The sequence below is a fragment of the Eulemur rufifrons genome, chromosome 30 (assembly GCF_041146395.1).
Source record: "Eulemur rufifrons isolate Redbay chromosome 30, OSU_ERuf_1, whole genome shotgun sequence".
Classification (NCBI taxonomy): Eukaryota; Metazoa; Chordata; class Mammalia; order Primates; family Lemuridae; genus Eulemur; species Eulemur rufifrons.
This window is the reverse complement of record NC_091012.1, coordinates 37051525-37195703: the sequence shown is the minus strand read 5'-3', so window position 1 is coordinate 37195703 and position 144179 is coordinate 37051525. Positions and strand designations below refer to the sequence as shown.

At 40.4% G+C, this 144179-nt stretch overlaps 2 protein-coding genes across 5 annotated transcripts; one reads left to right on the top strand and one right to left on the bottom strand.

Moving 5' to 3' along the window:
- Positions 1–81703: 81703 nt before the first annotated feature.
- Positions 81704–94535, top strand: FHL1 (four and a half LIM domains 1). Of its 4 annotated transcripts, XM_069464501.1 has the most exons (7): positions 81976–82033; positions 89624–89805; positions 90201–90375; positions 90966–91135; positions 91628–91814; positions 92407–92606; positions 93028–93173. In XM_069464501.1, exons 1-7 carry the CDS (start codon positions 82015–82017, stop codon positions 93109–93111), a joined length of 1017 nt encoding a protein of 338 aa, XP_069320602.1. In that variant the 5' UTR covers positions 81976–82014; the 3' UTR covers positions 93112–93173. The 4 variants fall into 4 exon arrangements, with proteins under 4 accessions (XP_069320603.1, XP_069320602.1, XP_069320604.1 ...); XM_069464502.1 differs by lacking the exons at positions 81976–82033; positions 92407–92606 and adding an exon at positions 81704–81764 and having other exon boundaries at positions 93028–94535; XM_069464503.1 differs by lacking the exon at positions 92407–92606 and having other exon boundaries at positions 93028–94535.
- A 7717-nt stretch (positions 94536–102252) lies between these two features.
- MAP7D3 (MAP7 domain containing 3) lies at positions 102253–131566 on the bottom strand. The gene is made up of 18 exons (XM_069463114.1): positions 131503–131566; positions 126230–126328; positions 126057–126140; positions 124952–125115; positions 121772–121886; positions 121140–121244; positions 117600–117692; positions 113421–114100; positions 112722–112849; positions 112296–112501; positions 110950–111085; positions 109195–109342; positions 108106–108210; positions 107040–107093; positions 105631–105733; positions 104361–104544; positions 102991–103259; positions 102253–102393 (listed from the first exon to the last, which is right to left on the bottom strand). Exons 1-18 carry the CDS (start codon positions 131564–131566, stop codon positions 102386–102388), a joined length of 2745 nt encoding a protein of 914 aa, XP_069319215.1. The 3' UTR covers positions 102253–102385.
- Between the last annotated feature and the right edge of the window lie 12613 nt (positions 131567–144179).

The following is a 144179-nucleotide window of genomic DNA, read 5'->3' as shown; positions in this document are numbered from 1 at the left end:
ATGCAGCTGCTACCATCAGAACAAACTTGGAATTGTCTCTTGGTCTTTGCAACACTGGCTCCGTATTCAAAGTCCTGGACAGGAATCCTAGGGTAGCTGAGCCCAGGTCACGTGCCTTTGCCCAGGTTGCCAAAGGTCAGGAAAAGTTAGTGTCTGACCTTTTCAGTTTTCTCAGTGGATGGCAGGCCCTGCCTCCCATCATGACTCACACAATGGGGGTTCCCCAACACACTCTCTCTAAGTTATCCCACCCTGCCCTGTGGCTTTAAATACTAGGACACACTGATGGCTCCCAAATTTCTGTCTCCAGCCAAACATTTATTTATACTCAGCTCCATACTTCTATGTCTACACACCTACATGACATCTCCATTTGGATGTCTAATCAACAACTCAAAGTTATCATGGCTGACAATGAATTCTTAATTCCCCCATCTCCTCCCCTACAATTCTACATCTCCCTCAGACTTCCTGCCTCGGTGAACAGCACCACCAATCACTTAAGTCCAAATCCTGGGGATTGCCTTCCATTTCTCTCTTCCCCCCATCCTCCGCATCCAGTCCACAAGGATGTCCTATGGTTTCTACCTTCAAAATATATCTTTTAATTTTTATTTTTTAGAGACAGGGTCTTGCTCTATCACCCAGGCTGGAGTGCAGTGGCACAATCATAGCTCACTGTAACCTATACCTCCTGGTCCCAAGAGATCCTCCAGCCTCAGCCTCCCAAGTAGCTGGGACTACAGGTATGCATCATGATACCTGGCTAATTTTTAAAAAATGTTTTTGTAGAGATGGGATCTATGTTATTCAGGCTGATCTCAAACTCCTGGCCTTAAGCTCTCAATCCTTCCACTTCAGCCTCCCAAAGCACTGGGATTATAGACATGAGCCATCACACCCAGCCTACCTCCAAAATATATCTAGAATCTTCCCTCTTCTCGCCACCTCCAACACTACCACTGTAGTCCAAGCCATCATCATCTTTTTGCCTATAACAGCCACATGTGCTATTCAGAGAACCAGCAGGAAACAGATGGCACGCTCCAAAGAGATTAACCAAAGAGAGTTTAATGACGTGGTTATTAACCAAAGTGTGGACAGGGTTAACAAAACAACCAAAAGATGGTGAAACACTAGGAACAAGCAAAACAGAAGCTATAGATGCAGCAATAGAGCCACAGACAGGACCCAGTTGAGGAAGGAAGGAAATCGGGTATGGGGAGTGGTAATGAGTACACTGACCTCTCTCCTGCCACTTCTCATCTCCTGCCAGTTCCTCCATTGGCTAAATTTAACCAGAAACCAGCCACCAAAGGAGCCCTGGAAATGGTGTCTACAAAGGTCAGCCTTGAGGGTTAGAGAAGGGCAGAGACTGTAAGGGGAGAAGAGGTAAAGAGGTTAAGGGGAATAGTCAATACACCTTCTGATGGGCCACTTTGCTTTCATTCTTCTCTATCCTCCAAATCCCAAATCTATTCTCCACAGAGCAGTCAGAGTAATCCTTTTTAATGCAAATCAAGTCATGCCATGTGCTTGTTTAAACGCCTCTGGTGGCTTCTCATCACACTCAAAATCAAAGCTCCTCCCCACGGCCTATATGGCCCTACATGACCTGGCTTTCCTCCTTCGATATCATCTCCCACCACGTTTCTCTTGCTCACTAAGTTCCAGGCACATGCCAAGCTCATTTCTATCTCAGTCTTTGCATTTGCTTTCCCTCTGTCTGGAATATTCTTTCCTCATCTCACTAATTACCCTATCTAAATTAGTCAATTGTCATCATATGATTTTATTTTATGTTCTTCATGGTGGCAAAGGAGTTTGAGACCACCACTCAATGTCTGAGTTCCATTTGAGACGTCTACTTAATCATCCACATAGTGATGTCAATTAAGTAGTTGGAGGTCTTTTAGTTGTTGTTGCAGACTTTGGGGCTTCACCTTTTTAAAATTTTTAATTGAGATTTAATTTATACACAATAGAAATTCATACATCTCAATTGTTCAGTTCAATGAGTTTAGACGATTATATACCCCTGTGTAACCACCACCCAAATCAAACCGTAACACATTTCCATCTCTCCATAAAAGTTTTTCATGTCCCTTTACAATCACTCCCTTCTCCCACCCAGTGATATCTTCTCCCACCCAGTCATATCAGTTTTGTCTGTTCTTTAACGTCATATAAATAGAATCACACACTATACACTTTTATGTCTGCCTTCTTTTGTTCAACATACTGTTTTTGAGATTCATCCATGTTGTTGCATGTATCAATAGTTGGTTTCTTTTACCCGTGAGTAATATTTTATTGCATTAGTTTATCACAATTTGTCCTTTCTCCTGTTGATGTATGCACGTTTTGGTCCCTCATCCCTAGTTTTTGACTATAGAATAAGACTGCTATGAGGACTTTTATATGAGTCTTTTCATGGACATATGCTTACATTTATCTTGGATAAATACCTAGGAGTGGAATTGTTACATCATAAGGTAGATAAATGTTTAACTTTTTAAGGCTTTGCTAAATAGTTTTCCAAATTGGTTTGTCATTTTATAGTCCCATCAGCAATGTGTGAGGTTTTCCATTGTGCCACATGCTTGCTAATATTTTATGCTGTCAGTCTTTTTGATTTTAGACATTATAGAGGGTGTAAAATGGTATTTCACTGAATTTTTAGTTTGCATTTTCCTGATAATTAATAGTGTTGAGACCCTTATGTGTTTATTGGCCCTTTATAGATCTTCTTTTGTACAGTGTCTATTCAGGTCTTTGGTCCTTTGTTGGTTATACGTACTGTGAATATTTTTTCCCAATGACATGATTGTTCATTTTCTTAATGGTGTCATTGATAAGGAGAAAAGTTTAAATTTAATTAAATTTGATTTATCACTTTTTTCTTTTATGGGCAGTGCTTTATTTGTCTTATCTAAGAAACTATTGCCTGGCCTTACACCCAGGTCATGAAGATATTCACTTACATATTCTTTTAGAAGCTTTAGAGTTTTAGCTTTTGCATTTAGGTATATGATGCATCTAAAATTAATTTTTAATTAAGCAGTGAGGTAGAAAGTCAAGGATCCTTTTCTTCCATAAGGATATCTAGCTGTTCCCAGCTCCATTTTGTTGAAAAGAATATCCTTTCCCCCATTAAATTGCCTTTGTACCTTTGTTGAAAATTAATTGGGAATACATATATGGGGTTATCTCTGGACTCTCTATCCTGTTCCATTGACCTATTTGTCTATTTATGCCAGTAGCACAAAGTAGCTTTAGAGTAAGTGTTGAATTCAGGTAGTGTGAGCCATCCAAAGTTTTTATTTTTTAAGTTTGTTTTGTCTAGGACTTTTGCATATTCATATAAATTTTAGAATCAGCTTGTCAATTTTTACAAAAGAAATTTACTAGGACTACAAATGGGACTACATTAAATACATAGATCAATCTGGAGAATTTGACAACCTAACAACATTAACTCTTCCAATTCATCAACATGATGTATCTATCCATTTATTTAGGCCTTTTTTAATTTCTTTTAGCAATGTGTTCTATTTTTTAGGGTAGAGATCTTGAGCATCTTTCATTAAAACTTTTCTGAGTGTTTGAAGTTTTTTGATACTATCATAAATAATAATGTGTTTCAAATTTTCTCCCAATTGTTTATTGCCAATATGCAATTAGTTTTGTATATTGACCATGTATCCCATAACCTTACTTAATTTATATATTAGCTCAAATGGTCTTTTTGTAGATTCCTTAGATTTTTTTCTGTACACAATTATGATGTCTGAATTAAAAGTTTTACTTCTTTTTTTTTCTAATTTGTGTGCCTTTTATTTCTTTTTCTTGCCTTTTTTAAAAATTAAAACAACAGTTTTATTATATTACAGTTCTGGAGGTCAGAAGGTTCACTGAGCTAAAATCAAGGCATGGACAGAGCTGTGGCCTTCTGAAGATTCTAGGGGAGAATCTGTTTCCTTGACTTTTCCACCTTCTGCAGACTGCCCACATTCCTTGGCTTGTTGCTGCACTACCCAGACCTATGCTTCCCTTGTCACATCTTTCTCTGACTCATCTTTTCTTGCCTTATTGCACTAGCTAGGACTGCCAGTATGATGCTGAAGAAAAGTGATAAGAATGGACATCCTTGCCCTGTTATCAGTCTTAAGGGGAAAGTGCTCAATATTTCACCATTACATATGATGATACATGAGTCTCAAAAAGAATATCCTGGGGCCAGGTGTGGTGGCCAATGCCTGTAATCCTAGCACTTTGGGAAGCCAAGGTGGGAGGATTGCTTGAGGCCAGAAGTTCGAGACCAGCCTGAGCACCATAGTGAGACCCCATCTCTACAAAAATAAAAAAAAATTAGGCAGGCATGGTGGCACACGCCTGTAGTCCCAGCTACTCAGGAGGCAGAAGCAGGAGGATCACTTGAGCCCAGAGTTAGAGGTTGCAGTGAGCTATGATGATGCCACTGTACTCTAGGCTGGGCAACAGAGTAAGACTCTGTCTTTTTTTTTTTTTTTTTTTAAAAAAAAGAATATTCTGGCTGCTGTGTGAAAAAATGTCACATTGGGCAAATAAAGGCTAAAGATAGACATTTGTGATTCATAATTATACAGATGGTATTTAAAGCATGAGTCTTGATGAGCAACAATATTTGGAGATTGGGTAATAACTTAAAATAAGAATATAAACTGATAGCAGACTGGAACAATGAAAAAGATGCTACAAGGAGACCAGAAATAATAATAGATACTATTCATTGAGTGCTTATTATTTACCATTAGCTATGCTAAACACTTTGCATGTATTATTTTATTTACTCTTTGCATGAGTAGAGGAAGAGGGGGATTCAGTAAAAGACACTACGGGAGAAGCTTGAGGGTGTAGGATGTCACAGAAACCAAGAATAGAGATTGTCTTAAGAATGAGAGAATGACTGACTTGGATATTGCTGAGAGCTAAATAATATAAGGACAGAAGAATGCTCCTTGGACTCGCCAACATAAAATCAAGAACAGTTTCAGCAAAGTGGAGAGTCTGGAAGAGATTGGAGTGGGTTGAGGAGTGGATGGGAGGTGAGGAGGAAGAGACAATGTAAGCAGATGACCCTTTGTAGCAGTTGGGCTGGGAAGGGAGCAGGAACAAACTATCAAGTGGGGAGGGCTTTGGGGTCAACTAAGGAATGTTCATGTCCCCAGTGTTCCTGCCACAGTCCTTCTCATAGTTTTCCCAAACTTGCCTTTGCCCACACACTGTTCTTTCCACATGCCAAGTTCGGTCTCCATCCTTTTCCACCTGACAAGCTCTTATCCTTTAAAACCCATCCCAAATGTCCCCTCCTCTGTGCAGACTTCACTAACAACCAAGGTAAAGTGAGCCACATACTCTACCATGTCCCTAGGTATCATGTACATACTTCTAGTAGCAAACTCAGCACCTTGATTATAATGTCATTGTTTTGTTTGTCATCTGTCTCCCCTCCTGGACTATGTCCAGGGCCGGGGGCAGGTCTTACCCACTTTTTCTCATTCCCTTGTTAAAAATACTTCATTAGAAATGGGTAACTGGCAACGCAGGTGTGGCCAGGTTATGAAACTTCACCAAGCTCTACACTTACACTCAACAAAAGTTTTTTAAAAAAATATATGCAAAAAATAAGAAAATAAAAAACTGTTTCCCCACCCATTATCCCCATTGTCTTCAGGTTAAAATCCAATCACTGAGCACTTACTATGATCCCAGAACTGTGCTAGATTCTTAGATGATCCAAGGAAACAGCTTTGGTCTCCCTATCCCTCTCTAGCTCTTGGTCTATGCTGGCTGGAGTCTGGAGCGATTATAAACACATCCTTCTCCAAGACCATGGGTTCCAGAATGGTCATATCTTTGCTTGGCTCTGTAGGATACTTTATAAGGAGCTCAAAATGCTGGATAAACAAAGAGGAAGAATTTACAAATCTTTTGGATTTCATATTATCCTTCTGTTAATATACTTTGAGAAAATAGCAAAGTCTTTTGCAGTAATATCTGCATATTTCACATTCTGCTTATGAGCTATTGTCTATGCCTTCGTGTTGGGCCACATATCATTAACCAACAATCAGCAAAGTTCTGAGAAACTGATGTCTGGACCAATGTGATGGAATGTTCTACCTACATTTTTAAGGTTCAAAACAAATTTTTTATATGTTTATCCAAAAATAAAAAAAGCAAACATCTTATTTCTTCGTTTATAGCATTGGAGTGTATTACTTACACTTAATCTGTGTTTAGCAATCTGAAATAGGGCTTTAGGAGTGTTTGGATTCCTGGACCCATTTCACATTTCTGAATTTTAATTGAGTGAGATGAACACACTACAAGAGTAGCAATCTGTAAACAGGGGAAATCAACCCATATTAAGCAATTGGAATCAGAATATGGCTTGTGTAACACTCCCGTTTTGAAGTTTAGCCATGACTAAACGTCTGACGTCAGCTAAATTGCTCAACTTTCTGGATACTTAGGCTCTCCATGTTATAAAATGGAACTAATACTATAATCTTTAAGATTAGCAATATATTAATACTAACAATTGTAGAACTTTTCGCTAGGAGAAAGTATGATTACCCATATGAATCACTTTATCTGGAGGAAAGATAATAATGCTGTCTTCTGATTACAAAACCTCCTTAGATGTTCTCAGGTAGACATCTTTAAGAAGACATAGGGAATTGTACACTTAAAACAGGTGAATTGTATAGTATGTGAATATACTTTAATAAAGCTACTTTTGAAAAAAGACATAGGTCCACTTGAGCACAATGTCCCCAACCTAACAGAACCCAAGAGAGAATTTTCTCTCAGGCTCCTATGCCAGGAAAAGCTGCACTTACCCTGAGCAAAACTATAGTTTATCTCACAGACAATATGAATTTTGTCTTGCTTCCTTCTTTTCTTTGTCCACAAGGAAGCCCAGAGCCAGGTTTGTGATCCACTTGTAGCATTTCAGCACATTATTTTAACTTTACTTTCAGTTCATTTTATTGTCCTATCTATATTTTCCCTTGGTCATGAATTTTATCTATTGATTTTTTATCCTATTATATTATATATAGGTTGATGTGACCCACCTCACATCTTCTCTGGAAGGAGGTAGTATGCAACTGATCAAACCACTACCTTAGTTATATATTAACAGAGGAAGGCAGTATGAACATAGCAAATACTACTCTGTGTTGGACACATCATTCCTGTTAACCATTTTAGAGAGAGGGTGAAAAGGGAATGGACCTCAGGCTCCACTTGACTTACTAGGTTACTTGGCCATAACAATCTCCAAGAATAGACTTGCATGTAACTACTGTATTCAAATACCCAGTTAAATATCTTTGAAATTTTTAAGGCCAATACTAATTTATTATGATTTCAGACATTTCTCATTTCTCACAGACACCTGGTACCCATCTGCCCAATGAGAAAGAGGCCCTCTGGAACAGAAGGCCAAGGAATAGGAAACTGTAGGCAATTTTTCCATTTTCTCAGTGCACTTGGTATAGGACTCCCACTCCTCACCATGGGGCTGGAAGACCCAAAAGGAAGCTGGCCCTAGTTTGTCTCTCCAACCTCATTTTGTTCCATTCTCCCTCTTGTTCCATAGGCCATATTAGCCTCCTTTCTGGAAATGTCTGGCTTTTCCCCATCTTATATTTTTTTGGTCCCACTGCTTGGAATGTTCTTTCTCCAGCACTGGGCTCAGCTAGTTCCTTCTCCTCCATGAGGCCTCAACTGATGTAGCACCTCCTCACAGAGAGGCCTTCTCTGATCACCCTTTGTTCATTTACTTGTTTCTTTTATCATAACCTGCAATTAGGTTATTTATTTGTCTACTTGTTTTTGGTCTGTTTCCTTCACCAGACAGAAACCTTCTCATGGCAAGGCTATCCTAGGCATATGGAGAATGTCGAACCTCCACAGTAGTACCCCTCAGTGACTGTTACTATCCCATCTCGTTTATCTCCACTATAGCTCTGATCACAACCTGAAGGGCTCTTTCTTTGAGTTCTTGGTTATGGCCTGGCTCTCCCTACTAGATTGTGAGCTCCATGAAGACATGGACCAGGTCCATCCAGTCCACTTCCATATCCCCAGTCTCCAGCCTCAGCACTGACACCGGATGAATGACAGAGCCTTCGCTTTCATGTTTAGGACAAGACACCACTTCCTGAGTAAACACCATTTGCTTTTAACTGTTTAGTCTAGAATTATGATGGTAATTCCAAAGAATTACTGCTGATTCCAAATAAGAATAAAGGAGAAACGGTCTTTCCTATTCCTATTGTGCACCTAAATCATGGAGGATTTCAGCACAACTTTTTTTTTATTCTTATTTCAGCATATTGTGGGGGTACAAAAGCTTAGGTTACGTATATTGCCCTTGTCCCCCATCCCCCCGAGTCAGAGCTTCAAACATGTCCATCCCCTAGTCAGCACAACTTTTGAATGGTATCATAGGAATGCAGAAGTGCATAAGCAAATGTTTAGGAGACTGGAAAACTATTTGTGTTACTTAGCAGCTACAATGTTGAGAAACATATTTTATGCCTTGTGTGCACTGTGAAAATACAAATGGCCTCTTATTTTTGAGCATTCTCCCAACTCTTAATTTAAAAAATCTTTTTCGTATTATAAAAGTAGCAGGGAAACCAAACCACATAACACAGGCTACATTGACTAGCTTTGAAATTCCAGTGGTTAACAGGAATGAATAGGGTTAATCGCTACAAGTTGGAGTGAAGTAGGAGCGTCCAAAATTTTGAAGGAGTATTGTCAAAGGTGGAGCAGCTGCTGAGAGCTGTGTCTGAGTGGACCTGGCCGGGGATATTGGGAAATCGATGTGTGCAAGTGGAGAGGGAGGGAAGGGAACCAAGTCGAGTCTCCAGATTGCACCTCACTACCACTAACATGATTCTTGTCTTCCTCCCCTGCAGCCAGCTTCTTTCCTTGGTAACTTGTCTTATGCAGTTAACAGATATTTTTAATTTTATGGATACAATATCGTGCCATACTAAAATAATAAGACCCTAAACTTCAATGTCTAGGGAGTGCAACCACTACACGTGAATGAGGTAATTTTGTCTATAATCTGGCTAGCAATCGCTGAGATGGTGAGCTTTATACAACAAATCTAGCCTTGCTTTGTGTCCTTTGCCAGTAGAACATCTGCTTGAAAGTTCAATCTTCAGACTTCCAAGAGGATTCAGGAAGTGAACTTGCAGTCTAAACACATGTTCAGTTGTTTTCAGCTAGAAGTAATCAACATCTCTTTCTTATTTTCTATAATAAGATAATAAATCAATGCAGAACTCCTTTGGCACTGCTTAAACGCAGTTGTATAACTTGATATATTCTCAGGCACTTACCCTCTTGAATATTACTTTCTCAGATTCCAACTAAGCCTGTGGTGATTTTTGTACAAAATTCTGTTAAAACACCTTACATGAAGAATATTCAGATTATGGTTTTTCAATTATGCATTTGATCGAGGTCTATTTGTTAAAGATAAAGAGAATGGAGTCTTGGAAACACTAAAGATTTAGGTCCAAATAAAAAGCCCTACCCACTATTCCCTCTAACCATTTACCTGGGAATATGTACATCACAGCTACAGATCTTATCTATGCTCCTGAGACTATCACCTTGCTTTCCATAAGATTAAGTGGGTCTCCTCCCCTTTCTGTCTTGTTTGAGGAAAGCAGAGACAGGAGGGCATGGACATTATTTTGTTGTTGTCTATGGAAGCATTCTTTTTATTAATAAGCATCACCTTAGGAATCAGAAAGAATATAATTTGGCCTTGCAGCAATGTGTCAAGATTTGTTCATTCATTCATTCAACAAATATTTATTGAGCTCCTATGTGTGCCAGGCACTGTGTTAGATGCTGAAGATACAGCAGTGAACAAAATAGATAAGGTCCTTATTCTGCAGGACATTACATTCTAATAAGACTCCTAACAGAGAAAGGTCTTCATGGATATGAAGTGAATAAATCTATGATAAATTTTTTTTTAATTTTATTTTTACTCTTTTTTCACAGATCAGTCCCCTCCAAATCTCATGTTGAAATTTGATCCCCAATGTTGCAGGTGGGGACTGGTGGGGGGTGTTTGTGTCGTGGGGGAAGATTCCCTCATGAATAACTTAGTGCCCTCCCCACGGTAATGAGTGAGTTCTCGCTTTATTAGTTCACCTAAGAGCTGGTTGGTTAAAGGAGCCCGACACCACCTCTTCCCTCCCTTGCACCCTCTCTTGCCAGGTGACATGCCTGCTCCCCCTTCACCTTCTGCCTTGATTGAAAGCTCCTGGAAGCCCTCACCAGAAGCAAATGCTGGTGCAATGCTTCTTGTACAGCCTTCAGAACCATGAGCTAAATAAATATGTTTTCTTTATAAATTATCCAGCCTCAGGTATTTCCTTTATAGTGACGCAAAATGGACTAATATAATCTGGTTAAATATTTGTTTGCTTAACCAGCCTAGTGCAGACTCATCTGTTGTCAGGACTATGAAACCACCCTTCTAATTATGTTTCTACCCTCTCCAGGTAAACCTTTACAACACATGCAGAGTTAGATATCTTTTTTTATAATTGCATAATTTAAAATATGTATTGGTAGAATATATTTATATAATGAAAAACTAATTCAGAATCAAAAGTCATATAATAAAAGAATCACAGTCCCCCTACCCACCCTTTACCACACCCTAGTTCTGCTCCCCAGAAGCAGACACTTAAATATTTCTAGCTGTTTCTTCTAGTAATTATGACCATATTCCTTTACAGTACGATTTTATTGTTATTTATAGATTCATCAGTTTCAGACATCATCTATTATTGACTTATGCTGAAAAAGCACTAGATCTAGCAATCTCACACTATATAGTTGTATTGTATTTTAATTATATGAAGGGACTTCAAAAAGTTCATGGAAAGTATGTATTATGAAAAAACTACACATGGATTTAAAAAAGTTTTTGTACCAAAATAAACTCATGCTAACTTGTTATAACATGGCTGAATAGGATCTAGTTTGAGGCACTAAGAAGGATAAGGCATCAGTTTGAAAAGAGCCCCTATCAGAGCAACGTGAATTCTGCTAAAATTGAAGCAAGAACAAACATCAAATTTATGGTAAAGCTTGGGTAGAAGAATGGTGAAATCATTGCTGCTTTACAAAATGTTTATGGGGACAATGCCCCATAGAAATCAGCAGTTTACAAATGGATAAATCATTTTAAGAAGGGATGAGACAATGTTGAAGATGAAGCCCACAGCAGCAGGCCATCCACATTAACTAGTGAGGAAAAAAATTATCTTGTTCATACCCTAATTGAAGAGGACTGACAATTAACAGCAGAAACAATAGCCAATACCTTGGACATCTCAACTGGTTCAGCGTACACAATTCTGATGAAAAATTAAAGTTGAGCAAACTTTCCACTCAATGGGTGCCAAAACTGTTGCATTCATGTCAGCTACAGACAAGAGCAGAGCTTTCAATGGAAATTTTAAACAACTGGGATCAAGATCCAGAAGCGTTTCTTCAGAGAATTGTAACAAGAGATGAAACGTGGCTTTACCAGTGAGATCCAGAAGAGAAATCACAATCAAAGCAATGGCTGCCAAGAGGTGGAAGTGATCCAGTTGAGGCAAAAGTGGACCGGTCAAGAGTAAAGGTCACAGCAGCAGTTGTTTGGGATGCTCAAGGCATTTTGCTTGCTGACTTTCTGGAGAGCCAAAAAAAAAAAAAAAAAAAAAAAAAAAAAAAGGTAACATCTGCTATTATGAAAGTGTTTTGAGAAAGTTAGTCAAAGATTTAGCAGAAAAATGCCCAGGAAAGATTCACTAGAGAGTCCTTCGCCACCACAACAATGCTCCTTCTCATTCCTCTCATCAAACAAGGGCAATTTTGCAAGAGTTTCAATGGGAAATCACCAGGCATCCACCTTACAGTCCTGATTTGGCTTCTTCTGACTTCTTTTGGTTTCCCAATCTTAAAAAGTCTTTAAAGGGTACCCATTTTTCTTTGATTAACAATGTTAAAAAGACTGCATGGACATGGTTAAATTCTCGGGACACTCAGTTCTTTAGGGATGGACTATATTTTAAAGTGTACAATTTGATAAGTTTTGACATAAGTGTAAACCAATGAAATCATCATCACAATCAGAATAATGGGCATATCTCACCAGCATATTTTCCTTGTGCACTTTTATATCCGTCCCTGGTTCTCTAGTCAACTTTTAATTTATATTCCTTTACAGTAGATTGGTTTGCATTTTCTAGAGTTTTATGATTGAGATCATATTTACTTTTTTCTGGTTTCCTTCATGTTACATAGTAAGAGATTCACAAACAATGCTTATATGAGTAGTTCATTCTTACTTTGACCAGCATTGTCTTGTATGGACATATGACTGTTCATCCATACATATGTTTATGGACATTAGGTTTATTTCCAGTGTTTCGCTATTGCAGATAAAGTTACTACAAACAAAAACAAAACAAGAGAAGAAAAGAATTGATCTTATCCTCATCATAACTTTTGGTGCCTCTTTGGGCTCAGTCTTCACTTTGTTCCATGTATTGTAGTTATTGATGCACATATACTCTACTATAAATTCTGAGACAGTAGTGATGTGAAATTTCATTTTTTGGCTCAAATAACACCTAGCACAGTGCATGACATATAGTAGGTACTCTATTGATGTCTGTGAAATAAATACATCTTCAATTTTTGTAAATGTGGAAGAATATTATCACATTTTAATTGCTTTATTGAGATATATTAATAATTCAAATACCAGATAATTGACCCATTTAAAAATGTACAGTTCAATGGGTTTTAGTATATTCATAGAGTTATGCAACTGTCACCACAATCAATTTTGAATACTTTCATCACCCCAAAATAAACCCTTAAGCCATTAGTAGACACTGCTTATTTCCTACGAAACCCCTAGCCCTAGGTAGTAACCACTAATCTACTTTCTGTCTCTATAGATTAGCCTATTCTGGACACTTCATATAAATAAAACCATAAATATGTGAGTTCTTTGCAAGCTGGCTTCTCTCACTCATGTTTTCAAGGTTCATCCATGTTGCAGAATGTATCAGTACTTCATTACTTTTTATTGTCAAATAACATCCTCATTGTATAAATATGCCACATTTTTATTTATCCATTCCTTTTGGTTGTTTCCACTTTTTAGCCATTATGGATAATGTTGCTAAGAACATTACTTTTTTGGACATATGTTTTCATTTCTTTTGGGTATATACATATAGGTAGAATTGGTGGGACATATGGTAGCTCCATGTTTAACTTTGTGAGGAACTGCCAAACTGTTTTTCGAAGAGGCTGCACCGTTATACAATTCTGCCAATAATGTGCAAAGGTTCCAATTTCTCTACATCTTCATCAACACTTGTTATTGTCTGTCTTTTGTATTATAGCCATCCTAGTAGGTGTGAAGTAATATCTCATTATGGTTTTGATTTGCATTTTCCTAGTGGCTAACAGTGTTGAGCATTTTTATGTGCTTATTGGCCATTTGTCTATCTTCTTTGGAGAAATTTCTATTCCTTTACCAATTTAAAAATATTTTTAATTATGGTAAAACACATATAACATAAAAGTTACCATAGTAACCATTTTAAATGTACAATTCAGTGGCATTAAGTATATTCACATCCTTGCACAACCATTATCACCTTCCATCTCCAGGACTCTTTGCATCTTGCAAAACTGAAATAATATACCCACTAAACAGTAACTCTTCATTCTCCCTTCCACTCAGTCCCTGGAAACCATCATTTTACTTTTTATCTCTCTGAATTTGGCTACTCTAGGTACTAAATGTAAGTGGAATCATATAATATTTGTCTTTTTATGACTCGCTTATTAACCATAGCACAATGTCCTCAAGGTTCATCCAAGTTGTAGTATGTGTTGGAATTTCTTTCCTTCTTAAGGCTGAATAGTATTCCATTGTAAGTATATACCATATTTTGTTTATCCATTCATATTTATCCATCTGTGACACTTGGTTGCTTTAACCTTTTGCCTATTGTAAATAATGCTGCTACAAGCATGGGTGCACAAATATCTCTATGTGACCCTGCTTTCAATTATTTTATATAGTATATAGTATTCTTAGAAGTGGAACTGCTGGATAATGTATGTAATTCTATTTTTAATTCTTTGAGGAGCTGCCATACTATTTTCCATAGTGGCTGCACCATTTTACATTTCCACCAACAGTGGACAAGGCTTCCATTTTCTCTACATCCTCACTAACACTTGTTATTTTCAAATTTTTTGATAGTAGCCATCCTACTGGGTATGAGGTGGCATCTCATTGTGGTATTGATTTGTATTTCCCTAATGATGAGTGATGTTGAGCATCTTGTGCTTGTTGGATATTCATATACCTTCTTTGGAGAAATGTCTATCTGAGACCTTTTCCCATTTTTAAATTGGGCTATTTGCCTTTTTATCATTGAGTTGTAAGTGTTTGTGTACAAGTACCTTCCCAGATATACGATTTGCAAATATTTTCTCACATTTTGTGATTGGTTTTCACTTTCTGGATGGTGTCTTTTGAGGCACAGAAGTTGTTAGTTTTGATGAGGTCTAATTTATCTATTTTTTTTTCTTTTGTCACTTGATTCTTTGGTGTTATATCTAAGAAGGCTTTTTCTAACCCAAGGTCAGCAAGATTCATTTCTATATTTTCTTCTAAGAGTTTTATATTTTAGCTTTTACACTTAGGTTTTCAATCCATTTTGAGTTAATTTTTGTACATGATATGAGGTAGGGTTCCAACTTCATCCTTTTGTGCGTGTATATCCAGTTATTCCAGCACCATTTGTTGAAGAGACTATTCTTTCCCTATTAACTTGGCATCCATGCTGAAAATCAACTGATGATAGATGTATGAGCTCATTTCTTGACTCTCATTTCTGTTCCATTGGTCTATATGTCTATCCTATGCCAGGAGCCCATTGTTTTAATTACTGTAGCTTTGTGGTAAGTTTTTACATTGAGAAGCGTGAGTTTTTCAACTTTATTTTTCTTATTTTGTTTCTTTCTTGTTTTGATTATTCAGGGTTCCTTGCAATTCCATGTGAATTCAAGGGTTGGCTTTGTCATTTCTACAAGAACAGCTGGAATTGTACTGAATTGTGGATCAGTTTGGGGAGTATTGCCATCTTATCAATATTAAATCTTCTGCTCCATGAGCAAGGGATATCTTTCCATTTATTTAGGTCTTCTTTAATTTCTTTGCACAATGTTTGTACTTTTCGATGTACAAGTTTTACATCTCTTTTGTTAAATTTATTCTAAATATTTTATTCTTTTTGATGCTATTGTAAATGGAATTGTTTTCTTAATTTTATTTTCAGATTGTTGCTGTAACATTTTAAATAAGATGTAAAAAATCACTGTGATCAATCCTAAGTTTAAAATCAAAGGTTGTTAATATACATTTTTAGGTTTTTTTTTCAGGAATTCTAGTGTTTTACAATGGCTTGAACACCAACAAAGCTTAAAAAATTATCCCATTAGTATGTTTTGGTAATGTGGAAACAATTGACTTCACTAATGGATTTAATATTACCGTAAAAATTCCAAGCCAACCCCATCCTATCTGAGAAAAGTTAATGTGAAACTGTTTACTTTGTTCCAGAAACATGTCTGCTAATATTTAAAGTATTTAATATGCTCCTTGGGTAAGTGGGTATTTCTATAATTATAGTTCTTTCTCTAAAAAATATGGAAAATTCCTGGGTGTTGGCATTAATTTCCCCCTTTCTTTAAGGAACTGAAAATCAGATCCAATGAGATTAAAATTTTCTCAAGGACCAAGATCAGGACTCTGCTGTTAATGTTTACATGCATTTTGCTTTTTGCTTAGGCATAAATTTACACCAAACCCTCACCCAGAGAGGTTAGTCCCTCCATTTCTTCTCCATCTTGGCATTAAGACATCGCAGCTAGCATAATCCCCTCCCTTTAAATTGCTGTCTCCCCTTGCTTTATGCCTGGTTAAATAATGAACAACTTTATAAAATATCTAATATATTGGCCAGAACTCAAGTATACAGTGAATATTAATTTATTTTACTTGAAACAATATTTTCTTTTGATCTTAAAAAAGTTTCTATGCTACTCAGGGTTTTAGAATGTTTACCCAGAATTTGTGTCAACTTTTAAAAAGGAATTTCATGGACTGGAGGCATTTGAGAAGTTGTAAGGAACCTTATAAAGCCAGGGCAGGGGTCTGTGAGCCAAGTTCAGCCTGTAGACATGTTTTATTTGGCCCCTGTGGTATTTTAAAACTATTTAAATTAGTTGCCAACATTTAAAAATCAGGCAGTTTCACATAAAAATCTGGATTTCTGCCTTTTCTCAGAAAAGTGGGTAAACCTGACCAACTCAGGCCCACACTGCGCCATGGCACATTTTAGGGGCATGTGCACTCCACTTTGTCAAGGTCCTCCTCTGGTTCATTTCTTTCTGTTGTCCACAACACCTGAGCTAACTCAATCCCCTCCTGAGGTTTTGAGGCTGAGGTCTGGAGAAATCATTATTGCCCAAAGTTACTCAACAGCTAATTAGTTATCAATTTCCCAATCATTGTTTTGACCTAAATGCCACCAGTATTATTTATAAAACAAATAAGGTCAGGGAGGGCTAATTATTCTAAATTTTCAAAGGATTTTCTTCTTTGAATGGCACCCCCATTGATGTATTTAGGTTTTTAAAATACAATTCACTGACAGAGGATCCAAAGGAGCCACAGCTAATCAAAGATTGATCACAACTAAAAACAATAAAATGTGTTCTGAATCATCATTGTTTTAACCTATCTCCCAGTTTAGGTCTGACTTCCTCTTTAAAATTCTCCTTCTTTTGTTTCTCTCCTCTTCTTCCAAACCCCTATGATTTACTTATACATTTGGATAACAAGTCAGTTGCTTAATGGTCCATTAATTAATTAATTAATTATTTGAAAACTTACTAGATGCCAGGTGCTTCTCTAGGGACTTGGGATAGCACAGCAAAAAAAAAAAGGAACAAAAATCCTTTACATCACTTACATGCTAGTGGGAGAAAGTAACGGTAAGTAAACAAACAAGATCAGTTCTGATAGTTACAGGCACTATGGAGATGTAAAAGCAGGATAATGTGACAGTGACCTGGGGTTGGTTGCTATTTAGATAGAGTGATGGGAAATGATGACAAGGAGCCAGCCATATAAAGATGTGGGGGAAGATTAATCTAGGCAGGGAGAAAAGTAAGCACAAAAGGCTCTGAAGTGGAAACAAGCTTAGTGTGTTCAATGAAAGGGCAGGCTAGTGTGGCTGGAGCAAGGAAGAGAAGGGAAGACTGGTAGGAGCTGAGATGGGGGAGGAAGGAAAGGTCCAGGCATGCAGGCTTGTAGGCTATAGCTATAGGTTTAGATTTTATTCTGCTGTAGAAGCCATTGGAGAAGTTTACACTATATTGACCATGACACATACAGTTGTCTCTCTCTCAGTATCCTCAGGGGATTGGCTCCTGGACTACTTGCCTGTAGATATCAAACTCTGCAGATGCTCAAGTCCTTGATGTAAGATGGTTGGTATAGTATTTATTTGCGTAGAACCTGTGCACATCTTCTGGTATACTTTAAATCATTTCTTGATTACTTATAGTATCTCATACAATGTAAATGTTATATAAATGGTTATTATTCTGTATTTTAAAATTTGTATTATTTTTTATTGTGAGTTTTTTCACATTTTTTTGATACACAATTGGTTGAATCCGTGGAAGTGAGGGCTGATTGTTTTTCTTCTGAGTCTTCCACAGCAGACTGAGTAGCGCTAGGCATATAGTAGTAAGTGAATAGATATTTAACTCTTTGACTTGTTGATAATCGGGTCAGGTACCCTGGACAATCCTCTGGAAGCAGGCTGTCACTAGGAGGACCTGGAATGGCAGGGCTTAGCAATGCCTCATTTGCAACAGAGTTTTTCTAAGATAAAACAAGGGGAATGGAAGCAAGTGTCGGGAATTCTTTAGTCTTTACATCTTATATGGTGTCATGAGAACTCTGTAATACCTCTGTGGAGAAGACAGAGAGTCTGTGACTCATCACATCAAATGAGAAAGGAGAAGTTGTCATTGGTTGTCAATCATGTCATCAGCATCCATCCTCTTGAGTATATGCAATAGAAGCAGGTCTCCTCTAAGAGGAGGAGGAGTGACCAGGTGGTACTTCAGTGTTTGGCTGTGAACAAGCCTATTGTCTAGCCCTGGGAGGATTGTGGGTAGTGGCTGGGGTGGGTGTGTGTGTGTGTGTGTGTGTGTGTGTTGGTCCCTGGAATCTGCTCAGACCTTCAAAACAGTTCACCATTTAAGGCAGAAACCTTCCAATAGAGGTCAGAGAAACCAGTGTGGGTCATATCTGACTGTTACCAAATATCAGCTTGAGTGAAAACTAAAGGGGTTCCACTGAGAACTCCTTTGGGCTGCAATCTCAGACTTCCGAGGCTTCCATTCACTGATGTATAAAAAGTAGCAGGGAGAAAGGGAAGCTCCCCAGTTTATGGTCAAAAACTACCCCCAAATAATTATGTAAATCAATGTCAAATCATTATCCAGTGTCTCTAAAAAATTTAGATGTGGCGGTCAAGAACACATATATGAAAAGAAGTCTGTCTATTCAAGCATAGTGGAGTCAGAATACCTGGGATTAAAAACTGGTAACCTCTTTTAATAACTGTGTGACATTTGGCAAGTTGCTTAGCCCCTTTGAACCTTTGGTTTCCTCATCTATAAAATAGGATAATATAGCACATTTATTTATTTCTTTATTCCTGCCTTGTTTTTAAAAAACACAGAATTAAGGCAGTTTATATTTGTATTGCATTCGCAGCAATTAATAGTGTGCTATCTTTGCTGGGGAAAAAGTGATGGTAATTTCAGTCACTGGTTTATACTTCGTGGCTGTCTTCTTAACAAGCTTTAGAGAGAAGCATCTCTCATGCGATTCCCAAATATAGGCCTAATCTTGACCAAGAATGGCTCTCGCTCCTAAATCATTCCAGTCTAGAAAACAAGTCAAGAATTCATTTTCCTCTATTTTTGTACCATTTTGCCAAAACCATTAATCAATGAACAGCATAAATTATCTAACTCTTCAGAATTCAGCTCAACTACTATTAATATTCAGCCAACTCCAAACATGATTTAATCCAAGGCTGAGAGGAGCTGTGTATTTTTGCACCATAAGCATATAGGGGAGAAGTTTGAATGTGACAATTTGGATGCAGAAAATAATTACTACAACATGATTTAACCCCAAACAGAACAAACCTCCAAAGCCTAAGCTGGCTGTTCCTTGGTGGGTCTCTGGGCCTCCCTCAGCTCCCATAATTCTGTAAAGGGAACATTAGCCTATGGTGTGTGTGACCTCGTTTTGGAAAAAAAATGTTTTACACTTATCAGTGGCTTTCAGTTCTGAAGTAACAGAAAAATGGTTGAATATTACATGTAAACATTCTAAATATGTATATGTAATTTTGCTTTGAATTGCTTTTTCTACAATGATATTGTTGTGTTTTAACAGTGAACAACTGAAATATTAATGGACGAAAGTAATGTTTAATTAACTTGCTTTTATCAGACACCATGTTCACTGCTATATTTAGCAAGTGAACTAATAGAGGAGGCTGCTGCAGAATTAGTCAGCACATCAGTCTGTTAAATATCAAAGAGCAGAGGAGGCCTTTTGTCTCAGCATTGAACCAGAGACTGAAAATGCATCTAATTTTAGCATTTCCAGAGGGGGATAAAAAGATGTGAAACACAATAATCAGGAAAAATGTCACGCACAGCCTAAGTACACATTTGTCAGAGGAAAAATGCCGGGAGGGTGGTAGCTAAGTAAGAGGTCTGCCGGGAAGCTGGAATTCATCCTTACAAGTGAATTCTTTAAAATAATTTACCATTAAAAAAGCCAAGACTCCTATCTGCACTGGAAGAGGTCGTAGGGACTAATACAGAGTATTGAGTAGGTGGCAGGGTTTTTTTTTTTTTTTTTCCTAGAAGCAGCTTTATGTGCTCTACTTTAGCATTTAAGGACTCAGAGGATATCATCAGTGCAATTGAAGGGAAAGATTAAAGGAATAAAAGAAAAGCTTTCTCTCCGGGGTGAGATTTTATTTTCTTAAGATTCTTTTATTAATATTCTGAGAATGTATATCCAGGTATAGGTGGGGGAGAAGAGGAAGCAGGAGAGATGGGCAACTCTTCAAGATAGCCTAGCAATTCTATTAATATTATATTTTAAAGGTTTTATTGTATCATAAAGGCCAATTGCATATTCTTAATAAACAAAACATGAAGAGAAACAAGCTTGAGCTTTGATTAGCTGTGATAATTTTTTTTTATTTCATCTTATTGTTATGGGGGATACAGAATTGCAGGTTACATACGTTGCCCATGTACCGCCTTTCCCCCCAAGTCAGAAAGCTGTGATAATTTTTAAAATTTATTTTGGTATCCCAAGAACCTAGACCAGTGCTTGGCACATAGTAGGTCTCAATAATTATTTGTTGAATAAATGAATGAATGGTTTCATGTCAGATGGTGAAGTGAGCATAAGCGTAATTCTCCCGACAATGTTTCAAACACATAGGAATGAGCTACAACGTCTTTAAGATATATTTAAAAGTACAGAACTATCGAATGTGAGAGGAATATTGCCACAGGCCAGAACAGAGACAGAAATTACAACGGTAAGCCAGGAGTAGTTGGGGCTACAGCTTCAAGTCCATGGGGAAATAGGGCCAAATTTGCCCAGCATGTGGTAGGAGACTGGAACTAGGATCCCAGTGTAAAGCCAAAGCCTACAACCATGCTTCCAGCCTGGCCTGTCTACCCACCAGGATAGGGTCAGAATCTCCTACTTGCCTAGGCAGCAGCTGAGGCAGAAAAGTCTAACTAACATGAGACCTGTACCTGGTTTAAGGCATGTGAGTATGGGCACTAGAACTGCTACATCTTGCAGGAAAAAAAACTCTGATCTGAGCTTTTGATAACTTGCAAGGCCAGGACTGAGGCAACTGAGAAATCATTTCCATGGGGATGGGCATGCAGAAGAAAATCGTCATGGAAAATTAGTTCCCAAACAAAACTATAAAATATATGGGGAAGTTGGGCACCATAAAAAGTGGCCAACAGACCCAATATCAGAGGAAATGAAAATAACAGAATGACCTAAAAAGGACTTTAAAGCAAGCATGTTTAAAATCTCCAAATTTTAGGCTGAGCATGGTGGCTCATGCCTATAATCTCAGTGCTTTGGGAGGCTGAGGTGGGAGATCACTTGAGCCCAGGAGTTCAAAGTTACAGTGAGCTATGATAGTGCCACTGCTCTCCAGCCTCGGTGACAGAGTGGGACCCTGTCTCTAAAAATAAATAAATAAAATCTCCAAATTTTAAATTTTGATTTAATTCCAAATTGAATTTAAATCTTGTGTTTGCAAGACGCAAAATACTATATATAGTATGCTACATTCTATATAAGAAAGAATGGGAAATACATATATATGTATCTGCTAATATCTGCAAAATATCTTCTGCAGGAAGGATAAACCAGAAATTAAGAAAATTAATTACCTAAAGGGAGTGGGGGTGAGTGGGATTTGAGGGAGGACAGTGAGACTTCTCTGAGTATATTTTTATATATTTTGTCTTTTAATTACATGAATATTTTATAAATTCAAAAATTTAAATTGAATTAATATAAGAAAAACACTAACATTCAATATAAACAAGTAAATTACACTAGCTGCATATCACATTGAAAATATAACTACACTGTAGAATAAAAAGAATTAGTCCAATAACTTTTGACATCGTACTTTTATTGTGCACACTCAGTGGGATACATTATATAGATAAAAATAACAGCAAAGCAACCTTGAACATTTCCTAGTGATTTGTTATTGGTAATGACATTGCTGTAGCAATTCTGAAGCTATTTGGTGTGTATCATTGGATTGAGCAAATGAGTAAATACACTGAAAATGTCTAAATACATTGGGAGTCAGGATTCTCATTGTGGGAAAAGAGAAATAAAAATTATGGGAGTAGTGGAAGAGCCATGTGATATTGAATTGGAATATAGCTAGTAGCATGAACACAAGATTTTAAAATGCATATCTGTCTACTAAAAGGGCCTTAAAAACAATGACATCCCAGTAGGAATAAGCACACAGCACCTAGATCTTGTACAGTAGTCTTCCTTTATCCGAGCTTTCACTTTCTGTGGTTTCAGTTACCCAAGGTCAATGTCAGTCCGAAAATATTAAATGGAAAATTCCAGAAATAAACAAGTTTTAACCTGAGTGCCATTCCGAGTAGCATGATGAAATCTCTCACAGTACTGCTCTGTCTGACTCAGGACATGGATCATCCCTTTGTTCAGCGCCTCCATGCTGTAGACACTACCTGCCTGTCTCAGTTATCAGATCGACTGACATAGTGTGTGTAGGATTTGGCACTATCTGAGGTTTCAGGCACCCACTGGGGGTCTTGGACTATATCCCCCAAGGATAAGGGGGACTACTGTGTTCTAAATGCCACATACCTCAGGTTGGTTTCTCTGGAAACAGATGCTATAATGGAGTTTTAAATGCGAGACGTTTACTAGAGATTAGCAAATGTGTAAGGAGGAGGAAGGAAGCAGGACTGAGAAGAGAAAGAAGATGAACAGTGTCACATGCCTCAATCAACCCAGCAGGGAGCTCTGGAGCGGTATGAGGCTGAAAAGTCACTGGATTTGGGCAGCCCCAGGAAGGGCATGCACTTAGGTGAAGGGATTTTGCAGCAGAAGCAGACCCCAAAGGAACTGACAGCTGGACACTGATCACACTCCCCACAGCTAGGCAGCAAGTTCTTTCTTGAAGTGTGATCTGGATGGCACATCTCCATGACTACCACACTGTTACACTGAAAGCAACTAGATTTCCTTGGAGAAGTGGCTGATTACACGTCCAGAGCAAGGAAAGAACAAAGCGAGCCTGGAATACCTGGTAATGTAAGAAAGCAAAGAAATGCTCAAAACCCGATAGACTCATGTAAAAAAGATACAGGAACCAGCTAAAAGGGGCCCCCACTAGCCAAATTTGGGACAATCTGAGCATCAAAGTGAATAAAGACAGGAATAGATTGTAACACATTTAGTAATAAGAAAGAAAGAATCTATGAGTTCATACTGATACTAAAAAATAAAAGTTCAAAAAAGGAAGAGGGAGACAAAAGATACTCTTTATAGGAGAATTCCAACTAATAAATGTAGAAGAAATGACAGAAATAGAAAATCATCATTTCATAACCACCATAGTAATAACTGATTCAGGCAAAATCATCCATGAATGCCAAAACTATCAGGTGAAAACACATTGAGAAACAGGATATCCACACAGTCTCAGAATATCACTTTATAGAATATTTATTAATTATACAGGGAAAAGGAACCCCTACAATCAAGAAATCTGGGCAAAACCACCTGAACCCAGTGATCAAACCTCACATTAACAATATGGGACAAGCTGACATCATGTGTCTTTTGATGTGATGCACTGAGAAAAACATATCACTTCCGTTGTAGTCCTGCCAAAAGTGGGAACAGTCAGACAAATTCAAATGGAGGGACATTCTGGGTAAAGAAAATACTGACTTGAACTCTTCAAAATCTCAATATCATGAAAGCCAAAAAAAAAAAAAAAGGGTGGGGAGCTGGCAAATTATTCTAGATCAAAGGAGGCTAAAGAGATACAAAAACAATGTGATGTTTGATTCTTTTTTTTTTTTTTTTGAGACAGAGTCTCACTCTGTTGCCTGGGCTAGAGTGAGTGCCGTGGCATCAGCCTAGCTCACAGCAACCTCAGACTCCTGGGCTCAAGCAATCCTCCTGCCTCAGCCTCCTGAGTAGCTGGGACTACAGGCATGCGCCACCATGCCCGGCTAATTTTTCTATATATATATTTTTAGCTGTCCATATAATTTCTTTCTAATTTTAGTAGAGATGGGGTCTTGTTTTTGCTCAGGCTGGTCTCGAACTCCTGAGCTCAAACAATCCACCCGCCTCGGCCTCCCAGAGTGCTAGGATTACAGGCGTGAGCCACCGCGCCCAGCCAGATGTTTGATTATTGACTGGATTCTGGAATAAAAACAGTTATAAAGGATATTATTGGAATGACTGGGGAAATTTGATTATGGATGTAAATTTGATGACACTATTATATCAATGTTAAATTTCCCAAGTGTGATTATGTAGGCTTATGCTCTTGTTTTTAGGAGATACATGCTGAAGTATTTAGGGGTGAAGTGTCTTATTGTCTGCAACTACAACTGTCAAATAGTTCATAGATATAGATATACAAAACAGATAAAGCAAATGCGGAAAAATATTAACAATTGGTGAATGTAGGTAAAGGGTATATGGGTTTTCATTATACCATTCTTGCAACTTTTCTGAAGGTTTGAAATATTTCAAAATAAAAAGTTGAGAAACAACAAACAAAAATGCAAACAAATTTTCCAGAGATTAAAAAGGAGATTATCACACATAAAATGATAATAATAGATTATGAAACAAGAACAGGCAATAAGAAATCAATTGGAACAAAGAAAATACCAATTGGATAAAGAATAGAAAAATAATACAGTAAAATCAACAAAAACAAGAAGTTTCTCAGAAAATATCAACAAAATTGACAATCCTTTAGTTAGACTAACCAAGGAAAAACTGGAGAAGATTCAAGTTACTAAAATCAGTAATGAAAAAGGTTCATTATTACTGACCTTACAGAAATTAAAAGAATTATACGTGTGCACTATAAACAAGCATATGCCAACAAATTCAATAACCTAGATGAAATGGAAAAATTCCTAGAAAGACACAAACTACTGAAACTGACTCAGGAGAAATAGGAAATTTGAATAGAGATTGAATGAATAATTTAGAAATTTCCTACAAAGAAAAGCCCAGGACCAGATGGCTTCACTGGTGAATTCTGCCAGACATTTAAAAAACAATCAATACCAATTCTTCACAAACTCTTCAAAAAAATAGAAGAGGAGGGAATCTTCTTTTTAATTTCAAAATTTTATGGGGTGAGGGAAATCCTTTTTAACTTATTCTAAGAGGCCAGTATTACCCTGATACCAAAGCCAAGCAAAGATATCACAAGAAAGAAAAACTATACACTAATATCTCTTTTTGTATTTCTACTTATGAATATAAATGCAAAAATTCTCAACAAAATAATTCCAAACCAAATCCAGCAACATATAAACATATAAAAGGTATTATTAACCATTACTAAGTGGGATTAATCCCAAGAATGTGAGGTTAATTTAAGATCAGAAAAATATTAATGTACTACAATGATATCAATAGAATCAATAGAACTGATATGAAATATATCAATAGAATAGAGGACACATAATCATGTCAATATTCTCAGAAAAAGCATTTGACAAAAGCCAACATCCCTTCATGATAAAAATACTCAACAAACAAGCAACAGAGAGGAAATTCCTCTACAAAATAATCCACAACTAACATTGTATCTAGTAGTGAAAACTTGAAAGCTTTCCCTCTAAGATCAGGCATAAGACAATAATGTCCATTCTCACCACTTCTATTCAATAGTATGCTGGAGGTTTTAGTCGGTGTGATCGGGCAAGAACAAAAGGCATTCAGATTGGAAAGAAAGAAGTAGAACTATTTGCTGATGACACGATCTTGTGTATGGAAGATATAACAGAATTCATACACACACAAAAACCTTAGAACCAATAAGGGAGTTCAACAAGTTGTAGAGTACAAGATCAATATGTAAAGATCAATCGTAATTCCACACATTAGCAACAAACAATCCAATAATTAAATTAAGAAAACAATTCCACTTACAATGGCATCAAAAGAATAAATTTAACAAAAAAGTGTAAAACCTATATTCTGAAAACTACAAAACGTTGTTCAAAGAAATTAAAGAAGGCCTAAATAAGTTGAAAGCCATCCTATGGGTTAAATGATTTAATATTGTCAAGATGGCTTGGGTTTCATGGATTAGAACAGCAGTCCCCAACCTTTTTGGCACCAGGGACTGGTTTCATGGAAGACAATTTTTCCATGGAAGGGCAGGAGTGCTGGAGGGGAGGGGCTGGCAGAGCTCTGCAGCCTGGTCCCTAACAGGCCACAGACCGGTACCTAAATCCACGGACTGGATCAAAATCCCAGCTGGCTTTCTTGCAGAAACTGATAGACTGATCCTCAAATTTATATGAGAATTCAAGGGATTCAGAATAGCCAAAGCAATCTTGAAAAGGAAGAACAAAGTTGTAGGGCTCACACTTAACCATTTCAAAACTTAATATAATGTCATAGTAATCAAGACAGTGTGTTGCTAGCATAAGGACAGACATAGATCAATGGAATAAAATGGAGATTCTAGATATCAATCCTCACATTTATGGTAAATTGATTTTTGATAAGAGTGCCAAGAGAATCCAATGGGAAAAGAATAGTCTTTTTAACAAATAGTGCCAGAATAACTGGATACCCACACACAAGAGAATGAAATTGGACCCTTTCTTACAGCATACACCTAAATTAACTCTAAATGGATCAAAGACTTGAAACTATAAAACTCTTAGATGAAAATGTAGGAATAAATCTTGATGACCTTTCTTTAGGTAAAGCCTTCCTAAATATGACACCAAAGGTACAAACAACAACAAAAAAGTAGTTAAATTTTGATGAAATCCCATAGAAATTAAATACTTTTGTGCTTTGTTAGGGTCAGAATTGTGTTCCCTCCCAAATTCCTGTTGAAGCCCTAACCACCAATGCGACTGTATTTGGAGATAGGGTCTTTATGAAGGTAATTAGGGTTAAATGAACTCATAAGGGCAGGGCCCTAATCTGATAGGACCTCTCTCTTTCTCTCTCTCTCTCTCTCTCCCTTTTTTTCTTTCTTTTTGAGACAGAGTCTTACTCTGTTGCCCAGGCTAGAGTGCCGTGGCGTCAGCCTAGCTCACAGCAACCTCAAACTCTTGGGCTCAAGCAATCCTCCTGTCTCAGCCTCCTGAGTAGCTGGGACTACAGGCATGCACCACCATGCCCAGCTAATTTTTTCTACATAAATTTAGTTGTCCAGCTAATTTCTTTCTATTTTTTTTAGTAGAGACGGGGTCTCGCTCTTGCTCAGGCTGGTCTCGAACTCCTGAGCTCAAACAATCCACCCGCCTCGTCCTCCCAGAGTACTAGGATTACAGGCATGAGCCACCGCTCCCAGCCTCTCTCTCTGTCTTTCCTAACGGGGTTTCTTTCAGGGAAAACATCCTGGAATTAGATAGTGATGCTGGTTGCACAACTTTGTGAATATACTAAAAAGCAAAGGATTATACATTTGAAAAGTTGAGTTTTATGGTAAGTAAATTATATCTCAATTAAACAAACAAACAAACTGGAACTAAAATCACAGAGAACAAAAACACCAGAGTTGGGGTTGGGGTGGGCGAAATCGCCTTGTTTGGGAGGAGGATGGAGAGACTGATTTGGACCAAATGATAGAAATAGAATGCATAACTTCTAAAGCGAGCAGAGGAGGGGAGAAGAAGAACAAAGACTAGAGCTGGAATATTGAGTCAGACAAGCAAACTAAAGTTGCAGTATGATATATATACTAATGGTACCACTAATGTACCTTACACATAAAATCATGAAACAAAACCAACTCAGAACAGTGGTTGACTCAGGAGAGAGAAGAGGATAGGGCTGACGGCAGTGACCAATGGTAAATATTTACCTGTAATATTTCATTCTTTTATTTCCCCAAAGTAAATATTTTTATTTCCTTAAAGTAAATATAAACTGTTAATAGTTGTTAATTCTGGGTAGTTGGGAGTATGAGTGTTTGTTATATTATTCTTTGTACTTTTCTTTTTAAAAAATGTCTGCAAGTTTAAAAAAAATACATGGGGAAATGTACTGGCTAGATTTTCAGCTTCTATTGATTGTGTGTGCAATCTTGGCTGAGTTGCACAACTTCGTTTTCTTTTTAGACTTTATTTTCTTTTTGAGACTGGGTCTTCCTGTGTCACTTGGGCTAGAGTGCAGTGGCATCATCATAGCTCACAGCAACCCCAAACTCCCAGGCTCAGGCAATCCTCCTGCCTCAGCCTCCCAAGTAGCTGGGACTACAGGTGTGTGCCATGGCGCCCAGCTAAGTTTTCTATTTTTAGTAGAGACAGGGTCTTGCTCTTTCTCAGGCTGGTCTCAAACTCCTGGGCTCAAGCAACACTCCTACCTTGGCCTCCCAGAGTGCTAGGATTACAGGCATGAGCCAGGCATCATGCCCAGCCTTTTAGACTGGGAAAAAACAAAACAAAACAAAACAACAATGACAACAAAAAAACAAGGATAATCAATCACACTTGTGTAAAAATAGAAACGTCAAGATGGAAAGGTGAAGAAGGAATCTAACATTTCCTGAACATCTACCGTATATCTGACGTTGTACTAGGTACTTTACATGTGATATGTAATTTAATTCCATCCCACAACAATCCTGTGACTTAGATAATGCTAGCCCTGAACTGCAGAGTGGAAACAAGGGTGAGGTAAATTAAGCCACACTAGGGTACACATAGCATTGGAAATACATGAAGAATTGCCGGGAGTCCGTGGGCACATTTAGTTGTGAAGAAATCAATTTCTAGATCCTCAGCTTCCTAAAACTTTATCTGCCAGAGAACACTGTGCCTCAGGTAGGTGGATTCTCCTTTCCCACCTCCTTTTTCTCAACATCCCTTCTCCCATTTTACAAAAGAAAGACAATCCTCTTCCCCCGTCACTAATCTGACTTTGATGCATTGCCCCAGCAGATAGAAACCTCCCGGCGCCAAACAAAGGGATAAGCCAAAATAAGGGTGTTGGTGTGGAAAAATGAATGACCCTAATCACTGCATAACAAGACCTTTTGCAACACAGGTGGTTTCCAATTCTTTGCCTTCAACAAAATTGCTGAAGGATCTAATGGAATTGTCAGCTAATAAATCATTACAATTAATTTTTGATGATAGATAGATCATCATGGGATGGGATTTGGGGGCTACAACTCAGAAAAATACAAAGGATTGTGTGACAGTGCTGTGAGAAAAACTCTTTTCATTTCCTTCTACTTACTTATGTGAACAAAGCTTCTTAGCATTTACATTTTTAAAAAGGAAGTAAAAAAGAGTCAAAATAAAATTGATACTGAACTGTCTTATTCTAACAATAAGCAGTATTTATCTACAAATGCATGAACTAATTGAAAAATACTTCATCTGTCTCTTTTTGGATGAAGAATGGACTTCATCTATTTCTTTTTCGAAAAAAGTACATTTCCAAAAATTTTTACATTGCACATTTAAATTATTTTTCATATTTTATAAAATATTTAAGTTCTTTTGATCAATTGTATACTAAAGATAACTCTATGAAAAAACTTTTTTAACACATAGAACCTTATGGTGAGAGGATTTTTTTTAAAAATATATTTGATTTATACACATATCTTCATTGCAGAGAATTATATAGAGTGATCAAAAACAGACTTAGACTTATGTTCAAAATATATTACATTAGGACAAAGTTCTGTGGGAGAAGTGGAATGGAGATATGACTTTAAGGAGAAAAAAGGAACAATATAAAATTTCCAACTGTTAATGAAGTTAATTGTGCATAATATTTAAATGGTTGACAGTGGGTATGAAATGGCTGCTGTATTTAGATTCAATTGCACAGACTCAAAAAAGTGATATAATGATCTTAGAATGTCAATATATACTATACACCAAAAATAACTTCCTTTTGTTAATGATTTAAACATGAGATGAAAAAGTTTAGATATCAACTTATAATATGTGAGAGGGTACACAGGTTTTCAAAGTTATTTTAGGGAGCACGTGAGCAAAAAAGTTTGAAGACAGCTGAGTTTATAATTTGCCCTGGGCCACACAACCAACGGGAGGCCAAGGTTGGTCTTGAACCCATGTCTGCAAGATTTCAAAGCTCATGGTCTTCGTATTATATCTGAGGGAGACAAAGCATTCTATGAATATCGGTCTTAATTATTAACCCCATTCAGCTTAGAAATAATTTATTTGCTTGTCTGATATGAGCAAGTCCCTGTGCTCAGTGCCACTAGGTACACAATGGTAAGGCGTTTTACTTGCCTTCAAGGAGCTGAAAACTTTATAGGAGAGAGAAGCTGTCTTCACAAAACCCTTAATATGAGATGAAATGTAATAAGGACAAAAGACATTTATGAAAAATGCTATGGAAAAAGAGAGAGATTGCTTTTAGCTGGGGTATTACAGAAGAGTTTGATCAGGTTCTGGCATCAGATAGATGGATCTTTGTAAAACAAGTAGAATTTGGACTATGGGAGAAGTGGTGAAATAAGATAGAGAGAATTCATTCATCCAAGAACCATTAATTGGAGACATAGCAACTAAATGTAATAAATGGGCCTAAAAATATCCTGGTTGGCACAATGAGATATTACCTCAGCCCAGTTAGAATGGCTATTATCAAAAAGACAAAAAATAAGAAATGCTGGCAAGGATGTGGAGAAAAGGAAATCTTTATACACCGTTTATGGGAATGTAAATTATAATAGTGTAGCTATTATGGAAAACAGTTTGGAGTTTCCTCAAGAAACTAAAAATAGAACTACCATATGGTCCAGCAATCCACTACTGGGTATATATCCGAAGAAGAGAAATTAGTATGTTAAGAGATATCTGCACTCTCATGTTTATTGCAGCACTATTCATAATAGTCAAGATATGGAATCATCATGTGTCCATCAACACATGAATGAATAAAGAAAATATGGTATATACACACAATGGAATATTATTCAGCCATAAAAAAGAATGAAACCCTGTCATTGAGGCAACATGCATGAGCTTGGAGGATATTATGTTAAGTGAAATAAACGAGGCACAGAAAGACAAATACTGCATGTTCTCACTCATATGTGGAAGCTAAAAAAGTTGATTTCATGGAAGTAGAGAGTAGAATACTGGTTACTAGAGTCTGAGAAGGGAAGGTGGGAGGGACAAGTAGTGATAGGTCGGTTAAGGGATACGAAGTTAGAGCTAGATAGAAGGAATAAGTTCTAGTGTCCTATGGCACTGTAGGGTGACTATATTAATAGTTAACAACAATTTGTTGTATATTTTCAAATAGCTAGAAGAACGGATGTTGAATGTTCCCAACACAAAGAAATAAACGATAAATGTCTGCGGTGATGGATATGCTAATTACCCTGATTTGATCATCACACATTGTATACATATACTGAAATATCACACTGTACCTCATAAAGATGTACAATTATTATGTGCCAATTAAATCAATAATAAAAGCAAAAAAGATATTTATTGACATGGAAAAATGCTGATCATTAAGCAGATCATCAGGTTACCAAAATAGAAGTTATTTATACCAGGGGTCAACAAACTTTTTCTGTAAAACATCAGATAGCAAATATTTCAGGTTTTGTGGGCCATATGATCTCTGTCAGAACTACTCACTCTATTCTACTGTTGTATTGAAGAAGCAGCCACAGATAATATGCCAACAAATGAAAATGCTTGTGTTCCAACAACACTTCATTTGTGGAGACTGAAATGTGAATGTCATATAAATTTTACATACCACAACAAAAAAATCCTGGTTGGAATAAATGAACTGTAAAAAAACAAAACAAAACAAAACAAAACAAAAACAAAAAAAACAAACATTTGGGAGACATGTAGGGAATTCTGAATCCTGAGAGAGTATTTGTTGGTATTAAGGAATTTTAGCTAAGTGCTCTTAAGTGTGATAATGTTATTGTGCTGATGGTATAAAAAGGAGAAGAGAATTTTTATCTTTTAGCAATATACACTGAAGTATTTCATGAGGGAATGATATGATGTCTTGCATTTGATTTAAAATAGTCCATTGTAAGGAAATTGCAGAACATGTAAATAGGTGGAAAACCATACCATGCTCGTGGATCGGAAGAATCAACATTGTTAAAATGTCTATACTACCCAAAGTGATCTACAGATTCAATGCAATCCCTATTAAATTACCAGCATCATTTTTCACAGATATAGAAAAAATAATTATACACTTTGTATGGAATCAGAGAAGACCCCATATAGCAAAAGCAATTTTAAGCAATAAAAACAAAATGGGAGGTATTAATTTGCCAGACTTCAAACTATACTACAAGGCTGTGGTTCTTAAAACTGCCTGGTATTGGCACAAGTGCAGGGACACAGACCAGTGGAACAGAACAGAAAATCCAAATATAAAACCATCCTCATGTAGCCATCTAATCTTTGACAAAGCAGACAAAAACATACTCTGGGGAAAAGAATCCCTATTCAATAAATTGTGCTGGGAAAATTGGATAGCCACATGTAGAAGACTGAAAGAGGACCCACAGCTTTCACCTCTCACAAAAATCAAATCACAGTGGATAACAGACTTAAGCCTTAGGTGTGAAACTATTAGAATTCTAGAAGAAAATGTAGGAAAGACTCTTACAGACATCGGCCTAGGCAAAGAATTTATGAAGAAGACCCCTAAGGCAATCACAGCAGCAACAAAAATAAATGAATGGACCTGATTAAATTAAAAAGCTTCTGTACAGCCAAAGAAACAGTCACGAGAATAAACAGACAACCTACAGAATGGGAAAAAATTTTCGCATACTACACATCAGATAAAGGACTGATAACAAGAATCTATTTAGAACTCAGGAAAATCAGCAAGAAAAAATCAAACAACTCTATCAAAAAGTGGGCAAAGGACATGAATAGAAATTTCTCAAAAGAAGATATAAGAATGGCTAACAAACATATGAAAAAATGCTCAACATCCCTAATCATCAGGGAAATGCAAATCAAAACCACAATGAGATATCACTTAACTCCAGTGAGAATGGCCTTTATCAAAAAGTCCCAAAACAGCACATGTTGGCGTGGATGCGGAGAGACAAGAACACTCGTACACTGCTGGTGGGACTGCAAACTAGTGCAATCCCTGTGGAAAGCATTATGGAGATACCTTAAACAGATTCAAATAGACCTACCATTCGATCCAGCAATCCCATTATTGGGCATCTACCCAAAGGAACAAAAGTCATTCTATGACAAAGACACCTGTACCCGAATGTTTATAGCAGCACAATTCACAATTGCAAAGATGTGGAAACAACCCAAATGCCCATCAATTCATGAATGGATTAGTAAATTGTGGTATATGTATACCATGGAGTATTACTCAGCTATAAGAAATAACGGTGATACATCTCTTTGGTTCTCCTGGAGAGAGTTAGAACCCATTATATTAAGTGAAGTATCCCAAGAATGGAAAAACAAGCATCACATGTACTTACCAGAAAACTGGTTTCCCTGATCATCACCTAAATGCACATTTGGGAATGATACCAATTGGATATCAGACTGAGGCGGGGGGGGGGGGGGAAGAGGATGGGTGTATGCCTACATGATGAGTGCAATGCGCACTGTCTGGGGAATGGGCACGCTTGGAGCTCTGACTCGGGGGGACAGGCGGTACATGGGCAATGTATGTAACCTGAACTTTTGTGCCCCCATAATAAGCTGAAATAAAAATAAAATAAAATAAAATAGTCCATTGTGTGTGTGTTGGAGGGAATGGGTAGAGGAATTATAAATAAAGCAAAATAGATCATGTGTTGATAATTGTTGAAGCTGGGTGTTGGGTACATGGAAGTTCATTACACTACTTTCTCTATTATGTTTATTTATATTCTACCATAATGAAATGTTTTTAAAAGAACGATTAATTGAATATCTACCATACCATACTAATGGTAGATATTAAATTAATGCCTACTAAGAAACAGGAAGTATAAACAGGGAAGACACATTACTTGCCCTCAAGGAGCCTATGATCTGGTGGAAGAAATGGACACATGAAATCACCAGGTATGTCATGATTACCTGCTGTGCTAACAGCATGAACCAAGTGCCACGGGAGCAATGGATTCTGCCTGAGTTGTTCAGGGATGATTTGAAAGAGAAGGTGAGGTGTCACTAATTCAGAAGGAGAATTTATAGGACTTTGATTACCTATTGGACATGAAGAAGAAAGAGTCAAAAGCAATGGAAGCTTTTACTTTGTGCATCTGGATGAGTGGCATGTCATTAATGGAGAGAGGTAATATAGGAAGAGAAATATGTCAGGGTGGGAGTAGGAGGGGGGGAGGGGGGGTTCAGCTTTGGACCTACTGAGGTTGAGCTACCTGCGAATTGTTGAGATGTCCAGGAAGTCGTTGGAACTGTGTTCTAGGCAGAAGAAGGGGACTTTGCAAGGGCTTATGCTTCTGGTTCTCTAGAAAAGGAGGCCACCACCCACTTAGTGTGACATGGGGAAAACAGGAGTCATCACATTCTATTTGCTGGAGCTATATACATTGCTGCCCCTACGCTGCTCCCCCATCATCATCGACCTCCATGGTCTGGTCTTCCTTACAGTGGAGAATGACTTTCTGCAGATCAAAGGCCAATCTTCCGGTTGAATTCAGCTCTCATTGCATCTCTCCTAGGCTAGGACTTGAATCCTTCTCTCTCTTGCCTCATCAATCCCTCCCTGCCAATTATCCTTAAACTGTTCACAAACACGCTTTCATTTCTCAAATTGAAGAGACAAGGGAAAATTCCCTTGTACTTATACACTCTGCCAGTTGCGCCTCATTTCTGTTCCCCTTTACAGTGAAAACAGTTGTCTACCCCATGCTGTCTCCACTTCGACTTCAATTCCCTCTTTAACCTTGTACTATCAAATCCTTCCACTTCTCTCCATTGGTACCATCTTAACCTAAACTATCATCAGCTTGGATTGGGATTCTTGGGAAAGCCTCCTAACTACTCTCCCCGCTACGATTCTTAATCTCCTCTGAACCATTCTCCACACAGCAGTGGTATTTTTAAAATATAAGTCAGATCTGGAATACTACTCAGCAACAAAAAGAACAAACTATGGATACACGCAATAACTTGGATGAATCTCAAGGGAATCAAGCTGAGAGAAAAAAGCCAATCTCAAAATGAATACTGTATGATTCGTTTACATGACATTCTTGAAATATCAAAATTACAGAAAAAGAACAGATCAGTGGTTGCCAACAGCGAGGGACTAGGGGAACTGGGGAAATGGCTGTGACTATGAAAGAGCAACAAGAGAGATCCTTGTAACGATGAAACTGTTTTGTATATTGACTGTGGTGGTGGAAACAGGAGCCTACACGTGATAAAATTGTATAGAACATCAAATTGTATAGAACTAAGTACACACACAAATGAGTACAAGTAAAAGTGGGGAAATGCAGTAAGATCGGTAGATTGTACTAATGTCAATATCCTGGTTATCTTGTAAAGTAGTTTTTCACTGGGGGAAACTGGAAAAGGAGTACATGGGATCTCTCTGTATTATTTCTTACAAATGCATGTGAATCTACATCATCCCAAAAGGAAAAAGTTTAGTTGAAAGAAATATAAGCCAGACCACGTCATGCCCTGGAGTCAAGCCATCCATTCAATGGCCTCCCATTGATTTTGGAAGAAAATGGCCTGCCCATGGACTAGGATGCGGTCCACGATCTAGCAGCTGCCAACCTGCCCAGCCTTACAGTCTGCTGTTCTCCACAGCTCTCCTGGCGCCAACCACAATCACCACCTCTTAGTTCCAAGGCGTTAAGATTTGGCCCCTCCTTCTGCCTTTCTTACATCTGCTCCCTCTTTCTGGAAAGCTTTTCCCTGGATCTTTATATGGTTGTTTCTTTTATATCTCTCAGGGCTCAGCTTAAATGCCACCTCCTCCTTTCCTAATCACTCTATTTGCACCCCCTTCTTTTCCTGCACAGGCTTTATCCAAATTTGACTTTCTCACTTTATTGTGTGTCTCCCCCACTAGATTGCCAGCTCCCAGGGCAGGGTGGATAGTGTCTGTATGACTCCGCGCGGTAGCCCCAGCGCCTGGCACAGTGCTTGGCACGTGGCGAAGGCTCAGTAAACTGAACGTTGAGTCGCCACATGCTGCTTTGCCATCAGCACTTTCTGAGTGATGTAAAGCCCTCTGGATGGTGGCACTGCGATTATGGATGGGGCTCCTCTAGCGCCTTCCAGCTTGTCTCTAAGGGGAGGGGTCGTCGGTGGGTCTCTCAGCGCCTCTCCGAACCACGGGGTTCCGCAGTTGGGGGCCGAAGCCGGGGGCGCTCTGCATTGGAGCCGCTCTGCAGGGAGTGCGCAGGTTAGCGAGGCCCCTGGTGAGGAGAGACGCCACCCTCGCTCGACTGTCTTTGTTGCTCCCACCTCCCCAGCCCTGGCCGCAGCCGCCTGCAGTGAGTCGTGACTCCCCGCCGGCCTCGAAGGCCTGCAGCGCGAGGGAGGGGGGCCTGGGAGCCCCCAGCCCGCCCCCATCTCGGCCTTCGGATCCGAGCCGGGCAAGCGCCCCCCACCGGCTCCGCGCAGCCACCTCCCCCGCGCGCCCGCGCCGTTGCCAGCAGCCGGGCCTCGTGGGCGCGCGGGGTGCGTGGCGAGCCGCCCCCTCCCCGCGCGCGCCCCGCACGCAGCCCCCGCGCGGCGGGCAGAGCCTGGGCTGGCGCGCGCCCCGCCCCGGGCCAACCGCGCCCGCCCCCGCCCCCGCGCGCGCTCCCTCGCCTCCCCTCGTTCCCCGCCTCCCCCGCGCGCGCCCCTCCCCTCGCGCCCCTCCCGCGCCCTACATCCACCGCCCCGCGCAGGGGGCTCAGTCCGCAGCCGCCGCCGCCGCGCTTCGGCCTCGGTGCAGGCAGCGGCCGCCGCCACCGAGACAGCTGCGCGGGCGAGCATCCCCAGGCAGTAAGCCCGCTTTCTCTCCGCGTGTGCGTGCGTGTGTGCCTCCCGCCAGCCCAGCCCGCGTCCCGGGGGAGCGGCTGCCCTCCTGCCCCGCCGCTGCCGCCGCTCCGGGCTGGCCCCTGCGGTTCTGGCTACCCGGCCTTCCAGGGCTGGGGGCACCCCGGGCTGCGGGATGCGGGGCGAGGGAGTGTGAGGTCCCCTCTGGTGCGTGCCTCGGCCTCCCCGGGGCTTTCGCCACGGTGGGGATGGGGAGAGAGTCGGGTGGAGGTGGGGGGAGTGGGAGTGAATTGGGGGCGCCCCGTGCTTTCCTTTGCGGGGATGATGCGTAGTGGGGAGTGAAGGGGGGCCCTTGGTTTTCTCACCGAGGATGGCGGACAGTGGGGGGTGGGGCGAGGTGGGGGCTCCTCTTCGTTTTTCTCAGCTAGGATGGCTGGAGGGGCCTGTGGGAGCGAGTGAAGATGAAGTGGGGGGCTCCCTGGGTTTTCCCACCAAGGATGGCGGGGATTGGGGAGTGGGGAAAAGGTGGGCGACCTGCCTTGGTTCGCTCATCGAGGATGGCGAGGTGGGGATGAGGAGGAGTAGAGGTGAGGGGGGCTCGCCTCGGTTTTCTCCACGGGGATATTGCGGGGTGGTCGGAGGAGTGGGGGTGGGGTGCAGAGAATGAGGAGGGAAGGGGAGGGCCCGCTGTGGCACTTCTCTCCGAGGGGATGGCGGGGGTTTGGCGAGTGGGGGGTGGGGAGAGAGGGGGATTTCGGCTTCAGCGTGGAACCTGGAGAAGCTAGAGGAAGGTTTTATCACGAGGCTTGAACCTTAAAAGGTGGGTTTTCAAAACTGCAGGGTGTGACCTTTCCGTCTCGAAAAACGTGAAATCCCTACAAGGTGCCGTCTGTTCTAGGTTCTGGGAGAGAGCTTTCTGCTTTCGAAGTTTCTCTCTCTCTTCCATTCCTTTTGGTCTCTTAGTCGTCTAGTCGTCTAGTCGTCTAGGACTAGGTAAAGGTTTGAAAATCAGCAAGGCTAAGGGAAAGATTGTTGTGTGGTTCGTGTTCAGTGCTTTACTATTTTCTGCATTTGGGACTGTGAGTTTTATTGCCCTTTACAATAAAATCCCTGTATTAGGGAGACCCCTTGGGAAAAGAAGAGAACAGGTTTATTAATGGGATTCCAGGTTTGGTTTTTGAATTTCCTGAAGGGCAAGAGGTACATCCTTGAAGCATTTTGCTTGGCTTTCAGGAGAGTAGAAATCGTAGAATAAACGTATGTCTTTGCTGGAAGTCCCCTGTATTCATTTAAATTATTCCATCGGGATTATCTGAGCCCCCTTTGATTTGAATTTGGAATAGATCCAGTTTTCCTAATTGGAGCCATCATTTTGTAATTGCTTGTAATTCTTCTCTGGGCTATCAAAAGTATGGCAAGCTTATAGAACAGCAGGAATATTTTTTTTTTTCGGTCATCTTGATTAAGATGGTTTTAATGTAAATGTTATGTTGTTCCTTGGAAATGTGAACATTTGCAAAATGGCACAAGTTTAAATGATGGGCCCCTTGGAATTTTGTAAAGCCTTTGCCACCCCAGCTCATCTCAGGAATGGGCCCTCCCCATTCCTTACACTGAAGAAGCAAGGGCTTCTGGGATGGTAGCTTTGCCTTTGGAAACTCATGCTCATATTTGCTTAAGAAGAATACATATTAACAAGGCATTGGCCTTTAATGTGGTGAGGCTACAGTGCTTTCCCATTTTGGTTACATAAGGTTCCAATCTAGTCTTTACCTTCAGTCTTTAAAAATGCTTATTTAACATTTTTAAGGGCAAAAACAATCTTTATGCAACAGGAAATTGGTCAGATAGTGAGGCCATAATTTGTGCAAACCACCTCAAAATAAAGGCATAGTCTAAGACTACCATATAGATTCTGTAACCATATATGGTTTTTGAAATTCTAGGCTACCATTCCCATATTTAATTTTTGGAGGAGGAAACTAATCTTTCAACCAAGACAAGATTTTTGAGTGAAACTTAAAAAAATTGTGTAAGATTTAAATTGGTAAAATTCTTCTTGTATAATAATACTACAGCATTGGAGCTAATTTAATATATATTAAACTAATGGGCCACTTAAATAAGATAATTACTTAATTTGCTTACAGGAAATGTTAAACTGGAAATGTTTAAGTGGAACTTAGATTTTTGGTCTCAAAGATTGACAAAAAAAGCATTTATTTACACTACTGTATGTACCGTTTCTTTTTTTTTAATTTCAGAATATTATGGGCATATAAACGCGTTGGTCACATAAATTGCCTTTGCACTGCCCAAGTCAGAGCTATAAGCGTGCATATCTGATGTTAATATGACTTTCATTCTGTATCCAGGTAACAATCTAAAAAAATAGCATATTTTTACAATACAACTTAAACCTGATTTTTTTTTCTCTCAGGAATAGAATGCTGAAAGTGGTAAAATCTTTTACAGAGAGAAGCATGTTCATGAGAAGTAGGCCTTAAGTTTCTCTCTAGACAAAAGGAGTAAATGGAGTATCTTTTACTTGGGTTTTTGAAAACCTGTTTAGACTGGAGTAAAAAAGATGAAGACATTTCAGAAATTAAGAATATTATGATCAAATGCTCTTTTTAAATATTCTTAAAGATCTTGCTAATATCCATTCATGAAGTAATTTGTAAATCAGGCCTTTGTGTAAGAAATTGACCCTCACCTCTAAAGTTTGGACATTAAAAAAAAAAGTTTGTTGAAGGAGTGGAAGCTAATCTGAAACTGAACCGTGTTTGCCTACTTTCCACCTCCTGGTTCCCTTCTTCCCCACACCCCTCCCTTTTCTCCCCCTTTAGTGCTAGCAACATTGGCTTTTATAACCTTGTGGGAGCTGAACAAATGTTCCTGCTTGCTTGAACTTTAAGCTTTATCTATTTGGCTGCCTTCTCCAACTTTCGCCTACAGAATTTTTTTTTGGCTAATTGAACTAGCCAGTTGCTTGGATTTGGAGTAAAAGGGAGTGGACTAATTATTTTCTCTTAAAAGATCTTTCCTTTTAGCTTCTGTTGGACAAGAGCAAAGAAAGGTTCTTTTTGTCAACCCTGTACTTAATTAAGCAAAATATATGACCATTGGTTTATTCAACAAACATTTACTGAGTTACCGCCTCTGTTGGAGGCTGTGTGCTAGATGTGGGAATACATGGTGGGTAAGAAATGGCTTCTGCCTTTCTGGTGCAGTTATTAAAATGAAAAATAGACAATCTGTTGTGAATAATCAAAAGTTGTTTGGAGTCTTTTGGACATTAATATAGTCGCTTTGTATATGGTAAACGTGCTTCAGCCATGCGAACACTGGAGTCATTTCTTTCCAATGATTTATTCACTGCATAAAATCTACATCACCTTCCTAACTACGACACACCTTTTTTTTTTTTTTTTCATTTCGGGTAATCATACGGTTCATAAGTCATTATAGACCCTAAGGTCTATGGCTTTTTCTTTTTTAAAAAAGATAAGTTTTAAGTCAAATACAGGGGACATAGCAGATTTCCTGATGTCTAAGTTCAGCTTTGTATCACTGTAGGGAGTAGGGAAGAGTGGATGTCCAGGATCCCTTCCTGTGACTTAAAGTATCTCTGACAGCAAATTGGGCCCTGCAAATTATTTTTCTGTGGTCAACTTTGAATTATAGATAAAAGCAGGTGATGGAGCCCAGAAGAGTGGGTAGTACTAAATAGTAGCTCCAGTAAATCTTTGACCTTTTGCAGGGCTGCCTCCTGAGATCTTGGAGAATCCCTATGTTTGTGGATAGTGCTAGACCAGTAGTTTTTAACCAAGGCAATTTGGCCTCCCGGGGGGTCATTCAACAATGTCCAGGAGACATTTTTGCCAGATGTACCCTACTGGCATCTACTCGGTAAAGGCCAGGGATGTTGCTTAAACATCCTGCAGGGCACAGGGCAGTGCCTCATTACCAAGAATTATCCAGCCTGAAATGTCAAGAATGCTGAAGTTGATGTAATTTCCTCTAAAAAATGTAGTAAAACATAATTCCAGGAGAACAGAGAACAATAACAGTGTCTTGGTGTTACTTAATAGTTGGCTAAGCTCACTTTATTAGTCTTAAAAGTGGCGCTCTGTGCCGGGCACTTGTATACATTATATATATAATAAATGAGGAACCAGGCTCAGAGAGGTAAAGTAGCATGCCCTAGGTCTCACAGGTGGTCAAGGTTGGAAGTAGAAATCAAAATTAAGATCATCTTACTCGACTGAAATTCATGGTTTTGAGCACAACTGCATACTATCTCCCTTGTGGCATGCACCATTCAAAATCTTACTTAACAAAATGAAAATTACTACATGTCCTATATACCATTGAGCTTGCTTGAGAGTAATTAAAACCACGAATGTTAAAATTTGATCATACTTGGAGTAAGCAGCGAGGAGTATGGGGGAAAAGAGGAACCAACATTAATTGAATGCCTACTATGGTTACAGGAAGTCCGCTCGTTGAATTTATACGCATTATCTGATTTGATCCTCATGGCAACTCTACAGAGTAGTTACGAGGCACATTTTACAGATGAGAGTGAGAGAGGTTAGTTAAGTAACTTCTCCTAAGATTGTACAACTAATAAGTGGCAGAGTTAAGATTTGAGTTGATGTCCCACAACTAAGCCACTGTCCTTGCTGCTTGCTCCAAAGGAGCCTGTTGGAGAGAGGAGAGAAACTGGTCCTGGGTAAAAAGTAATTTCAGAGGGAACATGCAGTAGATGATGGATTATATTCAGGTAGAAAATGGAGAGGTGGGCCGGGCGCGGTGGCTCACGCCTGTAATCCTAGCACTCTGGGAGGCCGAGGTGGGCGGATCGTTTGAGCTCAGGAGTTCGAGACCAGCCTGAGCAAGAGCGAGACCCCATCTCTACTAAAAATCGAAAGAAATTATATGGACAGCTAAAAATATATATAGAAAAAATTAGCCGGGCATGGTGGTGCATGCCTGTAGTCCCAGCTACTCGAGAGGCTGAGACAGGAGGATCGCTTGAGCTCAGGAGTTTGAGGTTGCTGTGAGCTAGGCTGATGCCACGGCACTCACTCTAGCCTGGGCAACAGAGTGAGACTCTGTCTCAAAAAAAAAAAAAAAAAAAAGAAAATGGAGAGGTGAATTGCTGTACTTTCCTCAACTAGTGAGAATTGAATTCAGCATGGAATTTGTTCTACAAATCTACCCAAATTGAGACTGTGACTGTCATTTTGTCAAACTTTTCTATCGTACTTGAATTTTTCAAGCAGTGCTTTGATAATCCTGAACCTGGAAGTTCTCTAATTGTGTTTATATCCTTTTGGCAGCTCACTTTCTACCTTTCTTAGTGTTGTCCTATAGAACTTAGTAATGACAGCATTTAGTTTTGTCTTCTTTTTACACAATTTCAACATTTGTGCTTGCTATAAAAGTTGTTTTTATAATAAACGGCCATTCTTGGGTTTTCCATACGGGGGTGTTTTGTTTTGACAGCTAAATATTTATTTTAACTTTTGATGTGTTTTGTTTTAGGGCACAAGAAGAGGAAAAAAATTTAAAAAACAGCCCAATCACAATCATATTTTGTCTGGAAAGCATTTTTTTTGTGTGTGTGGGCAGAAAAAGGACCTCATGTTTCATTTCATTTACTTTAAATTGGAAAGGAATTTTAACCATGATTCTCAAGGGCCAGGATGCTGGAAAAAAATGTTATTTAGATAAAATGCATGTTTTGATTTCCATGTAGGGCTGTGAGCCATAGATTCTGATTATAATAATAATGTCCTGATTCCGACTACAGCAATCAGCCACTTGGGTAATCAACCACTGTGTAGGCATGCATGGTGATGCCGCCTGATTTGTCCCTCCCCCATACCCCCCGCCAGCTGATTTTAGAGTAGACTTGAGAGATCTGATAAAACTTGCAAGAATAAATAATTCTTTCAAAAATCAAATTTTTCAAGAAGAGTGGTACTTTTTTATTGTAGGAAAATGCAGAAAATACAGAAAAGCCTCAAGAAGAAAATAAAAATCAGTCATAATCCACCACCCAGAAATTAGTGACAATATTTTATATGTCTTTTTAAAGTACAGTAATTTTTTAATGGTGGGCTCAAGTCCATTGCAAAGTCTCCAACTTATAAATGTAGTCTAAGTTATTAAACTACTGAAAGATTTTCTAAATGATTGCTGCATCTCTAGACAGAAGTCACAGTGGTAACGTATGAAAAGGGAAAGCTGCCGGGAGCTAGAGAACTGTGCTATGGCCTCCTCCTGGCAGCTATGTAAGGAAGCTTAAGCATAGCTCCTTCAAATTTCTCCTCCTCCAACTTGAGTAATATAATTTCAATGCTAGATGGGGCTGTCAGTACCCCTCCCCTTCATTTTACAGACAAGGAAACAGAGACAAAAAAGGTCAAGCACCTGCTCCGAGGTACAAAATATGTTAATGTCAGAGTGCTAGCTTGAATTTTTAGGTCCTCTCCATATGTAGGTAAATTTTTATTTCCTAATGAAAAATTCTTCACAGTCAAGAACTTTTTGGTGGCCTCAAAAGAACAAGGTTTTATGGTGGAAATATATTAAGTATACTAAAGGATACTAAAAGGCCAAGTATTTTCTAATTTCAGAAAGTGATCAAAACAGTTGTGAGTGGTACAAGAATTTTTTATATTATTTTCTTTATTGAAATTGAGCATTAGTGATAGAGAACCTCTTGGGTGTATCTAGACCTCAGTTATTTTCCCCTGGCCAAGTACCAAGTACCAAGACATGTTAAGTCTGCCTGTGGGTACAAAAATGATGGGACTTTAAGAGTCTTTAGATATGGTAGCCTGGAAGACCACAATGAAGGCTATTGTTCCATGAAAGTGGCTTTTTTCCTCTATAAAATGAGATACATATTGAAATTGTGGGAAAGAGGTTTTAAGGATTATATCTGCTTCCAAACTAAGGTAGGAAGTTAAATCATAGCAAATGTTGGCAGTGTTGTGTCATTAACCCCGCCACCCCCCACACGCACGTGCACGTGCAATTGTTGCTTTCATCTGGCATTCTTAAAAAATGAGTTTTTTAGCTTTCCTCCTCTTTTTTTCCCTGTCCCTCTTCATTTCTTTCTGTGGCTGTGTGGCTCACTCTCTCTTTGTGTCGCCTTTGCATGTGTCTGTTTTGCTCTCAGGGTGACTCTTTGTTCAGTCCACCTGACTCTGCCACCTTCCTTTTTCCCAGGCTCTAGGTATATCCACAATCCTATCACAGTGATCTGCCACTGCATTTTACCCTTGTCCCCGTTTGCCAGTGTTACAGTTACCGCACCCTGGGCTGGGCCAGGACTGTTTGTCAGCTTAAGGTGGGCAGGGAAGCTGATCTCCAGGGCAGGTGTGGAGTAGGAAGAGCTGGTGTCACTCTACATGGAAAGGGCATTGACAGAATTGAACAAAATATGTATAGAGATTACATAGCCTACGTAGACGTGTAAACCTGTGAACACACAATTATTCCTTCTATACAGCCAGGGCCCCAGCAAACGCTAAAGCTATGTGAAATAATGAGTATAGATACCCATTGCCAAGGGCTTACTATTTGAACAAATGAGAAATTTGTACCCTTGCCTAGGAGTGTGTTTTTAAGTAGTTTTTGTTCCTGTTCCTCATTGCCTGCTAATGAATATGTACATTGTCAGTAAGTGGCCAGCTCTTCCAAAGCTTCCTGTATTGCATTGTATTTCTCTTCAGAAAATGGATTTTTGTCAATATTTAAACCACTGAGATTTACTTGTACCTCATTTTTGAACTACTATAGATACTAAATGCACAGATAGAAGATACATGTAGGCTGTTTTTTTAATGCAGTGAAACCTAGAAAAATAAAAGAATAATCAAAATAGTAAGTCTTCGTCGTCAGTACTTTATTGCTTATATAATTTATATTTACCCACATAAAATCTCTCTGGATGTTATTCATATTCTAAGACATAAAATGTTCCCTAGACATCCTAATCACAAGAATTTGTAATATACACAAAGTTTTAAATTTACTTTTCAATACGAAGGAAATGATAGCTGGGAATGCAGAGGTTTATTGGCAAGGTGGTTTGACAAAGATGATACAAAACTAGATTTCTGTATATTAATAAGTCTTGGCACTCACTTTGTTTTGGAGAGTAGATAAGGCTGCTTGACTCCTGTTAGATTTGAAATGTGTGATTTATTAGGAAGACATTAAGGATTAGTTTTTCAGTGAACTCTGCTGGGTCCAGTTTTCTGCATCGTTCTCATTTGTGAAGCTGATCGCAAGCATCTGCCTATACACATAATCAGTCACTTGCACTTTCGTGTGGCCAGGAGAACTGAAGTAACAGGTTTCCCCCAGGTTTCTCACAGACTAAAGAGTACACACAGAGAGGCAGACATGCAAATTATGAAGTCCAAAAATATTTATATTAAGCCATAGTAGTGGATTTAGACATTTGAATTAACAAAATTTATGTTTTTTGACACTTTGTAGGAACTACCCTGTAAATGATTGTCATTTCAAATAATTAAGATGATACAGTAAAGTCCTCAGCCAGATAGCTTCTAGAAGCTAAAAAACAAACAAACAAACAAACAAACAAAACCACACTTTACATCCCTTGTCAAAGATTCTATACTTGCAGGTGCCAGGGTCAACACAAATTTCCAAACCCTGGGCCCATTCCCTTCTAGGCCACAAGTAGTTCCTCCTCTTTTAAGGAAGGGACTGGGAAGGCATTTTCCAATGTAGCAAGCACACCCAATCACACTAAAGGAAAGAAACCAAGCAGCCAAACTGCTATGAGGAGGTGAAAGTTTATACTTGCATCTTAAAGCAGTTAGCCTTTGTTAAAGCTACTTTTTAAATATCAACTTTATTGAGCATTATTTACATACAACAAACTGCATACACTTAAAGCCTCCAATTTGGTGAGTTTTGACAGATGTATATATCCATGAAACCACTGCCACAATCAGCACGTGGAATATTTTTATCAGCCCTATGAGTTTCTCCATGTCCCTTTTCTAATACGTTCTTCCCTCTGCCCCTGTCCCCAGGAACCCACTGATCTGCTTTTGTGTGAGAGCCACTTTCCAAACCCAGATTTGAAAGTTTGGGGATCCTCCTCTATGAAAAGACCAGCTTTATGTCCAAGATACAATTTTCTTTTCTATATTTAAGGTAAAATATTAATAATATTATAGAGAAATTCTATTAGGAAGGTATCGATTTCCTACAATCTTTTTTCTGATCACTTACAAGTAAACTACTTAGTAAATAGTCTCATTATATATTTGGATCAAAGATAATTTACAGCCAAGAGAGAAACAATTCTGATAAATAGAAAAGAAGTGTATTTTCGTCTAAACTACGTTTACAGTGAGATGGCAAATCTCTCAAGAACAGGAAAAATAAAATAATTTGAATTTTGCTTCACGCTTATTTGTAAAGTAAAAATGAGTGAGAATGAAGGTTTTACATCTAGAATATATATATACATACCTCCTGCTAGTCCATGTATAAATATGTGTGTGCATGTTTATATAAAATTATGTAGGAATAACCCTATCCATTGAGCCTTCCAAAAGCCTTGATGAAGCAGTTTTCAGAGGGACTTTTCTGTGCACAGAAGATATATCATCTTGACACACTTAGGTGCAAAGCAAGATTTTAATATAATAAATATTACTTTCTCATTGATATAGTCAATTGAATGAATAATTATTGGCAATTCAAGGGCTACCCTATCAAGATGCAGTTTGCCCCTTCCTGTGTCACCCCTTCAGAAAAATCCATGTATCAAACAATGTCTAGCTGGCCCTTTGTTCCAGCTCTCTGTTGCTTTGGCCTACATCTAGTGCCCTGCCACTCCTGATTTCTACTATTTCTGCCCTGTCTTCCTTCCCTGATTTTCTTTCTCCATGTCTTTCCTATCTCCCGATGCTACTTTTCTTGCACTGCTCTGCCTTCTCACGACAAAGCCATTTTTATAAACATCTCCAGACCAAGTGGGCGGCAGACTGACTAATTCCAACATGTCAGATAATGTCTTGGAGACTGATTTTCTGCGATCCAACAATTCTTTTCAGACTCCTTTCAAGTTTGGAGCCATACTGGAGGTTGGAGAGTTGTGAAAGGATGATTTCCAGATAACCAAAGTTGAATATATTTGCTGGGCTATGTTACTATATTCTTTGAAACTGTGAGTCATTAAAATAAATGAATGATTTACACTATAATATTCCCATGAAACGTCCTGCGACAAAGCTAAAGCAGTTAAAGTTGTTTTGAGGTAAGGTGATTTATCGCCCTTCAGAATGTAAAGATATTAAAAAAACCCCTCCAACATTTGTCAAAACCCATAAAATATACAACACAAAGAATAAACCCTAATGTAAACTGTGGACTTTAGTTCATGATAAGGCATTACTACTGGCCCATCAATTGTGACAAATATAGCAAACCAATGCAGCATGTTACTAATAGGGGAGACTGACAGGGGTGTTGAGAAGGTATTTGGAAACTCTGAGTGCTTTCTGCTCAGTTTTTCTGTAGACCGAAAACCACTCAAAAAATAAAATCTCTTAATTTTAAAATCCCTTCATATGTTTGGGTTTCAGAAGTGCAAAGAATATATCAGGCACTTTTTATTATGACCTTGTAGATTAAAGTCCAGTGTGCTTTTCAGTATGAGTAAAATAAGAGATGTGTTTCTCCTTGAGTGACATAACTTGTGGCATGGGCCCCTTTAAAGGGAAAGCGTGAGCTTCTGGGAGAGCTGACCAGTACTGACACTGTGCCTGGTTGTACAGGTCAGGGTGAGCACTGCATTGGTACTTTGTCTGCCACCCATTGGGACATCATGCCATCTTTGCAGGGGAGTAGAGTCCCATAAATCCCCTGCCCCACAACCCAGTGAGCCAGTTTTTGATCCTTGCATTTGTAGTGTCACTAGCAACAGAGACAATTGGTGAGCTCCTGGCAATTCTCTGAGCCAATATCCAGGTCCGAGCTTGATTGCTTTGGGCCAGAAGCTATTGCATGGCTTGTAAAAGCACAGACCTAACACGAGAACCTCCGCACAATTACTCACTGTGGCCAGCTCTACCGTAAGCGTGTGTGAAAAGATTTTTTACAGGCGTGAATGTAAATGGTTTCTATATATTGGAACTGGGTAACTATGATGAGCAACTACAAGTAATGTGTTGCTTTCCTGAGTTGGCTGTGAAAACAGAACATTCTGTGGTAGGTGGTAGTGGGGGGAGCAAGGATCAGGTCTGAGAGGGATATTGAGACTGAGAAGGGAAACAAGCAGATGCTATGGTGATAAAGTCACCAGAAGAGAAAAAAACTGACAAGGCACCAAGGATTAGAACACAAATGGGGACGACCACGCGAGCTATGGATATCTTGAGGATGTGGGTGTCTGTGGAATGTGTCCATTAGGTCTGTGATAAGACCCAGAGTGAAAAACGTCATAGTTCATGTAGTTATTTATAAAAATACCAATAAAGGGAGGAGTTGGTTATAGAGTTTACCTCTGTTTAACTTATTAAACTTTATTTTGTATATCAGAAATAATTGTGTATGGATCTGTTATGTATACTCATTGTTACATATGCTGTCAGTTTTACTTTTTTTGTCTTAATTTCACTGCTTGCCCAATTGACTATGCATGTGGTACTACCTGTTAGAAGCCACAGATTTTAACAGGGGAAAGGGGAGAGAGGGGATGGAAAGAACTTCTCCCTTGAGTCCCGTGACGGAGGGACGGGGAGGGGGTGGGTTCCAGTGCAGTGGCCAGGATAACCGGTTGCTAGATGCCAGGGGTGAGCCAAGTGGTGGCACAGCACTGCGTACCTTTTAGTCAGCTTCACAATTAATACCAACTTCTGCAGCCAACTTGACTTTACAGCAATTCCTGTCAATTGGAAAGATGGCAAAAGTCATAGTCTGACCAAATCATAATGCATTTGTTTCACAGGTACAGACGGGCTGAGTCAGTCATGAGGCCTAGTGTAGTTATGCTCCCAGGTACTGAAGTACCTGGAAGGACTGGGATGGTGGCAATGACTTTTGGGGCAGGTATGTGATAGCATCCTCTTGTCCCCTTGCTGCTCACCCACCTGCTTTTTGCCACCCTTTGGCTCGTCTTAGTCACCCCTTCCCTCTATCTCCTCTTTACCCTTAGTCCAGTTACTTTTGAACTTTCTGTTAAGGAACAAGGAGGGCCTCAGCGTGAACAAATTTGGCTTCAATATTCAAACTACCAGAGCAATGTACTTTACAATTCTCTAACTGCCAGATTTTTACTGCTGCAGTGGTTTGTTAGGTATAAAATTGGATTTAGGGTACTTTATGAAATGTTTTCTGACATACAGCTTGAAAGTTGAATTTTTTCACCTTATAAACTTACTTATCATTCCTCCCACTTTTAAAATCCCCATAATTTTTCTTTATGTGTTTATTATTATCTGTGTAGCAGATAATGGCAGCATGCATGCTGACATGAAGGATTTACTCCAGGGCTAATTGATTGGAACAGAGCTGCCCAGTTGCCAAACCCAGCTTATGAAAAGTATGGGGCTGAGTGCTTCATAAAATGAAATCAACAAATGTTTATCGAGTGCTTACTCTAATGTGCAGGGCACTTTGCTAGACTTGCTAGATGCTGGAGGGAATATTAAAACAGTGATCTCTTTAAGCAAGGTATGTCCATGCTAATTGGAGACACTATTAGACACACATTAAGGATGTGGTGGGAAGAGTATTGAATTGGTGGCGGGGGTGTCAGGAGTTTTGAATCCTAGCTTGAGTTCTTGCCACTAACCACCTGATCCTCTGTGCAAATCACTTCCCCACCTGGGGTTTCAGTTTATAAAAAGGGAATGGGACTAGATCATCTCTAAGACATTCTGTGGATGGGTTCATAAACAAATGTGAAAGTGATTCCAGAAGATGGAACATTTACTTTTGTCAAATGAGTTGTATGTATAATTACATGTATATAGTATAAAATACATATATTTATATATATAGTTATACTAATTATGTCTACAGACCAGTGTTTCTCAAAGTGGGGACCTTGCACCAGGCGTATCAGCATCACCCCAGAGAGCTTGTTAGAAATGCAAATTCATGGGCCCCACCCAGACCTATTGAATCAGAAATGCTGGGGATGGGGCCCAGCAATCTGTGTTCTAACAAGGCCCTCCCTTCTTTCCCTTGAGACATTTTGATGCCCATTGAAGTTTGACAACTACAGGCTATAGGAATTTGGGGCAGGGGTTTTCAACCTTGGCTGTACATTAGATTCATCTGGGGAGCTTTTGGGGGGATGAGATACTGTCTTCATATGTTTGTGCTGCTATCACAAAATACCTGAGACTGAGAACAGAAATCTGTTTCTCAGGGTTCTAGAGACTGGGAAATCAAGATCAAGGTGCTGGCAGGTTCGGTTGCCTGATAAAGGCTGCTCTCTGCTTCCAAGATGGTGCCTTATTGCTGCATCCTCCAGAGGGAAGGAATGCCATGTCCTCACCTGGTGAGAGGCAGAAGGGCAAGAGGGCTAAATGCTCTGTGAAGCCTCTTTTATACAGGCCTCAATCCCATTCACGAGGGAGGAGCACTCATAGCCTACTCACCTCTTAAAGGCCCCACTCTTAATATCATCACATTGGCCATTACATTTTGACACCAGAATTTTGAAGGGGACACATTCAAACCACAGCAGGCACTCAGACATCGCTAGTTGCTCTGGCTCCCCGGGTGCAGCCAAGCTTGAGAATCAGTGGTTTAGGGGAGAGTGGCATGAGTCAAAGCACCTTTCGTTCGCTAGTGGTAATGAACCTCAGATGCAGGGAGTCAACCCAAGCCAGGGCCCTGGAATTTCATGCTAAGAAATTTGGCCTTTAGATTACAATGGAAGGAGGTTTTGGGGAGAGGGAGTGATTCCTTCGAGGTGGTACATTTGAGAGATTATTCTGACTGCTATATGAAGAAGAAAGCATATCCATAGTTAAGAAGTCTGATGAAGTGGTCTAGGTGTGTGGCATGATAATGGGCCAGATTAGGACTGTAGAAATGAAATCATAAGAAAAAAAAGTATGAAAGCTCTTTTTGCAGGAAAAAGGGGCAGAGTTTGGTGATGGTTGTGGGGGTGACAGCAGTGTTAGACTGTCTTTGGTTCAGGAGTTCCTCTCAGATTTCTGGGAGGGCTGGTGCTCTCTAGATCCATCTGTCAGAATTGTCACGTATGGATCTTATAATTCTTTGTCCCTCACTGCTTTGATTTAGAAGTTCTAATGGAGGGGGGTCCACAGTGATTTATATAAAAATAAAGAATTACAGTCACCTAAAAAGCTACCCATGGTCATCATGTCAGAGGAAAAAAATGCTGTTTTTTTCTTAACGAAAGAATGCTTGCAGTTGTGGGAAAGTTGTAAACTTGGCAATGACCAGTTCAAGCCTATCAGTCAATTAAGTGAATTTTTATTTTATCATTTGTTTTATTTGGGAGCTGCCGTAACAGTCATTGAAAAGACATCAGTCTTCATATTTTTAAAACAAAACAAAAATACCATTGAACATTAGGGCAAAGGACAAGAATTTCAAGGTTTTACCTTTTGACTTTAGCAAATATTTGCTGCTTCATTTTTCTTGCTGGATTTCACCATTTGACTTGTGTTTTTGCTTTGTCCCCATTTGTTCCTAATGCCTGATCATTTTGGTCTCCTCTATTCTGTTTTTGATGGCTTTTGTATTCATAAGTATTCTTAATGTTTTAATACTCCGGTCAAAAAAATCAACAGATATTTTTCCCCTTTTCTATTTCCTCCCTTCCCCCCTTCATGTTTTTCCCCAAATATACTTATTTCCCCCTTATGACCAAAAAATTCTTTAAATTCACATCCAGAAATGGCCCACGGAAGGAGCTCATTGGTATTTATTTGGGGCATGGTAGGGGCACTGCTCCCTTTTCCACTTTGTGTTAGTTTATAGGTCATTCCACATCTGGAAAGAAAGGCATCTTTTATTTCCTAGTTTGAAAACCTGTACAAGCAGATGCAGTATTTTAAAAGGTTACCTGTATTCCAGTGCAAAGTTAAAAATGACTACTCTAATTTTGGTAAATCTGTGCACTTTTATCAATAGTTTTCCAAAAGAACTGCAGAAATCTGCGGAAAAATCTGGAGTAATCACAACTTCAAATGTGTAGTATATCTAGTCGATACCTTGTAAAAATATAACCTATCTTTTCCCAAACTGGATACAGATAAAACCTATCTCTTTCCACATTGTGAAGAATATTGTGATTATGTCATATAAAGTAAATGTAGAGGCTTCTGTGGAATAAATGATCTTCCAGAGAGAAAATATAAGGCCACAAAATTGGACTTTTATTTTATTTCTATAACTGGTAATATCCTCTTAGTTTTTGTTCATTTATTAAATTAATATGTTGTTAAAGATTTGATTATATTGATGATCTTGATTATGTTGGAATTATTAAAAAATGAAGCATCTTTCATCTGAACCATTTATTTCCAATAAATTATTTTGCTAAATGAGAGCCAGTTTATCAGTTCTTCTGCTAAGGGAAATGACCAGGGGCCATCTCAGTTGTATTTATTATTGCATTTTATGGTAACATTTAAAATGTGTTCTTAATGGTTCATATGCCAATGTTTGTGACTCCCATAGTGGCACAAGTATTTGACTAAAATAAAAGTGGGGGTAGATGAGAAGTCTGAGCCACCAGTTACAATCACAAGTGTACCTAATTAAGAAGATGTTTGGTGGCTCACGCCTGTAATCCTAGCACTCTGGGAGGCCGAGGTGGGCGGATCGTTTGAGCTCAGGAGTTCGAGACCAGCCTGAGCAAGAGCGAGACCCCATCTCTACTAAAAATAGAAAGAAATTATATGGACAGCTAAAAATATATATAGAAAAAAAATTAGCCGGGCATGGTGGTGCATGCCTGTAGTCCCAGCTACTCGGGAGGCTGAGACAGGAGGATCACTTGAGCTCAGGAGTTTGAGGTTGCTGTGAGCTAGGTTGACGCCACGGCACTCACTCTAGCCTGGGCAACAGAGTGAGACTCTGTCTCAAAAAAAAAAAAAAAAAAGAAGATGTTTGGCGTTCACCACTTTTTGATTTCCTAGGTGAGAGGATATTTTGAAGGACGGTTACCATGACAATCCCATTTAAAGAATTTAGAGGAGACAATGAATCTGTGGGGATCACCCATTTTGATTGATTGAACTGGTCTTTTAAATTCATTCAAAGAGCTGTTGTCTCTGGATTTCACTTTTCTACATAATTCACCCAGTTGATTGGTGATTTGGGGATCGTTTAAGCTTGGCTGTCAGTAGTGATAGGGTCAAGTGTCCATGACCATAGTACTTTTGTTGAACCTGAAGGAGAGTGATTGTATGTGTTAAATGTCACTAAAAAGTAACTACTGGCTGCTTCTGGAATAATATAAATGGTTTGTCTATTTTCACTTATTAATTCTGTCAGGGTGGGATAAGATTAACATGATTTATTTTAAAGCCTGACTGACCCTAAAGTGTTTGGGTTTTATTTTTTATTTTACTTTGCTGTCATCACATTTTACCCAGTGTGTTTGGCTGCCATTCTGTTTTTATTCTTTGACTTGCACAACATTGTCAACACAATTTGTATTATGTCTAGTCAGAGCCACGGTTACACATTGCAGACTGAAAAGGACAGGCAAATATACCTACCACGGGTGTCTTCATCCTCACAACCCCAATCGGTGTTAAGTGGGACACGCTAGTACAAACAGTAAAGTGAAACGGAGGTACAAGTGCAGTTCAAATGTCACTAAATTTTGTCCTTCTTTGTGGACTGGTTCTTGATGGTGAAACCGTGAACTATGGGAGGGGAGATTACTCTAGCTGGGGCCTGAGTTGGACCCTGATGTGAGAGCTTTTGCCTCCTCGCCTTTGGGCCTGTCTCTCTTCTGCCCCCTGGAGGGTGTCAGGGAACATGAAATTCAAGGACCTTCTGAAAGGACAGCCAAGGTCCTGGTCTGGTTACTAGAAGACAGTTTCCCTGCCACGTCTCCACTTGTAGCCCCTCCAAGCCAGAACGTGAGGAGGTGGGGAGCAGACAGAGAGACGGCAGGGGAGGCACTGGGGGGTCAGGATCTCAGGAAGGCAGCTACTGTGGTTCTTGAAGTAGAGAACCAGATTGTGTCAAGTACAGCCCAGTAAGAATCGTATCCATCTCCGGGCAAAATCCATTTCACAAGGGCGAGTAAGATGAAATAGGATAAGGCTAGAGTGTGACAGATTCAGGTTCAAAGTTTCAGTTGGGTTGAATCTAAAGAGAAATATATTTGGTGCCAAGTATTTGTGTTTGTGGTGGCATATGAAATCTTTATTCAAGTCTGATAACAGTTTGACTCTTTCCGCCTGCTCTAATAATAGTAATAATTATATATCTTTAACACTCAGTGAGTGCCTTTTGTGTGTGAGGCACTGCCAAGTGCCTTACACGCGCTTACATCTTTACCTCTGTGAGGTAGGTCACCACTGTGAGTTTGGGAGGGGTGGGGCAGCCAATATAAGGCAGAGCCAGTAGTTGAACCCAGGCAGTCTGGCTCTGGCACCTTGCTGTGAACAACTGTGCCATGCTGCATTCCTGCTGCAGCTGAGAAAGGGTGTGGCATCTTCTAGAAACAGTGAGTTCCATATCAGTGGAGTGTGGGTGGTGGGAGAGGAGACGGAATAAAGCCATTTGTAGGTATGTACCAGGCAAAGTACTGGGAGATAGAAATGAAATTAGACATTTTTGTCCCTGCCAGACACTTAAAGTCCAGTAGGACAAATAAGACCTAACATGACACACATAATCCACATTTATGTGATAGAATATGAAAATATTGTCACTATGTAAGTACAGGAGGGAAGAGGACTAGAAGGTGTTCCTTTGAGTGAAGTCACTTTCAGAAATTTACTTTCAAATGTTAGCTCTTCACCACTGGCACAAATTTGCCTTCCTCTGGGCTTTTGACCTGGCAGACAAGAACCCAGTTCCTGTAGTTAACAGATTTGTCCGTTTTGAGTTCAGAGGCGTTGTCTTCAATTGTGACAGTCGTCATTAAGATGGCTAAACAGATGAACTCATTAGCCTGTTGAACCAACTGGACCAGCTATTTATTTTCCAGCATATTAACAGTTTTAAAATCTATAACTACTGCCTGTTTGAGGATCAGCCTAGAAACGGTGGGGGTGAGAGTGGTGGTGACTACATGCCTAGTTATAATCCTTGGTTTATGTTTGCCCTGTTGCCATCGATACTTCTTGAGAGCCTCCTGGGTGCCAGGCACTGTTCTGGGAGTGGGGACAGAGCAGTGAAAAAAAGAGTCCCCCGCTCAGGGAGCTGTCTTTTCCTCTGATTTCATTTGCTCGCGTACATTTTCACAGTTGATCTAAAAGCACATTTGGTGTGAATTTCAGGATTTCACTTCCTTTCTCCTTTGCCCCAGCCAGTCCTTTCTGAATAAAGGCGGGGGTGGTGTGGGGTGGGGTGGGGCGGTGAGGAGGTGATGTGAACGGGCCTGTGGGGAGGGCAGCATGTCGTGGTGGGCTGTGTTTGTGTCAGGGATGGGAACAGCACAGGGCACACCTGTTTCCTAGTGCTGCAGAACCGTTGCACTGGGATGGGCCTGCCCACTAGCCTGCATCCTAATCCTGTTGTGATTGGAGATAACTTCAGTGGTCATACGGCACCTCGTCTCCATGGCAACCCCTCTAAATATTCCTCTGGTGACTTGTGCTCTACATTCTGGCTGGATCGGAGCCCTCCTGTGGTAAAATATTCTAAAGATGTTAAAAGAGAAAAAAAAAGGCTCAACTAATAAATCTATTCTAAACGACTGAGTCATTTGTTTTGATTACCCGGGTGATTGCCAAATGTTAATTTAAAACTGAAATAGGCCATGAGCTCACTCCCCTAACAATGCTGAGTGTTTGAGCTAATACAGCTTGATAATGAGGGAGCCAGATCCACTGCCAGTGCTAATGTTATATGATAAACAGACATTTGGAGAAATATGCAGAACATCTTGGCAGTTTTCCTTTAACTCTAAGGGTTGTAAATATAAAGTAAAATGTGTTACCATGAGCCATTTCAAAGGAAGTTGACTTTGGGTTTTTTTTTTTTTTTGTAGAATTTTAAACTTTTCTTCTAAAAAGGTAACTTTGCCTCTTGATTCTCATTTTTCCCTAACTTAGGCACGTTGGAAGTTGTGAGCTGTATCCAGCCCTTGCCGAATACATCCTATTTTCCACACATCCATTGTGAGGTAAGTCTTACTAATTGCCACAAATTCTTACGCTGATGTCCAACTTTCCAATTTGTGGTGTCAGGGGTGGCATTGTACAAAGAGCTTTATTTGTACAGGAGGTTTCAGAGGCTTCCTTTTAATTGACCCAACCAATATTACTGCTTACCCTAAACATTAGCTCTCTGGGGAATGCCTTTTCAAGGGAAAAATCTCATTTGCATTGAACTTGGGGGCATGAAAAGGGAATGTGCCAGGCACAACAGAACTTTTAGAAGGTCTGTTGAAAATAAAGATCTGCTCATGTCGCAGCCCGAACAGTAGGGAGCAGGAAAGCTGCATGGAGCAGATAGTGGGATGGGAGGGAGGAGGCTCCTGCTGACCACCAGGAGGAGGTTGGGCTGCCCTGCCCTGATCTGCTCTCAGGAATCTTTCTGCCGTGGATGGAAGGAGCCAAGGACCGGGACTGCCCCTGCAAAATCTAGTGATAGGAATGCCAGAGTATTTCTGTTGGGCTGTATTAATAGGAGTCAGGACATTTTTTTCGAACTTGTCCTCAAGTTCAGAGCAGCCTTGCTGCATTGGTGTCAGCAGCAAGACTGATCAGACCTTTCATTTAACATGCACTGAATAGGTACTGTGTCCTCTTCATTTAGCCACGGTAGCTTATTTATACTCTTTGATGATCCATGGTTCTTCATTTCTCTCTTTGAGAGAAGGGCTATTCACCTTTGAAAATAATGAAAGGAAGGAATCTAAAAGATGGCTTAGCCAGGCACAGTGCCGGTATGGTCCCTTCTTTTTGGTGCATTTACAGGAGGGGATGTAGCCTTTGCCAGTGCTGTGCCAATCAGGATTCCAGTGTCCCATCAAAAGGTCGCAGCATTTTTGCCTTCACCTCCCTCCTGCCCACTCCTCCATGAAGTCACACTGTCAGCATAGGTACTTAGGTTTCAGTTAGGGTAGATGCTCACTAGGTGGCAGGAGTCACCTTTGTTACATCTACTTGCTGCAGAATTCTTCCTGGACTTTAAAATATATCTATTCAAATGCTTAAATATATTAAACCCTAAAGAGTAAAAACCATAGGACAAAGTTTGAGAAATGTTTAATCTGAATTTTATCCATTTCATCAATTATAATGTGGTGGTAGTGGGAAGTTCTTCCAAGGGCCTGGGGCTTGAAACTGGTCTGATGATAAAAGTTTCAGCCACGTCCCTCTGCTGCCAGAAATGCAATCTTCATCTTCGGGTCTCAGCCCTGCCATAGCTCTCATTCATAGCCTTTACCTAAAGTGATTGTTGTCAAAGAAAAAGATAGAAACCTATCTTCAAAAAAAAAAAAACCTTAGATCTAACCCCAGTAGAGAAAAACAAAGCAGAACTGCTTCAGCTCAAGTAGGAGGCTGATTCTGTCCTGCTCCTCTGAGGAACCCCTCGGGCAGTTTGAAAGCACGGTGCTCTCTCAGAAGAGCAGTGATTTTAGCTCTGTGCCTTTATTTTTATTTTCCCACAGAAACAGATACTAGATTCTTTAAGGAGATATAAAGAAGGGTAAGACATCCTCCCATCAACTTGGAAATGCTGGCTGGGTGAAACCTGGCAACTCACGTGCATTGTCTGCCCTTAGTAATTCCACAGCAATCTGCAACTTTGACAAGCTTCATCAGGAGAAAGCTTCAATAGAAACTATGTGTATAAGGCTGTATTCTTAAAATGGAACATTTTAATTGAAGTTTTTCAGACAACATATTTGAAGTGGTTTTATGATATCAAGTATACCCCAAGGACATTTTTACATTGACCAAAATTTGGTGTCCTTGGCTTTTCTTTTAGAGCAGTGAGTTTCTCAGATGAATCAATTAAACAGAATCTGTTAAACTCTGTTTCCTCATGACAGAAATATATAGGGTTATACAGTTGCATCTTGTTCTCTTTCTTCCTTTCCTTTCATCATTCATTCATTCATTCATTCAGCCCTATTGTGTACCAGGCCAGGAATGTAGTGTTGAGCAAAACAAAAAGAATACACTTTGGGTCTGATACTCTTCAAGTGTAGGTCATCCCTAGATTATTTTTCCTTTTACAGATAAAGAAACTGAAAATTGCTTTTTTTTTTTTTGTTACACTGCCCAGCGTTAAGTAGACTGGCAAGGATTCGGGGGCACAATTCTCCGCTCTGCTCTTTGAGCTTGTGATTTATGCCACCTCCATATAAGCATGTGCAAATAATAAAGTATTCGATAATTGCTGCGGATGCAGCTGTGCCTGGGACCCAGAGGCCCCAAAATGAAAACAAATGTAAACTGTGCATTTCACACTCTATTTTTCAAAAGTTTGTTTGGAGTGATTGAACGGTTTAGGAAGATGGACTTTGCAGTTTCCACATGAGCTATTTTGGTTTTTTTAAAATGATAGTGTGTCCCATTTTAAGCATAAGAAAGCATTTATCATAGATAGACTTCATTATTAAAAAACTTAAAATTATTCCATTTGGCTGCCTTTTAGTTAATGGAATTATTTGGAACACAAACTTGAATACAACATAATTCTTAATGCGTATTTGAACTTGGCTAAGTCTGAGTACTCTGTATTTGTACTGTAGTAGTGACAATATTGCTAATTAATCAAACGTGTCTTACATCTAGGAAATATTTGTATCACTGACATATGGTCATTTTCATTATTGATTTGGCGGTTTTTTAATACTCACAAAACACGAAATTTTAAAATACAGTAGTCATAGTGATTTTATTTGTGCCATTTATATTGATGTAACCTCTCTTCTTGGTGCCCTGGTAGTAAGCATGAAAATCAGCACAGATGGGTTACACAGGCTTACACAGTTTGGAAATCATCAGTTTAGAGCCAAGGTCTCAAATTGGTGGGCTGGATCTGGCACACAGAAGTATTCTTTTAAAATTTTAATTGCCAGCATTTAAAAATTGAGAGATTTCACATTTTGAAAAATCCAGATTTTTCAGCTTCTCTTGAAATATCAGAAGATCTGGCAATATTGAGTCTGGCTACACTAGGCTGGAGCCAAATAACTGCTGTTTTTTTAGATGGAGCAGGAACTTTGCTTCTGTCTCCAGCAGTCTCTGTAATGTCCTCAATACTAGCGAAAAGGGTTGGTTGCCATTATCTAAATGTTTCGCTCTCATAGACATGTGAGTTTTCAACCCCAGGTCTAGATAAAATTGAGGTTGCAAACTTAAGATCGTCCTTTCTCTCAAAATACCAGCTTGGGTTGAGGGTAGACATTTCAGGGGAGAGGTACCTTCTGATGATGGTACCGAATTAAGAGAAGGAGCATCAACAAGTATGGGTGTTTTTCTGGAGGCTTCGTGTGGTCCGCTTTGGTGCTTCTCACACTTTAATGTGCAGATTCTAGAGTAGGGACTGAGTGTCTGCATTTCCAGCAAGCACCAGATTATACTGCTGCTAATCTGAGAGCCTGCCTCTCTTTGAGTAGCAAGAAGACTTTACCCTAAAGCAGTCCTAAGAGAAAGCAGTCAGGCAGTGATGGTTCTAATATTTAGAACATTCACATTTTCTTTTGCCTGAGAAGGATAAAGAGACCTTAGCCAGGCTGTTTTGGGTTGAATCATCCCAGATAAACCTGGGTTCACTTCAAGATGCAGCAAGGTAGGTGACAAATCAATTATTTCTAATACAACATAGCACATATAGAAGATAAATCTAACTTTTTATTTAAAACTTTGTTTTAAATTAAGTACTTCTAATAAAAAAGCTAGATACGGTAAAGGTCAAGAATCATGAAGTAGGGATTATAGCTTTTAATTTTATAATTATAGGAGAATATATTTATGGGATTCTTAGAGAACTTATAAATCAGACCACAGGAAATAGGATAATTATAAAATCCCTAGATATATGATAACTTTGTAAGCTATAAAATGATAGAAAAAGTCAGAAAGGAAGAGGTCAACAGATTCAAACATATACAATCCTACAGCGAAAGAATATAATTAAAATGAAAAGGGAAGCACATCAGGAAAAATTTGTGGCACATATGACAAGATAATTAATTTCTATATTATGCTCAGAGCTTATACATACAAACAATAATAAAGGCATGCACAGGCCTGGCATGTGGTAAATGCTTCATAACTGTTGACTGACTGAATTCTCCAGTACATAGATGGGTAAAAGACCATCACGTTATATCACAAAGTAAATAAATGCATGGAAAAACGTTCAGCCTCACTGGTAAGCAAAGACAAGCATATTCAAACATCAACAAGGTACACTTTTCACCTGTTAAATCAACAAAACTACAAAAAGAAAACCTGATGCTAATATGCTTTCCTTGAAATGGATATACACTTAAGTCATTGCTTGGTAGCATTGTAAGTTGGTACAAAGCCTTTGGAAATATTATTTGGCAACATATGGCAAAAGTCACAAAGATTGGTACCCTTTAATTCAGCAATCCTATTTTGGGAAGTATGTTCTAAGAAACAAATTGTTGTAAGAAAAGAAGAAAAAAGCTTTATGGTTATAGGTATTCATCACAATATTATTTATAAGGCAAAAAAATTAGAATTTAAATGTCTAACAATAGAGAAATGGTTCATTTATTCAACAAATATTTTTGGTTAATTTCAGTTAAGATTATGATACATATGTGCAGTGGAATTTCATGAATCTGTTAAAAATTATAATTTTCATGCTTGCATAAACAATATGAAAGATTTATATAATATAGTCTTACTAAAAATGCAGGATACAAAATTATATATATGCTGTGATTGTAACCATGCAAAGTGATATGTACATATGGACAAGAACTAGAAGGTACGTGGACAAATGTAAGTATCACTTTACTTGAGGCTTTATTCATGTTATGTTATTTGTACATTTTACCATATGTACATACTCGCTTAGAGATTGAGAGTCTTCTACTTTTACCTACTTAAGTTATTAAATTTAAAGGGTACCATATCACGAGTAGGATGTTCTTGTCTGTCACACAGTAGGTGCTTAGTAAGTAACTACAAAACATGATGAGGACCCTGTCTACAGCCTAAACATGGGGTTCTGATGCTATAGCGCCTTCTTGCCTGTTTTTTTCCATCATCCTGAGCCACCATTTCTCTTTCTTCTGTTTTATTTTTGTTGTTGTTGTTTTTGTTTTTAGTAGTTGGTAGAGGCATCTTCGTATCCCACATGACACCAAGGATAAATATTTGTTTCAGAGCTTTTAATTAATGTGTAGCAGTGCCAGGCAGGGAATGAATCTTCATGTTTAAAGGTCCAGTGTCCACTTAAGGAGAATCTTTTTTTGTTTTTTTGAGACAGAGTGTTGCTTTGTTGCCCTGGGTAGAGTGAGTGCCGTGGCATCAGCCTAGCTCACAGCAACCTCAAACTCCTGGGCTCAAGCGATCCTTCTGCCTCAGCCTCCCGAGTAGCTGGGACTACAGGCATGCGCCACCATGCCCAGCTAATTTTTTCTATATATATTTTAGTTGGCCAGATAATTTCTTTCTATTTTTAGTAGAGACAGGGTCTCGCTCTTGCTCAGGCTGGTCTCGAACTCCTGACCTCGAGCGATCCACCTGCCTCGGCCTCCCAGAGTGCTAGGATTACAGGCGTGAGCCACCGCGCCCGGCCCAGGAGAATCTTAATGGAGCTTTAATTCAAGGGTGATGCTCATTTCATCTTCTGATTTCATTTAGATAAGCAACAAAAATTTACTTCAAGGTGGTGGGCTTCCTTGTAGTGGCCCCCTCCCCTTCAGCTGTATTCTCTCTTGCAGATATACTTGTTTTCCTGCTATAAGTATACTTTTTTCTTCTAATTAGGTCAGTTACTTCATGTCTGTTTTTCTTTTTTGACATGGTTTCCCCTGGCTTTGGTACCACATATTTTCTCCGTATGTCATTGCCTCTGGAGCTTCATGTTGCAATTCTTCAAGGGGGATGGAGAGCTTTTGCCTGCCCTTTGCTTCAATGAGTGTTCGTATTTCTTTTGGGCCTAGTTCTGTTTGGTTTTGTAGTCTTCAGAGTCAGTTATGTTTGGATACTTAAGTAAAAATAATGGTAAGTCAGAGATATGTCTGGCAAAGGTGCAGCACATTTGTTAAGGTTACTGGTTTATTTATCTCTCCTGTCTCTATGGTGACTAAATCTGGGTCTGGGATTTAATGGACTTAATTTTGACCTCTTGTAACATCTCCTAACTTTTCCCAGCCTCTGATTTAGAAGGAATTCATTTTCGCTTGAGGAGAGAAACTGCTTCACTTACAAAAAGGATCCTAACTGGACTCTTGAAAAGTGGAATCTCTAGAGTCTTTGATTCTCACTTGTAAAGAAAACCAAGATGTTGTGTAGAAAAACACACACGTATGCACAAAACATTACTAATGTCCCAAGGAGACAATTTTCCTTTCAGCGAAATAAAATATTGTTTAGTTAATGTGAATGAAGTCTCTGTGAGAACTTTTTATAAGAGAAGCTTTTGTAAGAATATTAAATCAATGGGAACATTGATTGGACATTACTTTTTTATTTTTAGAAAGTATCTCTCCTATACTCATTATAGGATTACAAATTTGCATGCATATACATGTTCAAACCATATTTCTTAGTTGAAGTATATTGAACTGTGCCATGGAAGTCCACAATAAAGGTTGAATGTGACCAGGGTTCCACATGGAAGAAGTCAGGTTTGGGCATTGAAATTCAAATCTAGTGTTTCATCTCTACCCAATTGATGTGAAATGAAGATCTCTAAGGTAGCTAGAGTCAAACCATCTTGGACTTCAGTTGGTTCAAATGACCCCTTAGAACTTTTTATCCTCTCTCATATGGTGTTTTGAGACTTATAAAAATATTCCAATTTTATGAAATTTAATAATTTATTCAAAATTGAGTCAGAGTGCTTTACTTTCTTTAAGGCTATTGTATACTGTGTTATTTTACTCATGGATAATTTATCTATTTACAAGTCCTTTCATCTTCTTCATCATCGTGACAAATTCTCATATATGAATTTTCTTTAAAACTAAAACAAAGGAGACAGTAAATGATTAATAAGTATTGCACAGAGGCTGAGGCAAGGGAAGCAACATAAGCGCCCTTCCATCCTTACTCCTCAAGTATAAAACATTAGAGTTCAGATCTATTATCAAGTTCAGTTCAAAGCCAATAGGAACTTGTGAAAACTTAATGCTTTTACTAAGATTTTTGAACATTCTAAAAGCTCAGTGGTTATGGAAGTTGTTTTAAAATTTTGTCCATCATCAACTCTTCTATTAATAGGACGAAGACTTGAGAAGCCAACAACAGATGCTCACTTGCAAATGAGATCCGTGCTTGTGAGATGAATGTTGGATGCTCCTTAATCTCTGGATTTGAAACCTTAACTCTCACATCTTATAACCATGAACTTAGAAAATTTATTAGATTAAGATCATAGCTAAATCATACAAATTTTATTATGGTCAGTATGATCAGCATAGCTGAGGTCAGAGCTTTTATGGAAAATGCGATGTTAAGGCCCAAAGCCCTTAATAAAGCTTGAGAAGAAACAGCACTTTTATCATCATCATCATTATCATTATCATCATCATTATTATCCTTTCAACCTTATATGTTGAAAGCCCAGTGTGGTGAACAGTGCTAATAATAGTTATAATTTATGTATTTCATTATTTCTTTCATTGCCAGTATTTCAGTTTCGTTTAAATAGTTCTAGGGATCAAATCAATTTAAAATAAAAAAGGATGAAATATATAAAAATAGATTTAGAATGTTAGCCTCGTTGTCCTATCAGCCAGATAAGCTTCACCCTTTGCAGAGCCTCTCTCACTGAAGGATATCGAATTCCTGGATAAACAGACAGTTTCTTTAACAGTTCTTCACCTAAGTAGAAAAGCAATGTCCATGGGTACTTTGATAAGAATGTGTGGTCTTTGTGACTCTGCGGACATCTCTTAAACCATGTGATAAGTGTATGCAGTATGGCTATTTTCTACACATTCTAATAGGGCTATGAATTCATAATTTACTTAAGGTATTCTACGTGTTTCTTTCCCGGAACCAATAGAGCTTTTACTGTGGATGATGGTGAGGGTTTGTGTACGTAGTTGTCAGTGTATGCAGGCTAGGGGATTCATAATCCATGGTGTCTTTAGCTCCCTAAAGTGGTTCAAATGCTGACTAATTGGAGAGGATGAGTTCCACCCTTTGTATTGGGCTCAGGTGACAGATTTGAACTGGGAAAACAGTACCATGTGCTCCAATAATTTTAGCCCAGCCCTTATGTTCCTAGCTCTGCCCTCTGAACTGTCAGTCCTCAAAGACTTTACACAGGATCTTGACCTGACTCTTGATCTTCTCATGGACGTTTTCCATCTTTCTCACTAAGGTACTAAGGAGTAAAGGGTTTGGTCGGGGTTACTGTCCTAAATGGTACTCTGCTTTCCCCAGGAAATGAAGCTTCTGAGGAGCAAGAATCCTGATGTTTCCTCTTACGTCCTTCATATCATTTATTATTTAGTGCCAGAGATTTAGTAGGCATTTACTAGAGATACAAGTGATTAAATGAGAGACATTGTGTAAATTACAAACCAAAGCATTACCATAGTATTGTACAGGACAGTCTCGGGATCTTTGACTCCCTGTTCCTCTAATATTTGTATTCCTGACATCGTTGCAGGATATCCTTGAATGGAATAGTCTCTCCTACCTCATTTATAACATGACATCATTTTCCCCCCACATTTGTTAAGAATTTTTTCAAACAGACAAGTTGAAATTACAGTGACCACTCACATTTCTACCATCTAGATCCTACAATTAAACATTTTACTATATTTGCTTTATCACATATCCATCCATTCATTGGTCCATCTTAATTTTTTGGATGCATTTCAGAGTAAGCTGCAGGCATCTGTACACTTTACCCCTAAATACCTCAGCTTGCGTATCAGTATGTGGTTTCCATTTTGACATTCTTAGAGCTGCTATCAGATTTGTTGAGATCTTGACATTTATTTTGCTGGTGGCTAAGGAGAAGTAGTAACTTGAATGTAAAATATGTTCAGTTTTCAGACTCTGGGGAGGTTTCCGTTTGTAACTAGCAGCAAGTATACAAACACATCCGTATTGCTGCCCCCTCCCATTACATGGTTGAATTATTTATACTGTTGAGACTTGGAAAGCCAGCCTAGGAAATACAATTGAGGGTCTTGTTTATATGAATGAAACTAGAGAATTGGGGGTGAGGACAGTAAGGCAAAGGGTTAGAGTTTTGCCTTATAAGGGGAGAAAGAGATTCAGGACCAGGAAGTTAACAACGTGATACCACTTTCATACATGAAATCTAGAGAGGACATGGGTTTAATAAACGCTAAGAGTACAAATTGAGTCCTTCTAGCCTAGTGGTTTTCATATTATATTCCGTGGAACCCCACAATTCATAGAAGAGTTTCAGAGGCTTCACCCACATTTGAATTAGATTTTCAAAAGTGTATTGAACTATTAAAAAAACTAATAAACAACAGACACTGTGTTTTATAGTATATACTATAAACTGTGTTTTATAGTAAATTTTAACATCCTGGATAACACTGAATGATTGACTTTAAAATAAGTAAAGGTTATTCATGTCAGCCTAAAATAAAATTTTGAGTAACACTTATCTGTCATCCATCAAAGTCAGGGTAATATTTCTGTGTGGGAATAAAGACAAAAGATCTACAGCGGGGCCATTACGCTAAAGCCATGGGTGTTAAGACATTGGCCTGTGAAAGCTGAAGTTACATTTTGGTTTCCAGTTACCATGAGCACTTATCCATCTGTTATATTTAGATTTTTTTTCTGATACCTTTAGGAATCTGGAAACAGATGAGTATATGCTTTAAACTTGAAACGACCATAAAAGGGGAGAGATGGTTAGCAGGCTGGAGTCTGGCTTCAGTGTTGTCCCTCCGATGGGGCTGTGTGAATGGATTAGGGAACCTTCAAAAAAGGTCTCTCTTGGCCCATAGCCCATACTGCTCAACACAAGTCTGAAAATGTATGTGTGCAATATTTGCATCTCGTTGTGAGATTTTCAGGGCTTCTCTGATTATGCCTGAAAACCTTACTAAAATGGGCTTGGCAGATTTCTTTCATTTGGAGTCTGTGGTACTCACTTTTGTTTCTTCATTCCAGATTGTACCAGATTCTGTGTCCATAGACTGAAATACGTTTTTGGAAGCCAGTACCTGCTTGTGTGTAGTCACAGTCGATTTTTAAGGTTTTGCTTATCCGTTTTATTTTCCTCCTATCATTTTATTAAGAAGATTCTCAAAGTTGAAGTAATTTTGCAGTGACCACTGGTATGCCCGTAATCTAGAGTCTACCATCAACAACATTTTACTTGTTTTATCAGATATCTATCCACCTCTGTATCCATTCATCAATACATCTTATTTTTGGTTGCATTTCAAAGTGAATGTAGATTTCACTAGTTAACGTCATATATTTTATATCCTTGGAGTCTAGCTTTTTGAACATTACACAAATGTGCCTAACTTGGCATAGGAGGTTGTGAAAGAAGATGTAAAATAAATGCCCCAGTTTTACTGGGGAAAAAATTTAGGAGCTTTATTTTAAAAGTAACAGGTATTCTGGAATTCTGGCATGGAGTTGGAAAAAAATACTGGCTTATTTTTAAATTGGAACTTTTTTTGTGACTTAGGCATTGCTGACCACCAATAAAGGGGTGGGATACAGTTATAAATTTTATTTTCATCAGAGGCAGGAGCCAAGTAACTTCCAGTTCTTACAGAGAGGCAGGATCATCTTTAAAAGTGTTATAGAGTGTTGGTCACTCCCACAAAATCAATTGCATTTGGAAGGTATAGGGAGCAGTTACTTGAGGAGTAAATTGGTCTATACTGGATCTGATTCCCAACCCTGGTGTCAAGATGGTAAGTGCAAATTATTAAAAAAAAAAACCCACTCTTTTTACAATTTGAACAGAGACAACAGGATGGAGATGAAAGGTTCCAGTGTATGGCTTTTGCCCCTGTTTATGTGGAAAGCGCTCCCTATGTTCTTGCAAAGCTGTGTTATTGTTCCCTTTTATTCTCAATCCCCAGAATTGTGTCCAAACACTCTCCCTTGGCCCAGGGGCTTGGCTGGGTGTATTTCCTTCTGGAAGTCTTCACTAGCACTCTTGAGTTAGCTGGCAGGAGATCCCTTAAAAGCATTTCCAAGCAGTTTTTCCCACTCCCTATAGGAGCGAATCCTGCACTTTTCACTTCAGTTCCAGCTGCTTTTGCTTGGGCAGAAAAAGATCTCTGCTATGTTCCCAATCTCTGGATGGTCCAAGAAAATTTAATGTATAAGGACAAAATGTTAGGACAGAAAAACTTTAGGGCAAGGATTCGTTGGGGGGGGTGTGAGTGGAAAACTCGGTCATTAGATATATGTAAAATGTGTCCGTAGAACATTAAATTTTAAAAACCTACATATAGGGAGTTGCAAGAAATTTTCCAGCCCCTTTAGGCAGACATATGATTCTTTAAAATCCATAAAATCTCCTTGGTATGATGGAATAACATGCCCTTTAGTCTTGGAAGTGACTATTAGGTTGCAAAGGTTTTGATTCCTCTACCACTAGCTTGCTCTTTGATCTCGGAATGTGACTTACTTGTCCTGTGATTATTTCATAATCACCAATAATAAAACTGATTTACTGTATATAGTGTAATAGTTGAGTTTAAAAGTATATCTAGTTATAGCTCAAGTTTATGAATATTTTATTAACGTTTACATATTAACATTAGGCTTTCTAATCAGATCTAATTTTATTTGAAGAAAGGTGTTTTGCATTTGAATGCTTTATCTTCTGTAGTTCATATGTATGGTACCACCCTTAATTAAGATTAATTTTCTTACTGCAAAATGTATGTTTAAAATACATAAACATTGATTAGACTTTGTACTTATGGCTACTGGGAAGGTGGAAAGTTTTCTAGATTTATGCTTAAGACAGGTGACAGTACTTGAGCTTCTATTCTTAGTTTGACCTCACCCCCTCTTAAGGCAAGACACTTAATCTTTTTCATGTCTCAGTTTATCCATCTATAACACCTGTAGTCTTATTTCATGGAAACAGTCCCTGCTTTATATTTGATAGCATCTGAAGACTTGATATAGAAGGTGGCACGGAAGTTCAAATTATTATGTAGGGAGTATTTGTATGCTGAATGATAATCTTGACAAATTAGTAATTACTACATTTAGAAAGTTACATCTCTGGAGGGAATTGATATTTGATATTGTTGTCCTGTGTGTTCTAAGTTACCATCATAACAGTAGGAAAATAAACCCTTGTCTTGGCTGTGTTACAAAGGGATAAACTCACTTCTTCAAGTCCTTACTAAATCTACAGCCCTTTAAACGACAGAAATAAAAAGTGTTTCTTATTTTATTTAATTTTCCCCAAATAAAAGTCTTATAATTAACCTTGGCTTAGTTTTTCTCTTGTTGAGGGATTTCCAAGTTGTTTTCTTTGTAAAGAATATAGGATAAACCATGTCAGTTACTTAAAGCAAACAAAAATACTCTGTACAGATATGCAGAGGAGTATGCTTTTGATTTTTAGATCAAAGCAAAGAACCAAGATTTTATGGAGCTTGCTTATTATACATTTGTTCCCAGCTCCTTGTGCCTTTGAAAAGAATTAAATACTAACCAAATACAAGAGGATTAAATAGCTAGACTCTAAGTAAAACTAAAATACCCATATTACTGTTTTCTAAATGCTGATTCCTTAAAAAGTTGGGCTGACATGAAAGAGAGAGAATCCCTATCATGGAGATTGCTAGTCTTTTCACAGTGATCTGCCCCTAGATTTTATGGTGTATGATAAGTGTGTGTGTGTGTGTGTCTGTGTGTGTTGGTTGCAAAAATTGTGTGAGCCATGTGAAAAATTAAGTCCACTTGAAAAAATCAGAATACACTACCTACTTAGGTACAAAACCTGATTTTTACATATATATATATATATATATATATATATAAAATTTTCTTTTACAAATCTTTTATATTATTTTTCACTTTACATAGTACTTAGACACTGTTTAATTTTGTTCCTAAAACAATTCTATAGGGAAATTAAGACAGGTATTAATATCCCCATTTCGTAGATGAGGAAGAAAAATTAACTTGGCTAGTAAGCAGCTCAGCAGAGTCAGAGATTGCAGCCGGGGTGTTTGATTCTGAGTCTAGTGCTCTTTCCTTCTATTACAACGCAACGAAGTCGACAAAACATTCACTGCTATTTTCATTAAATGAAAGCTTAAAATTAATTTAACTTTTATACTGTTATCTCAATTTAATTTTATGAAGTTAACTTTTAATTGATTTTCAACTTCCTAAAAGTGTTTGAAAATTAAATATCGCGTTTCACAACTCCTAAATTAATCTCCTCTGTACATTTCCTAGCCCAATATGATAATTTATATTAATATATAGGCTTTAGCATTTATTTGTGACATCAAATGAGTAGACAGTTAGAAGGGACTTAAAATTAATTAGGTTTTGCAATTCTTATAATACTTTTGGCTTGTCATACTGAATTGCCCCAACACCACAACTGGGCATCCTTGTTTTAACATCTAACAATAATATTAATAGCTAGTATACTTACTTTTAAAATGGTTTGCGTATAATAAACAGATTTATAAACATCAACCCCTTTCCTGAGATCCAGAGTTAATTTTTTTAAACGTTCGCTGTGACATTGGTGTGGAGGTGCTGGTGACATTTCTTTTCCTTGTTTATCTATAGAAACAGGGAGGTGTATTCTGAGTTGGGAAGTCAGTGACAAATAGCCATAGAACATGGGTCACCTGGCTTCGGTTAGTTATGTGACCTTTAAGAAAACAAGTGCCCATTTCAGAAAAGACTGACCTTTGAGACTACAGATGTCAAGCTACTCTTCTGCTTTAAAGAAGAAATAATTACGGGGTGAATTTAAAACTCGGATACAGATATAGTTGAAGAATCCCTGACAGATTTATGTAACGAACGAGGATGGTGTTTTGTTTTCCCAGCATGCAGTTTTAAGGTCAGATCTGTGACTCAGAGCTGCGCACTTCCCTGGTGGTATGCATCAATGACATGTTGCCAGTCTAATCGTCCAGAAGGGTTTGTGCTCAGCTCAGGTTGCTTCATTATAATCCCCAGCTGAGAAGCCACCTTTCATTTTTTAAAATAGATAAAGAAGACAACATGAACATTTGAAAGTCAAATACCATATGTACTTTATAGCTTTTCAGCCTAGAGACTTGATGAACACTAAAGTGCCTCCTTAATTTTGGGAAGTAGATCCTCCATTGCCACTAACCTGTCGTGGCGTGGCTCTACATGAGCATATGTTGTGTACAGTGTCACTATAAGCATTTTGCTAAGTTTATTTTTTAATTCATTGTGGTTTTCAGTACAAAGAGCACTGGACTTGGAATCAAAAGTCACTTCCTCTCCGGGCGGTTTATTAGTTAAGGGTGACCTTAGCATAGTTGGCATGGGATTTCCAGATGGCATCTTCTCTGCATGAACAAAAAGAATCTGCCATTTCAGTAAGCTTTGGTGAGTGCTGCGTGGTCCACTTGAGATCTTTTCATCGTTTAACTTTTTTCTCTCTCCCTTTCCTTCTAAATCAAAACTCCCATTCCTTTAATGTAGCTGACCTCTTTTGGGTGTGAGAGGAAGGCAATCTGATTAAACAAACTTACTAGATTTTTTAGTTGGTTCATTCTGTCTTTTAAAAACGTATATATCTCTTTACTGCATTGTTTGCAACAGCAAAAGGTTAGAAACAGCTTAAATGTTTGTCAGTAAGGCACTGATTAAGTAAATGGTGGTATATCTACACAGGTAGATACTATGTACATGTATAAAAAGTGGAAGCTCTTTATGTACTGACATGGAAAATTCTCTAAATATAAGTAAATAGAAATAGCAATAGAATAAACAGAAAAAGCAAGGTGCAGAAGACTATGCATAGTATCCCACCATTTATGTTTTTTTTTTAGAAAAGGAAAAAGAAAAAGTATATACAGCTACCATTTTTTATATGCCCAGTATCTCTGGAAGCATAAAGAAGACTCTGGTATCATTAGTTATCAGTGGAGGGGGGAAGTGGATGTCTGGGGATGGGCAGGGCAGGAAGACTTTTCTCTGTATACTCTTTTGTACCTCTTCAGAAATGCATATTTTAAAATGAAATAAATCCACACAAAAAGGAATGTTCACACCAGCATTATTTATAACAGTTAAAAAGTAGAAACAACCCAAATGCGCATCAACCGATGGATGGATGAACACTATGTGGTGTATCTGTCCACACAATGGAGTATTATTCAGCCCTAAAGGAGAATGAAGTGCTGGTGCTATAATGTGGGTGAACCTTGCAACATTACGGCATGTGAAAGAAACCAGCCACAAAGGCCACATACTGTGTGATTCCATTGCTAGAAGAGACAGAAAGTAGATTAGTGGTTGGCAGGGGGTGGGAGATGGGGAGTGTCTAAGAGCTTCCTTTTGGGCTGATGAAAATGTTCTAGAATTAGATAGTGGTGATGGTTGTACAACCTTATGAATATACTAAAAACCACTGAATTGTACACTTTGAAATGGAGAATTTTGTGGTGTATAAATTGTATCTGAATAAATAAAATAAAAAACAACTTGAAGTCATGAACATGGAAACTTCAAGCATAACTGTGGACATGAAAAACAATAAACAACTTACTTAAGTTTCCACCTAAGAAATATTTCCATTCTAAAATATTTCACATATTATCACTGATAATGCCAGAGGACTTTATGTCCTCCCCTTATAAAATGAAAAGATCACTGGGATCTTTTCATTTTATTAGGCAATGTTGTTAACCCGAATGAAGCCCTGATTGATAGAATTTTAAGTAAAATAACTAAATAATTTTCAATGACATAGGATTGAGGTATTGTGGCTACAGGCCTTGCCCAGGCCCTGCCACTAGGAGAGGAGGCTGCGGAGCCTCAGAGAATCTTTTGCACCAGTGTGCCTTTTCTCTCCTCACAGCTGACCCCAGAGCTGTCCCTTCTGCTATACTGCCTCCCTAGCCAATTAGCTTCCCCTGTCCCTTCCTTGTGTTCTCCTGGGGTGAGCTGAGTCACAGGGTTTAAGGAGCCCTTCCTGGTAGGAGGGGATTAGCTTTGGGGCTCTGCAGCGAGATCTGTGGACCTGACAATATAGCTTCCCCTCCCCTAGTCACTAACTGTTCATAGGTGCTGGGTCGTTACAGGTTGTCCAGCAGGACAATTGCCATCATAGCATCTGGCCTGTCCACAGGTCGGTTTGATAATAGTCTTCTGACATTCTTCCCAACTCCAGGAGCTTTAACCTGAATTCATCTTGGGGTGGGTATGGGGGATTGACCACAATGGTATCTTTGGTTAAGAATAGGGTAGATGGTGTATGTTTGGTGCCACCCCTGGTACACACCCAAGCTGTGTCAGCACAAACAACCTTATCGCACCTGGGCTGCTGAGTTCTTCCTGTAAGTCGCCTGACAAGACAGGGTCTTTCAGATTCCTTGATGTCCTTAGCATTTATTCAGAATTAACTCACATAATACAAAACTAATCTGCATTCTGAGTGGAGCTGCGTGATGGATATAAGTAGCCTCTTTTCGTTGTTGGCCTTTACGGGCCAAGTTAAGGTCAGAGATTTGAATTGATGGTGGCCTGGCTTGTTACTTAGTGCTTATAGGCAAACCCTAGGCTCTATTGGAAAATCTATTAACTCTAGCCAGAAAAGGTCTAATCATCCACTGAGCTAACTGGGCCAGAGGTAGTAAGAACGTAGGGAAGACTTTTACCCACCCCAAGACTGGGCAGGTGACATAGATGTATTTGGTCTTTCACTAGAGGATCAAAAGAACTGAGCTTTGTTCTCCCTAGGTCTCTAGCATCTGTTCATAAACCCTCCTTGCCCGTGTTGAGTATACAGCTCTGTCTACTGGGCTGTCCTGCTGCCAGAGGCTGATTCCTCTGAGTTCCTAGGCCTCTGAGATTTGCTCTCTGCTGCTGCAATCATTCTCAGGCCCATGGTCCTTGCAGCTGGGCTCTTGGCCAAGATCCTGATCTCTTATCTCTTTTCCGCATATCCGCTGTGAATTGGTAAACTTGAAGATAAATTCTACTTACAGGAATCTGCTGCTTGGGACAGCCACATTTTTAGAGTGTAGTTGAATAAATAAAACATAGTGCTCACTGTGTGCCAGCCACTGTTCTAATTGTTATAAATATTTACTACTTTGTCACAATGACCCTGTTGCTTAGGTACTCTTATTGTCCCCATTTTCCAGATGAGCAAATTGAGTCACAGAGAAGTTAGGTGAAACTTGCCAGTGTCATACAACCAGTAAGTGGTAGAGGCAGGATTCTAATCCAGACATTCTGGCTCCAGAGTCCATGCTCTTAACCACTACACTGTATTCTCCTGAAACTTTATAGAATAGATATGCCCATATTAAGCTCAGGACAGATTTCATATTATTCGTCCTAGAATTAACAATGTTAATTGTACAACCAATCTCATATAAAATTAAGCCTTGAATTTTTTTCATGGAAGCCTTCAAACAGTCAAGGCCCAGTCTAAACTATTTTATCAGGATTTCATTGAATTGTTTTCGGTATCTTAGGCAATCTTGTCTTGTTTATACTAGGTAGATACTTCATCTGTTTGTTCTCTTTGATTATCACACTTCTTGAAAATGAGCAGGAAGGGCTGGGCTTTGAGGTGAGTACGATGTGATCTTTCTGAGTGTGTGTCCTTTGGTGGCTTCTGCCACTCTAGCTGCAGACTTTCCTCGCATTCTACTCACCGGACTTTGTGCTCCTGTCATTCTATTTCATGTACTCGCTGCCTGGCATGGTGAACATATTGCTTGACTTTAAGAGCTTTGAAATCACTCACTCTTGTTCCTTAAGTGTGAGCTGTTTTAGGTGGACTCTCTGCTTCCCCATCCAACCTAGTCCTTATCTCTCTCAGCTCTGTATGGACTACAGCTTCCAAGTTATCTCAGCTGCAGTTTATGGTTTCTTTGATTAGACTTTTGTCGTAGCACAAAAGAATCTACAAAGTGTATCATCTATAAGTCACACAACTATCCCTTTGGTCTCAGAGGCTATGACCCAGATTAGCCTCCATTGATGACTACCAAAATTGAGGGACCATTAACCATACACTACATTCCCAAGTTTGACACTGTCACGAGTAAAGATCCCTTGCTGGAAGCAGATTGATACGGTGCAAGGAGCAGTGCCTTGGGAGTCCAGACACCCACGTTCTAGACCTGGAGCCACTGCTAACTCCAGGGGAAGCAAGTCATCTTTCCATCTTTGGGCCTCTCCCATCTGTAAAACGAGGTGGTTTGGCCTAGATGGTATCTAAGACCATGCCCAACTCTATCATTATGCAGTCTTTATGAAGGTAGGAACAGGTACAGATCTGACCCACTTTATCTTCAGGTCCTCCAAGCCTCTCCAACTTTTGGAGGAGCCTATGCTCTGTCCTCACCATGTACAGATGGACAAACAAGGAAGCCAAACTACCATTTGTGGTAGTAATTTAATGGCAGACCACACACCAACAAGATCACTCTGGTCCTGCCACTGACTTTAAAAAAAAAAAAAATAGTGCCTGTCCTGGCACAACAGAAACACTCTTTCTGCAGAAAGTTATTCATGTTTGCTTTCTCAGACGTGAATCGCTGTAGCCCCCACTCTCCTCGGTCTGCTCGTAAGTACTGCTGTGTGGGATCTGGACTGAGATGTTGCTCGGGCTGACAAATAATGGCCCTCAAGGAAACTTGGCAGATGGAGGCCAAGGGAGGTTTCACTTTAGGTACTTTCAGTCCTCTGGAAACCTGGGTTGCCCCTGCTATCAAAATAGTTGACTCTGTTGCCTAACAAAATATGGACTTCCTGAGAGACATCCAGGTCACTGCTTGGTCTCTTTCCTCGTATCATGCTCACACTCCCACTGCCCTGCACGATGTTAAGTGCAGAACCCAGAGAACCACTCCTCAGTCTTTGCAACTTTGACCTTGAATTCTAGAGCTATCCCTGTTTGGGGTTTGAGAATACCAATGCATAATAAAGTAATGTATTAATTATAGTCATTTGGTAAATGAAGGCATTGTATACTACTAGTCTTGATGGTTCACACCAGGAAACAGGGCTCATGAAGTATTACGGTAACACCTCTGATCAAGGCAGTCGCTCTTAGTTATCAGTAATAAGAATAAAGATATGGATGGAAGCTTATTTGGTTTGTTCTTCTTTCCCGTTCTGGATATTAATCAGCTGGGTAAATGGTAAAATAGGGTCATGGAATGTTTAGCCCTCAAGCATCTATCAGTGGCTTGAAATGTTCATAACAGGTGGGCTTGGTGAATGCCAGGACTTAGCATTATTGAAAGGGTGTTTTGAGTCATGGCACATGGCAACATGGAAATAAAACAGATATATCACAAGTGGGTGGTAGAAATAGACTGGAAGAGAATTTTAACATCTAAAATACGACAAAGATTTATCCCTACCAGCTTCTCGGTTTCATGAAACAGTCATTTTCCTTTGATCTGAGAATCTGTATTTGTATTATATATTTCCTTCTAAAATTCTTTCTGGTTTCTATTTCTTTTCTTCTTTTACTTTTCTGTTTATTTTCTCTTTTAAGCGTCACTTCTGTTTTTCTTTTTAATCTGAGATCATCCCAGTGGCTTGCTCTGATACTCATTTGTTCAGTGTTATTGTGTTAGTGATTTCTGGTTGGAGACCCATAAAAGTGTCTATAGGATGTGGTTGGGATAGTTCTTACATCTTGGGAAGAGTGTAGCAACACAGGAAGGGGCAGACCTTGGGGACAGCAGGCATTTAAAACTGTTACTAATCACTGAACGACATTACCAAAATCAAATGACAGAGGCCATGGCACGTGCTTAAATTCTTAATCTCTGTGTGAATGTCATAAGGAAACCTTCTAAGCCCTGGTCAACTGTGAAATGTACAGGTCTTCAGTAGAGTTAGTTAATATTTCAGGGTGCTTGGCTGTTTACAAGGTTTTTTATTTCGTGTATCTTACCTCATCTGTAACGAGTCTTCCTCTTTTCATAGCCACCCTTTCATTTGCTATGAGATTCAGAGGCCCTTTGGGGAGACATAATTTTAGGTCTGTTTTCATTTGGACTTTGCATGACCAAGTCACCCCTCATGGGGTTCTGGGGGTGCGCCCTCGTTTTACTCTTTGATGCGTATGCCATGAATTGTGACATTTAAGCAGTGACTTTGCAAAATTGGACTTGTCAGTAGGAAAAAGTAACTCTTCCCACCTTAAAGATTGACAGGAACATGAGATGGCTGAAGCTGTACTGGCTTTTTTCTGGCAAGAGTACATAGGACAAGAAATACTCCAGAGAGCTCAACATTGAATCACATCATATCACAGTGCATGAATAGATGCCTTAATCTTGCAGTTGGACTTACTCAGGAGAAATTGTTGGCAGAGGGACTGGTGGCCTGACAAAATTATATTGAGAAAAAACTGGCAGTGTATTAATTTGTGAGTAGTAGGCATAAGGGAAAATGTAAAAAAATTAAGACGAAACCACTGATAAATCCACAAAGACTTCACTCCAGGTTGTTATCAGCCCCTTGCCTCTGGCCGTGACTAATGGCCAGTGATTGTCTGAATAAGTTTTCAACCATTTAGAAGTTTGTTCAGTAAAAGGAAAATATAGCAAAGGGAGAATGGTGACCACAAGTCAAGCTGTGAACCAGGAACTCGTGAGATGTGGGCCAAGTGGGCCACCGAATTTGCCATGTTTGGCTCTTCAGTTGCACCATTTTGAACTTTTGAAGTTTGATCCTCCCAGTGGTGTGTCTGAGGTAGGGAGGCTAGGGTTAGGTTGCAGGGCGAGAATACCCACAAATGGGATTCCACCATAGTCTTCTCGTTCTCTCTCAATACTCTTGGATCCCATTAAAGGAGGTTCACCATTGACATCTCAGAAGCAGCTCATTGTAAAGTCCAAAATAAAGTGTCACTCTTCTCCACGCTAGCTCTGCCTCCCAAATTCTCCATCATTTTCCTTCTCACCCAGACTCACAACCTCAGAGAGATCGTTGGCTCCTTCCCCTCCTTTCCATCTAATCAGCCCTTTCAGCCCTGTTCCACAGTGTCCCTTGTCCCTTACATCTAGTCTTTCCTTTCCACACCCATTGCCACTGCCTTTAATTCATTCAGTCTTTCCTTAATGTCTCATCTGGACAATTGTGGGTACCCTTTTGGGATATCTCCTTGCCTCCAGACTCTTCCTCTGAGATCCACCCTTCTTGTCACTGCTCACATTGCTCTGATCTCACTCTTTCTTTGCACCAATTGTGAAAAGGTCCTTCATGCTGTAGCTTTCCTTGCCTTTCTAGCTTTGGGTCCCACCACTTCCTTATATGCTTCTGTCACTCCCCCCTGACACCCCCCCTCCCTTCTGGCTGCATCCTGCTTCTTGAGCAGGCCCTGTGTTCTTCTCATACCTTTGCTCACACTGTACCTTTTTCTTGGAATGCCCCCCTCCCCTTCTCTGCCTCCCCTTCGCTAACCATTCTTCAGGGACCAGGTCAAATGCCACGACATCCAGCAGGTCTTTTCTGATCCCCAAACCTGATGTGATCGCTCCCTGTGATAAATCTCACTTACAACACTTTACACTTTACATCTCTCTTGTAATACTTACCACACTCTGCCTTGCATGGTAGTCATTTTGTTTTTTGTTTGAGACAGTCTCGCTCTGTCGCCCTGGGTAGAGTGCAGTGGTGTCATTATAGCTCACTGTAACCTCGGACTCCTGGGCTCAAGCGATCCTCCTGCCTCAGCTTCCCAAGTAGCTGGGCCTACAGGCATGTGCCATGACGCCTGGCTAATTTTTCTATTTTTAGTAGAGATGGGGTCTTGCTCTTGCACAGGCTGGTCTCGAACTCCTCAGCTCAAGCAATCCTCTCTCCTCAGCCTCCCAAAGTGCCAGGATTACAAGCATGAGCCACCGTGCCTGGCCGTGTATGGTAGTCATTTGTATATTTCTCTTGGTATGCTTGAAAGTAAGGGCTCTGTTTTATTCTTTGTGACCAGCAAAATATCTTACACCACATAGTGGGATATCTGTTCAATAAGTATTTGTCATATAAAATAAATGAATGGATGGAGTGGGATTATATACACAAGAACTCCGTGATAGGTTATAGTGGATCTGTAGAGAGTTGTAGATAAACTCTGAAGTAAATGTTTCCCGGAGGATTACTTGCAAAAGGGAAGAAGCTTAGAGGTTTTGATACCTAGCACTCACTGAAAAATTGTCCTGATTTTGATAGAGTGTGAGACTAGAAGATTTGAAACGTGGCCTTCAGCTACCAAAAGAAGTTGCTCACTAAACACCACTAACAGTATGTAAAGGTGCTTTGTAAACAGTACAGTGATTATTAAGGATATTATTAAACGTCACACTGTTCATGTGTAACAAGATTGGCTCAGATGCCAGTGAAACCAGTGACTCCTCAGGTACCTGCTAAATAACTCGCCATGTCTCTGAACCACTAATCCAGAACAGGACAAAGTTACCAACTATTCTTTCTGAGAAATTGTATTTCACATTGCAAAGGGCTTTTTCTTTTTGGGTTTTGTGAAAAGTCCAGTTTCCTGACTTGAGGACATCTGCAACGGGGACAGATGTCAGAGCAGGCAGTCGTCATGCCTCATGAAGGTTTTAGGAAGGCAGAGTTACCTGGTTGATGTAAATCACAGCTGGAATAAATGCTGTTGCCGTAGGGCTAACCTCCCAGCTCACCCTGGCTCGTCACAGTTGACTAATTCATTGTGGTCAGAAGGCAATTCTCTTGTCTCTGTATTTTCTCCTGTCTTTTGGGCAAAATAGATTTATGCTTATTTGTTAACTTCGTAAAGCTACAAGTCTGTCCATGTCCTGTTGTTGCTTCTCAAAATGATCAGAAACCTAAAGGAACTACCATACTTGGTGAAAGAATACAACTGATGCGTAGCTGGGAACTAGAATTTACTTCCTAAAGGAAAACATTTGGCACACTAAGCTGCTTGTTCACAGCGGTACAAGAGAGGAATTAAAAAATCTATGAGCTCTTCCTAAAAATATACCTTACCGAAATCTAAATTTTGGGTTCATGAAGGTTAATCGTGTAATAAAAATAAGAGCACTTCCTCTAGGTGAAAAGTTTAAGTTTGTGTTAGGGATGTGGCATTGTTACAACTGGCCAGTCTCCCTGCCATAATTTAATCAGGCTGGATAAGAAAGAGACTAGGAAGGGATAAGGGAGGGCACAGTGTTACTTCCCGTCTTTTCCCAGGCTTATTTTTGGACCCTAAAATGTAATAAATTTGCTGGTAACATCCTGGCTTTTATTGTTATGTCATTTTCCACCTAACTGGGAGTTACCGACAATTTCAGCTACCTTTTTAGTATAACTTTTCCGTAAATGTTTGAAGAGCATAAGACTCGTGAAACTCATCCATTCATTTAGCCATGCAGCTTTTACTGCTTTCCTACCGTATGCTGTAGGGACATGAATACAAGCAAAACACTGCCCTGGCCCTCAGCCTAATAGGGGAGATGCATGCATAGGGCCAAGACCAGTGACATGCACTATTAAACAAGACAGTGGCTATAGAGGTACTGGTCCCAAGGCCTTGAGGGCCTGCCCCACAATGAAGGTCTGCTGCTTTCCTTGAAGTTCAATGGCCAAAACCACTTTCAGGATTCCAGGTGGGGCTATGTTTTAGGGGCTTGACTGACACTTTTCACTTCATTCATTCATTCATTCATTTCAAAATTTTACAGGGGTACAAACGTGTAGATTACATATATTGCCTTTGCACTGCCCAAGTCAGAGCTACAAGCGTACCCATCCCAGGCAGTGTGTACCGTAGTTATCAAGGGCCACCTGGGAGCCGGGCATTGTTCTAGGTGCTGGGGCCACAGCAGTGAACACCACTACCCAATCCTTGCCTTTGTAGAGCAGAGGTGGAAATCAGACAATAAGCAAAAGAAATCAGCGTGAGGCCAGGCGTGGTGGCTCACACCTGTAATCCTAGCACTCTGGGAGGCCAAGATGGGAGGACTGCTTGAGGTCAGGAGTTCAAGACCAGCCTGAGCAAGAGCGAGACCCTGTCTCTATTAAAAATAGAAAGAAATTAGCCGGGCATGGTGGCGCATGCCTGTAGTCCCAGCTACTTGGGAGGCTGAGGCAGGAGGATCGCTTAAGCCCAGGAGTTGGAGGTTGCTGTGAGCTAGGCTGACGCCACGGCACTCACTCTAGCCCGGGCAACAGAGTGAGACTCTGTCTCAAAAAAAAAACAAAAAAACAAAAAACAAAGAAAGCAATCAGTGTGATACTTACTGTGTTAGAAGGTCCTAAGGATTGTGGGGAACAGCAAATTGGGGAAGAGGGTAGGTAGGGTATGTATAGGGGGACATGATTACAATTTGAGATAGGACAGTCAAAGATTTCACTGGAAAAGGGGCTTAGAGCAAAGAGAAGGTGGGTAGAGGAGTGACTTTGAGGGGCTCTGTGCCAAGAAAGGTACAGGGTACAGCAAGGAGGCCAGCGAGGCAGGAGTGGTGGTGGCGGGGGGTGCCAGGGATGGGGCCAGAGAAGGAGCTGGGAGAGGACCTTGCAGGGACGTAGAGGCTTTTCCCTCCTGATTACCAGCCTCAGCCATCTGATGGCCCGTGGAGCTTTTACAACATGCTAGGTGGATGTCTCCATTTTCAACTTTAGTTTTACTTTTATTGTCCCTGATGGCGAAGAGAGATTTCGTTTGTGGGACGAAATATCCTCATCGTGCATGTCTTGGGGACATGCACGTCTCCCCCTCTCGCTCTGTTCTACCTGCCGCGGAGGAGCTGGAACGGCTGGAGCCGCTCCCCTCGTCGGTGGTGTGCTGATCGCTGGTACACACCACGGAGGACGCAGAGCTAAGCATCTGTAATGCTCCCAATCTCCATATTCATAGGGTCTAATCCCGCTTAATTATGCTGGTAACACAAGTCTATCTCTTAGAGTTACTTTTATCATTAACAGCACAAAAGTGAATTATTTATACGGCCAACTGCAAGCTCTTGAGGCATATAAAGTAGATTAATAAGGTTGGCTCAGCGTTAAGCTATGCCAGAGCTGAGTCCAAATTTTATTCCGGTACGGGGATGACTTTCTATGTGGCCTCTCTGGCTCTGGAGCTAATTTGGATGCTGAGTAGCCCCGCAGGTATTTATATGTAGCGTTTGGTATTTTTACTGGGTCCTATTCTTCTCCCTTGGATCACCTAAAATGGTTAAGAATTTTCTAGTGGGATTAAGGTTGTGATCTCTGGGGAGGGGTGGGACATCTGCTCTCGGTTATTTTTGTGTTAGCCGCTTCCCCTTAAATGTATGTTCACAAATGAGCCGTAGCCTTATCAGCTGGGTTTGAGGGAAGACTGGTCTTAGGTGCTGCTTCTGAACTTGGTCTCTGAGCCATGGCTTCCCGGCACTCAGGTAAAAACTTCATGCTCTTTAGCTTATATTGAGCACAATTTTGTTAGAGCAGTGAATCCGTCGTTTGGCTAAAAGATGGTTTTTGATTAAATGATTTTAGTCTTGTCTAAATAGTAAATACATTATAGCTTGTCTCTGTTTTCATCCTCGCCTTCTCAGGGTATTTCAAAGACAAAATAGTTTTCTTACTCAAGTAAAATTAGAAGTTTGAGTGACTTATTTTTGAAAGAAACATATGAACACGATACTCTATTTTACATTTTTTCAGGACATCTTATGAAACTGTAAGTGATTGTGTGAGGAAAGAAGAGGTTTTTTTGGTAGGAATTTTTGGTTTTTTGTAATTCTTCATCTTAACGGTGCTTTGACTGTAAGGTGTCAGAAAAAGGTAAATGGAATATGGAGCTGGAAGGAGGAACGTTTTTAACTAAGAAAATCCATAATGACTTAATACATACATCTTCCCTTTTCTGAACAATGTTTTTAATCTTCCTGAGGAAATAGCTACGATCCTTTGGATTTCACAAGTATGTTGTTAATTGTTCATAGCAGAAAAGGAGGCAAGCTTTGGACTCCCTAAGACCATAAGAATCTTCCTCTTGTTTTGTAACCTGACATTAAGGAAGCCCTTTGGCCATAGACAAGACACCCACGGAACAGGGACTGACAGACAACAGCCCAGTTCTCTGAAGCCAGGAGGGTGGCTGTGGCCCTGTTGCCCTCTGCCTGAGTAACAGTTCCCTCTCTTGGAGCTGGTAAAGTCAGACAGTTGGGTAGAAACCAGGCACTTTGTCCTGTCTCCCAGCTTTCAGATTAAGGGATGGAGTAATTACCAGAGGTAGGTTTTGGAGAAATTATTTTTGAAAACTTGTAGTTGCCTGTTGGTATCTATAAGCAATGCAGATACTTTTAGAAATTTCTCTTTTTGGTGTTTTAAAGCACATATGCTGCAATAGAATTCCCTACTTTAATGAATTAATCTGTAATGCCTTCCTTGTTCCAAAGCATTCAAAAGCTGTCTGGTTGGGGTTTTATTTTCCCCAACCCCCAGGAGCTATTTTACAAACATGGTACCACATGCCTGAGATTGTGGTTATCAGCCAACATACGCATTCTCTGGGTGTAGGCAAACTAGTCAGCTGTACTAGTTGTCCTAATGGACCGTGAATGCATGACAACTGGTAGAGTAACTCCCCACTGTATTTACTAATTAAATGACAGGATAGGAAAATAAGTTTAAAGGTGACATATTTGTAGCATACCCAACTTTGGGTTTTAAATTGCCCCAAATGCTTACATCAGTATTGCATATGTAAATCTGGAGGCTATACCAATTATTGACACCTTTTAGGTGACTTTTCAAATCAGGAAATAGCATTTTGTATTGCGTTAGGTTCATAGGTCGATGAATCCATGAAAGCAGAGAGTAGGTTCACGAAAGAGAGAGAAGTCCTCACAGAGAGAAAATCAGTGTTACCCTGAAATTTATGGCCGAAATAGAGGCTCAGATAATTGGATGAGAATCCATTGTTAGTGACCATCCATACACTGAGAGCACAATTCATGGACAAAATGTACACTTTTTTACATCGAACACTTTCAGTCTGCAAAATTATGTAGATTGAATTTTTTTTTACCCTTTGGCCTTCCAGGTTGGGGAGCAGAATAGGGTTGCAGAGGGAATGAAGGTACCTTGCCGTATTATACAGCCATTAATTCCGTTGACCAGCTGCTGCCCAGGGGGCTCCACATACCCGCCAGTCTTCTCAGGGCAGGGATGGAAAGTGAGAGGGGAGGGTGAGAGGGGAGTAATCAAACTGGATTGGCTTCTTAAAATAACTGAAACATGGTAGTCAGACGATTTGGTTGAGGATGAAGCTGAACATTTTGTACTTTAATGACCACCAAATGACTGCCTACTACTTACCACAACTGGAGAAACTGAAAACACATGTTCTCTTGCTGCTGGGTCGGAAGTGCTTTTTTCCCTTGTGAAAGACAGAATGTGCTGCATGTAACACATGCAACATTAAGAAAAATGTCGTATATGGACAAAATGGTACGAGAATAGAATCTGGCCCGGTGGAAATTCAGGGGCACATAATTTTTCGTTTCATCATCTATATCCAACCCTCCTGACACCAGACATAATCTAAAATGGTGCTACTTGTGCATCGGTGACCCAAAAAGGATTTATGTTTTTTTTCCCTAAATGCAGCATACCAGTGAAGTTGCTAATAAAGTTGAATTATTCTGTACATGTTCTGTTTTCAAGGGGGAAAAAACACTTTCTGATTTTTCTGAGAAATTCTATGACAGACTACTTTTCAGCCGTGACTCATGAACTCCGTCTCATTGCAGCTACTTAGGTATTTATTCCCAAATGTCTGACGACACCTCCAGGTGCATTAGTATGTTTGCTACACAAGTGTCCTATTCATCGGCTAAGGCTTCGTTCCATTTGTTGAATGTTCTGAGGAAAGCAATATACCCTTTCTTTAGAAGCCAGCAGCCAGCATTTATCCCTGGAGTCACTAATGTACTGGTGTATTGGACTTAGCAATTAACAGATCAGAAATAACCTGAAATTTTTTCCATTTGGGTTGCTGTTCATTGTTTACACTGTATATTATACCACTCAGGGAAAGCACAAGTTAGAAAAACGCTGCCTAGTCATACATAATATTCACTTTCTCCTAAAATATTCTTATTTTGAGCCACTTGAGCATGAAGGAAAAAATGAACACTACCAAGAAATATATGAAAAAATACATATAAAAACATAAACAAGACTTACTAAATACAAATTGAATCTTCTCTGATGAGAGGTTTATAGTAAAAAAAAAAACAAATATTGCAATGTTGTATTACTTGTATGTGTACATGATTAAAATGAAAGCCAAAACTTTTTATTGAGATACTCAGGTTTATTTAGGCCCCTCTTAGCATGTTGGATGTAGTTCAGGAATTTTCTGAAAGAAGCTTGTTTATTAAGTGAGGAATGATATATATCTTTTGAAGCAGGCATAGAAAGAAAGTGAGGTTACCATTTTAGAATAAATATCTAAAATCTGATCACCCAGCCACATTTCTAACTGCATTCTAAGTAAGTTTCTAAAATGTCTTTTATTAAGTATATTTTATAATAACGGTTTCTGTCTTAGAAAATCAGGGGACAGCTCACATAACCCCAAGGTGTAGGTTAGACTTCAGCACCTTAGGGTCATGTGAGATGGTTTTTAAAATCAGGAAATAGCATTTTGTATTGCATTAGGGTTCCTAGGTCCAAGAAAGCAGAGGAGAATAGTTCCATGAACGAGAGAGAAGTCCTTGCAGAAAAGAAATCAGTATTGCCCTGAAATGGACTTCGTATGGCCAAAATAGAGGCTCATCTCATTGGAACCAAATCCATTTTTAGTGACCATCCACATACTAAAGTTTTAGAAGCTTAGTGGTGGGGACTTATCTGCCACCCAACAGACATATACTGAGTGACTCCTGTGTAAAAGCCCTGGATTAGGTACCCCGAGTGCTTAGTGTATTAGCAGAATTTTCTCTGATAGAGAAATCTTAGTACTAGGTACAAGTGAAAACTACACTGAGATGAGATGTTAAAATTAGCCAAAGGGCTATCCTAGGGCAAACGTGTCCTCGACAAAGACAGGCGGTAAGGGAAGAAGCATTACAATTATATGTAGCAAATGTTTCATTTAATGATGGATGACATGCCATTTCCCAGATAACAGCAGTAGGTTAGGGCAAACATATCTGGAAGTTTGGGAAGGTTAAAAGGCTTCACATTTCATGTACTTAGAAATAGCTAAGGGGATAAAAAAAAAAAAACTTCCCAAAAAGAGAGCCCAAAAGAAGACGTAAAATGCATTTTTCTTTATTCTCTCATCATGTCTAACTAAGGAAAAGAAAGAAAAGGAAAGGCATCTTTCTCCTTATGAAGCCAAAGCTTAACTAACTGTAGCTCAAACACATGTGAGCTGCAACTCAGGATATCTGCATATCCGTCTCAGCATTGTCATTTATAAGCTGGTTACTTAGAGTTGTTAACCTCTTTGAAGATAAGTGATAGCAAAATGTTTTGGTCATATAAAGTTGTGGTATGGTCAGTATCTCGCCAGTAAGAATGTATTACTCTAGCTTCATCCTAAGCACGCTGTGTGAAGGTTTGAAAGAGTTTTGTACCAAATAATCACAAAGTTAGAAAAACATGAGGTGAGCTAATTCAGGTTGCCCAAAGTTCCACTTAATTAGTTTTATTCAAAAAAAAGTATTAAAGTTCATGAATGTGACATAGACATTGTTAACAAACTTTATTTCTAGCCTGTTTACTTATTAGGCAATAAAGCCAACATTCCTAGAAGTGCCTATTTGATCTTGACTAATAAGTGTTTCCACACACATAAAAAGAGTCAAGTCAACTGTCGAAATCAATTCTAAAAGAATATGCCCTTTGAAATCTATTTCTCCATCTGGATTCAGACTCTGGGTTTAAGTATACAGTGGTAGGGAATATGAGGTGACCCTGGATTTTTCATACTACAGAAGGAAAAAATAATATCGCCTAAAACTGGGGCTCAAAAATACCCAGAGATGAGACTCTTTTCATTGGTACGTGGGGTTGATTCATTTAATTTTCTTTTTGCTTGGTTTAAGACCCTGTACTATAGGAATGATGCAGTAGTGAGCAGCTTCATTGAGTGATATTTTCAACACACTTTGGTACGTCCATGTTCATTGGTGGGCCATGGATTATTTTGTCATCTGGATGCCTAGAAACTCTTTTGAGTGAGTCATGTTCTAGAACAATGAAAGTAACCAATGAGCAACTTGGCATTGGTAAACTAGCAGTTGAAAAAGTTATGTGGCTTTAAAGCGGGACAGGCTTCGCACGTAACATCTCTCAGGTACTGTGAACTGCTGTGCAGTTTTCCTTCTCTTCAAAACCTCTAAATACCTCTGACTGGAATTCATTGTGTTCTCTAGTGTTATTTCTTTTGTATGACACTAATAGATATTATTTTTACCATAAAGCTGGGACTCAAATATCAAGAGGTGGGACTCCTCTTAGGTGGGACTCTGTATAGTACTTTAATGTAGAAATCTTTGGTATTCATTTCTGCTTTGAAAGATATTAAAAGTGAGTGACACTGAAATAAATAGGTTCAAAGTTGTATACTAAATAGAGGGATTTTCAAATGTGGTCAAGAAGGTAGTCTCTGAAGGGCTAAACCAGCCTTGGTTACTAGCCACGCAGTAAGCCAACGCTGTCTAATCTTACAAATTCTCTTTTCCTACCAGATGGCATTTAGGATCCACTGATAATTTAATTTCCTGGCATTTAGTGTTCCTGGAGATTTATTTGGTTTTGTAACTCAGCTCTTCACAAGAAAGCAAATGTTTGTTGAGGGCAGCAATCCCAATATGGCAAAGCTAAGACAGGGATTTTCTGTGACACAGGAAAGACCAGCAAGAATGGATTCAGGAGAGTGATTTTCCACGTCACTGGGGCAGTACTTTGGTCTATAGACAGGGAGGCTAAAGGCAGTTTAAAAGCTCCCTTACATAAACAGCGAATAGTTCAAGGAGGTAGGCCCTGAGTTCATTGTTTCTAACCCAGTTACATAAGGGAACATCCCAGCTTGCTTTTTGGGGAAAAGTGCAAGTTAAGAGCCCTTCTCTGGTCTTGGTAGGTCCCTTAATTGTGACACAACTGTCCCTAGCAACTGTCTTGCCAACTCTCTGGAGATGAGGGGGATCTGTGTGTGTGTGTCATGAGGAGGCAGAAGGCGCTGTGATCTGTTCATTGGCCTGGTATCCTTTGTTTAGAGGCTGGTTTCAGGCACTGACGGGGGTTCTGAGTGAGAGTTCAACAGCCTTTGCCCAGGCGGGTGCTGAGACGCAGGGTGTGGTTTCCTTAGCTCATTCTCTGCTATTTGGTTGCCCATGGCAACAGGAGCCAAACAACTTGTACATGTGTTTGTATATTAAAAAAAAACTGGGAATGGAACCCAGAGCGGGAGTTTGGGGCTGTTCAGTGAGTGAAAGAGCTGCGGTGAGTACCAGGCAACTGCTCCTTTCTTTTCCCTCATTCTTTCTCTCTAAATTACACCCTGGATGTTTGCTAGCACAAGAACCATGTTTGTGGATAGTTTGAAAAAATAGCCTCAGTTCTTGTGTTTCCTGCACAGATGAAATAATTGCTGTTTATTTACCCGTGTAAATTTCTTTTTCAGGGGGAGAGGAACAAATTAGCATATGTTTAAAGAAGTTGAGAGCTAATAGAAACTCACTTTTTGGTGGCAGGATTCCGTAGGAAGTGACTTGGCAGAGGGGGCCGCAGAATGCCTCAGCAATGCTTGGATTGCAGGCGTGTTGTCTAGGGCACAACCCGGGAGCGGGCTGGGGAGGGAATAGGATTGTTCCTAAGAAGGGAATGGAATGGATTCTTGGAATAATCAGTTTAGCACTTTTTAAAAGTCACTTTTCTCCAGATTATACTTGAAAATTGCCATTTTGAAAATAGCAAATGTCCCAAATGGTAACTCTTCTGTGAATACATTGATTCTCACTTGCTTGACCCAAGGAGGATTTGATTTTGGTCACAAAACCACACATCTCTGTGACAAATAATTCACAGTTGTGAAACTTGCCTGTACCAACGGAGAATACCATTTTTAGAAATCTTCTGTTGCTATATTGCTCAGGCCTCAAAAGTCAGTAAACTATCTTGGACAAAACCCTTTAGGGTCTATTCAGGGATTAAAAACTTTTCTGCCAGATTTCAAGTAAATGTAAACATTTTAAACAAACGAACGAGGCTTGCTTTCGTGCCTAGTGTAGTGTAGAGTGGGCTGTTTTTGTTCAGATGAATAGAATTTTATAGATAGGAGGAACATGGGACCTCCAGAGAACACTGTCCCCTCTAAAAAGTGACGGAGGAAGAGCCAAAAGCTGGCAGGAAGGCGTCTGGCTTGCGAGGAGGTGGGTGCCCGCCTCCTTCTCCGGGCTGCCGGCGCTGCCTGCCTGCCCGCGCGCGGCCTCTTTCCCCGAGGAGCTGCTGCTGCAGACGGGCGCCTGCCTTCCCGCCACCCCTTTGAGCCTCTGCCCCACGCTCTTCCTTTGTGTAAAACAGTTTCTTCTTTCCTGTCTGTTCCATCACACCCTTTCACTCCTTCAGGTCACTGTTCCCAGTGACCGTACTTCCCGGAATCCCTGTCTGGCGACTCCAGCCCATACAGGCCTGGATCCAGTTGTCCCCCTCCCTGTCCTTTGCAAATCAGCAAGGTGGTACGTCTGAGCAGGGCTTTCTGCCATCTCCGCAGGGAGTCACTGGCCATTGGCCTTCTGGCGCCACGGGGCACTTTCTTCATAGCGAAGTGTCTGTTGTCTTGGTGCCTGGTGGCCAGCTGGGCTGAAGGGGAAGCTGGGGAAGCTGGGGAAGCTGGGCCCTGGTCCCCAGACCTCTGAGGATTTTGTGGGCCACATGCAGCATTGCACAGGTGCCTCTAAGAGCCACCACGGCAGGGCGCTCAGGTGTTTCCGGTGCTCACTTGTTGTGTCTACTTGCCCCCACAGGTCCTACCAGCTACAAGGTAGGCACTATGGCCGAGAAGTTCAACTGCCACTATTGCCGGGAAGCCCTGCAAGGGAAGAAGTACGTGCAGAAGGATGGCCATCACTGCTGCCTGAAGTGCTTTGACAAGTTCTGCGCCAACACCTGCGTGGAATGCCGCAAGCCCATCGGTGCGGATGCCAAGGTAACAGCGTCCCCATGTGCCCACGGGCAGGCTGGGCTTTGGAGAGTAGTTTGCCCACAAGCGTGACAGCAACAGCCTGCCTTTATGATTTGCCCCATCACCGCAGCCACCTTGAAGAAGCCTCCTGCAGCCCCCAGGCCGCAGTGTCCCTAGCAGTTTAATGAGGGCCTGGACTAGATGGGTGCTGAGCCCTCGCCAGCTCTTTTGGTTGTGCTCTAAATATTTCAGGAATTGTGAGGTTTTTTATTATCTTCACCTTGGTGTCCCTCTTGTTACTTGTAAGAACAGTTCAGGAGTCAGCCTGATGGGCGAGCTACTGCCACTGTCCCCGCCTTTCCCCCCGCCCCGACCCCGTGCCCCTCACGGCGGCCTACCCCCTCCTGTTTGGTTTCCAGGAAGTGCACTATAAGAACCGCTTCTGGCACGACACCTGCTTCCGCTGCTCCAAGTGCCTTCACCCCTTGGCCAATGAGACCTTTGTGGCCAAGGACAGCAAGATCCTGTGCAACAACTGCACCACTCGTGAGGATTCCCCCAAGTGCAAGGGGTGCTTCAAGGCCATTGTGGCAGGTACTGCCTCCCCCTACCCCGGGGCTGCCAGGGAGGAGGCCCTGAGGGAGACGCGGGCTTGCTTGTCACAGTGGGGCTAACGTTGCTGTGAGCTGCTTTGAGGTTTTAGCATATATATGTACACATATACATACACGTATATATGCGTACACATATATGCTCGCACACACGCACACACTCGGAGACTAAGGAACACTGGCGACAACAGCCTGTGGCAAGAGAATGAAGTGAACAGTATGTAGCGCTTTCTCATTTGGGTGTAGTAAGTGATCAAAGCATGCTTCTTCCTCAGGGTGGGATTCTGGGCCAGGCGGTCCCCAATGTAATCTCTGTGTGCACGCAGGGTGTAGAGGTGGGGGAGTGGGGAATCAGGCATTGAAGGCCCAAATAGTAATGCTGGGGTCCCCGCCCATGACGGAAACCTGGGTTGGCACAACCTCAAGTAGGCCGTGGGTAGGTTAGTTGGAGGCGTGAGGCCAGTAACTGCAGGGCCTGCATCCCTTCACCTCCAGAGGGCCTGGGAGGGAGCCGAGTGGATGCAGCCCCCTGCAGAGCCTGTCAGTGGGGCCATCCGATTGCTTTCCCTGCAGGAGATCAGAATGTGGAGTACAAGGGAAGTGTCTGGCACAAGGACTGCTTTACCTGCAGCAACTGCAAGCAAGTCATTGGGACTGGAAGCTTCTTCCCGAAAGGGGAGAACTTCTACTGCGTGACTTGCCACGAGACCAAGTTTGCCAAGCATTGCGTCAAGTGCAACAAGGTATGTTTTCCAGGGAGTTCTGTGTTGACCATTGTTCCTAGAAGTGTTTGACAGTTTGCAGAGCACTTGCACACACACTATCCCATTCCATCCTCACGACAGCCCTGTGACGCGGGAATTATTATTCTCGTTTTACAGATGAGGAGGCTGGGATTACAAAGCAGTGCCGCAGCCGAGTCAGGCTGTCGGTGTGCCCGCCCACTCCGGTGGCGCGGGTGGCCTGCACTGTGCTCTGAGCCGGGCAGCCCAGGCTCCAGAGGCCTGCCTCTGCCACTCAGTCCCTGCGTAACCTCGCAGAGGGGCTCGCCTTCTCTGAGCCTTGGTGTCTTCATCTGTAAAGTGGGGATAATAATAGCCCCTGCCTCCCATGGCTGTTGTGGAGATTAAATGAGATACTGTATACCAAAGCGCCCAGCACGGTGCCTGGCACGTAGTAGGCATTCAACAAAATGGTTGTTGAATCTGAATCCGGTGCTACACTCCCTGGTCTAGGCCATCACATCTGGAGGAATCACTTACCAGGATCAGCCCTGGCATGCCGATTGCTTTGTGTGTGTTACCTGTTCTAAGAAGCTGGCTGGGCAGCGTTTCACCGCTGTGGAGGACCAGTATTACTGCGTGGATTGCTACAAGAACTTTGTGGCCAAGAAGTGTGCTGGATGCAAGAACCCCATCACTGGTAGGCTAAAGAGTCCTTGCTAAGTCTGCCAGGCTAGGTTTTACGCATGGTAACCATCTCTCATTTTCCTATGTCGTCGGTTTCATCCACAAAGGCTCCCAAAGAACGCCCTTCTCTCCCCACCATTGTGGTCCCAAAGCCCCCCCCCCCAAGTGCTTGGATTTGTCCCCCAGGCCAGGCTAGCCTTTGCAATGCAGAACACTTCCTGACTACTGCTGACTAACTTAACAGTGCCGAGTTCACGAGCCTGAGACCCACAGCCACACTGTCACTGCGCAGGGGATTCTGGCGGGGGGTGGGGGGCGGGGATGGGAGGAGGGTGGGAAAAGGGGGTGTGGGAGGGGGAGGGAGGGTGGCTGGAGAGCGATAACCTGGGATCATAACACCCCATAGCTGAAAGCTAGTTCAGAGGTGCCTTTTGGCAGGTTTTTTTTTCCTTTTTTTTTTTTTTGCGATCAGCAAAGCTAATCACGTCATTCCTCATCTCGCGGCCGCGGTCCACGTGCCCTGGGCCCTTTCCCCTGCCTCCAATTTTCCCATCTCCCCGGGGAGCCTTGAAATGTACATTTGAGAAGACTTTTGCCATCCTCAGGGAAAAGGACTGTGTCAAGAGTGAGCCACCCAGTCTCTAAAGCTAGGAAGCCCCCAGTGTGCCACGGGAAACGCTTGCCTCTCACCCTGTTTCCCAGCGCCAACCTCCGGGGCAGGCATCCGGGTGGAGAGAGGACTTGTCCCTCGTGGGTGGTGGTTCTTTATAGAAAAAATCGAAGCTTAGCAGCTCCTCGAGGCCCGGTAAGTGCACACCCCGCGAACAGCCCAAGTTTGCCTCCTGGTGGCCACTTTGATGCCATGGTCCTGACCTAAATCAAAGAAACTGGTTATGCTGGGAGGTCGGTGCGCGTCACAGGGCAGTAGTAGCGCGCGGTGGCATGGGAACGTGGGGTCTTTAAATCAGGGAAGCCCTTGGCTGAGCTCCGGCATCTTCTCAGGTTCTGGAGAGCTGTAGCAGGGTCGCGGCGGCGTGGGGGACAGTGGCAGCGTGGGGGACCGTGCACGATGGAGCAGAGGCGGGGGCTGGGAGCCAGGCAGACACTGGCTCTGTGTGCTTGTCGATCTGTGAACGGGGCAAGTCGTCATTTTATCTCGCTGAATCACGACTCTCTCACCTGTATTCATTCAGCTGTCTCTCTTGTTTTCTTTTGTTTTTTCCCAGGGTTTGGTAAAGGCTCCAGTGTGGTGGCCTATGAAGGACAATCCTGGCACGACTACTGCTTCCACTGCAAAAAGTGCTCCGTGAACCTAGCCAACAAGCGCTTTGTTTTCCATGAGGAGCAAGTGTATTGCCCCGACTGTGCCAAAAAGCTGTAAACTGACAGGGGCTCCTGTCCTGTAAAATGGCAATTCAGTCTTCTTCGCTGTGTCCTAACTCTCTGCCCTACACCATCTATAAGGGCAGAGTGGTCTTTCACCTCTTTAAAGTTGCTCCTTCTGTCTTTTCACCCATTTTACAGTATTACTCAAATAAGGGCACACAGTTGATCATACTAGGATTTAGCAAAAAGCAACCCTGCAGCAAAGTTAATTTCTCTCCAGCTGCAGTTAAAAAACGAAAACTTAGATAGATTGACTCTTCTGCATGTTTCTCATAGAGCAGAAAAGTGCTAACCATTTAGCCACTTAGTGATGTAAGCAAGAAGCATAAGAGATAAAAACCCCCACTGAGATGCCTTTTGTGGCTCAGCTGGGACCCACCATATAGTCACACGACGCGCAAGAGTTGCAGCGGCTGCTCCAACTCACTGTTCACCCTCTTCTGTGAGCAGAAAAGAACTTACTGGCATGCATGGTTTAACTTCCTCATCAAAACTCTTTACCTTCAATCTGTTCTTTTGTGCTTTCCAATGACTAACACGAATTTCCAGAAAATTAACATTTGAATTTAGCTGTCATTCTAAACTGACCTTTCTCCTGTACTAACTTTTGATTTTCGTGTGTGGCATGTTTTCTAAGCGTTCCTACTTTAAAGCATGGAACGTGCAGGTGATACGGAGAGTGTAGGCAGACCTGAGAAAACGAGCCTGTTTCAGAGGAACATCGTCACAGAGGATACTTTCGGAAGCTTAACAAAACTAATCCTGCTGTCCTTTTTATTGTTTTTAATTAACATCTTTCGTTTGAATTAATAGCAGAATATTTTGTGGGTTTGGAAACTTGCATGAAAATCTTTTAGCCCCCCTCAGACGTTCCTGCAGTGTTGAAATTCATCCTACAGAAGTAACCGTAACACTCTAGAAGTGTAGCTGAGCAGGCGCCAGGGCTGTCATCAGCATGGATGTGACATTTCAAAACAGTGACTAGTTGAATCCCTTGTAACATAGTAGTTGCCTGCTCTTTGTTCATGTGTTAATGAGGACTATAAGTCCCTTCTCTTGTGATTCCTAGGACTTTCCTCAAGAGCTTAGCTGGATCTCTGGGGGAGTGGGGAGGCCACCGTCCTCACAGGCAGAACCAGATTCCACCTACTGCTTACCTGAAATGCAGGATCACCTACTTGCTGTATTCTACATTATTATATTACATAGTATAATGAGACAATATCAAAAGTAAACATGTAATGACAATACATATTAACATTCTTGTAGGTGTGGTTATAGAAGCTGATGCCTCATTTCTACATTCTGTCATTAGCTGTTATCATCTAACGTTTCCGTGTATCCTTACAGAAATAAAGCAACAAATAAATAATTTGCCTTCTGTCTTTTAATTCTGCCCGGCGCAATCACTATAAGGTTGATAGTACTAACCCAGAAAACTGAGTGACTTTTTTCCTTTAAGAATTTACTCAGTCCAGTGCAATTGCATGGAGCATAGGAATTACAAACAAACCAAACCTGTAAAAACCTTTGGGTCCAATTAAAAAAAAAAAACACCCAGAAACTACTCTGACCCAAAATAGCATTTCCTAGGTTTTCACATCGCTGGAAAGGGATGAATTGATTTTCTTTGGCCAGGATGGTGGGGACTGGGGAGAGAATCCCAGATGAAGCGTGTCACTGAGAAGCCATCTCGGCCCGTTTGGTTGGGTGCCTTCTCATTGGCCCTTCCCCTGGTGCCCTCTGGAGCCCAGGGTCCAGGCTGAACACTACCGTTCTCTCACCTGCAGCTGCTCCCATCGTCTGGCCTCAGTGAGACCCTCACTCCTCCTAGGGGATGTGGCTTATTGGGGATGCTGCTTTTTTGGGCCCCTGTACTTCAGTTCAGTTAGGGGTGAGGGGTGGGGAGGGTGTGGGCAGAGGTGGAAGTTGGTCTGGCACTTCTAGATCAGCACAGCACACTGGGTATTTGGTTCGCCTTGGATGCTCATGTTCTCTGGTCATCTAACCCGCTCATGCCCATGTGGTCCTTTCAAGACAGCACAGAAGGCCCAATGCAGCAGGTGTGTGCTGCACTCTCCTCCTGGTGGAAGGGTCCATAAGCCACAAGGGCACCTCATCAAACTACGTGTCAGCGACAGGCACAGTGGGGAGGGGGCAGAAGGATCAAAGGGAAAAGCCCCTTTTGGTGCTAACATTTGCCTTCTGAGAAGGGACGCAAAACCTGTCAGCAAGAAACCATGAGCATTTTTTTTTTTTTTTTTTGAGACAGAGTCTCACTCTGTTGCCCTGGCTAGAGTGCCGTGGTGGCAGCCTAGCTCACAGCAACCTCAAACTCCTGGGCTCAAGCGATCCTCCTGCCTCAGCCTCCCGAGTAGCTGAGGCTACAGGCATGCTATTTTTTTTCTATTTTTAGTAGAGACGGGGGTCTCACTCTTGCTCAGGCTGGTCTCGAATTCCATTTTTTTTAAGGTTTTTTTATTTATTTTATTTTATTTTATTTTTTAAGGCAGAGTCTCACTCTGTTGCTGGGCTAGAGTGCCGTGGTATCAGCCTAGCTCACAGCAACCTCAAAGTCCTGGGCTCAAGCCATCCTTCTGCCTCAGCCTCCCGAGTAGCTAGGACTACAGACATGTGCCACCATGCCCGGCTGATATTTTTTTTCTATATATTTTTAGCTGTCCAGATTATTTCTTTCTATTTTTAGTAGAGACAGGGTCTCGCTCTTGCTCAGGCTTGTCTCGAACTCCTGACCTCAAGCGATCCTCCCTCCTCAGCCTCCCAGATTGCTAGGATTACAGGCGTGAGCCATCGCGCCGGCCAAAACCATGAGCATTTTTAAGAACATGGAACACCGTCTTGTTTATGTCTCCCTAGAGAAATTAGCTGTTAAGACCTTTAAACCTGTGAGGAGCCTAGTCATTTGGGGCCCCGGGGCACAGGGGTGGTTGGGGAATTGAGAGCAGCGGCCCCCTCTGCTCCTGGGCTCCCCAAGCAGGCTGAGTTCCTGAGGCTGCAGCAAGGAAAGGAGCCCCGAGGGGTGGGCTTGGGATGGAGGGGCTCCCCCCGCCCCTTTACTGAGGACTTTGGCCAGTGCCCTCCACCTGTTTGCCCCATTTTAGCCGAGCCCTGGGCCCTCTCAGCAGCCAGACTCGCCCTCCTCTACGCAAAGTTCCTGCCTTTCCTGGACCTCTTACTCTCACCTCGCCAGTTCCTTGGCCTCCAGTCCACAGACTGCTCTAACTGCTTCTCTCAGCCCCTTCCTACTTCCCTCCCTATCTGCCCCAGGGTCTAGCCTCTAGCACTTCAACTGTTCTTTCCCTTCTTCACTCATGTTAGCCCTCAGTCATTCCACCCTGCTTGGCCTGCAAAAACCCAAGCTGATGCCCTGAGCTCTGCTGAGAAGCCACACCGCCTGAAGTTCCCAGTACCACCGTTGCACCACTTGGTCTGTATCCCCAATAGATGGCCTCCACCACCTTCTGCCCCAGGACACTGAGGCCTGTGGGGAGTCTACCCATAGCTACTGCTTGCCACGCGATGCCTGCCCTTAAGGGAGCAAGCCCCTACAGGTCTACACACACTATAGCCCATCCTCACTGCCAGCACCTGCACTATTGTTCCCATTTTTCAGATAAGAAAACAGAAGTTCTGGTGGGTCCCGGGCTGGCCAGCGTGGCAGGGGAGAGTGGGACATGGGAACCAGGTATGGCCCGGGACCGAAAGCCGCAGAGCTGGGCTGCCTTCATCCTTTGCGGGCCTCCTGAAAGAGTCCAGGGCGTAGTTTTAGGAGTTTAGAAAGGGGGTGCAGACTCCTGCCAGGCTGTTTGGTTTGTGCCCTGGCTATGGCCTTAGTCGTGTTTCCCCACAAGGGTGACTTTAGTTTGTACCTTATCATTATCATCATCATTACTTTTATTTTTGAGGGTCTACTGTGTGTAAGCTTTGGTTGTTCTGCACAGGGAGCTGTGCAGAGCACCATGAGGTAGAGGCTGGGGGAATGAGGACTTGGAGATGCTTGAGGTATGGTCTTTACCTACGTGAAATGTTGGAGGTTGTCTGTCTGGATCTTCAAATACAAAGTGAAATAGGTACCACAAAACAGGCATAACGTGCTTCCATAATTCAGAGGAAGGTCGGATATTTCCTGTTGGATTGATGGAGAAAATCATGCAAAAGGTGGCATTTTGGAGGGTCACAAACTGGAGAGGTTGAGGTGAAAAATCTGGCTTTGAAATCTTCGTGAAGGACCACATCATTTCAATCCTGAATCTGGTTCAGTTCTCTTATTGACTTATTACTGTATTAAAAATGCTTTGCTTAATTAAAAAAAAAAAAGAAAACAGAAGTTCAGAGGGGTTAAGGAGCTTGCCTAAGGTCACACAGCTAATTGGTGACAAGCCACACTCTGGGCACACCTCCAGCATATCACTTGTGACAGTGCACTGTCATAGAAACAGATTAGTCACAGTAAGGAAACTCATGCAGTGCTCAGTACTTAGAAGACACTTGTGTTTGCTGAATACACAATTTTAAGACTGACAACCATAGGCTCGGGAGGAATGAGGGTAAATTTCTACAATACTTACCAAGTTGTCAGCAGAGAAACATCTTCTCCCTCATAAGGAAGTGGATCAGGATATCTAGAATGTATCTACTTGTGGTTCACAGGATGGGTTCTGGAGCCAGGCTGCCAGGGTTCAAATCTTGGCTGTTCTGTTGCTTTCTAGTCATGAGGCCTTGAGCCAGTTACTTAACTGCTCTGAGCTTATTTCTTCACCTATAAAATGAGACTTAAAATTCCTATGTTGCAGAATCCCATGTGGATAACACAAGTGCTTAGTTGGGGTGACCGGCACCCAGCAAAAGCACTCAATGTTAGCAAACATTTTATCCTCAGCACCAAAGACAGTGCTCTGGTGTCTGTGACCTATCCCGCAAGCCACGGGACACTATGTCCACTCCCAAAGCAGTGTGAGATGTTGGCTTGAGGGTTAGACAGACGTGGGTTTGAATATCAGGTCTGCTTCTTTCTGGTTGTATGACCTGGAACAGATGCCAATCTCCACAAATCTCAATGTCCTCGGAGATTTAAGTGAATACCTGTACCTTGTAAGGTTGTTGTGAACATTTAAAATGATGCCTATAAAGTACCCTTCGTATCTTACGTGTAGACATAACCATAGTTATTACGACACAGCTGGGGAAATGAGACAGGTGGCGAGGGCCCATCTGGAAACACTATAACTGGATTGGTAGGATGGGAGACTAAAGGCAGGGAGGCCCTTCTGGGGCATGTTTCAACCAACCAGGCCGGCAAGGCAGCTGAGAGGTGAGGGGCACTGGAAGTGACACAGGGAATTGACCCCCCAATTAAAATAAAATGTCATAGGCAGTCGCCTCCAGGCCGGGGCTCCTCGGCCTTAGCTGCTGTTTATGCCTTCTGATCCTCTGGCTCTGGCTCCAGTGAGTTAGTGGCATTCAAGAACGGTGGACTCTCAGAACGGAGAGGGCTGCAGAGATTGTAATACAGCCCCCCCCCACCCATTTGACATATAAGGAACAGGGCTCGGAGAGGGGAAACAACATGCACAAAGTCACACATCGAGCTAGTAGCCCTCTCTGCTGGGACTCAGGTCTTCAGAGTCCTGTCTAGCATTCTTTACGGTATTCCATACTGCATTATTGTGTTTTTTACGGATTGGAGCTGTTAAAAGCTTCTTTCCACACAGTGTCCCCATGACACAGGCATAGAAAATGTGCTGATCTGCAGAATCTGCTGGTAGAGGCCAGGGACCTTTCCCCCAGGGCAGAGGACACAAAAGGCTATCCAGGGAGGAAGGGAAACTGAGGGGAGCAATGCAGGAGGGGAAGGTTAGGTCAGCGTCTATCACCCGGAGTTGTAAACAGGGACACCCTGGTCCCACACAGTTCTAATGGATGAATCAACAGGATCTTGTGCCTGATTTGGTAATGAAGAGTTCCTAGCGGCCGGGCGCGGTGGCTCACGCCTGTAATCCTAGCACTCTGGGAGGCTGAGGTGGGAGGATCGCTTGAGCTCAGGAGTTTGAGATCAGCCTGAGCAAGAGCAAGACCCTGTCTTTAATAAAAATAGAAAGAAATTATCTGGCCAGCTAAAATATACATAGAAAAATTAGCCGGGCATGGTGGCACATGCCTGTAGTCCCAGCTACTTGGGAGGCTGAGGCAAGAGGATCGCTTGAGCCCAGGAGTTTGAGGTTGCTGTGAGCTAGGCTGACACCACGGCACTCTAGCCCAGGCAACAGAGTGAGACTCTGTCTCAAAAAAAAAAAAAGTTTCTAGCTCAGATGAGGCATACGGAGATAGCACCTTTGATAGAAATGGGATGTGTCTAGTTTGTGCTGATTCAAATGTATATAGAGGCTGGGTGCGGCAGCTCACGCCTGTAATCCTAGCACTCTGGGAGGCTGAGGTGGGAGGATAGCTCGAGGTCAGGAGTTCAAGACCAGCCTGAGCAAGAGCGAGACCCCCGTCTCTACTAAAAATAGAAAGAAATTAGCTGGACAGCTAAAAATATATATAGAAAAAATTATCCGGTGTGGTGGCGCATGCCTGTAGTCCCAGCTACTCAGGAGGCTGAGGCAGGAGGATGGCTCGAGCCCAGGCAACAGAGCGAAATTCTGAGTCAAAAAAAAAAAAAAAAAGTATATAGAATGCTCGCTCTGTGGGTAATGGCTGCCACCATTTGCATAAACACCTGACCCTAAAGATTGAGGATAAACAAGGACCTGGCCTTACTAAAAACAAAACCTAGTGCAGTAGATCACGTTTTAAGATTGAAAACTAAACATTTGTGGGCAGATGAGAACATTTGTTTTGCCACTCGCAGTAACAGTGATGTCGTTAAGAGATGAGGATAAATAGAGCCCAATAACTGCCTGAGCATGCACATCCAGACTTTAAAAGGCAAGTGGGTTTTCCTCATCCAAGGCAAGCACCAAATGTGGAGTTTAAAAGGTCTGGGGGAGGTGGGAATGGGAGTGACTGCCTTGAAGGGTGCAGGGTTTCTTTTCAGGGTGAGGAAGATATTCTGGAACTAGACAGTGGGAATAGTTGCACAACCTTGTGAACATACACTTTAAAATAGTTAAAATGGTCACTTTAAGGTCACGTGAATTTTACTACAATAAAAAGAAAGATAATGGCCTTGACGACAGGTCAGAGCCACCAGAGGGAAGGGTGACAAGCATTGAAATACTTGCAGGAAGGAGACCAGAGTTTGAAAACTCACATCCTTCTGTCCTAGAGGCGGATCTCTGCCAAATCACCAGCTAGATGAAGAGGGAAATCAGAGGATTTGATTACTATTTTTCGAACTTGCTGGATGCCTGTGTTCACAGCTTGGCTAACAATTGGCGTCACCTGTATACCACCACCAGTGCATTTTTTACTATTACAATAAAACAACCTTGTTTCATGTGCAAAGTTTATTTTATATAGCACACATTTATGTGGAGCTGTTACAGAGTGTTTGAACATGTGGCATTTGTGCAGAAAAACATCAGAAACACATTTGTTAGGATGATTGTCTCCGCCCTCTATATGAAAGAGCTAGTGTATAAAAATAGTTTTAAAACCTAAGGCAGCCTGTTCTATCTAATCTCTAAAAAGGTACAGAACTTGGAGTAGCAAAAAACTAGGAAATCAGAAAGAATTACTATCTCCTTTTACTAATTCAAGACTAGTGGCCAGGCCGGACGCGGTGGCTCACGCCTGCAATCCTAGCACTCTGGGAAGCCGAGCTGGGAGGATCGCTCGAGGTCAGGGGTTCGAGACCAGCCTGAGCAAGAGTGAGACCCTGTCTCCACTAAAAATAGAAAGAAATTATCTGGCCAACTAAAAATATATATAGAAAAAATTAGACGGGCATGGTGGCGCATGCCTGTAGTCCCAGCTACTCGGGAGGCTGAGGCAGTAGGATCGCTTGAGCCCAGGAGTTTGAGGTTTCTGTGAGCTAGGCAGATGCCACGGCACTCACTCTAAACCTGGGCAATAAAGCGAGACTCTGTCTCAAAAAAAAAAAAAAAAATTAAAAAGAAAAAAAATTAAAAAAAAAAATTAAAAAAAAAAAAAAAGACTAGTGGCCAAAAGGAACACTGGCCTGCTTCAAACTATGTATGATTTAACACCAAAAACCCATTAGCATTAGGACAATTAATCTGTATTAGAGTTTTAGGGAATCCTATACCCTGTGTGCACACGTACATGTGTGTATCCATGTGCACAACTGTGCACCCATCACAGGGACTGAAGACTAACACTGCTCCTGTACTCACTGGCTGCCAATGGCTAGAGAAAGGCAAGTAAATTTTGGTTACATATCTCAAGCCTGACACCCTGAAGGACCAGAGAGCACCAGCAGAAAAAAACTTTAAACATTAAACACTTAGAGGAATTAAACATATTCCATGAGACAGTATAAGCACTGCTTTATGAACACAATAAAAATAACACGTTTTTGTAGATAACCCCCAAAAAGAAATACAGAAAAAAGCGTGGAAGATGCTGACTGCTCTACGATCCCCAGCATTTGAGGGTATCGGTGCCTTTGCACTTGCTGGCACAGATGACGGCAGTTAAAAATATATTTATACAATGGTAAAATACAATTTACTATATTTTACAACCTTCATTATTGTATATTAGAAGAAAATCTGACACAACTCGTGAGCAATCCTGAGTCCCTTAATGTTCTCTACGAGATCAAATGTGAGTTTTTAGTCATTCAAATTAATGTCATTGGTAAACAGAAAACACAGTATTTTAAGATTTCAAATATATACTGAAAGAGAATTAGTCCTTCAATAACATTCTTTTAGAAACCTGACAGTTATCACTTTAGGAAAGCATCCTTGATGAACACTCACTCCAGCACACACGTTGGTAGGAAAACACAAGAACAAGAGACAATGGTGATTTTTCAAGGAAAACAAAAATGAATGTTTACTCAGAACTCTTGTGTGGACATAAGAGAACAAGATAGATGAATATCTTCTGAGATATATGTCAAGGTGATCTTTTGATGTTTTCCTTTTTTTTTTGATGGTCATTTCCTTTGCCAGGTTCAAGTTGGAAGCAGGAAAATTTTGGAAGATGGACCTGGGGGTTAAGCTATCCAGAGTGGAAGGTGTATTAATCTTCCAGGCTGCAGAAAGGTTACATATCTGAACAGAAGGAAAAAGAAAAGAAAGATTAGTAAAGAAGATGCTGGTCTCATGGCAATGTGTCCTTGGCCTTCCTTTGGGGCACATCCAGGACCCTGGGTAGCCCCCCTGGAGTTGCTGATACACTGGTGTTCTTATAAATGTCCCCCACTTCCCCAACTCCCAAATGGGCCCAAGCTGTCTCTCTTAATTTCAAAGAGAGCTTCTCAAGGAAAGAAAAACAAAGGCCTTTTGGTTTTGCAAACACTGAGACTAATTCCAAAGGCCTCCCTAACCCTCTGCCCTAAAAGAACATCTACATGTTTGTCAAGCACAACTGGTGGATCGAGAGCTCAGAGGAATCTGAGTTTCAAAAATATAGATATATATTTTTTTTACAGCTGGCAGGAAATGTGGGAGATAAAACTTAGAATCATCTACTCTCTCAAAACTAACTTAATGGAAGACTCTTCCACAGCATTCCTGTAGACCCACCATTGCCTTCTCCTTCTCTTCCAAAGTCACACAGTGCAAAGACTGCCTTGGGACCACCAGCAGCAGGAGAAAGTTCAAGGTCAACTGCCTTTCAAGCAAACAGGAGATGGGATGAGGCCTTACCCGAATCAGTAGAAGCAGGTTTGCTTCTTCTCTTGTCACGTAAAGGTGTCCGGGGACTTTGGTAAAATGTCATGGAATCCTTCAGATTGTATTCGTGGCCGTCAGGAAGGATATGTGATGCAGATGTTTCTGGGTGACTTCTGATGTCCGTCATCTTGTCACAGATCCACTCCTGATTTGAATTCAAACTCAGGGAAGATCTTATGGCATTGTTGGATCCGTTTACTTTTCCGGTTTTTGTTGTGCGTCTCGTTCTTTTGGTGGATGTTCTGGAAAGAGATATTTTGGTTAGAATCCCGATTATTATTCTTAAACCAAGGCTCAGTGATGAAGGAAGCCCTTTTTTTTTTTTTTTTTTTTTGAGACAGTGTCTCTATTGCCTGGGCTAGAGTGCAGTGATGTGATCATAGCTCACTGCAACCTCAAACTCCTGGGCTCAAGTGATCCTCCTACCTCAGCCTCCTGAGTAACTGGGACTACAGATGTGTGCCACCAAACCTCCTTTAATTCGCTTCTAAGAAATGCTTTGGAAGTAAATAAACTTTCAGAATCATAGAATAGGAAGGCTGAGAGAAACCTAAGAGATCACAGAACACACTGGTTTTCAAATTATATTCTAGAAAGGCCTAGGGTACCACTGAAGCACCAGGGGATGGGGGTAGCTAAGCACACAGGCCTCCAGGAACCCTGTCCCTTCCTTAAGTTGATCAAGGACACAGCCAGTAAGGTGTAGTTAGAGAACTGGTGCAGGTTTTCTACGTCCAGTGCTCTTTCTACACTATCACTGTGCCTCTTAGCAGACTCCTGTTTCCATGGGCCTTGTTTCCAGACTCCTGTTTCCAGGTTAATGTCTTTTCAGGCAATTACCCAAATAGTGTTCCTTTCCAAGTATCTCTTCCTGCTCTCCTGACCTAACTTCTGGCCCCGTTTCCCCATATGTAAAATGAGGATATTATTTCAAACTCAGAGTTACAATGACAATTAAAATAGGCAGTATAAAATGCCTGGTATACAACAGTCACTCAATAAATGTCCCCTTCCCTGATTTTATGACAACATTAACCAGTGTGAACAAAAGCAGTTCTGAGTCAGATGTGTCTGGGTTTGAATCTGCACTCTGCTCTTTAGTAGTGTGATGTTGGACAAATAAAGCCCCTAAGCCTCTCTGCACCTCAGTTTCCTTGTCTGCAAAATGGGGATGATGATCCTTACCTAGCAAAGCTGTCGTGAGGATGAGTTTGTTTCTGCTAAGTGTCTGACATAGTGTTTGGTACAAAATAAGAGCTTAATCAGTAATATCATTTAGCATTCTAAGAATGCTAATCATAATCCCACCAAGTTTATTTAGATAATTTCACTGAGTGACTCACCTTGAACCTTTCATCTGTGTCAAAGGGTCCTTCATGCTTCTTTGTTTGAAGAATTTCAAATCGCCATTAAAGTATGTTTTTGGCTCTTTATGAACCTGGCCAGTAGTGGCTTCTAGAAACACCAGCTTGTGTGACATTGTCCTGGCTTTGAATTTGGTAGGTGAATCTCTGCCATTTTGCATGGCTAGGAAAAAAAGAAAGAACACAATTAAAACTGGAGTTTCAACGACAAATTCAAGAAATAGTGAAGGCTGTGATCCTGACAGGATGGCAGGGGCCGGGAGGGTGGTGACGCCTTCCTAAAGGCAGGAAGAGTCAGGCAGCAGTACTCCAGGGAGGCAGGCCTGGCAGCCCCCAAGCTGCTTCCCCTTCCTGAGTCAGGGCCCAGGCCACTGCCCAACACACTCACTCATCCTGCCCTTAAAGCACCAAGGTGCTACCCTGAAGGAATTTGTCCTCTTTCCCTTGCTAGGAAAGAATGATAGGCCAGAGGCAGGGCTGCCCCAGCTTCTCATGCCTCCCCCCGATCACCCACTTAGCCAATTCCACCTCTGAGTTTGTGCCCACAGGCAGACCAAGGGGCTCCTATTGCTATGTTCTCATTGTATTTTGACCAAACCTCCTTTAACCCAATCACCTTATGTCAGTATCATCATCTGCTCATATGTCTGTCTTCTCACTGGCTATGGTTATGGCTATGGCTCCTTGGCTGCATCCCCAGCACCTAGTAGAGGACCTGACTTACCTGTTCAACATCTGCCTGCACGATAAATATGGACAGATAGTGTTTTCTGCAGTGCCAATTACTGCTACTATAAAGTGGTTCCTACTCATAAGGGAGTCAATGACACAGTTTTAATTTTTCTTACTGAGGTGGAAAGTGGAATTCCACCTGTGGTCAATCACAGATGCCTTCTGAGTTCCTGAACTATGAAATGCCAGCAATCCTCACATTCAACTGAGAAAGAGCTGCCACCTATAGTCTATTAGCATGACCTTTAAAGTAGTAGCAGCAGCAGTTGGTATTTATTGAGTGTTTATTACATGTCAGGCACCATGCTTAGCATTACCCAGATTTATCTCACTGAAATCTCACGTCCACCCCAGAAGGACTTTAGCGTCACCTTTTTCAGATGGGAAAACTGAGCACAGAGAGGTTAAGTGACCTGCCCAAAGCCACACAGCTCAGAACTAGAAAAGCCCCTGGATATGAACCTAGGGAGTTTAGCTCCTAAAGGCTGACTAACAAAAACATTAGGAGCAAGCGAACCTGATGGAAACATTTCATCAAGAGAGTCCTCATCACTTTCAGACTCATCCTCATCGTCAGCTTCATCCGCCTCATATGTGTCATTGCAAAATGTTTGTGCAGCCTACGATTAAAAAAGAAAATATAATTATAGCTAATATTCCCTCACCCTGGCTTAAAATTTCAAAGAAGTCAGATTTCAAAGCTGGATTGATGACCAACTTTCATCATTTCAATTAAAAGGTGAAAAATCTAACCTCTTTAACTGGCTCCAAGAATCGACAGGGGACAGGGACAGGTGGCCCTAGTTGCATCTTTCAGCTGAGGAAAGACACTCAAGAATGAAAAATTTCCCTGAGCAGGAGCCAAGGGACTAGAACGTTGGGTTGGCATTCATTTTCTGCCTGCTGGGAATCCTCACTAAGGCAGGGTGGGGCCGATCAGTGAATACCTAAAAAGTTTTCGGCTGCTGCTTGAGGTAAAACTTCCAGGCCCATGAGTTGAATGAACTTTGAGATGGTGACTCCCAGCACTTTTTAGAAATGACATTTCTATTCTAAATTCTTGTGCTATTTCCTGATATGAGTGACTACAACTGGACAATTATAAAAAGGCAAAAAGTCTTGTAGCATAGAATGTACAAAGTACTGAGTCTAGGGGAAAAAAAGGCCTTAAACACGTGTGCTCCAGCAAAAGACATGATGTTGGGATACACACATAATTATGAAACAGAACCCAAAAGCACTCACCATAAAGGGAAAAAATGATTAAATTTAAGCTCATTAAAATAAACTTCTAGTTCATCAAAAGACATTAAGAGAGTGTGAGGCAAACTATAGCATGCCAGGAGAAACCTGCAATATATATATCCAAAGGACTCCTAACCGGAGTAGGTAACAACTACAAATCAGTAAGAAAAAGACAGGAGACAAAATAGGAAAATGGGCAAACGACTTGAAAAGGTACTTCACCAAAGTGAATCTCCAAATGGCCAGTAAGCATATGAAAAGGTGCCCGACTTCATTAGTCATCGGAAAATACTGATAAATTCAACATTAAAACGAGGAGCTTCTATCCAGCAGAAGACAACATTAAGAAAAGACAAGCCATAAACTGGGAGAAGGTATCTGCAACACATAACCAAAAAAGCAGCAGTATCTAGAACATTTAAAGAATTACAAATAAGTAAGAAAAAGATAAATCAACCCAAAAGTTTTGTGATTATCAAAAGACCTAAAGAAGCACTTCACACAGAGAAAACATGAAAGCTAAGTAAGGATAAGAAAACATGCTCAACCTTTTTAATAATTAGGGAAATACAAATGTGATTCTTTATCTCTTTACTACCAGACTGGCAAAAATGAAAAAGTTGGCAAGAAAGTGAAGCAGCAGGAATTCTTATACACTGCTGGTAGGAGTACAGAGACTACCTTTGAGGCATTCACATCTGTCTTTCTCGTCCGCTTCATAATTTCCTCAATTCTCTATTTAAAGGAAAATAAAAATTCAAACATGAAAACAGATTAAAAACCAAACAGTGGTCCTGAAGTAGTTGATTATCTCCAGGTCACAGAGGTGGACAATGGCAAGACTGCTCCAAAACCATAAACTTAACCAACAAAAGGCCTGGAGTGGCAGTTGGGTTCCCTCTTCCGAACCCGGTTTCAGCTATAAAGTGACAGTTGTATTTGTTATCATAACACAAACATCCAAATGATAACATCTCACTCCTAATTTTGCATATGTGGAAATTCATTACTTACACTAAGCACATAATCCTGCAAACCAATTAGCACTTATGATTTTAGTCTTAATAGACCATTCCTGAAGCCTATGTTAATGAAAATAATATAGCTCGATGATGCCACACTGTTAAGAGATTTTTTTTTTTTTTTTTTACTAAAGAGAGAAGACAGACAGCAGAGAAGGAATGTGTTCTAGGGAGGGATAAGAACTCTCTCCTCTGTGTACATTTCTTTCCCTGGAGGTGAGGAGAGCTGCAGCTCCCTGGCTGCCTCAGGTGATTGATCAATCTACTAACAGAGGCCTTAAGGCCCCCAGATGAGCTCATGTGTGTCCCCACCTTACAAACAGCCTGCACCTTGGCCTCTTGGAGAGGCCTGCACTCCACTCCTTTCCATGCAGTTGCAGCAATTTCAATCCCAGTTTTGAAGGAACTCTAACTTCCACCAAACCCCACCATGATAGGAGTGATTATGTTCAAATAAGCTTTGTTTCTGGAGGTTTGATATCCTGAGGCATTGCTGTAACGACCACCAAGGATCCATGAGGTAGAGGTATGTATGGTCACTAAAAGGAAAGCCGCCTATCTAGGAGAGGTCACATCCTTAGATAAGGAAAAAGAACATACAGTGGGAAAACAAGCAAGGGCTAGCATGTACCTGGATTTGTGATTTCCAAAAACGTGTGCTGATAGCATATACCCAACATTGTTTTAAACAAAGAATCAAATCCCCCAAACCAGAGAGCAAGTACCTTTTTTCTTTCTAATCTTTCTTGTAAATTTTGTAACATAATTCTCTCGTATTCCTTCTTGCGTTTGTTGGCTTCCTCTTGAGCCTTTACTTTGGTGTCCCCTTTCTAGGAAATTTGTGTAAAAGTTATCATTAAATCTCAATATATCTGAGTTACATCAGAGAACACTAGTTTAAAAACTTCAACGGGTAAAATGTTATCTAGCATAACAAAAGGTAACTTTTTGATTGAGGGTTACATATGACATATACATATGACATTGATGGATTACCAGTTTTCAAAGCACTAGTTAGAACGCACAAAACTAGGCTAAATGTTATCTTGAGGATTCAGGACTTCATGTATCATTATGAACATCAGACCACCTGACTTTAAAGTATATAAGTGATTGTGGAGTTCCATAAACACTGCATCTATCCATTAACATTGCAACAGGAGCCAAAAGTCTTATATTTCTCACAAGTACTGGGAGGACTCTTAAAGGTACCTTCCTGAGGAATGCAAGTGAATACAATCATTTATGGACATGTAACCTAAAACTGGGAATATAAATTGGGCTATGGTAATAATTCAAACTGAGTATAGTCTGAGCTCAGTTTGGGATTTTATTTACCTGGTGATTTGAATTTAGATGGGTGAGACATTCTTCTTTGTTAATTTAATGATATTAAACTTTCAGAGGTATTCATAATGTTTTATCTTCTCATCATGTTTTAGCATCTCATGTAGGGCTGTGTGTGTGGGGTGCAGTTGAGTGCTATGTATGGTAGCACAGAATGCAAGATGACGAAAACTGACCTGAGATGTTTGATTTGTGCAAGCAATTTGGATTTCAAACTAAAGAACTGCTAATCTACAATTTGCTGCTTTCTGCTTCTTTCACTTGGAAAACATTCTGGGATTTTCTGAGGGTGGCTGAGAATGACCTGCAGTGGTATTGGGGAATAGGGAGACTGTAATATAAAAATGCAGCCAGAAAATGCTGTATCTGCCCATCACCTTTCTCAGAGACACAAATTTTTGCTTTGGGTTCCAACAGAACTTTATGATCTGGTTCTCATCCCCTGATAAAGTGTCATGCCAGCAAACCTGTAGTAGTCCTTCTTGGCCTTCTTGATCCTGACATCCTTTCTTCTCTTTAGTATCCTTTTGTTGTTGCTCATCTTCGAGTTTTGAGAACTCTTCTGCTTGGCCTTCAACCGCTTTCTCCGCTACATCTTTCATTTCCCTAATGACACTGAGAGTATTTACATAACTCTTAGTACTTATCTTGCTTGCTACCATATCCACCTTGCAATATTGAGTTTTCATAGTGAAACTGCTTATGTACAGTAACACAATTTATATTTGTACCAGATTCACTACACTTTCTGTGTTGTTACCACACAGGATTTACACAATTCCACCCTTCTTAAATTGAGGAAACGAACGCTTAGGAGTAGAAAAAGATTTCTGCCAAGTAGTGGACTAGTTTGCATTTAAAAAACATACACATGCACACATACAAGATAATCATCCCTTAACTGTTTTAGGCCTCATTTACATGTGCTCACACTCAATCTCATGTGGGGGTGATGGGGTAATTTAAAGGATGGTCTGGGCTGGGCGCAGTGGCTCACGCCTGTAATCCTAGCACTCTGGGAGGCCGAGGTGGGCGGATCGTTTGAGCTCAGGAGTTCGAGACCAGCCTGAGCAAGAGCGAGACCCCCGTCTCTACTAAAAATAGAAAGAAATTATATGGACAACTAAAAAAAAAAAAATATATATATATATATATATATATATATGTAAAGTTAGCTGGGCATGGTGGCGCATGCCTGTAGTCCCAGCTACTCAGGAGGCTGAGGCAGGAGGATCGCTTGAACCCAGGAGTTTGAGGTTGCTGTGAGCTAGGCTGACGCCACGGCACTCTAGCCCGGGCAACAGAGTGAGACTCTGTCTCAAAAAAAAAAAAAAAAAAGGATGGTCTGGTGGTTCCCTAGTATTTAGTGCTTTCAAATGCTAAATTACCTCTGTTTACATGAAGTAATGAATAATATTCTTTAAGTTATAGGTGTTTTGCTATTCGTAATATCCCCTTCTCCTTTCTCCCAAACCCATATAAAGTATATGGAAAGTACGTGATTGTATTTCAAAGAACACTTAAAAGCAAAGTCAATACTGTTGCTATTCCTTGCAGCCAGTGTACAGAGGTTTACATTATAGGGCCCAACATAAAACAGGCCACAAGATGGAGGAGCAAGAAACCTTTTTTTATTATTTTATTTTGTTGTATTTTATTTTTTCAAGAAACCTTTTGCTCGAGTTTGAATGTTCACAACTGTACGTCAGATTTGCTCCCCACAGGAAATCCTTCCGGCAAAGATTCACTGGCCTGACTCAGGTGTCACAAAGATCACTGGAAAGCATTCAAAGTAAAACATGAATAAGTATAATTTCCAGTTTTACAAATCCTCAAGTTTTAAGTTTTTTATAAAGAAAGGGACTAAGAACAAATGTTCTTATGTGATCACTCTGGTGCTACAGCTAAGAGATTGGACTCTGGACATGATTTTTATGCATTCTCCTAGCAAACCTTAATGGTACGTGATGTATGGAGTCTAAAATGGACTGCACTACTCATCTACATACCAGGGTCCTCTCTACTCAGCCATTTACAAGGGCTTGAAATGCTTCCTATACTTTCTTTACTTGTTTAGATGGCACTGAGGAATTTCTGATCCTCACTGAAGAAAAAAGTCAGTTACTCTTTGACAATTTTATAACTTGAGGGTAAAATTCTGACTTGAAAAATTTGGGCCCCAGCCAAGATTTATGGTATAGGAAGGATGACTTTGTACTGACCTTGGCTCCATTTCTTGCCGGAGTCTTTCTTCTTCCTCTTTTTCTCTTTGTTCCCGAATGAGGCGGCGTCTTTCTGCCAAAATTTTTGTTGCCTCCTCAGCATTCATAGTACCTGGTGTGCTTTTATTACCAGACTCTAGTTTAAATAAATATGTATAACAATTAGTTTACGGAACTTATTGTCTCTCAGTCCAACAAGGAAGTGTAATGCAATCCAAAACATTAAAAAACCAAATAATACGTGTGTAGGCCAAAACTTGTAAATCATAAGCAAACTATAGGTGATTATGTAACAGATTTTGTTCTAATTTCCCTCCTAACAATAGAAGTAGCATTTTGTTTCTTTTTAACAACTACTTGTTCCAAAATGAAACAAGGTACTTTTCTTTGTTTTTAGCTGTTTTGAGATAACTGCATCAATTGACCCCATGGGAAAAGAATAAGATATACTGAATATAGAGGAAGACAAGATTACACTTGGTCCGAATGAAGGGTACAAGTATCTTAGATACTCAACTAAACAAAAAAACATCTGGCATACATTTTGAGATTTGTGTATCATTTTTACTATATAATTTCTGCTTACCTAAGCTTTGATAATAGTATATACATTTGGTTGATCATAAAGTGGCTAAATAGATAACAAAAAAACCCAAGACTATGAGTAAAATAAGATGACTCTGTGGATGCATATTATAATATTTTAGTCTATGTAACTAATTTTTTTAAATAAATCACATATGAAAATGAGGCTTTTAAGACATACCAGGAATAAATAGTAATAAAACAGTGGTTTCTGTAGCAAAGAATTCACATTGGAATTCCTTAAAAAAGCAACATCCATGGGTACTAAAAATGTGACACATAATAAAAAAGAAAAGAATGCATGTGGCAGGCAAAATAACAACATGGCACTTTCAGAAATACTACACAAACCAAGGCATACCACTTTATGGTATGGTCCATGGAAATGGACCTAAACCTCCTGAGGAAAATCTGCTCGTCCACGAATGGTTAGATGTGCTCTCTACAAGAACTATTTAATATCAGAGCTGTAAGGGACTGCAGGAAAGACCTAGACTAACTCTCTCATCCAACCTGTACTTTTAACAGTGGTTTCAAAAATGGATTTTCCAAAACAAAGGGGTAGGGAAGAAGCTCTCACAAGGACAAGCAAACAGAGGAGATACAGTCCAATATACCAATGAGTGGTTAAATGATGTATCGAAAAGAAAGGTCACTCCCTAAAGTTCTCTCAATTGGGGAATAAAATGAAATTGACCATTCTCAAACTACCTTAAGATTTTCTGTGTTGCTAAAATAAACTTCTTAGTGAAAGAACTTACCTTCATAGATCATATGTCTTTGGCTCGAAGGTTCACATTTGTTAGTGGTTGTAGAAACTGCTTCTCTATTTTTTTTGATGGTACCCAATGTATTTTGCACAACTGGGGTACGCTGAACAGGTATTTTATTAGAAAGAGTAGGCTGTGATGATTGTTTTGAAACAACGGATGAAGGTGACGGGGGTCGGTTCTTTTGGATTTGCCTGCTGAGAAAAAGTAATACATGTGTGTTAATTTATTTTTAATGTACAATTTCATGAAATATAATGTCTTGACATTATGAGATAATGATATTATAATCTGGGATTTTTTCTAAAAAGTAAATCCATATTAAAGGTTTTTTTTGTATTGTTTCACTCATGAAACACTGACATGGAATTAGTCCTGTATAACGCCCATCAGGAACAGTGCAAATAAGCTACTTACTTAGTACTAATAGGAGAAGGTGGACGACACCCGCTTGCAGGAGACAATGACCATTTATAACATGGTATGTACGAAGATGGGCACTTCTTGGTAATAGAGTTTGAGGTCTGTTTGTCCATTTCTGATTTCTGAACAGATCAATGCAGTAAGATAAGAAATTACTAGCAACTCTTTTATGGCAGCTGGCCTTTCAAGAGAAAAACTGAATAAAATACAATTATAGTTCCTTAAAACCCAATTTTCTTTTAGTGCATGAGAATTCGGTACAGAGGTATTTTCTTCCAGACTAATAATTCACATTACACAATTCAAGTAGATCACAGAAACAACTAATGTAAAAGAATCTTTTACTTCAAAACCTAACTCCATTTCTAAATCCTAATTAAGGGTTTAGAACATTTTTTAAAAAAATATTTCTTCAGAGTTTAAAACATAAACTTATTATTTCTCCCTTCTACTAAAACTAATATTCTAGCTTTGAGGGGAAAGTGGTACAATGAACATCAGAGAAATCTTAAATTCTTAGTTTAAGTGAGTTATCTTATGAATATTATGGCAGAATGTTATAAATAAGAAATTGGTTATATTGTGAAATCTGACCTATCATGATCTATACAACAAAATATACATATTTTAATATTTTACATTAGAAAATTTGTCAATAAAAGGCACTTGACAAACCTGCAGAGTGTCTCTCACCTTCGCCTTGGGAGACGCTTCCATGCTAATCTCAGGGGATGCCTTGGGGGGCGCTGCCTCGCTTGCCTCAGGAGGCGCTTCCACCATCACCTCAGGGTTCACTTCTACCATCACCTTGGGGTTCACTTCCATCATCACCGCAGGGGATGCTTCTGCGCTCTCCTCTGGGGGCACTTTCAGGCTCACCTCGGGGGATGTGTCTACACTCACCTCAGGGGATGTGTCCACGCTCACCTCAGGGGATGTGTCCACGCTCACCTCAGGGGATGTGTCCACGCTCACCTCAAGGGAGTCATCTGTACTCACCACTGGGGACACATTCACGCTCACAAACGGGGATGAGTCCTCGCTCATCTCAGGGGAGGAGTGCATGCTCGCCTTGGGGGTCACTTCCACGCTCGCCTTGGGGGTCACTTCCACGCTCGCCTCAGGGTACACTTCCATGCTCCCTTCAAGGGGCGCTTCCACATTCACCTCAGGGGAAGCTTCCACGCTCAGCTTGGGGGCTGCTTTCACACTTGCCTCGGGAGCTGCTTCCACTTTGGCCTTAGGGGATGTTTCCATGCTTTCCTTGGTGGGTGCTTCCATGCCTGCCCTGGGGAATGCTTCCACATTCACCTTGGGGGGTACTTTCACACCTGCCTTGAGGGGTGTCTCTACTTTCTCCTGGGGAGTGATTTCTAATTTTATTTGAGGAGGCATTTTCACGGTTGACTTGGGAACCGTGATAGTAGTCTTCAATTCATCACTACTATAGCTCTGAGAGGGCACATTTGTATGCTGGACTATGTGATTGTTGATGGCTGTAAGTGAACAAGGACAGAGTGAAATTCCATTAAGTTAGAAATTTGATAAGACAAAGACACACCATATACACAGTATAACAACAGGAACAGAGAAAACAGACTGTTTGTTAGGAAAGCACAGGGATTAAACACAACACAGGCAATGTTTAGTAAAATGCATCACAGACAGAACCATCAAACAGTTAGTACTTCAGAAGCAACACCAACAAGAGAGTTGCTGTGAAAGCAATTGTCTATTACAGATAAAAATAAGATACTTCTCCAAGGTTGATGTTTGCAATTTCTATTTTAACCATACTATATTTCAGAATGATTTTCACAGAAAATTACAAGATCTTCAACCCTTTTTAAAAGCAATCTAAACATCTTCACCAGGGCTAAAGATCTTACCCTTACAGGCCATTATGTAAGATATTCTATACTTGATTGTTTTAGAACAGAATGTAAGAAAGAGTATTTTCTCACCTATACTAGAAACTATAAAAAGACATTAACCAGAGTGGATTAGATCTCCAAGGTCCCTTTCCAGCTTTACCAATCTAAATATATTTTACCCATGAAATGGACAAAAATGATAATACTTGGTGTCAGCTAAGATGGAGGAAAACGATAACATCTATGTTTGGAACCAGGCAACCTCATACACTGCTGGTAGGAGTGTAGATTTGTATATTTTCCCTGGGAAGCATAAAAAGTACACACTCTTTGTTCTAGCAATTCCATTTCTAGGTTTATCCTTAGGAAAAAATCAGATAAATACATAAAAATGTATGTACAAAGTTGCTAATTACTGTATTGTTTATAATATTGAAACAATTGAAAATATAATCCGAATTTTCCACAAGAAATTTGGACTATGTGAAGGCAGTCATTAAGAGTAGTAATATGCAGTTTTAGGACACAGAAAATGGTTTTTATTGAATTTAAATAAAAGCAGGTTATCTCATTTTGTGAAAAAAATATATAAATGCAAAGAAAAATATTAAGTTACCAGTGAGTGTTAAGATAATATGGGATTACATTTAAAAAATTGTTCTACATTATTTATTTATTGCTTACATAATAAGGTAAACCTTTTTAAAAAAGGTATCTGGTAGTGGCTTTCTTAAGAATTGGTAAATTTATCTGCCACCTCATCTTTAAATATGGATGGCAAATTTTCACATGATTTCATCAAACAATTAAAATAGAACACATTACCAAAGATTGATTAAATATGAATAAAAGTTTTGACTAAATTAAATGTTATCTTTTAGTCCCTCATTTTTGGTGGAGAAAACATTTTATCTATATATCTGCATGTACCTAAATAGTCACATTATTTAAGACCAATAGTTTGTGCTACAGAAAATACAGGAAGTATAATAAGTAGATTTGTATTAGCTATAGAAATTTAAGACAAAATACTGAGGTTTTTGGATGGTGGTAATAGAAATATCTTACCATAGGTTAGGGGGAAGGAGAATGGCAGAAAATAACCTGACACACATATAACTGGGCATTAAAAAAGTCAGGAATTAGAACCAAAAGAAGTATGGTTGCATTACAAGAAAATATGTGATAACATTTGATTCATTTTACCAAGCAGATGAATTTTGACAGAAAAAAAAGCAAAGGGGGTGGGATATATTCTAGGAAGGAAAAAGTGGAAGGGAAAAACAGAGAAAAAAATGATGAGAACAATACATTCTAGCTTTCCATCATGCAGCGGGGATCTTGCTACCCACAGACCTAACACTACGTGTAAACCATAAATGAGAATGTCCACATAACCCTGAAAATTTGTTTTATTTTACTAACAACCTTTATGTTCCTAATTAGAAGCTGAAGGGTGGCTCAATGTTATTCCTCCACATTTTAGGAAAAAAGGAGGGTGGAATAGGAAACTTTCTTCCTTAATATTAGTAAAGTTTTTCTATACTTTAAAAATCTATAGAGCTTTAAAACTTAATAACCACCACCAAAGTCAGTTGTCCTAAAAATGACCTATTACCCAGATAACTATCCATGCTAGAAGTCATAAGATAAATATGCAACATCAAGTGTTTGGTAAAATCACTAATTTGGTAACTATTGATTCAAATTTATTTGGTGCCTAAAGGCAACAAATTAAGTAATAGAGCCTATTTTTAAGTAAAAACACACTACCACCCCCTTTAGGCTTTCCACCATATGCCTGTTACCTGGAATATTTTTTCCAGGGATGGATAATGAAGCAGCACTTTTGCTTCTGGCTAACGACGCTTTTGTTGGGATGAGCAGGCGACTGATTAAATTATTCTCTTGAGAACTGACATACGAGCGATGAACTAAATGATGAGAACAAATCAAAAAGGATTCAATTTGGGATCTCACAAATAAATGCAAAGCAAGAAAGAGCAACGTGAGCTGCTATAAACAGTGACTTTCCCAGAAACACATAATAGGACTGAACACTGTCATGTGACCAAACTGCCCAGTCAGGGAAGAGATTACCTGAATAAAGGGGGAAAGACCACATCTTACCACAACAACCCTAAGGAAGGAATCTAGGTAACATATTTAATAGAACCATTCCCCACCATATGGAGTCTTTATGGAGGAAATCACAAGTGGAAAAAAAGTTGCACACAAAAACAGCTTTTACAGGAATTCCTATAGATATATGTGCCACTGACAATCATAAGGGTCAGGTCCACTGCCAAAAGCTCCAATGGACTAAAATCTTTTGTTAAAAGTGAATTTTGCTGTAAATATCTTACTCCATTAAATCTTTATATTCATAAAGATCCCTGTGTCAATGGCATTTGTTCTAATAGGATTTGACCTGAATCAATTATGTGGAAAATCTTCTGTAAGCAAATGGTGCAGTATGATACAAAAAGCAACAAACACATGTGAAAGGAAAATGCTAGGGAAAGGTATTAAAGAAACTATTTTAAATAAAGTACTTTAGTAATAATTATGAAATTTTGTGTGCAATAATAGGCAGTGAAAATATGCACAAAGGACATAGGTGGCTAATGCTATGGAGCAAGAGAGTAAAGCTTTGAAGTTCAAAATGTGGCCAGTAATTTGTAACTTCTAAATGCAAAATGATGAAATGTTGGGAGTGAATCAAGTCTTCCAGTATAAACCTATCTATACCAACATTCTGTGATGTATTTCCTCAGCTTCATTATTGACACCTTGTCAGATGATGGCAGGAATTACGCTTCATTTAAAGACAGATTTTTCTGGCTTCAGCCAAATAACCATGGCACCAAAGCACATTATTTCATTCAAGAAGAGATATTTTGGTTTCCAATTTTAGGAAAAACTTTTCAAATAACTCAATGTAATATACCTCTTTTAAACCACTATTTAAGATTTGTACTTAGATGTAACTAACCACCTGGCTTTTCTTCCCCTTGTTCTGTATCAGTAGATGAATGTAGTTTGCTATCTCTTCTATTTAAAGATGAGCTTCTCTCCTTTTCCGGTTTTCCTAGAGATCAAGTGCAAAGAAATATTATTTTTCACAAACTACTTAAGTATATTATTTCAGGAGTGACCCACCCCTTTGTCAAATATTTTTCATCTTCTCTACCTTTGCTTGTAAGAGTTTATTTAATTTCAAATATACAGAATCTCTACATCCCCAAACTTAAAACTAGTTTCCTTTTTTTTGAGGGGGACACACTAAGAGACAATTTTTTTTTTTAGTTTCCACTGTAAGTTATCTGAAATGAGATTAAACTATTTAGAAAATGGTTAAAATTAAGAGGAAACATGTCTGCTATTATTTGACAATATCAAAGATCCCAAATTAGGAATATACCTTTAATTTTAGAGACAACGTCTAATACTAAAAGTAATTTATGCTTTAGTTATAACTAGTATTTTTTGAAACAAAAGCATTAACATTTGGTATAGATGTCACAATTTATGCAATTCAATTATTCATAAGGAAAATCTGCTTGGTATAGAAACTTTTCTATATCACTTGAAATATCTAGCTCAGGCTACTGAGGCATGTCCATTTAAGTAATAATTTCTTGGCCGGGCATGGTGACTCACGCCTGTAATCCTAGCACTCTGGGAGGCCGAGGCAGGCAGATCGCTCGAGGTCAGGAGTTGGAGACCAGCCTGAGCAAGAGCGAGACCCTGTCTCTACTAAAAATAGAAAGAAATGATTTGGACAGCTAAAAATCTATATAGAAAAAATTAGCCGGGCATGGTAGTGCATGCCTGTAGTCCCAGCTACTCGGGAGGCTGAGGCAGAAAGATTGCTTGAGCCCAGGAGTTTGAGGTTGCTGTGAGCTGGGCTAACGCCACAGCACTTTAGCTCCGGCAACAAAGCAAGACTCTGTCTCAAAAAAAAAAAAAAAAAAAAAGAAAGAAATAATTTCTCTTTTGGTGACTTGTAAATTAAAGTACACGCTGACAATTCAGCATCATTTGAAAATTCCTTGAATTGATAATGTGATTGAGCAGCATGAACCACAGGGGTGTAATCAATTCAACCATGTGATTAAGGCAGTATCCTTCAGTAGCATACTGTAAGAAACGACAAAATGGTGTGAACAATTATAATGAGTAGAAGAAAAATAGACTATTTGAATCAACCAAGATTTAAAACATTACAGATTATGAACTTCATTTGAATCTGAAATGTTGATCTCTCTGGATTGAGCAGGTTTCATTTCGATTTAAAAGGAGTTTACAAAAGTAAGACATGCCAATATGGATATTATTTTCCCTGAAATCATTAATTACAGAATTCATCATTTCAGAGTATGCAACATACTGTACCTTCAAGCAAGTTATTTCACAAAGTATCGTCCACACATACCTTGTATTAAAAACTAGTAAAGAAATCATTTAAAGGCCGGGCGCGGTGGCTCACGCCTGTAATCCTAGCACTCTGGGAGGCCGAGGCGGGTGGATTGCTCAAGGTCAGGAGTTCGAGACCAGCCTGAGCGAGACCCCGTCTCTACTAAAAATGGAAAGACATTATATGGACAACTAAAAATCTATATAGAAAAAATTAGCCGGGCATAGTGGCGCATGCCTGTAGTCCCAGCTACTCGGGAGGCTGAGGCAGTAGGATCGCTTAAGCCGAGGAGTCTGAGGTTGCTGTGAGCTAAGCTGACGCCACGGCACTCACTCTAGCCTGGGCAACAAAGTGAGACTCTGTCTCAACAAAAAAAAAAAAAAAAAAAAAAAAAAAAAAGAAATCATTTAAAAAGTTATTTGGAATTGCTCCTTCATAGTACAATTTAATTATTACCTTGAAAGTGATCACCTGTCCTTTCTCTTTACATGTCTCATAGATATGGCAAATAGACATATTAATGAAAGCATATGAGTGTTTGCTCATTACATTAAATATGTAATAAATGTCTGTGGAATAAATCTTTGCTAAATTCCTCAGGGCAATTAGATAGTAAAAGACAGTCAATTATTGTGGAACAATTAAGGTATGTTAAAATGAAAGTACATAAACATGGCAAAGCAATTAATGCTATCTAATTTTTCTAAAGGATTTAGTTGGTGAATAATAAACTACTTTTACCATATGACAAGCAAGGTGCTAGAGCATATCTTCCCACATTAATCTATGAATGAACCCAGGGTATACATAAAAGTGCTTTGGGAAAGCATATTGAGAGGGTGGGGGTGGTAAGTGGATCAACTTTTTTTAGACCATTAGAAGAGAAAATGTAATACAGTGAGACTGACAACAAAATAAAATCTTTTAAGCTCATTTTTGAAATTGTAAGAGTCCTAAAAGTACAAATAACATAATGTAAGTTTGAATAAAATCATTTTCCCCCAGAAATCCTTTTCAATATATTATAACTACAATAATGTTTTAGACAAAAATCTAAATCTTTTTCATGAGGTTAACCACTGTTATAATCAATTATATTTTAAATGGTATCCAAAGTCTTTTGCTGTACTGGAATTTTACAGCAATCAGCATTGCTCAAAAAATGTCAAGCTACCTAAATAATGCAAAAAAATTTTTAATTCAAACTATAATTATGCCTTTTTCAATTCACAAGGCACAAAAGCAGTATTTCTTCATCTTTTATAATGGCTAAGTTTGAGAGAATGATGTGAAATTTGTTTGCCCTTTTTCCTGCTGAGATCACTCTTGTTTTTTCCTCTGGAAATAAAACGGGGTTTTTTTTTTTTGATTGATGGGTATGGTTGCCTAATCCATTTCAATTATTACTGAGAAGCAACATGTGCTACAAGCCAGAAACGGTCACCAATACACACTCAGGTATAGATTTTCTTTTTAATAAGGAACATTAATTAAAAAGCAAATATCAGGAACAAAAAGATATTTGAAGTATCCATAGTAGATAACTTCATTTTATTTGAAACAATACTGTGTTGCCACAATGAAAAGTTGTAAAGTAGAGCTTGGCAATACATCTATCATTAAACATTGTTATCACTTTATTTACTTTGGGGGAAAACAGGGACTTAAAATGAGAGGTATAATTTAAATATCATGATCTATCAAATGACCAAAATATAAACCATAAGAAAGGATGTTAAAGTAGAAATCACTGAGCTTCTTGGAGTCTGAATTATAAAACAAGGAAGGCAATTATACCTGCCTGTCAATTTTACAAGATAATTGTGAATAACAAACATGATATATGTAAAGCATATCAACCTGTCCGCTGCTCGCTCGCACTCTTATCAGTTTGAGCTATCTGAGCCCAACAATCCCAACTGATGTGCTAAATACAAAAATCAAAAGGATTTATATTGATGAAAATACAAAATATGTCTCTCTCCTGTAAAATAAAGTGGTACTCTTCTGAAATAAACCTAAATGTTTCATAATATAAATAAGCAGTACTGTAAAAATACACATGAAGAATTGATTTCATTAAGTGAAATTCCCAGTAGAATACAGGAAATTACTTACTTTTGGTAACAGAATTTTGAAGAACTGCAGGTGACACACACGTTTGTTTATTGGAAACAGAAGTCCCCTGTTGGAGTTTTTCAGTAGATGCAGATCTCTTATTGGCTGAGAAAAGATGTAATATTTACTCTAATCATATTTCAAGAAAGCATCATTAGCTGAAACAAAATGACTTTTCACAATGTAGTTATAAGAAGCACTGACATGCATTAATCAGGTACACCATGTTCATCGTCGTTTCCTTCCTTCCAAACTATATAAATTTACGTTTTCTGAAATTGTGTAGAATTATGTCCACATATAGGAAAATTTATAGTGCATGAACAGTAAACAAGGCAGACTTAGTTTATTTTTTAAAATATGCATTAGATAAGCTGTGTAAAACTTAGTAATTATCATTTTTCTGCTGATTCTAAGTTTAAATAAGATTTTGGGCATATTGAGTTAAATAAAATCTATTATAAAATTTTACCTGTTTTTTTGCAATGGCTATGACACAAATTTAAATATAAATTTACTATGCACAGTATTTTCATTTAGGATACAAACCTTGCTGTAAATGCAATCTGATAATAGACAATATTTAAGCATGAACATCAATGAACTTAAAATTTAACAGCTGTATTAATTACCAGATCTGCTCTCAGAATTCGCCAGTACAGAGCCTTCCCATGACCATCGTTTTTGCTGAAGTTCAGCACGGGTGCTCCGTTCCAAAGTACGATAAAGAACAGCTTTGTATCTTTCCTATTTAAAATAAATGCCAACACATTTTTACATATTTATTACATTGGTCAGTATAATTTTGATGTGTGGTTTATAAAACAACTCCATCACCAAATTTCTGTACCACGTAAAAGTTTAAAGTAACTAGAGACATGTCTCAGGGATCAACCAGTAACAGTGCTTCTCCTAAATAACTTGTTTTTTATCTTAGGGATTCTGCATTGAGGAACCAATAATGCTTTCCTCCTTGCTTATATCGGTAGGAAATTTAGAGCCAAATTTGTAGCCTATCTCTAATGATTATACAGAAACTGAGTTGTATACTTTCTTGTACACTAATCACATCTTATGCTTTATTATTTGCCTACCTTAATTTTCCCCTCTGCTGGATTTCCTCAACCATTTATTTTATCATCTGGTGTGGTATGGATTTTTAAAAGTCACCTTAAATTCTTTGTGAAATGAGGCAGGAAAAAAAAAATCAACATGCATAAAAGTGAAATCTCTGCCAGTGTCATTTACTATACCGGCATTTGTAGCAGCTTAAATTCCGGTGTTAACTAATAAAAATAGTTTCAAAATAAATTATCGACATCTTTGTCTTGACCCCAACTTCAATTTAAACTGGTCAGGGCAACAGCTATATGTCAATTAAATGCCACACTGGCAAAACAACTCTACTTCCAGAAATGAGTTCTTTTCTCAGATATTTCTCATCCCTGTACTGTAACCTACCATGGATTTGCCCAGATAAGCAAATCAATTTCAAGGCCAGAGGTTTTCCATTCTTCCCTAACAACTGTTTCATAGCAACATCATCCTTACAATGTCCCCACCAGTTTTCTGAGGACAAAGAAAAATGTACTAGAAAAATGGAGAGCAGCCCACATCCTGAGGAAAAAAGCAATTTCAATTATTTAAAATAAAATTTACCTAATGGCAATATTTGAAAATTTTCTAAAATGAAGTTGTTCTGAATTACTTAGAAACCTTGAAACTATAATAAACTGAAAACAGAGATTAATCTTGCATTATTAAAATATTTCTGATTCATAAGAATTCTATCCCACTGTTTCTGAATGCATCGCCCTCTGTGCTGTCTTTCAAATTCCTTCTTGCATATTTGGCCACCCAGAGCTCATAATGGAAGTTCTCATCCTGTCTCATATGTATCTCCTGTCCATGCACCCTCCCTCCTTGGCTCTACTGAGTCTGGGTTTTTTCTCTGCTCTCCAGAATTCCTCTCTCACTTTTGCTACTTACAGTATCCCATGTCCCATGCTCTGTCTGGGACTCTCCTACACTATCTAGCTAGCTCTCTGGGGTTGTTTCTTTTTGGCCCCCCCTCCTGTTCTATCTCTGGTTCCCTTTCTGTCTGCAGTGTCATTTTGTTGCATTCTCTTCTCTTCTATGTGTACTCCCTCCCTCAGCTTCTTCTTTCTCTAAGATGTTCTTTTTTTTTTTTTGTCTCAGTCCCTGGGACTCTCTCTCCTCCAGGGATGCTCCCTCACTCTGCACACAGTTCTCTATTTTACTTTCTTTGGTTCTCAAATTGTCTTTACTTAGTTCATATTCTCTCTCTGGCCTTCATCTCTTTGCCACAGCTAAGTAAAATAAGGAAATGATTCACAGAGGACAATGGGGAATGACAGAAATTCTGAATGAGAGTCTACCAAATACTGGAACATGAAACACACTGAGCATAAACAATCACAGAAAAAGGGTCAGAAAGAAAGAGGTAGTGGTTCATGGATGGGGAAGAAATGGCACAAGAAGAGACCTAGAACCAGGAAGATGTCCAGATGGAACACAGGGCTGGAGGTAAAGCAAGTGCAAGAGCAACTGTGTGTGCGAGGAAGGAGGAAAAGTGAGCATCACAGGGAAAGCCAAAGAGAAGCAGCTTCATGGGAAGAAATGGAACCAAAGAGAAAAGGAGAGAAAAAGAAACACCAAAATTAGAACAACAGAAAACATGAGAGGGAGATAAGAAATATACATACACTACGAGAACAGGCAGAGAGTCCAAAGAGTTCAAAAATGGGGAAAAACAGAGAAGCTAAAACAAAGACAGTAGAAAGAAAAGCGAGCCGCCTCAGGCAGAAAAAGGCCAGAGTCAGACAGAGACTCAGAGACAGACTAAGCTAAGACTTATTTAGGGACACCTGAGAGTCCCTGGAATAAACAGAGAATGCCAGCAAGAAAGAGACTGGTATCACAGACACTGTGCCGGTTTCAGAAGGAGTCAAGCATACTCACAGTAAAGTAGCGGAATGGCCTACAAAGAGAAAAATTTGGCGTCAAAGAGAGCGAATCACACAGAAGGAGACAGTTAGCCAGATGCCTAAGATAAACAACAAAAGGCAAACTGACTGAAGATGGACAGAAGGGTAAAAGAGAGGGCGTAACAAAGCCATTGACTCATACCAACAGAGTACTAAAGACACACACACAAAAAAAGAGTCCAGAAAGGAAAAAAGAGTGGCAGTGCCACAAAACAAGAGATATGCTGCCTATCAACGACAGGTCCAGAGGGGTCCCATCAGCAAAGAGAATGTGAGGAACACAGGGGACAGGGGGCTAAGGACGGAGACAGTGTGGTACACACAGGAGGGAGCCAGGGAAGCTATAAGGGAGAACGAGCACTCTGACTTGGCTGGGGAGTTACACCATTAGAGGAGTTGTAAGAAATCAGTCAGATGTGGGCATGTGAGGGAGGGTCAGACAGTGGGGTCTGCCCTTTTTACTCTCTAGGCAATGGGACAACAGAGAATGCTTTCTGGTAGTAGATAGAGCAGGTCAGAGCAAACCCTATAAGCCACATCCTGAAGGTAGACGGGGTTCTGTTCTTGGATCTACAAGGCTCCTCCTCCCTAAGGCTAGTGGGTCTCAGCTCTTGGGATCTTATGAGGACAGGGGCAAGAACTGCCAATGCTGAGGGGAAGAGGGAGGGAAGAAGAAAGAAAGAGCTAGGATTGGCTCCCTTTCTACAGGGCCAGTAAAGGCAGAGAAGGGCTAAGAAAAAAAAAATGTTCCAGACCCAGGCAACACAGTGTATCATCTGATGAAGGGGCTATAAAATTATGTACCCTTTCTTCCTCTAACTTCTGTTTTCTTTTTTCTTCTGCGGATATTCTCCGCTGCTCATCTTTTTCTTTTTGCTCTCTCAGCTTTCGCTGTTTTTCTTCCATCTGTTTTTCATATTGGATCTTGGCCTTTCTTGCTTTTTCAAGTAGTTGCATTTCTTTATTGGCTGAAATATTCCAAATACATTTTCAAGGTGTAAGAGCCAAGAAAATATTTAAGTTTTCCACATTACACACATAGAAGGAAAAATTTAGCATATCTCATTCTCTTTCTTAAAATAATACAAACTGTGCTAGTAACTAAAGATTACACAAATGAACAGAGGTGGTCTCTAAAGAACCACTTTCACTGGGTGTTCATGTGACTCTGGAGAACTGGACTGTCCACACCAGATGACTCTCACCCTGTCCAAACTATAATTCCAAATCAAGAAGAAATCTTTTCATGTTATATTTCTGATTTGAGCAGAAGTCAAACCTCACCAGATTAATATGCCGTATATTAAAATACACATTAAAAAACCACAAGGGCAGAATACGTGTTTTGTTTCCTTCTACTAGGAAACTTCTTTCAAAGTCCTCATCTATACAGCATGCTGGTTTTACATGAATGGACTTGGCCATATATCACATTATAGAATACCATAATGTTTTCCCATATTCAGATTTTCCCTCACTAAATGCTTCTAAAGTGTGACTTCGTATAAATTAGGATCTAAAAGAATAATCTTTCTACAACTTGAGAGCATCTTTTCACCTTATCTATGCTAGGATTATTAGCAACTTATTTTAATTTTTAGAATCACTTTGACTAAAATCCCATTCTGCTTGTTTTTACAAATGTTGAAAAAATTTTCATACCTAAGTTTTCAGAAAATCAAAGCTAACAGAAACTACTCCCTCAAAAATTAAATAATTTAGTCAAAGACTTTTCATGGGCCTTCTTTACCTGATTTAGTAAAAGGATTTAACCCAACATAATACATGATATAAAAATTATAATCTATTATAGAAAAAATTCAGGAAAAGCAAGCAAAATATTTTCAAATATATAAATATATACATAAAATTCATTCATTTTGATTTTTTTAAAAAGTTTAAAATATACCATCTTGCTGTCTCCTCTTCTCTTCCCTGCGCTCCTTTGCTAATCTTTGCTTTACATCATTTTTAAGCACAGATCCATCTATTACTAAAAAAAAGATAGAGTTAGACATTAGTAGGATATCAAATTTTAAAGATATGACACTAACATCTATCAAAGCATTATAGAAATGATACCTGGTTTACATGCTGGTCTCAGATTTGAAGACTGGGACACAATCGGGCTAACTCCACTTTGATTTCTTCTTTCTTCAGCAATTGCATGAGCTGCAGCAACTAAAATACAAGGAGATACAGGAAAAGGATTAGATATTAAGAATACAAACAGTTAACACAGGGGTCAGCAAATCACAGCGAATTGTATCTTTGATGATAAAGGATAGAACCACTTCTATAAGGTAAAATCATGACTGATTAATCTGGGTCAACAACAAAGATGTACTGAGTACTTACAATGTTCAACAATACTTTAACAAAGAATTAAAAGTGTTCACTGTGGGTATGCCAGGGTATTTATAAACATAAAGATAACTAAAGTTGTTAGTGGCAGTGGTACACAAGCTTGTGGATGAGTGGGAGCCAATGATCAATAGCTTTCGAAAATGTTTCAGACAATACATTACACCATGTATTAGAAAAATTGAGCTGAGAAGGAATTGGAAAAAGTAAGTTTTGCCATAAATTGGGAATTTAAAAAATAAAAGGTTAAAAATTTATGGATCTGAATCTGGAAGCAAAGTGTTAACAGTGAGATCCTCAGAGATGAGGCCCAATAGTAAGAAGCACATTTATAAATTAACTAGATCAGGGACTTTATACCCTGGTTGCACATTAGAGTCACCTAATGTACACTATATGGGTGATGGGTATACACAAAAGCCCACACTCCACCACTATGCCATACATACATGTAACAGAATTCAACTTGTACCCCCTAAATCTATTAAAATTAAAATTAAAAAAAAATAAACTATATGAATGTGTATCCAGAACAAAAAAATTAGCAAGGCCGGGCGCGGCAGCTCACGCCTGTAATCCTAGCACTCTGGGAGGCTGAGGTGGGCAGATCGTTTGAGCTCAGTTCAAGACCAGCCTGAGCAAGAGCAAGACCCCGTCTCTACTAAAAATATAGAAAGAAATTATATGGACAACTAAAAAAAAAAATATATATATATATATATATATATATATATATATAAGTTAGCCGGGCATGGTGGCGCATGCCTATAGTCCCAGCTACATGGGAGGCTAAGACAGTAGGATCGCTTGAGCCCAGGAGTTTGAGGTTGCTGTGAGCTAGGCTGAAGCCAGGGTACTCTAGCCTGGGCAACAGAGTGAGACTGTCTCCAAAAAAAAAAAAAAAAAAAAAAAAATTAGCAATTCCTGCCCCTCTCCCCCAACCCTCAACTCCCCCCCCCCCCCCCCCCCCCCCCGTGTGGGGCCCAGGCACCTACAGCTAAGAGCTCTATTGTGATGCACAGTGAAGGCAGAGGGAGAACCACTAATCTAGGAGAAGGAAATCTCCAATGAGATATCATTCTACATAGAAAAATGTCAAGCAAACAAATATAAATTATATAAGGTGCTAACACATGTCTTGTGTAAATAGGCAGAAGAGTGATAAATAGAATTCAATAAGGATGAAGTGTAAGATTAGGGTAGCACAATTTGAGGAAAATAAAAACTAAAATTCCAGGACACACAAAAGTTATTACAGGGGAATCCCTGAACCCTTTAATTGTATGGCTCTATCTAAAATGCCCCACAGTACTGTGTATCTCTAGGAAGAGTATGGAGAATAATACTGAAAACTAACTCTGTTCTACCCTTGTATAAAAAGCACAGGAAATATGCCCCTGCAATATTGCATAGAAGTCTGGTTTCTATATATCCAGAAAATAGCACAGTTGAAGATGGGCAGTTAAAATAACCAAGAGAATAGAGGGCTGTCCTTGCACTTATAGAATGAATGGACTCTGAGATGTTAGTTGTCACTGAGGAAAGATATCTGGAACTTATTTTATAGTGGAACCTTGAAAGTGACATCACAATTGCTGTCATAGGGATCATCATTTCAAAAAAGAAAAGAGAAAAAGGATGTTTTTTAACTGCAGAGACAGAATAGCTCATATAATCTATGATCTAGCTAAATTTGAAGATTAGACTCTTCTCAGCTTAATATTTAACTACTGGTCTGTGGACCACAATTATCTTCTGAATTTGAGCACTAGTGTATTAACAAAAATTCTTAAATACAGTCTATAAATTAAACCCTCCCACATAACCCCCACTTGCAACATTTCTATGTGAGCACCAAGAAAACAATAAAGTACGTTGTAGTATTCTTTTGGCACATTCATTTCTCCTGCTTAGAAGTCCTAAGAAGTCCTAAGGATAGTGCGTATTTGACACAACTTAGCTGACAATTTCTCTCAAAATGCACATTTTTACCAGACTATTTCAAGATTTTATTAAACAGAAATAACTTTAAGTAGCTGTGGTAGGAATAATGAGAAAAATCATATAAATGTTAACGTAATAATATCAAATCTGATTTTTACATCTTTATGTCCAAATTTCTGCTAGCAAGAAGTACATTCACAGACATGGCTTTAAAAATTACTTAAAATGTCCAGGCAACAGAAGAAAGTATCTATGCCTGTCTGGCCTTAACAGAGTCAACATTTTATTCAACTTCACTGAATGAGAGAATTTATTTAATATGCATTTAAATGAATGAAGGAATTTACTTAATATTCAGTTAAAGTAACAGCAAGGTATAGTAAGTATAATACAGTATTTCTGTAGTTCTTACACTAATTCTAAACCCCAAATTAAAGTAAAAGTTACCTTTTGTCTGGAGATTAAATAAGAAATTGTGTGCTTTATTACTAAAACTGAATTATGAATCTTAGCCTGTATTTATGGTACTTTTCTAAAAACTGCCATAACAAATATTATATATCACTTCACCACTTACAAAGTTGATTTGTATTACCTCATTTAATTCTTACAACAATCTTATAAAGTACACATTATTTTGCCCAAGTTTTTTTTTAAAGACGAGAAAACTAAAGCTAAACATAACTTCCCCAGTCACATAGGTAGTGGGTGGTGAACCTAGCATTTAATTGTACACTAAAAAGCAACTTTATTTTGAAATATAAAAGTATTAAGGAAAAAAATAATAGGAAAACAAAGAAATCTGTGATCAGGGAACCACAAAAATGAGGCAGATCCATGGAATTTTGCCACAAACAACAGCCAAAGTCATAGGGGTGAGAGAGACTTTCAGGAGATCCCAAGTTTAAACCAAAGATAGCTTGTCTTGATGTCCTGGAAGCAATTTTCTACCATTTAGAGCTGTCTACAATGGAACAGCTACCTGGAAAAATAAGCTCTTCATTAGAGCACACATTCAAGTTGTAGAAGCTGCCTAGGATTTTATAGCTGAGACTCTGCACGTTGGACGAGATAACTTCAAGGTTTCTACAGCTCTAAAATTCTATGATAATCTGGCTCTCACGCTCAGTAATTTTTTCTACATTTGTAGAAAGTATTCTTTGAATAGTTTATTCTAAACTGGGAAATCATTTGTGAATTTAGAAAAACAAAGGAAAGGTGACAAGTCAGTGACAAAGTTTCTTATACTCATCTGGTTGAAACATTGAAACAAATTTTTATTTTAAAACAATTCTGCATAAAAATATGAAACACATGCTTTAAAATAAATATTTCTTTGGTATGTGACAACCTTAGTACAGTGCTATGCACAGAAAACAACTCAATAAATGTAATTTTACATAGGCATACATCAAAACATATATATGAATATAGAAAATAAATGCATGTAGACTGTGCTGTGCACCTAAATATTTGCCCAGGACACTGTTTTAAATCTTGCAGCCAGGCTCCCAGCAGGAGTTGAAATTGACCTTTTAGCAAAAACATTTCATTGTCTCATTGACCCCTTCAGGAAAACGCTGAGACCAGGAGGGCAGTTCTAGTCAAGCTAGTGCTCTGTGAAAGTCTAACATGCGATGTTTCCAATTCCTAACGTGAAATGGGCAGCAACGATGTAAAGTGGGGTCCTGGGTTAAGCTTTTTTTTGCATGGCTTTTGCAAGAAACTGTCCCCTACATAGTTCTAAAATACATTCCAACATTCAATATACACGTGCTTTTAGGGGATTATCCAATATATTAGAATAAATGCTGGTTAATTTAAATCACTGAAATAAAGCAGTGTCAGAGAGCCTTCAGTATCGCAATACAAATTTACTGGAGACTCTCTAAGTGAAGCACAAGCTAGACAGTCTTTTCTCTCTAATAGAATGATGAAAGTCAGTATCTGCTTCTGACACACTCTTTGGAGAGCTGATTCAAAGTGTTCTTAAGTAATGTATGGCCTCCCCATTGCAGCCAAAATAAAGTTTTTAATCGCAAGTGAAAAAAATCCCTAAAGATTTCAATAAAATCGTTTTATTCACGCTCATAGCAGAGCAAACTAGCCTGAAGGCAGGCTACAAGCAACCTTCCACGAGCAAGAAATACTATCTCGCTCAGGTAATGAAGCAGTTTCCTGGACTAAGCAACTGCGCTGCCAAATTTTATAAGGTTAAATGGTTTTTTTGGGGGGGGGGCGGACTTTTTGGTGATGGGACCCGTTGAAGAGAAAGCACTCTGAAGTGCTGATTCTCGTTCAGTTCAGCCTAGGGACTGCAAGATGTCCCAAGGAAGGTGACATCTTGTCGAAGCAAGCGCTACACCAAGCAAATCAGGAGATGCAGACAGCCAAGTTTCATCCTAACTCTCAAAACAACTTTTAAACCCCCCCACTCCGCCCCGTCCCTCCCTGGACCTTGCGCTGGAGGGTGCGAGAGGCAAGCCTTTGGGAACAAGAAGGACTGCGACACTAAAAGAGCCTTAACCCGCGAACGCCCGGGGCTAGGGGAAAACTCAAACTTTCCGAGCCTGGAAGGACTGCCCCGGCCGAGGCGGCGGCGCTGGCCACGGGTACGGGCGCGTCAGTTCGTGCGGTCGCGCTGGCGTCCATCGCCCCCAACGGCAGGCGGGGCTCGGGGCCATCCGCCGGCTCTGGGGTTCCAGCCACCCCCACCCCGCCCGCCTCAGCAGCGCGCATTAGTTCCCTCGAGCCTCGCCCGCCGGGGTCTGGGTGTTGGTGGCGGCAGTTAGGCAGTTGGTGGCGACAGTTAGGCAGTTGGCGGCGTCGACCGGCCGTTTCCCTTCCCGCCCTCGGCCCAGGACGACTGCCTGTCCCATCCCAGGGGGCTCCGGCAGGGGTGAGGGGAGGATCGCGCAGCGCGAGGCGACTTTGGAGAAAAGTTTTCTGGCGCGGACCCCGCCGCTCCAACGGCCCCCGGGACCGCGCGAGCCCCCTCCTCCCACGCGGACCCCAGCCCCCGCACGGCGAGCCGCCGGCCCGCTCACCCATCTGTTCCCGCATTCCCCTCAGGGATGTACTGCCGCCAGCGCCGACGCCGCGGTCCGCCATCTTCGGAGTCGAGCCGCGAGCTGCTGGTGGCGCTCGTGCCGCCGTGCGCAGGCGCCTGCCGGGCCTCCGCTTGGGGCGTGGCCGAGGCGCCGGAGGCCGGGGCGGGGCAGGGCCCGAAGGGCTGCGGCCCCCGCCTGGGACCCGCACAGTAGGCAGGGCTGCTGATCACGCACCGCGTCCGGCCCCGCTGGGCAGCCACTACCTGGTCTAAAGAAAGGCTGTCCTACGTTGCTTGCTCTAACCCTGCTGCATTCTGCAGACCAGCCAATCAGCGCCCTGCTGCCCATCCAACATTCCTTTCCTCCTTTCTTCACCTCTACCTAGCAACGCTGAACATTCCTTCCTTCTCCATTCATTCGTTCAGTTAAGGGGCATTTCCAGCGTGCCTCTGGGTGCCCTTGTAGTTTACTAGTCTTTGAAGCACTGCACAAAGAAAGTCCCAAGTTGAGGGAAGAGGGCCCAGGGAGAGAGGTGGGGAGGAGGGTAGGTTGCTGTGAGGTACTGGGGGCCCCATCATGAGTAGAGACTTTCTTAAATTGTTGTAGAATAAATCATGATACTTTTAGGTCTCAAAAGTTGGGTGAAATGTCTTTAGGGTGTTTGTGGGTCTTTATAGTGGAGCAGAGAACTTATTGGCATTAATCTCTCTGGATTTGGGGGACGGCCCTTCAGGGTTGCAGAATGTTGTTCCTATTCACAATTAAAAACTTAATTGGCTTAAAGTACCTTGGAGGAGTGGACATCACTTTGTAGACACTTGCCTGTACAAGGTGGAGCCACCTCAGTTATGAGTATGTATGCTGTGACACATGGCTGTAGGGAAGCAGTTTATGGTTGGAGATCCCAAAATGGGGCAGGCGACCACGTGTAAGATGAGCATTTTCATGAGTCCACTGAATCTCAAAATGACATGGGTGCTACAAAATGGAAGAAGCTAACAACAGCAAACACTTATTTTACTCTTTACTACGTGCCAGGCACTGTTCTGACACATTACGTGTATTAACTCCTTTAGCCCCCCTACTGCTCTATGAGGAATGTACCCTTATCACCCTCATTTTACAGATGAGGAAACAAAAGCAGAGAGGTTAAATCATTTGTTCAGAGTCACACAGGAAGTGACAGAACTGGAATTTGAACCCAGAACCTCTGCAGTATCTACATGCTTAGCCTTATGTGATACTATTTCATGAGAGTTGAGGCGTAGATAACTTATAAATGATTAGTTATACAGGATGCACAAAGCTCTAAAAATACGTAAGAAAAAGACAACTTCCAAAAAGTAAACAAAAGGCATAAACAGGCCTCTCACAGAAGAGAAAACACAAATGGCCAATAAACACAAAGAAAAATGCTTGAGCTCTTTAGTAGTCAATACAAACGAAAACCACAACAAGATATCATGTTACACTTATAGGTTTGGCAAAAATGAAAGAATGGACAATAAATGTTGGTGAGGATGTATTGTTGATAGACTAACACTAGTGGGGTGGGGGAGAAGTTTGGCATTATAGCATGCAAAGCCCTGCTTCTAAGTCAATACAGAGATCAATGCTTTGCATGATGTCCAGGATGGTAGCAATGATTATTAATGACACACACGTGCTTAGGGCACCAGCAAAGTATACACACACACGCACACACACACACACAAACACACATTCAGCTTTGTTGAATTTATTCAGAATTTCACAAAGAGAAAATCTAGCAAGATCCAACGTCACCTTTGTAGTTTCTTGCAAAAATGTTGAACCCAAATCTAATAATGAAGAAACATTCACACAAAGCTAAACTGGTATATTCTACAAAACAACTGGCCTGTATGCTTCAAAATGTTAGTGTCATGAAAGACTGGCAACAAAAATCAGGGAAGTGTTCCAGATCAGAAGAGGCTAAAGAGAACAAATGTAAGGCACGATTCTTGATTTGAAACTGGATTAAAAAACAGAAAAAATCTTTAAAGGGCAGTCATTATTGGCACAATTGGAAAATTTTGAATATGAACTGTATAGTAGAAATATTGTATCAGGGTCAAATTTCTTGGGTGTGAGGATGATATTGTGGTCACATAGGAAAATGTCCTTTTTCTTAAGAAATAAATGCTAAAGAATTTAGGGGTGAAGCCTCATAATGCCTGAAACATATTGGCAAGCAGTTCAGGGTGTAGCAGGAGATGACTTTGGCCTAATCTTTTCTGCCAAAGGAATATTCTGTCCGATATCCTGCCTGGTTGGCTGCTTTTGCTGCCGCTATTTGCCCTTCTGATCAGAAGTAAAGATTTTGTCTTGCTGAGACAATTTGCAGTGTCTGACTATTTTCTTATGGCACCTCGGGTTACTTCTAACTATCTAGGGGCTTGTCTGGGATCGCCCATTCCCTTTGGAAGGAGGACTCGATCCCCGCTCCTGGGGAAGATGTGTCCTGCTACCTCATTGTGGTAGTCCTTGGGATTGAGGTGATCGAGACTCCCCAAAATGGTGAATGAACCTGGGCTCTCAGCAATGCAGGGAAAAAGGCCTGAGCAGGAATTGCGGTGACCAGGTAACTCCGTGCAAGGACCAAGGTAAGAAAAGTCGAGGGGGCGACAAAGTATTTCCTTGGTGGTCCGGACATTCCAGAGGGAGTGTGTGTGTGACTGAGACATGCCTTGGGCACGAAGCGATTGTGAAGTCCTGATCTGCGGTTCCATGGCTGCCTCATACGACTGAAGGCGGTATCTAGTCTTGAACTAGATCCTAGTTGGAGGTTTATACCGACATGCCAATGTTAAGAGGAGCCTAAATTCCCGGGAGGGAAGCGGCCAGAGACGGACGGAGTGGAAGTCAAGAGTGAAGAAACCTCCGGGGCGGGGGTGGGGTTGAACCTCTAGGACACACACACACACAGCCAGGAAGCCGGGATGGGAAATAACACAAGTAAGAAAATCTCTAGAGAAAATAGAAGTAAAGATAAAATTCCCTCTGATAGCCCGCTAGGACTAATAGATGGTAAAATATTGTTGTTTCACTCGGATGCAAGAACCCATTCTTAAACCCCCTTTCTCTTGGCCCAAATTTGATTCCCACGAAGACTGGGTTTGTTTGCCAACTGTTAATTGAATATGCTGATAGCAGAGCCCTGTCTTTCAGGAAGAAATGGGCTATGCCCCCTATTGGAGAAAGGGTCCCTTTGTTTTGTTCCCTCTTAAAGGGAGAGACAATAAAGAAACAGGAAAAGATGAAAAAGAGAAGCTCTCCCCCTCTTGGGACCCCCTGGAGGGAAGAACCAAAGAAGTAAGTAAGTAAGGAAGAGATGAAACCTGAACCTCCTGCAAGGGTCTCACCTCCTACCCCAACCCTATACCCTTCGCTCCCCAATTTAAGAAAAGAAATAGAACAATGTAAGAAAGACATCCAAAATTTTCCCTTTTCTTCCTGTGGAGAAAAATCCCAGGCATTATACCCACTTCGGGAAGTTCCCCTATGTGGCCGGAAGAATAGGGTTTGTTAATACTCCCCTTACTAGTTTGAAAGTCAGAAATTTAAAGAAAAAGAAGACGACCCGCACGGGGTTGCAGATCAGTTGGATCAATTTCTAGGTCCCCAGATGTACACATGGGCTGAGCTCATGTCGATCCTGAGTATTCTGTTTTTTGGGGAGAGAAGGGGATGATTAGGAGACAGCAATGGCCATCTGGGAATGTAAGCACCTGGCAGGCCCCAACGAGGTGCCCACAGAGGTGAATTTTCAAATCAGGAGCCCCAGTGGGACAATAATAATGAAGCCCACAGAAACAACATGAGAGATCTTAGAAATCTGATTATAAAAGGGATAAGGGAAGCAGTTCCCCATTCTCAAAACATGGGGAGGGCATTCAATATTCAACAAGGGCGGGAGGAAGGACTCCCAGAGTTTTTAACAAGGTTAAAGGAACAGGTGAGAAAGTACTCAGGATTGAATATTGGTGACCCCTTAGGCCAAGGGATGTTAAAGCTACATTCTGTGGCCAACAGTTGGCCCGACAGTGCTAAGAAGCTGCAAAAACCAGAGGGTTAGCAGGACAGGAATTTAGAGGACCTACTCAGAGAGGCACAGAAAGTGTATGTGATAGGAGATGAGGAGAAGCAGAAACAGAAGGCAAAGATTATGCTCTCTGCCATAGAAAAAGCAACCCGAGGCAATAAGGCCCCTAGAAATCAAAAGACCCAAAGCCTCCCACGGAGAGCGTGTCCAGGGAAGACAAGGAAAAGGGCAACCCAGGGGAAGGGGAGAGGATAAATGTTACAAATGTGGAAAGGAAGGACATTGTAAAAGGGAGTGTCCAGACTGCAAGAAAGAGGAAAAGATAATACCCCTCATGACTTTTGCTGAAGAATAGGGGGGTCAGGGGCTCTTTTATATTGAAGGGTCCTACCAAGAGCCCTTGATAAATTTGGAGATGGGACTCCAAGGAGAGGAAATCACCTTCCTTGTTGACTCAGGAACCGCCTGCTCCTCTCTAATGTGCCATCCCATCATTATGCCACTGTCCAATGAATGTCTGCTTGTATCAGGGGCAAAAGGGGGAAGTTTTAACATCCCAATTTTCAAGGAGACTCAGGTCATATAGAAAGGCCAGAAAGCACAAGTAAAATTTCTTTTTGTGCCCGAAGCAGGAACAAATCTCCTGGACTGAGACTTGATGTCAATATTAGGGATAGAATTAGCTGTTAACCAAAGAGCAACCCAAGTTTCCTTAAACCTTCTGTCCACAAAGGAGGAGGAAATAATTTTCCCCGAAGTTTGGACAAAGGAACAGAATCGAGGAGGGCTAGATGTTTCCCCAGTACAAGTTAATCTTAAGGCTCCAGGGGAGACTGTCAGAAGAAAATACCCAATTCCTTTAGAAGGAAGGCTAGGACTAGAACCTATTGCAGAAAGTTTACTGAAGGATGGTCTCCTTGAATCCTGTATGTCTCCCTTCAACACCCCCATATTACCTGTAAAGAAACCAGATGAATCATACAGATTAGTTAAGGATTTAAGGGCAGTCAATCAAATTGTTCAGTGTTGGCACCCTGTGGTCCCCAATGAATATACCTTCCTCAGCAAGATCCCTTATAGTCATAAATGGTTTAGCATGGTGGATCTAAAAGATGCCTCTGGGCCTGCCCTCTGGTTGAGAATAGCAGAGACTTGTTCGCTATTGAATGGGAAGATCCACACACTGGAAGGAAACAGCAATACTGGTGGACTGTCCTTCCCCAAGGTTTTGCTGAATCACCCAACTTGTTTGGGCAAATCCTTGAACAAGTACTGGAAAAATTTTTAACTCCCCCTCCAATCAAGCCCCTCCAGTATGTAGATGATTTACTGGTCTCAGGGGATGGAAGGGAGGAGGTGGCAGAGACCACTATAAACTTACTTAATTTCTTGGGCCAACAGGGCTTACAGGTCTCAAAAACTAAATTACAATTTGTAGAAAAGGAGGTGAAGTATCTAGGACATTTGATCAGTGAAGGAAAATGAAGATTAAGCCCTGAGCTAATCTCAGGAATAATCAATATGCCTTTACCAGCTACAAAGAGAGAACTCCGGAAATTTGGGGGATTAATAGGGTACTACAGGTTGTGGATAGACTCCTATGCTCTCAAAACCAAAGCATTATTTATATCTTAAACTTTTAGATGAGGGACCTGATACCCTCCTTTTGTTACAGCAAGTGTCACAGTGGGTGGTCCCGAGGACAAACCGAGCGGCACACGGAGAGTCAGAGAATCAAGGTTTATTCGCTGGCAGGCTCAGAGGGGGTCTTGCCACCAAATTCTGAGCCCCGTCTACCGGATTTTTCCCACTAGTATTAAGTTGGGGTGGTCCAAGGGGTGAGGCCTCAGGTGGCTAAGGCAATAGGTTAGTATTATGTTGATGCGCCAGGTATTAGGTTTAGTGTTATGCTGATGAACCACGTGATAGATTAGCTGATGGGCCTGGAGACAGGTTAGTATTATGCTAATGTGGGTCTTCCGTGAGCGGTGGGGATCTCAGGTGGCTGACGTGCTAAGTAACAGTTGGGGGTTTTAATCCTTAACACTTTGGAGGCCTGAAGAAACCCAGCTAATAGATACCCTCAAGCAGGCCCTCATCACGGCCCCAGTGCTAGCACTGCCCTCCTTTGAAAAACCCTTCCATTTGTTTGTAAATGTTGACAAGGGAAGTGCCTTAGGAGTTTTAGCCCAAGAACACAGAGGAAATAAACAGCCTGTGGCGTTTTTTGTCTAAACTTTTGGACCCTGTTTCTCCAGGGTGGCCGGGAATGTATTAAATAGCAGCCACCCCCTCTTAACGGAAGAAAGCAGAAAGCTTACCTTCCTTTGGGGGAAGTCTAATCATCAGCATACCCCACCAGGTCAGAACTATTCTCCACCAAAAAGTGGGGAAATGGCTTACGGACTCCAGGATCTTAAAGTACAAAGCCATCTTCTTGGAAAGATGTGATTTAACACTCATCACGGACGGTTGCTTAAATCCCACTGACTTCCTACTTGCAGGGGAAGGAAATGTTCCAACTGAGCACTGTTGTATGGATTTAATAGAATACCAAACAAAAGTCCAGCCAGACCTTAGAGAAACCCCCTTCCAGAGAGGTCTTAAATTATTTGTGGATGAGTCTTCCTGAGTAATAAAGGGAGAAAGACATAATGGATATTCCGTGGTAGACGGAGTTCAATTAACCATAATAGAGTCAGGAAGACTCCCAAATGGGTGGTCAGCCCAGACCTGTGAACTATATGCTCTTAACCAAGCCCTAAAATTCTTAACAAAGAAAGAAGGGACCATCTACACTGACTCTAAATTTGCTTTTGGAGTAGTTCATACCTTTGGAAAAATGTGGATGGAACGGGGACTAATTAATAGTAAAGGAAAAAACTTAATACATAAAGAGTTAATAACCCAAGTTTTAGAAAGTCTAATGTTACCAGAAGAAATAGCTGTAGTTCATATTCCAGGACATCAAAAAGTGTCCTCCTATGAACAGCGGGGAAATAACCTAGCAAATGAAGTAGCTAAGCAAGCTGCCCTCTCCTCAGAAACTCCAATATTCCATTTAACGCCACATCTCCCTGCTCCTGTTGCAACCCCTATTTTCATCCCAGCAGAAGAAGAACAATTAAGGAAAATAGAGGCAGAAGAAAATTCAGAGGGAAGATGGCTATTGCCCGATGGAAGGGAAATGCTAGCCAAACCCATAATGAGAGAAATTCTAACCCAGATCCACCAGAGTAGCCATTGGGGTCCCCAAGCAATGTGTGACATGATCCTCCACATTTATGGTTGCATAGGTATCTACACGTTAGCCAAACCAACCTCTGAAGAGTGTGCACAACATGCGGGAAATCTAATAAGCAAGCTCTAAGACAGGCGCCCTCTGGAGGAAGGAATTCTGGGTTACAGCCATTCCAAAGCATTCAAATTGACTACACAGAAATGCCCACAATAGGCCGTCTCAAATACCTTCTTATAATTGTAGACCATCTCACTCATTGAGTAGAAGCGATTTCTCTACCTGGGGCAACTGCTAATAATGTAGTCAAAGTCTTGATCGAACATATTGTGCCCTGATTTGGTCTGATTGAAAATATTGATTCAGATAATGGGAGTCACTTTACTGCTAATATCATAAAAGGACTTATGCAGGTTTTGGGAATTAAATGGAAATATCATACCCCCCTGACACCCTCCTTCCTCAGGAGGGGTAGAAAGAATGAACCAGACTCTGAAAAAATCACCTTACCAAATTGACCCTGGAAACCAGATTACCTTGGACTAAATGTTTGCTATAGCCCTTTTAAGGATCCAGACGGCCCCTAAAAAAAACATAGGCCTATTCCCCTGTGAAATGCTCTGTGTGTTACCCTATCTAAATTCAACCACTGACATTCTCACCTTAGAAACCAAAGACCAATTTCTTAAGAACTATATACCTGTTTCTCTTCCACTCTGCTTTCTCTCAGGGAAAGGGGACTTCTGGCACAAATGCCACCTCTTGAGTTTCCGGTACATCCACTTCTGCCTGGAGACTAAGCACTGGTTGAAGACTGAAGGGAAGAGAAACTCAAACCAGACTGGGAGGGAACTTTCCTAGTGCTTCTGACTACAGAGACAGCAATCTGCATGGCTGAAAAGGGGTTGGACACACCATACACGGGTGGGAAAAACAATCTTTCCCCCAGAGGGAAGATGGGCTGCCATACCTGGATCCACTCCCACCAAAGTAACCTTCTGAAAGGTTTAGTTAGCGTTGTCTTTATTTCCCTTTTCCAACTATCAGCAGGTCTTTTTACAATCAACGTTCCTAGTTCCATAGCGCTGCAAACCATTACTTTTGATGCTTGTCAGGTTATATCATGCAGAAGCCTGAAGAACCACAGGCAGCTTTCCACGGCTGATAAATATATCTGCCCCTATCCCCCACCACCATTCCAAAAACCCTTGTCGGTCCAACTGGCACTTTTTGCACTCCACATTTTGGGAGAGGTTCCTGTTATAGGTGGATGGATGTCTGGTGGACAACCCAGTATCAAGGTCGGACATCGCCAGGAGGCTATCTGGGGAGCATATTGAAACCTAAAATCCACTTTTCAAAAGGGGTTCCCCCACCAAATTGCAAATTACATCAATGTAACCCTGTCACTATTTCCATAAATGTCTTCAGTTTTGCAGACACAACTTTAAATAGAACTTTTGGGATGAGAAGATATAACGGGTATGGACCCAATTGGACAGTTCTCTTTAAAAATAATGCCTCCTGCCTCAACCGTCATATTCCCCACTCCTTCTATAAGACTCAACAACAACACTGTACCTGTATCTTTCCCAAATGACCCATCTAAGGTAACTATTGCAGAAGTCAAGGATTTAAAGCAAACAGTTGCAATAGAAACTGGGTATAAAGATGAAAACTCCTGGTTAGAATGGATCAAATATTCTGTCTGCACCCTAAATAAGAGCAACTGTTATGCCTGTGCGACAGGAAGACTGGAGGCCCAAATAGTTCCCTTTCTACTTGGATGGTCTGTAGATCCTACGGGCATGCACTGGATGGTAGCTCTCTTCCAGGAGACCACAGTATGGGGAAATGAATCATACAAAACTGTATCATTGCTTTTCCCTGACATGAGAGGTCTTTTGGGTCAGTCCCCGAGGACCGTGAGGCCACTAGCCTCTGATGTCAACTTCACCTCCTGTTTCTCTAGACAGGAGGAGGGGGCGGCATCTCTTGGAAACACGACAGGGTGCAATGAAATCCTGGCCTTCAAGAAGCTACAGGATCAGTCTGCCCTCTCAATACCCCGAGGAGAAATCTGGTGGTATTGTAAAAACCAACTCTTTGAGGTCCTACCGAAAAGCTGGAGTGGTACCTGCGCTTTGGTGCAATTGGCCATCCCTTTTACCCTGGCCTTCCATCAGCTCCCAGTTGGGGAAAGAGGACATTGGACAAAAAGAGAAATAAATGCTCCCAGAGGATCTTTTGATCCCCATATTTTTATTGATGCTATTGGAGTTCCCCAAGGGGTACCAAATGAATTCAAAGCTAGAAATCAAATAGCTGCTGGATTTGAATCTTTATTCTTCTGGCGGTCCACAGCAAGTAAAACTGTAGACTGGATCAACTACATATACTATAATCAGCAAATATTTGCAAATTATACCAGCGATGCCATCAAAGGTATAGCCAAACAACTAGGACCCACCAGTAAAATGACCTGGGAAAATAGAATGGCTTTAGATATGATATTGGCAGAAAGAGGTGGAGTGTGTGTCATGATTGGAGGCCAGTGCTGCACTTATATCCCCAACAGCACAGCTCTGGATGGCACAATCACCAAAGCTCTGTAAGGACTTACTACCTTGGCTAATGAGCTAGCTGAAAACTCAGGGATAGATGACCCTTTCACTAGCTTCATGGAGCAGTGGTTTGGAAAATGGAAAGTGTTGATGACATCAGTACTAACTTCCTTAATTATTGTATTTGGTGTCTTAATATTAATGGGATGTTGCATTATCCCTTGTGTTAGGGGACTAATCCAGAGATTAATAGGAACAGCCTTAACTAACAACCTCTTCCACCTCCATATGAAAACAAGTTGTTACTATTAGTAGACCAAGAACACCAAAGTCAGCTCCTCTTCACTGAATTTGAAGAAAAGAGTGAAAAAGTCTAATATAAAAGAGGGGGAGATTGTAGGAGGAGATGACCTTGGCCTAATCTTTTCTGCCAAAGGAATATTTTGTCTGATATCCAGCTTTACTTATTTATTAGCACCCAGCACAAACTGTACAATAACGATAACCTTTATTTAATCTCCTTTATTGCAATACCAAAAAATCCACATTTTCTAACTTTAATTTCCTTGTTCTCCCTTTTACCTCAGCAACACGCCTTAGCCAATTGGGTAAGGGCAAGACTGTGCAGTCAAAGTCCCTACCAATGGGATGAGACACAGCCCTAGGTCTGCCTCAGGGATAAAAAGATGAATTACTTCCCTGTAGCATGTGCTGGCTGGTTGGCTGCTTTTGCTGTCGCTATGCGCCCTTCTGATCAGAAGTAAAGATTTTGCCTTGCCAAGACAATTTGCAGTGTCCGACTGTTTTCTTAATGGCACCACGGGTTACTTCTAACAAGGGGAAAAAACAGATAAGAGAAAATATCACAAAATGTTAAAAATCTAGATGGTTACATGGATGTTCATTTTGCTGTTCTTTCAACTCTCCTGTAGGTTTGAAGTTTTTCAAAATAAGAAGTTGGAGAATTTTTTTCAGTCTAGGAAGTTTGTCTTAGCTTACTTGTAAACACTGCCACTTTGAAAAATAAAATTTGAGTGGAAATTATATATGGGAAGGCACCCTACATAATCTTTTTGGCATTTGAAGCCTCTAAAGGCCTCAGTCCAGCCAGGGTGTGGGAGGAAGAGGGGAGATAAGATGTCCACAAATAACCAAATACAGGCAGCATGTGCTAGGAGCTAGATGAGTAATTAAAATGGGTTCCAAGAACTGAGAGGGACAAAAACTCAGTCCTGTTTGGGATGATCAGAGAAGGCTTTGTGGAAGAATTGGCACTTATTTGGACCTGAGGTGAGGACTGTGAGAACCAGAGAGCTACCACCCTACCTCTAAAAGAGAGTAATCATGCCTTAATTCCAGCCTGTGGTCACTGAGTGGGGAGATGGGCCCATCTGTGGCCAGATCTTCCCATTTTTCAAAATAACTGAAAATCTGGATTTTAATTAATTTTAGTAAGATCTCTTTTTTTTTTTTTTTTTTTTTGAGACAGAGTCTCACTCTGTTGCCCGGGCTAGAGTGCTGTGGCGTCAGCCTAGCTCACAGCAACCTCAAACTCCTGGGCTCAAACGACCCTACTGCCTCAGCCTCCCGAGTAGCTGGGACTACAGGCATGTGCCACCATGCCCAGCTAATTTTTTTCTATATATATTTCTAGTTGTCCAGCTAATTTCTTTCTATTTTTAGTAGAGACGGGGTCTCATTCTTGCTCAGGCTGGTCTTGAACTCCTGACCTCGAGCGATCCTCCCGCCTCGGCCTCCCAAAATGCTAGGATTGATTACAGACGTGAGCCACTGTGCCCGGCCTAAAAGTTTTTAAAAAATATGGTGCGGGGCAAATAAAATCATCAAATATCCAATCAGGATTCGAATTTCCCAATTTCCTAATATTTTAATGTTTGAATAAAAATCCAAACAAGGGCTATACATTGCATTATTTGATGTGCTTTTTAAAAAGTGTCTTTTAATCTAGATAACTCTTCTATTTCTCTAACCTCTTTGGTAGATTACTATGAGATTTAGCCTTCATTCCTTCATTCAGTAGGTAAGTCATTCAACTCAGCTTTTACTGACACCTACTCTGTACCTGGCAGTGTGAGGACAGCCACAGGGAAGGAAGCCCTGACCTCCAGAGCCTCTAAATCTCATTGATTCTAAGCTAATGACTCATATCATTATAAGGATACCTTTAGATATTTCCTTGGGGCTAGAGCAGCTCCTTAAGGAGCCCCCACAAGACTGTACATTTCTCAGAAAAATATTGGAACTGAAAGTTGCCAGCTTGGGGAGAGTGGAGTATATTCTGGAGCCAAAACAGACTCAGAGTTGGGAAACAACCCAGGCAGCTCCCCTCCTTCCTCCCTGTATTTAGAAAGCGTGTGTTCCCCAGTGAGCAGAGGAGAACTGGAATCCTGCTCACTTTTTTTTTTTTTTTCCTGCTGGGCTATTTTTTCCCCTTAAACCTTACACCGTCAGGAAAAACATTCAGAAACCACAGTCATAATAGGAATTGTCACTTTTTTTTTCTATTAAAAGATGAAGTTAAAAAAAACTGAATTCGCATACAAGAAACATTTAGTGAACTTGCCAAGTCTAGCAAATTTGCATTTAAACTGCTACCACCACAGCACCACACTATGAGGTTTAAGCTTACCAGCCATGTGATGGCTCTTTCTTTCCATCCTGAACTACCTGTTAGATTCATCCATCGTATACACAGTTGAAAGAAGCAAGGCTCTGGTTTTCTTTCTCCTCTCATATCTGACTCTTGCCCCATAGCTGTTGCAGCTTGGCTGTGATGTATGGGAGAAGT

What these genes read in the sequence shown, in the direction of transcription:
- FHL1 (XM_069464501.1), top strand. An exon ending in CCATCGGTGCGGATGCCAAG is followed by an intron (nt 89,806 to 90,200) that starts GTAACAGCGTCC and finishes TTTGGTTTCCAG; the next exon opens with GAAGTGCACTATAAGAACCG. An exon ending in ATTGCGTCAAGTGCAACAAG is followed by an intron (nt 91,136 to 91,627) that starts GTATGTTTTCCA and finishes TCCCTGGTCTAG; the next exon opens with GCCATCACATCTGGAGGAAT.
- MAP7D3 (XM_069463114.1), bottom strand. Translation starts at nt 131,566, where the DNA reads ATGGCGGACCGCGGCGTCGGCGCTGGCGGCAGTACATCCCTGAGGGGA. An exon ending in AGAAGTTAGAGGAAGAAAGG is followed by an intron (nt 121,887 to 124,951) that starts GTACATAATTTT and finishes TATTTTAAATAG; the next exon opens with GAAAGATACAAAGCTGTTCT. An exon ending in CGGCAAGAAATGGAGCCAAG is followed by an intron (nt 109,343 to 110,949) that starts GTCAGTACAAAG and finishes AAATACTCTCAG; the next exon opens with TGTCATTAGGGAAATGAAAG.